The following is a 144,179-nucleotide window of genomic DNA, read 5'->3' as shown; positions in this document are numbered from 1 at the left end:
TCAGAAATTAAGTCTCCCAGATGGGATAAGTGATCCTCTCTATTATTAGAATTATGCAGGGAATCAATTTATTTTATAACGTATTCCAAATATCATATTCTAAATTTTATAGTATTCCAAATCTCACTAAAGGGAGATTGACATAAATTGCTCAGCTGCCTTAAAGACACTCTTCTGACTAATCCCTACAGATACATGAAGTCTCAATAAGTATCAGAGCCATTGCTGCCCACAAGCTATATTTTAAAGAATAGGCATTCTGCCTGCAGATTAGGTCATAGAAAAATAATTCATAAATCCCTTAAGGAAAAATAGCGGAATTCTGCAGCGCTAATTCTAGGACATCCTGCAGCACAAAGCCCAGGCGAGGCGCAGGCGGGCAGCGCTTACCTGGGAGGCTGGCGCCGCCCGGAGCCCCGCGGGACAGCCGGTCCTGGCACATCCGACAGGACAGACCCGCACCCTCCAGAACCCGAGCCCGAGCCGTCTGCCTTAGCCGCCAAACAGCATTTATCACCTATCTATCTCCGCTCTGCCGACTTCAGTTTCCTTGTCAGCACAAGGTATGACACCAAAAAAAAAAAGACAAAGTACGCACAAACCCCTTCTGCACCTTACTCAGCGACACAACCCCAGCTTTCTCCGCTCAGCTTACAATGCTGCCAAAATTTCCCAAGTGTTGCAAGAATCTCTCGAAAACTCACTCCTGCTACAGAGTTTAGGTTGAAGGGCACATAGTTTGGAATGAGGCCCCACAAAGGGTCTTAAATAGATTCCACATGAGCACAAGATGCAAGCACCTACCCAGGCTGCACTGTTAGGTACGAGCTATAACGCAAACAGCACAGTACTACAGTGGGTAGCAGGAAAATGAGGGAAAGTTAGCGGGAGAGAAAACTAGAATCAACATCCTGAAACAAATGCAGCATTAGAAGGAAAAATTCTTTTTCCATCCTCCTCTTCTCCCCCTCTGTATGGCAGTATTATTGTTGTACCAGAGATAAGGCAACATCCCAGAGCACGCTGAGCCCTCTACCGGGAAAAGCGTGCTGGGAAGGAGGGCTGGAGACTCGCTCCGAACCAGCACCGGGGAAGCAGGGCAGGCACCACGAGCAGCGGCAGTGCCTGCCCTCGTTTCCAAGGAAGCTGTTCCGTGCTGGCTTCCTCCACAACGCGGCGCTCAGCCCGGGACTCACCTGCCCGCCGAGCCGGTGCGGGGCGGCCCCGCCCGCAGCCCCGCCCGCGGCCCCGCCCGCGGCCCCGCCCGCGGCCCCGCCCGCGGCCCCGTCCCGTCCCGCCGGTCCCGCCGAGCGGCCGCGGCCCCGCGCGGTCTCCCCGAGCGAGCGGCAGCGCCGCCCCGCGCCCATCCGTGGCCCCATCGCCCATCCGCGGCTGGAGGATAACGGCGCCGGGAAACGCTCCTCGGCTCAAAGCCCCTGGGATAACCAATTACATAAACACTGCTTGGCAGCTGCACGGAAAGTTGGTAGGCACGGGTCTGTCACAGGCTTTATAGGTGTAATGGGTTTGGAGGGAAGGAGGGCGCTTGGACTCCATCTTAGAGGTTTTTTCCGACCCTAAATGATTCTATAAATCTAACCTACAGTCCCATTCTGTTTAGTTAATCTGCATATTGAAATGCAGGATCTGGATAATAATAATATCTGGATAATAATAAAAATAAGCGAGATAAAACTCTCCTCCTCACATCCCTGGTAAGCAGCTTGAACCCTGCGCCCACAGGGATGCTGAGAATTTCAGGATGAAGAGCACACATTCCTCTTCAGTTTTGATTAAAAACTTTAACCTAAACACAAAATACTTTTCATAACAGAGCCAACACGTTTTCTTTAACAAATTTTTAATCTCCACCTCTCCAGTCAAGCTTCACTGAAAACCTCTCCAGCCAGTATCAAGCATAATCAAAGGTCACTTTAATTCGTTTCCAAAAATGGCTGATGATGGAAAACTGCCCGTGAAGTAAATTTCTAATTCTCAAGCTTTGCCTTAACAGGATTAATTTTCAAAATAATAACCATCAGGAAAATATCCTAAAGTCCTTTCATTCAGAATTCATAACTCAGGAATGAGGAATTGATTTGTATTCTCAGCAGCTTACAGACATAATTTCCGAAAGAGTGGGAACGCAATGCAGACACTTCCACTCAGAAAATAAGAATTAGGCAATCCTGTTGCAGATGTGGCCAATGTCCATCCAGCCTTTGTAGTTTTTTATTTCATTGATAATTTCAATTATTTTGGTCATATCAAGTTCATGAAAATAGGCTGACAGGAAGAAAGGAAAGCTCCTGATGGGCAGTGCTGCAGCACGAGTTTGTATTTTATAACACAATACAGGGAGAAGACATTATAAATGCTTTCATTACAAGAAAATCTTCCACCAGGAGCCATTTTATTAGATATCCAAAAACCTATCCAGCTATCAAGGTTTCTCTCTCACATCTTACAGAGTAAAGCCATTTGTAACTTTCAATGATATAAAGGCACTTCTGTTTCATTTGGAGGGGCTCTGTTTAGAGGGGCTTTGGGGGTTTTGGGGTGTTTGTTTGTTGGTATAGCACATTAACTATAAATAATTTCTAGAAAAATTTGTTTCCAAGCTGACAAAACTGTTTCTCTTGCAGGGCCCAGGTAGAGTAGGAGGTCTGTTTTACCACCTCTTCCTATGCTGAGGCACTTCTATACTGCTTGAGTTGATGTATAAACTTTCATCAGCACTATCACTAGCCATGGAATCACTAACCAGTGTAAAAATGCTCTGTGTGGAGCTAGTGCATCATTCAGTACACTCCACTAATACACACTCCACCATCCTCAGGCCTTCTGATGAAATTAACACTGTAAATATACTTGCAGATGACTGCAACAAAATCCTTGTCAACTTCCAAGCACAACATGAGGACAAAACCTCATTTTTCTGTCTGTGTTATCCCTGCTATGCCTGATTGTTGTACAGCTCTCAGTCAGAGCCCTGGACCATGCATTCTCTTCAGCTGCACACAAGTCTGAGAGTCTGAGATTCATCAGCTGAACAGGGATTACTTTATTCTGCCTTTCCAGCAGTCACTAAATGCTGAGACCAAGCCAGCAGAAAGTGTCCCATGCCCTGTTAAGCCAGTGCACTTTTATACTGCCCAAAGTTGATGTTCAGCCCACCTTCAACAACACATACATGCATACATACATACATACATGCCTGTAACACAGAGGTCCATAGAGCAGGCACTCAGTATTTAAGATCTGCTTAGAAAAATGTACTGTTCATCACTGAACTCTTAATTCCTCACAGGTGATTCTAAATAGACCAAGCTTCTCACTCATCTCCTCTATGTTCAGGGTGTCTTATTTTGCACAATTCTTCCCACTGACACCTCATCAAGTTTCTGTCACACTGCAACTTCAGTGAGTCAGGGAGAACTAAAGCAGCTCACAATTTCCATAACTAGCCTTACTCCAGTGAAGCAGAGAAGCTCCATTATGGCTTTTGTGTAAAACTTCCAGTATTCTGGCTTTATTTCCAGGCACCCAGGGTGTTCATCAGCTGACAAAGGTGGCCACACATAGAATTTAATACACTCTACTGTCTCAACTGCACAACTATGGTATTCAGAGCGTACAGAAAGGTATAGCCTGAGCACATTTATTATTGAAGGTGACAAAGGTCAAAAGCTGGTTCATGTGTACTGTGGCAAAGATTAGCTCCCTGCCTTGCTATGTGATTAAATGCCATTTATGAGATTACCAGACAGTCTGTTAAGCAATCCAATTACCCAAGGTTTAAGAATATGATACAAGAAGCTTTCCACCACGTCAGTGGTTTAAAAGAAGCCTCACCTGAAGGCTTAGAAAATGACTCTGTCCTGTGAGTAATTATTTACAATTATTACTTTACTTAAAAGTGTCAGAGAAGTCCACCTAAATAAGAATGGCCTTTTAAGCTTGGGAAAAAGCTTCTTTCAGGGAAAAAGAAAAAAGGAATTTACTTAGCTATTTTACTTTTTTTCTGTACTCGTTCTATGGATTAATAGTTGTGAAAAATAGATTTGGCTTTCTGAATTCTGTCCCAAAGATTCCCATGCATTCCTCAAACAGGAAGTGAAACACCACACCACTCCAAACTCCAAGCAGGTCATGTTTATTGAAATAGCTCAAGCTTAATAAACATGATGCACATGGTTCTTGCCATACCACATACCCTCACAACTGGTAAATTAGCCACCCTGGATTCCAACAGAAGTTTCCCTTCAGCAAAGCAAAGTAAAGCACATCTGGCTGTGCTTTACAAAAGACCAAAATCTCATGAAGCAATGAACCACTGCATCCCTAAACAACACCTGAGAATTCCCTGAGTCTGAATTAGGAATAAAAAAAAGAAATGAAAGAAACAAGTCCTAATTTACAACCTGTGTCTATTTCTGCAATTTTTTTTTTATTTTTTCAAATTTTTTTTATAAAATAAGTTTGCCTCAATTTAAAATGCATTATTTCCTATGACATGTAGAAAGGCTCTTTATCCTGTTGAGATTACTGAAGAAATCTTAGTTGAATCCAACTATGGCACAGAAATTATCATCTGGACTGAGGCAACTGACTCTGGAGATTGTTCATTTGGCACAGAACTTTGATGTATCTCAGAGAAACCAAAGTCCTCTGCACAGCCAATGGAAAGAGCTCCAAAGTCAGCCCCGAGGCAGATGTGAATCCTCTTCCCCATTAAATGGGTCTTAGCCCCAGTTTGAAGTAGACAAATCAAGCTGCTGTAATACTGTCAGGCTTCTCCAGGCTGTTATTTAGGTGCTGAACACAATGGTGGGGAGCACCCTGTAAGGGGTTAAGAAGTAAATAGATCTTCAATGCAGCAGATGATTAAGGGGAAAAGGCCACAGAAATTAAGTCACTCAAGCTGTAGAATTAATGCTTTGGCTCTTCTCTCACCAGCAGCAGACTGGGGGAGCTTGTTTTCTAGTTAGTGGTCAGTGCAAAACACAAGCATGTTACATCACTCTCCTTGAAAGCCACAACTTATTGACAAAGTTAACTGAAAGTGGTTTTGTTTGAACATTACTCTTGTTCCAGGAATCTGCCAGGGCGAATTGTGACCTCTATCCACAGCTGGTATGTGAAACACTGAAGGGCTTCAGGGAGCCGAAGCAAGAATCAAAGCAATGAATCAGTCCCAAAATTGGAGATTTTAACTGACAGTGGTTTCTCTGGCTTCACTGCAGTTCTTCTGGGCAATATTGAAAAGGGAAGTAATCTGATTTTATGTGATTGGCTAAAATAATACCACAGCAAAAAGTCACTAAGTGCTTTATAAAGTGCCAGCACCAAATAGGTCACTGCTGTACAAGTAGTACAAGAAGTACTTCTCAAAGGTACTTAGAAATGGCCACATACTGAGAAATGGCTGTGTTTTATGCTCAGTGAAACACTTGTTCTAAGTGTCAAGCACCTGAGGTGCTGAATGGACTAACTTGTCTAATTTGTCTTTCAGACAGGTGACTACATTTATGTGCACATAACATACTCTTTTTGTGCTAAATCCCACTGCTGTGTTTTGAGTACTATGCCACTGTGTGCAAAATAAGCAAAATACTGTGAAGAGAGAGAAATAAAACTGAGAAAAAACAACCAAATATTAATCCAATATTAGTAGTCATTGCTGGCATTTTAAAAATGCATCATCCTAAGCAATGTAGTATTATTGTGAGAAAAGTGTATTTTCCAAAAACTGACAAATTCCTGGTGAACCAATACCCATGTCAGTCTAGAGATAACTTCCTAATCATGTTAATTATTTCATTATACATGCGGTAAGGTGCATCAAGGCCCCAGATGAAATCCAAATGTTCCCACTCTGGAATGTTTTTGTGGTAAACCAAATTGGAGATCTGAGTGAGCAGCATAGCAACATCCTTTGGGTCTGCCAGCCAGTCCTGTCCACCAGTCCACACTGCAGTTGGTACGGTCATCTCTTGTATTTTGTAGAAAGGGGGAGTAGACTGAGGAGAGGGAAAGTGAAAACAAAGCGTTAGAAAAAAAATCTTCAGTGTCATCCTACACTGCCAGTGTAACATACTAGCAACTGCAAGAATGTGTCAGATACTCATTTTCCCTCTTGGACAGCTAGAGATGGAGTCCTGGCTCAATCAAAAATGTAACTGCAAGAGTCCTGCAATATTATAGCATGTGCAGCAGTAAAGATGTGTTTTGAGGAGTTTACAGCAGGGTATCAGGACTTCAGAGAAAGTAAATATGTATCCCAGTCAAGGTATTTCAACTCTAAGGTCAGAAGTGACTGCTACTCTGAAAGTATGATACTGCAGTATTTTGCAGTCACTAAGAGAAAAGGGTCAAAATATTTTTGGCATTGTACGCAGCAATTTAGAAACAAAAATGCATGGATACTAAACAGACTAAAGAGAAACAATACAAATGAACTGACAGCCTGTGCCTTATGATGAGAAGTGCAGGGAGATCTCATGATCTAGACTGGCAGGACTTCCCCTCAAGGAAGTGATTGCCACCACAGCTTCATATCCAAATGTGATCCCACACTGACTTAGGACTACCTCTGAGCTCCACACTCCCAGCTGGTTTCTATTTTTGTTCTTTTGGAAAAAGCAGATCTCCAGTCTGGGTACTAGATAACACCAACAGCTCTTTAGCATGCAGCATAAATAGCACCCAGAGAAGTGCCCAAGGACTATTTTCTGTGACACTCTAGAATTATAGATGTAAAAGATGTCTACCTGGTTATAGTGAGCCATATTTGCAGCTTTGCTTCCCCAGTCATAAGCTTTGAGTTCCCCAGTCCTCACAGCCTAGAAACAAAAAATGCACATGCAAAGAACTGCAACACTACTGCCAGAAGAGCTAAAAAGTGTAAAAGTGTAGTCATCTGGAGAGCAGGCAACCTACACAAGAAACAGTGGAATGCCAAATATTAACAAGGACAAGTGTCACTGCTTTGCCCAGTGTCACAGGAATGGAAAATACTAACATTCAACATTAACATTCATACCATTAGACTTTGTCCCTTAAAATTTCACACTCTCTAATAGCAATGGTAGAAAAGATTAAGAAAAACAGCTTAATGTATCCAAAGCCAGGATGTGGCAGCTCCATGTTTACTTCTGAAATATTTACCTTGATATCTAAATGTGTATGAATAAAGCAGGGAGCTGTCTTAGCAAGCCTATTCTGCATAATTTACTATCTACTATTTTTCAGAAACAAGTTTATATAACAGGAATCTGGGAAAAAAAAATCTTCACACATTTCTTTCTGAGCCAACCCTTGAACAGCTGTGTACAGTAGAACACATTGCCTCTGATGAGGTGACCAAATCCAGCTATGAGAGCACAAGTAGCACTGACCACTGATTCCATGGGAATGTCTCACTTGTCAGCCTGCTGACCAAGCTTCAGGCACAACAGCATCACAGGCATGAAACTGTGCATTGAGACAAACATCAAAATATACTAATAAAATATCAAATGAAGCCAAACAGAATAGAACAGAAAACCTGCTGCTTTTCACTGGCTAAAAATACAACCTGTAATCACAACAGGGTTTGTTAAAAGGGAAACAAATACTCATTACAGCATCTCTCTGAGGTAAGTTATTCTGCAGTGCTTTTTGTTGGTTGAGGTACTTCCAGTTACAATATTTTCAAAGAAATAGGGAAGAGGGGTGAACCACCATAAATCCTTATCATGAAAGCAGCTGCAGTGAACAGCTGCCTTTCTTAATTTTGGCAGTTCCAAATTTCACTTGGGCTAGGCTGCACATATATTTTGGCATTTTATTTCACAGATATCAGACACATCAATATTCTACAAACAAACCAGAGTCATGGGCACTTTAGATTCTGGAAAGCCTACCTGGCTCCAGTGGATCATGTTTTGTACAGATGTTCCTGCAGGGCAGTGTGTTGAATACACATCCACTCGGCTCTGCAACAAGATCATTAACAAGGTTTACTCCTCCTCACAGGCCATCAGTTCTACCCATTGTTGCTTCCTGAACAACTAACAAACTATTCCATTCCATTTCAAATGTTATAAACAAAAGTTAACTCGAGCCATACATACAGATGAGGTAAGAAGTTGAAATATTTGGGGGATTAATTGCTTTGAACAACAGAACTCTCAAGTTTAAAACTAATAATGAATTTTAAAACTAATAATGGTATCCCTTAAGAATTTTTTATATATTCAGTCAATACTGTGTTAGAGTTCACAATAACTTAGCTATTAAAGAAAGTCACTAGAACACACCATGTTCAAGTTTCTCTCATTAAAACCACAGAGAAGAAAGAATAGGTTGCCACAAAGGTCATCGAGTATTCTGTGGGTGCAAACATGGGTAGCAAGCCACTTCAGCAAGAAATTCTGAGGGAGGAATTGCTTCTTTCCAAACATGTCCTACAAAAAACCAAACACATAAGACAAACATGTAATTGCACAGAACGACCTTTTTTCAGTTTTTATACTACAACACTCTGAAGGTAATTATTTGCATTTCCACTGGTGACAGGTGTGTCACATGAAAATCATTGATCTCCTTATCAGCGTTGTCATGGTTAGTGCTTCTGCTACAAATGGTGCAGTACATTAACCCCACCAAGAGTACATGGGAACTGGGAAAATCTTGCAAGAATTTCAAACCTAACCTCAAATTCAAATAAATTTTAAATTCAATAATTTACAGTTGTACAGTACAGCTTTTTGTCATCAGATTGTTTAAGGCTAAAGTATGTTAAGCTCTGCCTGCTAATTTTAAATGGCTTTGTACTTGCAACTTCCTCTCTTCAAACCATGAGAGAAAAACAAGCTGCATGAGATGTGGTGTATTTTTAAATTGTTCAAGGATTTTAAATTGTCCCACTGCAAACTTCCTTAAAAGTGACACAGTTCTTTAAAGATATGACTGACCCACGAGTTTGTCACTGTCAGGTTCTCCCTGCACTCCAGTTTTCTGCAAGTCACTGTGAGAATCAAGTTCCTCAGCACAACATGAACATCTGCACAAGGCAGTGATCAGCTGCTAGTCTCATTAGACAAAGTCCATTATGCAAGGAACAGGAGATCACAATGATTAGTGTTGCTTTTATGTTAACTGCCTTTAGAGCAAGGAACCAGTACTACAGACAGCCTTTAAATCAGTGCAAGCTGGATCAGAAGGGGGGTTATGTCACAGAACAAACAGCCCTGTGTGGGAATCTCCATGGGTGGAGGAAAGAAAAGTGATGGTTAAAAATGACACACAGCAGGGTGTTCACAATGTCTGACTTCAGGCACTTACTGCAGCCTGCCTCATTCTCCTTGATGTTAATGGGGAAGAGGTAAACTCCTCCAGAGGATGATTCACAGCATCTAAATAAAGCTGTTGCTCTTAATCACCCTCTGAAGGATCCTCTTCCAATACTAAATGGTTGACTGTGAAACAAATCTGTTAAAGTTCATGGACAATTCATGACCTGTATTCTGTATAAAGATATTATACAACTCTTCTAAAACACAGTGACTAGATAATCATATGATTTTCCTAGGCTAAATTCTAGAAACATGTAAATGGAGAAACAATTTTGTTCCACCTATTAAGCTGTAATTGTAAAATACTACTTTAAACTGACGCAAATTGTCTCACTAGACAGTAATAAAGCTACAGAAGACACTGCTGACCTCAAGAGCATCATTATGGTAAAACTGACCCAGAATCCTTATCATTTGTTACTCTCTAATCCACAGCTATTAACATTCTTTCCTATGCTATATTCAGATAGAAAGGGGCATGCCTCATTTGGCTTGAAACATTTACACTCAAATACAAACCTTGAGCAGCACATCAGGAAACAATCCAAATTTAACCAGAGGGCTGGTGGCAAACTTGACAGTAGCTACTGGTGCCAAGGCAAAGAACATTTTGATTTTCTTAGCCAGCTGTGGCAAAGTTGAAAAAGCAACAAAAGCTGTAAATAATATAAGAACAATTAACAAACCTCAGTGACACAAGTTAGATAAAAATTTTACCTGGTAGAAATTCTACAAAAATCTATGTGAAAGTGTGCAAAAGTATTTTTAGATTAACAGCTTAACTATATTGCAGTACCTAGGATTAGGTTAAATAATGTAAATTAACCTAGTTACTACAAAGCCTAAATTAAATGCAGTAATTCAGAAGACTTGCTTTCTTCCAGAGAGCGATTTAATGCTTACTAACCCTTCTTCTACAAGAAGGTCTAAAGCACATGAGCCAGGCCTTACATGCAGCCAAATATTCTGGAAATGGGAATCTTTATTCTCTGAGCCTGATAAGTCTAATTTTATTACGTATAATTCATTGATTTTTTTTTTAATAGAAGCTGTACTGCCAGCTACCTGTGACTTCAATTTATCAGTCCAACAGCTTTCCACTTTTAAATAAACACTGCAAGATCATGTATTTTCATTTGTATGCTAATATTCCAGAAAGCCACTAAAAACCAAAAGCCGCAGTTTTCAAGTGCCCTAGTTTTTAATCACTAAAACACATATGTGGAAATTGGTACCATTTCAAACACAATATATTCTAATAAATGCATCTCTCCACATACCCATTGTGGTGCCCTGTGAATGGCCAATGTAAAATACTTGTTCCTGGCCAGTTTTCTTCAAAATAAAGTCCACTGAGGCTGGAATGTCGTATTTAGCCATTTCATCAAAGCTACAAAGCAAAGACAGAAAGTTAGTTGTGTAAGAAATCAGTGAGGAACAGCTGCACAGAGCTTTCCTGCACAGATCCTTTGTGTGGACACAAAGAAAAACTTCTTTTGGATGAAACAGAACTCTGATGATTGAGTTTTCAGTTTTCTACTGACCAGCCAGGAGTTTCAGCACACCAAACTGATCTCAAAACTCCCCTTTACTGCCCCTCATCTGGGTACATGTGTGACACCACATGTAACCCGAAAACAATATCCTGCCAGTTCACAATGGGACTGGATAGCAACACAAGGATACCTGAAAACCCAGAATTCTTCCTGCTTCACTGTGAAGTGTGTGTGCTTCCTGGACCAGGTGTTCCCTCTGCTGTTTCCCAGCCACACATCATAGCCAGCATCTGCCAGCATAAAGCCAAGGCTGTTGTAATCCAAGTTTGTGATCCAGTTGCTGGCATCTGCAAGCAAGCCATGCTGCAGAAACACAGCAGGCCTTGGACCTGAAAAAGAAAGTGGTTTTGGTAGATTCCTGTTCATTAGGCATTGCATATGCAAGAATAATTCAAGTGAGCTGTTGAAAGTCTGTTTTAGGCTTGCACTTGAGTATTTAATCTACTTGACTTAAGCTACTAAGAACAGCAATTTGTATAATGGTCAGAGTGCCATGAAATCACATGCTTTTTCACCAAAAGCTACTTTTTATCATTAAGAGTTTAAACTAGCAACTTCTTCGTTTTGTAACTTCAAGTTCAAAACAGACAAGTGTGCAATAAATAAACATGAGAAAAGCAGGAGCTACAAGAAAAATATAGGTACAGCCCTTACAACTGTTTCAAGCTCACAGACTCAGAGAAGTGGCCCAAACACAGTGGCAGCTTTAATACTTATAAACTTTTCCCTGCCCCCACAGATGGGGAAGGCATTCCCACGTATGTGCTACCGAGGTCTTTGTTTTCCAGTGCCAAACCACCGTGCTGAGCTGTGGAAATCTCTGCAGCTGGTGCTGATATTATCTCTGTGCAACACCCTTCCATCACCAAAGCTCTGGCAGAACATGAAGAGCAGTTCAATAGCCAACACAGGAATCTATGTTTCAGAGGACTTTCTCCCCTTCATTTAACTAGTCATAAGAACCACAGTTAAGACTCTCTTAACTTCCTCATCCTGAAAAGGGAAATGGCATCTCTATGTGGAATACAGATTTAAAAATTGAAAGTTCTTGCTTCTACACAAAGAAAATCAATTAACATCTAATCCCTTTGGAGAAAAAAAGGCCTTCAAAAACTACAATGACCGGTCTCTGGTTCTCCAGTAGCACAGGTGTTTTGGCTTTTACTTCTGCTCTGAAACTGAAAACAGGTAACATGACAACCAGCTCAATGCCAGAGATTACTCAGGAATTTACCTCCTCCAGTGACACATCACTCTGCCAAGATACAGACTCACACAGTACTTCCTCCATTGATAATTTTAGACTTGGATCTTTCAGCAGAAACAGATAAATCATAACTCCCAGTCACCTATATTGTCTATCACAGGTCATGTCCATAAATGTTTGCTGCAAGTTTCATATTCCAAATTAACAATACTCCCCTTTTCTGGAAATCTTTCTACTTGTGGCAAGGAACTTTTGAGTGCCTGCTTTTCCCACTTTGTTAAAAAGCCCACATGCATACTGTCCAGGCAAGCAGAACAAGTGCCCAGCAGTGCCCAACTGGCACTGGAGACAGTACAGTTCTGCACAACTGTTTACTCTGCTGCACCAACACTTTATTGTCTTATAAACAGGACTGTCAAGCCTCATACTGAATTTGTTTTCAGTAATGTTCCACCTTCCATTGACACCTTCTTCCCTTTTATTAAACTCAGATCAACCAACTTGTGAATTTTTGAAGAACAGGCTCTCCTCCAGATGCTATTGCTTGTTTTGTAACATTGGAAGGGGAAAACTGTTTAACTGCCTTAATGCTTTAATTCTGCTCTCATATTAACCTCCAATATCTGCCAGTTCCTTTTTTCACTTTACCAAGCAGTCACCAGATCTCCACGTGATCTGCACAATCATATGACAAACTGACTTGGATAATAATAATGACTTTCTATCACCTATGATTCTAAAAACCCCAGAGGGGAAATAAAAAGGTGGGTCCTTAAACTATGCTCTCTGCATAGAACAGTTTGTCCTCTTCATTACAGACCCAACAAGCTGAAGACAGATTTACTTCCACACCCTTCTTCCCCATGTTATGCAGTTGTTTTAGGGTTTTTCACAAGTAAAACAAAAAATTCTTGATGTTTTGCTTTTAGGTACTCTGTACATTTCCCTTCTTTTTTCCCTGAAGAATGGTGGGCTTTGTTCCAAAACATCATGTGATACATAATTACAAGGAATTCTATTCACATTTTGCAGGTATTGCAAAAGAAAAATACGGCATACATATGCTTAGTCAGCAGTAGCACATCATTGGTATCTTCCTGAGGAAAGATACCAAGTCTATAAAAACTTCTTAAGATCAACATGAACTTTGAAATCCTCATTCTCCCAGAAGCTCACACTTCCACAAATGTGGTCAGTAATCCTTGTTTTCTCAAATTAAAGCACTCTGCAAAACATGAACTTGGGGTCGAGGGCGTGGCAAGGGGTATGTAGAGAATTCACAGAAGTCAAGAAGCTTCTGTTTACTTATGTCATCAATGAAGGATTCAACAAAACCAGCAGGTACAGAGGCAGCCTTTTTCCTGTGGCCATCTCTGAAATTAAATACAAAGACACCTGCCAGTTTTGACAGGGCTGGTCCAAGCACTGATCTTTACACATTCCTTGTGAAAGACAACAGACAGAGCAAACACCCTAACTCCTACACAACCAACAGATAAGCTCAGGAAGGCTGTTGCTTGGCCTCTGACAGGGGAGAGGGTTTTTCCACAGGTCTCGTTCACACCCAAGGCTATAGACAATCATAAATTTCTTTTGGGAGCTTTATGTTTTTACCTGTAATTCTGGGATTTTTTTCAGTCTGAAGTATTCTGAGGCAATCCTTAGAACATGTAACTTCTATGCAAATAGGCTGCTGTTACATGAATGGCTGTAGGAGGCATAGTGGCAAGACTGATAACAAATTCAGCCACTGCACAGACATTGTTAATTCCATACACAGTGTAGGAGGATAGCAAGTCAAAAGGTATGTGTCTCTCTTCTTCACATCTGTCTCATTTTTAAAGCCTTCTATCATTCAGTCCTCACAAAAGCCTTTGCCCATATTGCTTCCTTGTAATTTTGAGTTTACACTACCACCATTCTCTCTGTCCCCCACCTCCTCACCTGTACAACCCCTGCATCTCCTCCATGGTCTTAAACCACAGTAGTCCTTAATCTTCTTCTGGATTGTTACAGGAACAAAAGTTTTATAATGCAAAGACAGCATTTTCATTTTTTCTTTTTCCAAAGAAACATAAATCTTACCTTTGCTTCCTTCACGGCCTTTTCTCCCATAAGGTATTCTGTTAATGGAAAGAATATATCCATCTTCTGTCGTCACTTCATATTCCTCACTAGGGTATCCTCTGTAGGTAATAATTTCACTCTGAGGAGAGAAAAGAAAGCATCTTGGAACCAGACTGCCAGGCTCCTCAGTCCACTAACACATGCAAAGTACCCTGGGCTTCTTCTAAAGACTGGAATGTGTAATTAAAGAGTCGGGTAGTAATATGCCATCTGCCTACCACACAGATTTTCTTAATAAGACATCCCAGAACAGACTCAGGAAGTAGCCAGACTGAATCCTAGAAATCTGTAAGGATTCCCTAGACTGTCCCAGCCCCATGGTGCTTACAGTGAGAAAGAAGATGTAGTCTTGAAAAGGAGATTATGGTAACAGGGCAAAAAACCAAGAGCCAGATTTGTCAGACAAGAATTGAAACTGTCTGCTCTCAAGAAAACAAGTAACATACAAGTGAAGACAGAAGAGAGTCACTGGCACCACTGCAGCACACAGGAGAGAAGGATGTGCCATTTCTTACTTTCTCCTCAAAATTTATGCCCAGTACAGAGTTTTTAAGTGACTGTGGTGTCAGAGAAAACAGGAAAATAATAATAAAAATCCTCACACCTGTTACCTGCTTTGGTTTCATTATTAGGTTTAATTTCTCATCATTTATGTCTTGGGCTTTATGTTATTTTGCTTTGATGCAGCTCCACTAGGGCAATGAACTTGCTGTCATTGGTTTTATGACACTAACCATGCCTTGGGAAAATCTAAAAAATGCAAGACATGATCCGAGTTCTGCTCTAAGACTATTGGGCAAGGAAGAGGAGAAAAATTTAATTAAGCGTGCTATTTCTTTTAAATATGTCTTTAATTATTCACAGTGACATTAACATTCCAAAGTGATTTTAAGGCTGCTATTCCAATGCTATTAGTCTTAGACTAAATTATTATCTTCAGACCTTTAAACTGTATATACATTATCTAAGGTGATTCTAATACACCTTAAGCATTTCTATCTTGAAGCATCTTCTCACACACGTGAAAAATTGGCACCGTTTAGACAGGGCAAAGAGAAACGAATATCGGCTACCAACTGGAAATATTTAAGGAGTTAGCTACTGCAGCAGAAAGAGAACAAAGTTAAGAGAGTAAATCCCAAATGGGGAGAAAAGCAGTCGTGGGTAAGAACCCAGGCGCATGGTGCTCAGAACTTCACCGTGCTCCACGAACAGCGGCTTTTATAGCGGTTCCCAAAGACAGGTGCAAAGACGCGGAAAAAATGTGAGAGAAAGAACAAATACAGGCAACAGCGGACCGGGAAGGAGGAGTAGACAAGGAGGACGTGCAACCCTCGTGTGTGAGCGGCTGCAGCAGCAGCGGGCTGCCCGCTGGCAGGTGGCCGAAGCCGCCGGGGCTCTCCCCGCGCTGCCCCGCCGCAGTCAGGGCTGGGCACTCCCGGCCGCGGCCGCGCCACTCACGATGTTCATGTTCGTTTCGGGGTCCACATTCCTCCTCCCCAGGGCGAACGCGCCCGAGCCGCCGATGCTCTGCAGCAGGAAAGCAGCGAGCACCAGGCCCCGCATCCTCGTCCTACGAGAAGGAGCCGGGACGCGGCGGCCGAGCAGAACGCGGCGCTACACCGGCCGCGAGCGGGCCCGGCGAGGCTTTTGTGCCACCCCTCGGTGACAGGGGCGGGAGCAGCGGCGCCGGGCGTGCCCCGCGGGTCGCAGCGCGGAGGGAGCGGCGGGGGCGGCGCTGCCGGGCCGGGCCGGGCCGGGCTCAGCCCACACGGCGCGGCCCTATCGGCGGTGCCGCCGCGGCGCGGCCTTGGCCGCCCGGCCCGCCGTGATTCAGCGTTTCCGCGGCAATGCTGTGTGAATCCTCCCGCCCCCCGGGCTCCATTTTCAGGAGCCGTGCAGCCTCCAGAACGGCGCCCGTGAATTTGCTTCTCTGCCCGCCTCGTCATCTTCATTTGCTCCGCCTTCGGAGCCCGCACGGTGCCGCCCTGCCAGGGTCTGCGTTGTGCTCCGTGCACAGAGCGGCAGCAGCAGCAGTGAGGAGAGCGGCAGGGCCGCCCTGCCAGGGTCCGCGTTGTGCTCCGTACACAGAGCGGCAGCAGCAGCAGCAGCGATGAGGGCGGTGGGGCCGCCCTGCCAGGGTCCGCGTTGTGCTCCGTACACAGAGCGGCAGCAGCAGCAGCAGCGATGAGGGCGGTGGGGCCGCCCTGCCAGGGTCCGCGTTGTGCTCCGTACACAGAGCGGCAGCAGCAGCAGCAGCGATGAGGGCGGTGGGGCCGCCCTGCCAGGGTCCGCGTTGTGCTCCGTACACAGAGCGGCAGCAGCAGTGAGGAGGGCGGTGGGGCCGCCCTGCCAGGGTCCGCGTTGTGCTCCGCAGCGGGCTCCGTGTACAAAGCGGCAGCGGCAGCAGCGAGGAGGGCGGAGGTGCCGCATTGTCGGGGTCTGCGTTGTGCTCCATGCACAAAGCGGCAGCAGCGAGGAGGGCGGAGGGGCCGCCCCGGCCGCCCGGTGCTCCCCGTGCCGGAGCAGCATCCCCGGGGCAGGACACCCGCGCCTCGGCACCGCCCGTGCTTCCAGGGGCCCTACAGCAACCACTGCTGCTCCTGCACACACCCATCCGTCATCTTCGAGCACTGTCTAAACAAATCCAGCCTTATACAAATGGGCTTCCATGCGTGCAGGGTTGCCATCACGGGTTCCCGCAAACCTGTGTCATGTTCGTGCTCTGCGGCAGCTGATTTGCAGGCACTGCATTGCACAGCTGTAACTTCCCGGAGAAGCGTGTCTGTGGTCAGGGGATGTGTGACCGGGCTTGGGAAAACTTGACCAAATTCAATCTTTTAAAATAAATATTCTGTTACTCTGCCCATTACTGTCGAATAAAATCCATAGAATAATACAGAAAGCTGATACTAAATACGGAGTGATAGAGCAAGAGGGTGTCCAGAGCAGAAACCTTTCTGTTTATTTAGAAAGCATTAAGATTTTAATTGAAAAATCATGGAAGTTTTCATAGCATCCCCATGTTTTGATATGTGAATATGTCACTAAATACAGAGATACTATACGATCCTTTGCATGCCTGGCTGTCATTTCTTAAAACGGTCTGATTTTAAAAAACGTGGGTGGGAGAATTATTGCTCAGTAATTCACTTGAGTTTTTTGTCAAATTAATTACAGATTACTCTTCCCTGCTAAGGGAAAAACCGAATTATAAAATGCCACAATTACTGCTGTCAAACATAGTAATTATATGCTAACCTAGGCTAAATGGGAACCAGTATAAAATAGGATATGCAAAGGGACCCTGTAATTTACTATGGTATACTTAATTTACATTATTTAAAAAAGGAAAACTGCATTTCAGGCAATTGTTTGGCTGACCTAATGCTTCCAGGGGGAATTCTTTGTCAGGATGTATCCATTTCAGCTCCAAGGAAATATCCAGATTTGAATTTTGTCTCATAAAATGTGTAGATATCTTTGAAGACATTTCTTATTCTTCTGTATGTACAGATCACTCCAGTAACCAAAGACTTTTTATTAAATATGAATGCATTTGTTGTTCCCAGCCCATTTCTGGACATGTTTTCCAAGGAGCTTCTGCATTTGTTTCTATGCAGTGCAGCTCTTCCTGAGAGCAGTCAGCCCAGCTACAGCTTGCTCTGAAGTGAAAGCAGAAGAGCTGTAGTAAGATTTCTCAATATGCAGTGCCCAGCAAGTTACAGAGATGGCTGCAGAAAGGCTTTGCATAACTGTTCTCTTACTTACTCTGATTTAAGCACTTTCCTGCATGTATTTTATTTAATAGGCATTTCTGTCAAACCATAGCATATGGATGCAAATAAATTAGTAAAACATAAGGAAACTAGGGCAAACTTCTGCGTTTCAGAAGGAAGATGCCTGCATTTTCCCACAAGCAGAGTATAAAGGAAAACAAATGCCTGGGACAGAAGCAGAGACAAGAAACCCACAGATACTTAGTAGCATAGTAAAACATTAGTCTCCACATTCGGGTTTGGCATTGCAGTAACCTTTCAAACACTTTTTTCCCCCTGTAACTACCTACAACCTTTATTTTACATAAAATACATGGATTTGTGTAGATACCCTTATCTGTTTCCTTCTCAATCCACTGCATCTTTTCATCACCTATCAAATTGCTAGAATCTCGAATGCTGCTCAGAGCATTCTGACTATTCTGCTTCGGCACACCCGGGGAAAAGCTAAGCTTCACTTTCTTTTTCCCAGTAATTTCATCACAGATCAAATGAGTGCTGGACCAAATAAATGGAAGGCACAACAGCAGTGGGCAGTACTCCTTTAGGAGCTGCACTAACCTTTATCTTGAGCTCTGAAACATCATCTCCAACAGCCCCTCCACAGACACCACAAACACACAGACAGACACAAGGCAGGGGGGGTGGGTGTTTTTGTGTTACACAGGCTCTCCAAATTTTTGTGAAAAACAGAAGTTCTAATATGTAGGACTGGTTTGTTGGGTTTTTTTAAGGAGGGAAAGAGTGGAAGGGGGAAAGGAGAGAAAAGAAGGGAAGAAGAAAATTAGGGAAAATAACAGTTGTCAGGTACTAACATCTCTGCCGCCATGCTGAGGGTTGTGGTTTCTTCTTCCTCTCACGAGATCTAGTTTGAGTCATTTTTATAAGTTGGGTAACACACTTCTAGACCTTTCTTTTTCTTCCCTAGTCTGCAGCTTCAGGTTACATCTGAATTTACCATATATAGTGCCATTTATTTATGTTATGACCTATTTCTTTGTTCTCTTTGTTACTCCCAAAGTCAAGTTACAGAGCCGGGTCTGCATTTTTAATTTTTTTAAACTAGGCATCAATGAGTTGTTTGTTCATAGATGCTCCAGAGCCCGGGCCATTCCCATCTCTGTTGCCAGGTGTGTAGCCTGTAGCAGGCACTGCTCTTGCCAGCATCAGGCTGTAAGCTTTGCAATGGCTTTGCATGGCCTGGGGACCAAGGCTTGCTCAGTCTGACCTTGTCCTGACCTGTCTTCAGCTTTGTTTTGCTTGGCACACCTGTGACAGCAGTTTCTCAAACTGACTGCCTCTGTCTAATGTGATTTGTGAAAGGATAGTCCTGGGTTTATGTAGAGAGCAGCAGCAAACATTTCCTGTGGATGGGATACTTAGTACTCCTAGACAATGGCGTAGTACAGAAGAACAGAGACCTGGAACAGCAGCAGAGACCTCATGGTGTGGAGGCACAGGATGAAGGAGTGCAGAGAGGGGAGATAAGGGTTTGTTTGTGTGTGTGTTACGTGGGTGACACAACACCAATAAAACAGGAGCCTACAGCATGGCACTGAATTGTGCAAAGATGCATCAGCAGAGGCACCAGGGGCAAATGACCCTTGCCTAGCCTATGCAGGATAACCAGGTGAGCCCCCACTAGCTCTCTTTATCGTGGATGTCTCTGCCTTTGAACACAGCAAACGCTGGGAGCATTAGGAGCTGTTGCCACATTCTCCACAACACAAAGTAATGCATGGCACAGAGCCAGGCTGCAACGGCTTAGAGACTCAGTTTCATTTCCTCAGCTGCAGACTGACTATTCTGCTTCGGCACGCCAGGGGAAAAGCTCAGTTTCACTTTCTTTTTCCCAGACATTTCATCACAGACCATGAGTGCTGGACCAAATAAAAGGAAGGCACAACAGCAGTGGGCAGCACTCCTTTAGCTTTGGGGCTATCTGAAGACAAGTGAGCAGAGAAGGAAAACCATGAGGTAAGAAAGCAATCCAGTCTCTGAAAGATGCTTTTTTTTTTCCTCTATGCCACGGGAAAATAATGCTTATTATTTACATAAATGTAAGCAGTGAGGGACTTTGAGCATCTAGAACCAGAAAATATTTTACAGAATATTTAGAGAAGAACCAAAATAAAATAAGGATGCTCTTGAATGTTGCCATGTTACTGCTTCTCTAGTGAGGTTAAGTCTCTGTGAGTAGAACAAAAGTCTGAAATTTTTTTGCATGCAGTGTGAGGATGAAATCCAGGCTGTAGCAGGGGCAGCTGGTGCCCAGCCAAAGAGGTATAATCTGTCTCTCGAACCTGTGTTTGTGATTCCTCCTTGATTTGCCTCCTCATAATTTTGCAGTCTTTCCACTCAGTCCTTTTTTACTCAAAAGATTTGATTGTGCAGTTGAGCAGCAGCACATGCTTTGCCCCACAGGCTCTCAGACCTGCTAGGAGTTGCAGGACAGACAGCAAGGAAGTGTTTCTAAGAAAGGAAGATTTGACTGAGGAGCCTCAGTAATAGAATTGTGTGTCAATCCTTCTTTAATTAAGGGAAAGCAACAGTGTAGACTAAAATGTCATCTCTGTGTTGCAAAAATGTCCCCTTGATTGTGTGACAAAGGCCAGTCTGTGCATCCACAGAGGGACACAGGACACAGCTAGGCAATGGCAGCAGGGGAAACCCAAATAACACCCTGCCCCGGTGGCTCCACATTTGGGAAGAAAAAGCTGTTGAATGACGGAGAGAGATTGTCCTGATTTCATCTGGTATAGAGTTAATTTCTTCTCAGCAGCTGGTACAGTGTTTTGTTTCATTATGCCAATTATGTGTATAGCACACTCACAATTTGTTGGTAATTGTGTTTATCGTAGTCAAGGACTTTTTTGTGTCTCAAGCTTTGCCAGTGAGGAGGTGCACAAAAAAGCTGGAGAGAGCACACCTGGGGCAGGGGATCTGAACTGGCCAAAGGGATATTCCACATCAGAGAACATCATGCCCAGTATATAGACTCAGGGAGTCACCTGGAAGGGGGCTGGTTGGGGTGCAGGGACAGAGTCTGGCATCAGACAGCAGGTAGTGAGCAATTGTACTGTGCACCACTTGTTTTTCTTTGAGTTTTATTTTTCCTTTTGTCATAAATATTAATATTTACTATTACTATCTTTTATTTTGTTTAAGTTATTAGAAATTATTAAATTCTGATCTTAACCTACAATTTTTACTTTCGATTCTCCTCCCTGTTCCACTAGTGGGGGACAGGGGGAGATGAGTGAGCAGCAGCATCTTGCTTAGCTGCCAGCTCAAACCACACCAGGGTTACAGGAGTGTTAATGACCAGTAGTATGTCTGGTTAATAAGGGTGTGTGAGTGTGTGTGTCTAGGGATGAGGCACCTGGGAGAGAGAGAAGCTCCCTGACCAGCCAGAGGCAGCATCTGGGGAGTCACAGGGTTAGTGAGTGAGCGTGTGCTTTGCACCAGCAAGTGGAAGGGGGTTACATACTCATGGGCTGTACATCCAAGTGCCAGCAACTGGAGAGGCTGGTGAGATCTGGGACCCAATTCCTGGATACATTAACCATATAAGCAGTATAATCATTACATAAGAATGGTGCTATGATCTAACATACACGGATTTAAAAATGCAGGAAATCCAAAATGAAATTTATAATAGAAACCATAACATGTACAAAGGTTTAGGAAATTGAGTAAATCACATTTTTTATAGTTAAAGGGAATTTTAAGTGATGACATCTTTTGGGTAGGCTTCAGCAATTGTTCCCAGCACAGGAAGTATGTTTCTGAGGCCCAAGGGTGTGCCAGCTTTACTACAGAGACCAGCCCTCCATCTTAACATCCACAGCAACATCTGTTTCTGTGTAAGAGGTGCCATCATACACTGGCAAGAAAAATTACTAAAATCGCTATTCAGCACTTTGAACCTAGGTCCCCCTACAGCTCTGGCTTGTTTGAAGTATTGTGGACCAAGTGAGGTATTGCCTGCCCTTAAAGTACATCATGCCAGGCTTAAAAATATAAAAAGCAAAAAGTAAATGGGGTGTAAACAACTTTTTTCTTTGATTTCTTCTAGTACCATTTCCAAGGATTCCTTGAAGACTTCCCTGTTACAGTTAGAATGTCATTTTACATGGGCTTTGCTGAAGGAGCATGTAAGTCTTGAGGCCCTAGAGGAAACAATACTTGATCATATCAAGTTTTTGGCAAAATATGAGATTAGAGATTATAATTTACTCTCCTATGTAAAATACCTAAAGAATTCAAATGAGGAAGCCCTGAGAAGTCTCAAAAAAGCTGAAGAAGCTATTAAAAAACATCATCCAGATGAAATTGACAGGAGAAGTATTGTTACCTGGGGGAACTATGCCTGGATCTATTACCACATGCAGAGATATGAAGAAGCTCAAACTTATGTAAGCAAAGTGGAAAACAGCTGCAAAAAGCTTTCAAGTTCTGCTCATGGGAAGATTGAGCTTCCAGAGATCTACGCTGAGCAAGGATGGGCATTATTACGGTTTGGGAGGGCTTACTTTGAGAGGGCAGTGAATTGCTTTGAAAATGGTCTGAGGAGTGAGCCCAATAACTCAGATCTTAGTGCTGGCTATGCAACAGCAATGTATCGCTTGAAAGGCGACGTTCAGTGGTATGGTGGGGAGAGGAGGCCATGCCTCGAGGCCCTGAAGCGGGCAGTGGCACTGAACCCAATGGACACTTCTGTTATGGCATTGCTTGCATTAGAGCTTCAGCGATTAGATCGAGCTAATGAAGGGGAGAGGTACATTGAAGAAGGACTGCAGAAAACCCCTGACTTTCCTGTTTTCCTGCGACATGCTGCTAATTTTTACAGAAAGGCAAAACAAGTGAACAAGGCAGTGGAGATTTTGAAGAAGGCCCTAGCACTGACGCCAAAGTCTGTTGTTCTGCATCACCAACTAGGACTCTGCTACAGATCCAAGGTACTTCAGCTGAAAAAGACAAGATACCCACGTAGAGAGGAAATTGAGAATCTCATGGAGCTTGCCATTTTTCATTTTAAAACGGCGATTGACAAAAAGCCAGTATTCTTTTCTGCCTATAGTGACCTAGCAAAGACATATGCAATAGACAAGAGGTATGAAGAAGCTGAAGAGACGTTTCAGAAAGTGCTTCAGAGAAATGATCTAGCCTGTGATGAAAAACAAGACATCTACTTCAATTATGGCAATTTTCAGCAATTTGACATGAAATCAGAATCAAAAGCCATTAAATATTACATAGAATGTCTGAAACTGGAAATGAATTCCTATCCAAGAAAAAGGTCCAGTGAAGCTGTGAAGACATTATTGAAACAGAAAATTGAGAGTGGTTTAGGAGATGCCACCAATTTTGGTACACTTGGACTCGTTCATAAACTAAATGGTAATAAACAAGAAGCAATTGAATGGTATGAGGAAGCCATTGCTTTGGATCCTAACAATGAAGAATATCTGAATGCATTAACTGAGCTACGACTTTCCATTACAAGCTAAAGCTCACAAAAATCCTGTGTACCAAAAAATCCCCCAAACCAAGGAGGTTTCAAGAGACTTTCAAAACCTTTTTTGTTATTTGTTTTTCTTTTGAAGGTAGACATTATGACCAAATGGAACACAGGTGGCATCACTTTCCGCTCATAATGTAGAAACTGCAGACAACAATTGTTGATTTGTTCATTCACTAGCAGAGAGCATGCTTGGCTAACTATATAATATATAAAATATATATTTATAGCTAATCTAACTTAGTCTTCAATGCTAACATGGGTATAAATGTTGGATTTAAGTGATAGTCTGCAGAACACAGAACTTCTGTGCTGAATGCTGAAACCAGATATTATCTTCTCCTGAGAAAAAGATAAGGGAATAATACAGTAGTATTTTGTCTGTATACTTGAAGGCATGCTTATACACAAATAGAATTTCTGTAGCTTTTTTAAGTATTTCAGAAATATCTTTTGTAGAAGAAACTTTTGTTGAAGGCTTGTTCAGTTTATTACCTTGTATGCTGTTTAATTATGAAAAACAAATACTGTTTAGCTAGTCCACTGGAAGCTTACAAAATGTGTACTATTGTTGTGAACTACTAAAATCTGTTTAATCTGTTGACTATTGCTTCTGAGTATCTTTCTGATAACCGGCCTTCATCTTATTAGATTAAGTAAAGTGAAACAGCCATTCCAAAAAGTAAGAAGGATAAAGTTTTGGTAGGATATGAAAGGCTGAGGAGCCTTTCATATTTATTTTCCCTGACCTCTCAGCAAAACTGGCTCCAGGGGCATTGCACAAAAGAATTAAACTGTGGACAAAACAACATCTGTCTAGTTTACCCAAAACACCCTATCAGGAACCACAACTTCTGGAGAGGAAGGAAGGACACTCTTTGAGATGCCAAATAGATGGCTATGGCCATGCTTGTCAAAAAAGCAAACACACACAAGAAATGACCTGAACTGGAAATGGAGGGGAGAGCACAGCCAGAGCAGAGCTGGGTGAGTGCCCCAGTGCAGGGCAGGGGAGCACAAGGGGCATGTGGAAAAAGGGGTGGGTGCCTAAAGCAGCCCACTTCAACAAGTCCCAGAGAGCAACCCGCGCTTTCAGGGCCTGGAGTAGACTTGCAGAAAAGCTAACGAAGAAAGGCAAAGGACAGGTCTTTGTTTGGAGATCCAAAGGCTGTTTACTGCTTCCAAGAAGGTCCACAGACAGAGACAGAAGAGGGTGGAGGGTACAGGGTTAAATATGGGGGGGAAAAGGGGTGGCTCTGAGGACCAGTGGGAACAGGGAAAAGTGGTGCAGGGGGGAGTCAGCAAACTAGGGGGATGAATAGGATAACAGGCGTGGAACAACTGGGAGAGCAAATGAAACTGGAAATATTAACATGTGCCTGCAGAAGCCCCCCGGAGGGCTTCTCACCCTCACTTAACAAAGATGTTTCCCCTCACTTGTTTCTGCTCCTCATAGATTAAGGTGCTGTCACTTCAGTGGCAGGACTTTGAGCCTCCACAGGTGCCCATAGGGTCTACATAGCTGGAGAAAGCACTGAAATGACAAAAGTCTTCAGCTGTCCAACTAAATTTTGCTCTTGTTTGTAATATCCTGTTCTAATTTCTCAGTAGTGTCTCTGTGTTTGATAGAGCATAGTACTCAGGGAAAACTAATGCTCTACTTCCAAAATGTTTCTGAGCCCTAGCCACTAGTGTAGAATGAAGCAAACTGGTGACAGAGCCCATCAAGAAGGATGTGCACTTTAGTTTCTAGCCATCCTGGAGCATTCCTGCACCCACAACAGCACCCCCATACAGACAGGATGACAAGCCATGAAGGAGTGCAAAACACTGATACCAGATCACAAAATAACAATAAACCTCTTCCTTCTCAGCTCTCTTTCAGAGAATCTTTCATACCACGAGCAAAAGCAATCAAGTGTACATATTGCAAACACTCTCTTCCTAAGAACCAGCTGGACCAAAATCCACCCTTGTTTCGCAGCCACCTGCCAGATCCTCTGTTACATACAAAGGCAACCCTGCCTAGGGAAGGAGTGGTGAGGAGGGAGAAGAGGGGGACTGGGAACAGTTCTGGCAGATCACTCCTGAAAGCTGTTTGCAGCAGCAGTGGGGGCAAACTCAGGAACTGGTGACATGACATTGGTGTGCCCAGCTATGGGGACAAAAGGGTCTGTCAGACAACCTCACTGCCTCTGAGAACCTTGAGAGCTTCTAAACTCAGCACCAGCGCTATCTAAACTCCACTGAGGGCATGGAGGGTGGAGGGCAGCAGAGAAGAATTTGGGGAAGAGGTGGTGCAAGCCATGGTGACACATCCATTCTCCCCTCTACACTGCCACCAGGATATCTCCTGAAAAAAGAACCTTGAAGAAATAAAGATAAGGTATAAATTATTTTGGAAAAAAAATGTGAGCCTGAATTTTTATGAAGAGTCATAGCAGCTCGATCTGCACAGTGAAGAAACTGTGAGGCATAGTAATGCAAAAGGTGTATTTGTTGTGCCTCACCTCCTTTGTACTCTGCAGGACAGCTCTGGACCACAGATGCCTGGGGATGCTCCCAGGTATCCAGCCTTCTGAATTTGCCTGTCTGGTAAATGAGGAAAAGTGTTATTTCCCACAGGGTGGTGCTGCTGCCTTGCCTGGAATGGCGACACGGGAGCAGGTTGAGTTGGAGCTTCGGGAGTTAGAGAAAACGAAATACAACACACATTTTTGAGAAATATGTGGGGGGTTGTGGGGGCAAAACTAGAACTGCACAGAGGCTGAACACACCTGTCAATTAATTCACACCCAAATATGAATACAACCCTGAAGCTGATGCTAGCTGTGTAGGGGGAAAATGACTGAAAATAACACTTCAGGAAGTATCAATTTATGACTCAAAAGCACCTTCTAAAGTATATAGAAAATTTTACTGAAATACACCAGAATAAACACTAAGAAGAAGGTATTATTTATTGAGGCAAACCCTACTAAGGACTTTGCCATGCTGACCATGAAGTAGTGTTACAGTTTAAGTTAAACAAGCTCTTCCTTCTCACATAAATTTGTAACACTTTACAAAGAAACAATGTTTGGCAATATAAAATACATTCACCATATAGTAACACAGCCTTTGTCTTTCCAGAGATAAATTATTATCCAAGCTAATAGGAATGTTTCAGGAATATTTTTTCTGAAAAAGAGTAATTTTTCAACAGAAGGTACTTGACTTTTTCAATGTTGCTTTCACACAACTTTCCAAGGTACAATTTATTAAATGTTCCAGATTATCACTAGAATATAAATAATTTCAAAATAATTATTATTTCCCCATTTCAAACCCCGTGGAATGGAGACACATGAGATAACTCCAGCAGCTGTGAGCAGTTTCACTTACTTACACTGAACTTCCATCCACTGCACAGAGCAGAGCATAATCCCAGGTAGGATCCATCTGAGGTAGGATCTGTTGGACAGATGTCACCCCAAGCCAAGTCCCACCACGCTGTCCTGGGGAGCCAGACAGGCTCAGCAGTGCAGTGCTCCAGCCGAGCTCATGCCCATCAACGCTTGTGTCCATCAGGGCTGGTGGGAACACAGAATTGCAGGATAGTTAGGGTGGAAAAGACCCCTAAATCCTCAAACATGCAGTGTTCATCTGGCAAATTGTTCACAGCTAGCTCGGGTATCTTGATTTATTCCCATACTAAGCCATGCCAGGAAATGTCTTCCACGGAGGACTGCCTGAATATTATCATCTCTGAAAAAAAAAAATATTGCCGATACCATAAATCATTCTTTAAAACTATTGTGAGCCAGGGATTTCTGTAATGCATTGCCTGAAATATTTCACATGGCAGGATGAAGGTGATCTGTTCAGCCTGGGTTCTGTGGAGCAGGAGCAGGAAGTTTGGCCTGAGGCTTCACCAGCCTGGATTGCATTCCCATTTCTTCCACTTGCAGGTCATTTCTGCTCCACTTCTTTCTTTTTGTTTCTTAGTGGGAGCATTCATGACAGGGCTGATATTTCACAGTGTCCTTTATGCACAGAAGTCTTTATTGCAGTATATAAGCTTTTCTCCATTGACTTAAGTCAGAGCAGAGACAGTATTGCAAAGCCCTGAAAGAATTTTACCATTTTCTACAAAAGGTCTGTGGATAAAACCAGTTGAATGTTTGCTGCTAAATGAGATATTTAAAACAGTAAGTAGTGCTTAAAAAAAATAAAGGGAAAAGCATATGAAAAAAATCTTGAAATAATAAGAAAATGCTAATAACATATTACACAGTATAATTTACTATGATAAAAATACATATAGCATTATTCCAACAGGCTTTTACAATATGCAGTTCCATGATGTGTTGTGATGTGATAAACAAAGTAATTAATTTTTTGTAAATTTATTTATGGTGGTAATTTATAACTTGTTCCAAAAAATTGTATTTTTGATTGACCACACTATTCCCTACTTTTTAAAATATTAAAATATTAAGATCTAAAACATTATCTTCATCAGTACTAATTAATAAAACCAATTAATTTTTTTCCACATGTGCATATTTTTCCTAACTCATTAAGAAACACCCATGGATAATTTTTGGGTTTTTTAATGAATATATGTTAAAGACTAAATTGGGGCCCAAGAGTCAATTTTCATGCTGAGCTGAAGAAAACTTATGTCATTGGCTTTAAGAAGACTTTGCACTGATCTTGCTTATTCTGTGGTCTGTGCACATAGATCATGCTACTGGCTCTGACTACATTCCTAAAGCAGGACAGAAAGAAAGGCTTAATTTAAACACAAATCTATTTTCATATGTTGTATTTAAAATACACTTGGATAACAAAACTACTTGATACACATGCTATTCATATATATGTGTGTGTGTGTATATAAAATACATTATACTCCTATGGCTGTAGTCTTGGTCTAAATCAAATTGATAAATATCAGTCTATGTTGCTTTCACTTCCAAGGCACAGAGTGGAAAATGACACCACGAGCAGCCATTGAACACACTGCAGAATAACAAAACTACTAGTTCAGTGTAAGTGAAAATTATTTAGACTCTGATCAATTTGTTAATGAACAGAATACAACTGGATACAGCATTAAAACACTGAAACTATTTGTATTGTGGAATGTGAAGTTTTCCATTGCTGACAATGTGTTCACTCTGGAAATGTAGAAAATCACAGTATTTATAAGACCATCACATCAGTAAGTTACTCCATGAGCTACATGCACTCCCTAGCTCCTGTGAAGCAGCCAGCTGGAGTATATTCCTCACACAAGCAGCAGGAGACTGTCAGCAAGTCACAGCTCTTGTGTTCTGGCCATCAAGGAGAAGTGACCTGACAGCTCCTCAGATGGTGCAAATGAGCAATTGGCACCACCTGAAGATGCAGTTTCTGGGTCTGAAAAGACACAGACTTGCCCCTGCAATACACAGAAACAATTCTGCCAACATCCTCTCCATTATCAGCCCAGGGTGGGCAATCTCTCAGCCACCTGGTTGCATGGACTCTAAAGTTCTCCAATAGGTGCTGATTTTACAAGAGGAAGAGGCTCTGGGTTTGAAAACATCGGAGCCTCTCTGGTCTCTTGGGCTGCCTTTGGGCTTCTTCCACTAATGCACTTAAAGCACATTTGTCTATCAGCATGCCCGGTCCCATGGTACAAATTTACTCCTCTTCAGATAAGCAGAGCCACCACTACACATTTTCCACCCTCCAAGACAAGGATTAGCTGAAAGATCATACCCTGCATGTCAATGTTTAGAAGTTCAAATTTTAAAGGTATCCAGAAGAAAAAAGGAAAAAAGTAAAATTTACAATAGAACATGTGGGAAAGCAGGTCTAAAACCATATTTGAAATTAAATTGAAATGTATGTACAAAGTTCAGGCACATTGTAAAAATTAAAGCTGCTCCAGAGATACTTTCAGCATAAATCAGTTTCCTGCCAGATTTTCTTAAAAAAAACCCCAACCAAAAACAAAACAAAAGCAAAACAAACAGATGACTTTGGCATTTGAAACACTCATTTGCAAAGAGTTTCATGCAGACTGATAAATCCAGAGATTTTTTCATGGTGTGTATAATTAGTCCATTGAAACATACTAGACCACAAAATGAAAAAGCTTGGGTCATTAATAGTATTTTTAAATGTAAATGTTATTGTTCAGTTTTGGTGACTGATCCCTGTGGAGTCAACATTGCATTTCAAATAAATCTGTGAACACATGTATCTACAAACTCTATTTTCAGTCTAGCTTTCTTCTATTACTGCATTAACTTGGTATTACTGTTGCTGTATGTAGATTTAAGCCAACTAAAACATGACAGAACAATCTAATTGAGAGGTCTTGTTTCACAGGAGAAGTATATTCAACAGTGTAACACCACTGAGCCACATCTGTCTCAGGTTGTGCCCTACTGAATCACAACAGCACTTGTCACCTCTTGCTGAAGCTGTTTGTATCCACAGCCAAAAATTCAACATCCCTTTGGTCTAATTCTGCTGTGACAGAATAAGCTATTGCTCCATTTGTCCAGATGTGCTGTTTCAAGGCTGTGTTACCAGTGAGGGATGGCAAATGTGTTCTTTTGATTTTCTTTGCTAGTCTTGCAAAGCACAATAGTGCTGAACTAAATATCATAGAAAATCCACACAGGAGAAATGATGCAGTATAGCTGCCAGTTGTGTCCACAAGCCAGCCTGTAGGGGAAAAAAAATAATTTAGAAGTCTCCGGTATTCTCATGGATAATTTACAAATCCTGTTACCCAGTTATAAACTTTTGGAGTTATCACATATAAAAACGATCAAATAATACATATTTACATCACCATCACTATACTTTTACATCCTGGTGCAGAGAGGGATTTATTCTCAGCAGGCAAATAATGTCTTTATAGCCTTTTATTTGGAGGTCAAATCCACAAGAAAAGGCAGAGCAGTCATCACCACATTACTAAATAAACATCTTCCAACTGCCTGGATTTAACTGGCAGTCTTTAGAAGGCTTAGAGAGCTCTAAGATCTTCATGCAGAAATATTTATTAAGCTGTGGCCAGGCTCATGCTTCACTCAAAAAAATTCTATTTTGCAATAATTTTTGCTATGCACAATTAAATTAAAAGCTTAATGAGCAGTGATTAATTGGGAATTGATGTAAACATAAATTTACAAAATATGCAACATATATAGAGTTGGTTGTTTGAAAAAGATCTCAGAGCTTCCACAGTATTAAAAACTGTGTCAAGTGCTTTCTAAAGAATAATAAGGGTACAGCTCATCCTTACTTCACTGTAATGGTACAAATGGCAAAAATGATGGTTAGATATTACAGGGATGAGTGTATGACCAAACAGGAGTGAAGCTGACTCACCCACCTGTTCAAAGCAATGTAGAGACTAAATACAAAAAGAAAACATAAAAGAAATACAAACTTGGAATAAAACTCTCTTTAGAGAGATTTAGATTTTACAAAATCATGTAATTTTGCAGTGGAATCTTTTACTCCTTCTACTTGCACAGTTTCTAAACTATGAGAAGTGCTGATGTAGCCGTGCTTAGAAGCCTATTTCATACTGGTTTGTTTTTTAAATTTCATCTCACCCTGTATTTGGAAATCATCCCACCAAGGCCAGGATGGGAAATCTAAAGAGTTAAGAATGTCCAGGTGTGTTATTCCTTTACCCAGAGGCTGCCTTCACGTTCGCTGTACATTTGCTAACTTTCCTTCCCCTTTACATCAATAGGTGAATCTGAAGTACTGATAAGGTTGTGGGGAAGTCATTTGGCAAAACTGACCTGCCACAGGTGGGCTCACTAGATATGGTATGGCATGGAGAAAATACACAACGCCCAGTGCTGATGATAACAAAGGAGTTCCCACTGCATCTGCTGTCACAACAGGGATCAGCGTTACATAGGCTCCATCAAAGTAGCCAAAGGTAAATGAGAAAGGCACAAGCAAGGGGAAGCTTCGGAGAACTGGCAGGAAAAGACAAGACAGGCCATCCATTCCCACTGCAAAGAGGTAGCAAAAGTACCGATGTTTCTTCAGGCACCTGCAAATTTCAAAACAGAAAATAAAAATATTATCACTGAAACCAGCATTTCAGCTTCTATGCCCTGGCATGCAGTGCTTCAGTCTCTCACTCTTTTCTATGGCTCAGATCAAGTCAATTGCCTTACACAAGCCTTCACTCAGCAGACGAGCCCACCTACAGCTGCAGAAACACCTGGCCAGCAGCAGCCTGGTGCCTGCAGTGTTCTTCAGGATGTTCCTAGTGACAGAACCCTGCTTTGCAGGGTTTTGCAGGCCCATAAAGCTTCAATGTTCAAAGCAGTATTTCATTGGGCTTTACATCCCAGCTCAGCAAGGTGCTCCCAGTATTATGCATAAAATATTGCAGTATACCTCTCTTAGCTGCCACCATTCCAGTCAGCCCTTACATGCGAGTTAGTGTGAATTGAGATGGCAATTCCCTCCCTTCCTGCTTCAGAAAAACAATGATTTCTCCCACAAACTAAAGAAGTGTAAAGAATGCATCCTTTAGAATCGAAATCCTTGTTAATTTGGCCAGTATCTACTGATGTTACAGATACTGTACACTGATGTTTGGAGTGAGCTGAGTTCACAAAGCATGGTGAGTTCTTAGACTGGAAAATGTATAACAATTTTCAGTCAGTCCTTCCGAGCATGTGCCTAACAATATTGGGCCAGACCCTGGACCCTCTTCTATAACTTCTGCACCTCCCAAGCAACACAAAAGAGATGGAAAAGCAGAGGAAACAGGGTGAAACCCCCTTGGAAATAGATATGGAGGATCACACTCAACATACCTCAGGGAAGGGGTTACATTTCCACTATCAAATATACAAACACATCATTTTTTTCAGGAAAAAAGGATATTAAACCAACTGAACCATTTCAGAAGAGACAAAAAGATTAAACAGCAAGCATTCCTAAAAGTTAGACTCTGTTGGGGGTTTTTAAGTTACACATGCTAGAGAAAGGGTACATAATGTTAGCTTTTATATGTATTATACCTTGCTTGCATCCAGCCTCCCACCAGCTAAAGCTTCCCCTTGATCAGCCAGAAGCCCTTACCTTCTGTCTGTGAGCCATCCAAAGGTGATATTACCAATGATGTCTACAACACCAAGTATGGACATGAGGAAGGCAGCCTGGTGATGACTCACTCCAACACTCAAAGCATAAGGCACTAGGTAGACAAAAAGAGGGCTGCAGCCATATGCCATAAATAAAATTGACACTGCCAGCACCATGAAGCCTGGCATCAGCAAAAAGTCATATTCCTTCCATGAACAGTAGCATAAACATTCATGAGGCCATAATTTGATTAAAGGTGAAGAGATGGACATTCGCTTAAAGTCTTGTTTCTCTGTTTCAGAGACATAATTCTGTTCAAGCAACTCAGGAGCAGCTTTACAATCCTCCTTAAGAGAAATAGGCCGCATCAAGGCACCACAGACACAGAGGTTTAGTACAAAACCTCCCAGGATGAGCAAAGCTCCTCGCCAGGAAAACTGCTCAATTAAGAGCTGGACCACAGGGGCCAGGATGAAGGTACCAATTCCACTTCCTGACATGGCTATTCCATACGCCAGCGCTTTCCTTTTGTTGAAGTATTTGCCCACCATCGCAATGGCTGGAGAATAACAAAGTGCAAACCCAAGTCCTAGAAAAGAAAGCAAAGTGCAGATGGCTTAATACTAAGCATGACATATGGAACATATTAAAGCAAACCATATAATGCATTTTCATTAGTACCAAAGAATAGAAAGCTTTTTCTGATTCTGCATCACGCAGGCCAGTCTGAGTGTGATGAGAAACTAGGATGATGACTTTCTTCCACTGGCAGGGTCCCTGACTTGACAAACCTAACTGATGACCATTAATCCACAATAATAAGACTCAGACAGAAGTAATGGTCATAACAAGAAAAAGGAGGATCACTAAACATGAGAGAACGGGTGTGCCAGCCTTTCATGCATACAAGATGAGGTCTTGCCCCAGGGTCTGCACCAATGCTGACACTGGACACGCTGTCCTGATGAGGCACCACTTTGTGTTTTGGTCTGTTGCAACCCTGAATATTAATTTTCAGGTCTCTGAAACACAGTACAAAGAGCCTGTCTCTGTTACTAATATTCTACAAAAAACCTCTCTTGGTCTGCTAAACAAACCCCTTGCAACAGATGCTTGGAGTCCTGACCATTTTAAATCCCTGCCTACGAGTAAAGAGGGGAGGAAAGCCTCAGAAAGCCAGATCCAGTTGAGTAAACAAAGAAGATTCATCTCTTGGATGGAGAAAAAGATTGTGGTCTCTGCTGCAGAATCAGAGAGCAGGTTTTAATCATCAAGTGGTTGCCCTAACACTAAAATATGTATTTCTGAATCAGTAATAGAAATTAGTTCCTGACTAGGGTTTTGGAGCATGTCCTACATTGAGGGTGAAACAGTCCCCAGTGCTGTAACTGGCTTGCCACATCCTCCTCAAAGGCCACACTGTGTGAGGCAGGCACTAAACCTGCCAGGATGGAATAAGAGGATTAGAGGGACTCTGGGCGGCGGGTGCCCAGTCTGGCACCCCTCAGGAGGCGAGGGGACAAGCAGGGCACAGAGCTGGGCTTGGAGCTGTACAGGCAGCAGAGCCAGCAGAGCAGCCCTGAGCTAGACATCAACACTCAAGAGCTATGAAAATCATACTTTATTAGGCATATACACCATTTATTTTTCAGTGAGTTGGCAGGGGGAAAATGTCTCAAAAAAGCCAACAAATGTCCTGTGAAAAGCAGAAAGTTTAGGGCTGAAAACACTTTTGTACCTCTTAGAAGGAACTCCTCTACTTATTGACACTCCCCAATCTCACCTCTGCTTCACTCCTTGGTTTCAAGTCCTGTTGCTTTTATGGATTTAGACATTCACTTGTTGTGTTCCCATCTGCTCTCTGGGTTGGGGGCACCACATCTAGCCTTTACCAACAGTTCACCTCTCTGTTCATCAGCCCCCACAGGCTAAAAGTTCACTGCTTGTAATGAACTTGGCTCTTCACTACTCCATGTACGTTGGAACTGCCTTTCCACCTCGGTATTCACAGCAGCCCCCACTAAAGAAGCCTCAGAGGTATTAGCATGGTTTGTAGCACATTCCCTCGAATTACAAGAAGCCTTTTTATTTGTTATGAACACATTTTGTCAAAGATTAACATTGTAATACAGTAGCATTGTAATACAGGCGCTAAAATAAGGATTTTTTTTTTTTTTTTGAAACAAATAAGCTGTTGGCAGCATGTGAACTGCAGTAATTCCACCAACTCGTTACTAAACTCCAGGGGACCAAGTACAAGGTCTTATATCACCGTGGCTACCAGGTCAGTATTAATGAGGAAGGAATGTCAGTGTGACCACAGGCCCCTCTCAAGTTCCTCTGTGCACAACAAACACGGGCAGATAGGACAGAGCAAAGATTTGTTTTCACCATACCTGAGCAAAAATGGAGGAGCTGCTACAGCAAGACTACCAACCAGAAATTTTTTTTTGCTGTTCAATTGGAATGCAATGCAGACAAAAGTAAGGCATACAGCTGAGGTGCCTGGTATTCACCAAGAGCTCCTTTATTCTTACTTACATTTATGTTTTAGTTTAAACTTTTTTCCCAAATATGCAAATATATTAGGGCAATCTAGAACTTCTGCTATAACAAACTCCTCCCAAATCCCAGTCAAAATAGGGAAACCTTTTCATGTACACCAACTGCAACAGCAGTTCCTCCTCACCTCCCATAACTTCAGAACTTTTTTGACAGTCCTCTCTCCAACAGAAGGTAAAGTTGCTTTTGCAGGGTGCTGCATTTGTGTGATATGAGATCAGTCAGTGCTGAAGCTTTTGCTGGCACAGCCTCTGGTCTACAATCATGGGAACAGGTCCGAGTATCTCTATTTGACCAGTGCAGTGTCAGTATGACATGGAGAAGAGATCACCCATTGTTTTTAGCATTCCTGTCTTGTGTTCTGGCAGCAACAAAGGGGCTGAATGCATCCTACCTGTGAGGACTCCTAATGATAAGTAGAGATGTTCCAGACTGGTGGCGAATGAGCTCAGAATTAGTCCAGTAGATGCAAGCAGCCCTCCTAGCATGATACCAACTTGGCAGGATACATGATTACTGATCAAACTCCCAAGCGGGGCTTCAAAGAAACAAATAAAGCTGGTAGTTAATGGCAGGTCCTCACACACAGTTCACTGCAACAGTTGTAGAAGAAAAGGAAGCAGGAGGAAGCAGGAGAAAATGGTGCTTGCAGCTACAGAGTGGTCTTCCAACATAATCCTGTCACAATGGTATGAGCACCAAAGATAAAGAAAAAACCCTCTAAAAGTCAGGTTAAACCTGAAACTTGCAGTACCTTTCTCAGCAGTCATTTCTGTAGATCAAAGTCATTATGGAACACAGCTAATCTGCAGTGTCAGGGGGTCAAGACAGGTCACAGGAACAGCCCACACTGTTATGCTTACAACACTCAGACTTTTCCCCACCTGGAATTTGCACTTCAGCCCTCAGTAACTTTAGGTGTCCTTCCTCACAACTCCCTGGCCTTATGGGCTCCGAGTTAGACACAAACAGGAGAGGTCTCACATCTTTTGGACAATCTCCAGGGCTGCTACCCTTCTCCTGCACTTCTCCAAATCCAATGTCTCCCATATCACCCTGCCTCTACCATGGGATGCCATCACCAACCCTCTCCCCTTCTACTACCTGCAATGCCAGGGCAAGGATACCCCTATTTCTCTCTTTTCCCCAAGATATAACCCGGCTGTCACAGGTGAGTTGTTGCATCTCATTCTTGCTGTGCCCCTCTGCCTTTCTAGCAATTCTTATGGATTAATCTCTTCTACAGGACCAGGGCATGGATTTTCACCAAGCTGTACAGCTTTAAAGCAAACCCATGAGAAATTCAGTACAACTGCTGTGTTGATGCACATGATTTTTAATAATAGCAAATTTTCCTTTAAGAGAGAAGACTATTTGTAAATATACACTTTTGATAAAAGGAGGATGGTTGTGACTTGATCTGGAGGCAAGATGTACATCCTGTGCTACATCTCAAATATGACTCCAATCAAAAGGCAAAAGAAACAATTGCTCAGTTAATAGCTCTCAAACATGAGGTGTCCCAATAGACCTGAACAAAATGACATTTCTGAAAAATTAGATCATTTCACAAAACAAAGTTCTGCTTCTTTTTCTTCTTTCATGAAGGCACTCCCTTGCAGAACTGTGTTGGGGGAAGCAGCTTGGATATACCATACCCCAGAGATCCCACAGTATCACTCTTTCCCAGCTGACTCCACCAACTTGTGAGCATGCTAAAAACAGATGGAGCCAATGCAAAAGTAGCTACATTACTCTTGAAAGGGTAATACACACCACAAAGCATCGTAGCACAGTCCACAATGGAGTGGATCCAAGCAGTTCTGGCATAATCCTGCCCAAAGTATGCCTGAAACTCCACAAAAAAAATGGAGATGCACCTAGGACAAAAAACATGAACATCAGTCAGTTAAACATGGAATATCTGCCTCATGGAAAACACTGTTCTCACTCTTCAGGTATAAAAAGTACCCACTTGAAGGTCCTCTCCAGCTCCTGGGAAAATCAAAATTGTGGTTGTGAACCACAATTATTATAATATTATAATTATAATTATGTGATTATAATATCATATGTTTCTTGCTGCTAGAGTTTTTATGACTCAGTATTTTGAACTAAAAGGAAATTGAAATGCTAATTCTCCCCAGCAACTTATAGCCCATATGATGATGTTGCTTCCCTGGCACACAAAGCCCTGGCTTCACAGTTCTTCCCTGGCCTTGTTGCTCACTGTCCCACAGCCGCACAAACTGTGAGGGTAGGGTCAATGTAACACCTGCAGAGCAAACCCCACCTGCAGCTGTGTGCTCATGGATGGACAAGTGCAAAGTAACTCCTCTCAAACAAAGAATCAAAACACAGCAGGAGCCTGTGGACCTTCCAGCAGTTTAATAAAATGTTTGCAGGAGAGGTCCTTTCTCAACTTGACAAGTGTTACTGTTCAATATGTCCCTGCAGAGGAACAGATTAAAAGGTTGCATAATTTCATTCTCTTTTCTGGATCAACAAGAGATGCCTTTTCCCAAATCACTGAATGACCACTTTCTTCAGCTTTTTTTCTTGCACATATTTCACTCTTCTATGTAGTCTAATGTGTGCCAACCATTAGATTATTTCCTGTATGTAACACATTGCACACACAAACATGGAATTAAATCCTCTAGGAATTCTCTGCTATTATTATGGAATTGGCACATTTGTATGCATTAACTAACACTGGGTAAGTGTTTCTATCCCCTTCTGTGCTGCTGACTCCAAGACCCTAGATCCCTAAAGATTTAAGATCCCTAAATCTGGGAGCTTTATTTTAAAAGAAATAAGAACTTTAGGTAGGAAACACTGTATTTCCACTATACTGGCTGCCCAACAAGTTTTCCTCACTTACCAGGGTGCTTAACTCTCTGCTTAATATAGCTAAATTGTCCATGTTCACACACACCAGGCTCCTCTATCTGCAGTTGACATCAGAGTCACTGTGAAAGCAATCTCATCCCAGATTGCGTTATTTTTATACGAGGCAGCAGTCTAGTTCATGTTCTCTCCTGTTCTTTCTATTTTGAGAAAATATTTTCTGCATATTTTGGATACCAGAAGGGTGCAGAGAGGAGTCTCTTCTCTAGGGCTCGGATCTTCTCAGGTAGGACAGTGTCTGAAATGCTCGCAGTGGGAGAAGGGGGTATTGACAAGATTTTCACATTGACTCAGGAATCACTTAATTCACTGGGACTGGCAAAAATGAGCACGGCTGTGGGGTCAGAGGGACACAGCGAACCCAAAGAGACCCTACATGATTCCTCACTCCCCAGCAAACCACCACAGCCTGAAATAGCTCTACCTGCCCCTGGCCTTGATTCTGTAAGAAATCAGGGAGCGGGTGCTGAAAGCTAGAGCAGCTGTCAGAGGAGGCAAGACTAAAACCAGAGGGCTCATAATCCCTTGGTCGTCCCAGCAGCCTTAGGGGTTTCAGGAGATAACAAACCCTCTTCCTATGGCGGAAAAGAAAAGAAAACTAATGCCACAAAGAGGCCAGCAAGACAAGCAGCAGTGCCTTTACCTTGTCACGGCCCTGGTGCAGATGGTGACGAGGAAGCAGCCAGCGACAATCATCCATCCCCAGCCTCCGTCGGGAGGGCCGGCGTGCCGGGCCCGGCGGGATGAGGCCATGGCGGTGCCTGCGCTCCTCACCTCAGGGACGGCGCCTGGCTGAGGCCCTCACGGCCAGCGCGGGCCCGGGCTGCTCGGCACATGGGGCTGCGGCCATCTGCGGAGAGAAACAGCCAGGGTCAGCCACACTGCACACGGTGTAACCCGAAAGGCTGGGCAGAAACCCTGCCTCAGCCATCCCTACTGCAGGAAAGGGCTGCTCGGCACATGGGGCTGCGGCCATCTCGGAGAGAGAAACAGCCAGGGTCAGGACAGACTGCACATGGTTTAACATGAATGGCTGAGCAGACACTGCCTAGGCCATCCCTACTGCAGAAAAGCGAGCGCGTCTTTCACATGCAGTTTATAAAAATTTGTTGGAACCAAGAAGGCCATCAAGATTTGAGCCAGTGTCTGGTATCATGCTTTTCATGATAATTTGGGTGATTTGTCCAGCACTTGCATCCTAGCACACAATACCCTCTTCCCCCCTGCGTGTCACTGCATACATGTGCAAGTCACTTCACTGCTGCCAGTCCTCATCCACATCCAGCAGGCTCCCCACTCATCCATCCCTGGCCTGAACTGTATTTCCAATTGCAATCTCTACTCTAACTAGCTACTCGTCCTTGTACACAGTTTAGTGTGAAAGTTTTGTTTGAGAGAATACAGCTTTCACCTTTGTATGGGAAGGGAATATTTACTCCACAATCAGAGAAGATCTGATGATAAAATGTCCTCTGTATTCTCACAAGCTAAACCCCAGATGAAAGCTCTAATCAGCAGGACGCAGCAACTAAATTTTGTGAGCATGGACAGTTCACAGAAGGTTAGAGCTAGCCTGTTCCCCTCTCCTAACCACTTAAATCAAAACTGTGTCTGTACCCAGGCCATCAAATTGTCTCTAAATACACACTGGGTGCTGCAGGACACTGGAGGAGACCCACTGACACCCACTGGATGCACCCCTTGTGAGTAACTGAGTCATGTGCTTTGCTGAGGGGACCAACAAAAAGCCCTCAGTCCTTTTGCATTAGTGACTGAATGGCAGGGCTCAGCCAAGGGACCTGAAGTGCCCCAATTTTCTCAGTGCAGGAACACACAGTGCTGGCTGTCAGTGCCACATTTCAGCCCGTGTTTCTGCCATCACCAGCAAGCCCTTAGCCTCTGGACAGATCAAAGACTTTTAAGACATAAGCAGAATATCTAGGATGCCTTTCAGTTTTGCTTGAAGAGAAAGCTCAAATACCTTCCATCTCACCTCGATACAACAGATGCTGAGAATGCAAGATTACCACTGACAAGAACCACAGGCTTCCCAGGAAGTGTTACCTGTTAAGGCAGGTCAGAGGGCTACGGAGCCACTTAAAATGGCAATTCAAGAAAGCAGCTACATGGTTAACAGTGTGCATCCTCAGTCCTTGAAGCTGCTCAGACAGGTGATGCTCAAGGCTTCTCTGCAAAGCCCAGAGCTTCCTGACCCAAAACAGCAAGACACTAGAGCTAGCCCTAAACACCACCACATCTGAACCTTTGAGAAGTGTCCCTCAGTGACCTCCTTGAGATATCCAGCTCAAAACCAAAACCAGAATTATTTTAAGAAAACATACACACACTGCCAAACTCAAAGGTGAGCAAAATAGGAGAAAACAGGTATGACAAACAAAAACCACAACATGTTGAAAGCTTAGTAATATAGTTAGGTGGAGTTGGCATAAGCACATGATCCATCACAGGAGGATCCTGGGCACTTCTGCAGAGTCTTTGCAGGGAGAAGCTCCTTATTTTGGGTCTGAGCAGTATCTTTCATTGCTCCTTCTACAAGAATGAAGGGGGTTTTTTTGTTTTTTTCTCTTTGGTGGGGTTTTTTTTTTTTTCTTTTTGGTTGGTTGGTTGGTTTGGTTTTCTTTTTCAAGTTTTGATTATTTAGGGTGAAGGAGGAACTTCCAGGAATGCCAGAATGGATAACAATAACCCTTCAATAAGAAGAAATATATACAAAAATGTTCAGATCTCCACATGCAGAGCCCTAACTAATTTTAATGCACAAACAGCAGTAGCTGGGTGGCATGGCCTCAGCCCAGATCTCTGGCCCCACTTCCCAGGCAAGCCTCAGCTCAGGGTTGAGTTCACATTTTTAGCTGTACATTAACGTACTTGGGAAGAATTTGATGGCATATCAGGCTAAGTAAACATAGATTAGGTGTTTGGTTACATGGTTACTTGCTGTTATTTTCCCAGAACCCTGCCAGCAAACATTTAATGAGATTACAAGCAACAGAAAACAACCATATTATAAAAAATGCCTGGCCAACATGAAAAGGCCACCCAGCCTCCCTATAGCAGATTAGTGCAGACCTCATCTCCTTGACTCCCCACTTGCTTCAAGGAGTGCTGTGACTTTCACAGCCACTGAACTAATAGGCAAGTTAAATTATTACCTTTCTTGTTGCTGCATATGTCTAAAAGCACATATGTCAACCTGACAATTTCATTTGGAGGGTAGGAAACTTCATTTGCTTACACCCCAGTGCTGTTTTCTAATTATCTGTATGGTGGATAGTACAGGCTGTAGACTCTGTAAATGAAGTTGAACAGCAAGAAAGCACACTTTATCTGAGCAATCAAATCCTCCCCCTTCCCAAAAGCCAGTTTGCTCTCATGTTGTACCTTTTTCTCAACTTTTCTGGTACAGGATAAGACTATTTTTGAATATTTGCTCCACTGTAAGGCCTGGCAGCATTGGCTGCTATTATATCTCAGAGGTACATGAAAGTTCCTGCTGCTTGAGACAGCTGAAGGAAAGCGGGGTTAAAATATAATCTTATGAAACAGGTCTATACTTTGCTAAGTAATGTTCACCCAAGCACTAACTAAATGTGCTTTGCTGTGAGTTCAAAGAAGATGCAAGTGGGGTGAAGATGGTATAAATTCTGCTGATCCCTTAGAAAGCCTTAGTTACCCAATGTGCCCTGGCAGCTCACTAAACAGTGACTCTGTTCCCCCAAGAAAAAACATTAGGTTTGATTTGGCAGGATATATCAGTTACTTCAGCAGCCAGAAAGAAGCCTAGAAAGAAAGCAAATGCTCCTGAGAGCACCTCCCTTACCCAGTCACTCAGCAAGCAGAAAGGAGGGGGTGAGTTTACTAAAAAGGCACTGCCATAACCTTGCACCTCATCACAAGGTCCCTTTTGCCAGGAAAAGGAGCACAAAAATCCACGGCAGCTTAGCAACCAGCCAGCACAGCAACAGGAGCCCCTGACCTTTCAAACAGCTCACAGGCAGCAAAGCGCTTGCTGCTCCCTGTGCCCACCTCTCCTGCCACCCTAAAGGTTTCATTCTTTGTAATTCGTTCAATAATGATATCACAACAACCTGAAGATGCAAAGTATTTGTTTGACAAAGGACAGAGGAACAGCAGGTACAGTCACTGTGGCCTGCCTGGGGACCAGGGCTGGGTTTTTCCTACCTTGTTTACCTGCTCCATTTACAGTGCTGGCAACTCCCTCGTCTCAAGAAATGCCACCTCCAGTGCTTTTTGAAAATGCTCCATTTGCAGAGGGATTCAGCTTCAGCCAGAGGAATAGACATAGGGTGAGATTTGTATCACAGCTGCCCCACAGCAGGAACACAGATCCCACACCATAGTGGGGGTCCCACTCCACTACTTTCTTATTCTGCACCCTCTCCTGATTATACAAAATCAAAATGGTTCTGTGTGTTTAGATGCCTTGCAATTTCCTTAAGAACTGCATGGAAGGATTCTGTGCAGTTTATCCCAAGGGAGCTGCCCCAAATATGTATTACCAGCCTAAGTAAGCACAGAATCCAACACTTACTTTTACCTGTTCCATAATGCAGAGATCTACATGTCAGAAAAATGAGAAAAAGACTTATCTAGAATTTTCTTTCTGGACCAGTGTGAGATACACCCAAATAGTTAAACTGTATGTGCCATTTGCTGCCTTTACCATGAAGATGGGGTGGGAGAGGCCTGAGAAGCCTGTGACAGTCTCTGTGCCCAGAATGCCAGGACACGCTTCCAGAACAGGTTCATGCACACCAGTGAATTTAAACTGCACTTCTCTGGTGAGCAACAACACACACAGCTTTCAAAGTTACTCTAAGAACATCCGTGCAGATGAATTTTATGAACAAGTATAAAGCAGTTTAAGCATAGCTGGAGAAGATTCATTAATGTGTGAAAGGTAACAGAATTGCATATATTTACTACATGTAACCTACACACTTAACTCTAGGGCAGTTTACTATCTTCTTGTATTTACTATTCACATAGCTCTGGGCCAGATCTTCTGTCTTTCTTGTTCTTCAGATTGCACCAAATATTATTTCTAGCCACTTGCTACATTCATGCTGACCTCTTGTTTTAACACTCTCCTGCCTTCTTTTCCCTTTGACTGCTGCATCCTCAATGAAATGAAAAATAAAAAAAACTAAAGAACTATGAATAAAAGAAAAAACAAAAAGGGTGTGGTATGAGTATCAAAGATGGAAGAGAGAAGAAGGAAAAAGCTAGCTAACAATAATATGTATGTTCTGTGGGACAGTGGAGCAGAAGATTAAATATTTTACAGCTTTTGAATGAGTTCATTTCATTTGCATGTCTTGAAGGATCAAGGATGACTGCATCTGACCACCGACCAGAGTCCTTCCCAGAAGTTTGCTACCTTAACTTACACAGTAGAGTACATTTAAAAGGGACATGGTATTGGATATGAGCACAGAAGATGCAGACAGCTGCAAATCCTCTATTGACAGGTCTAGTTAGGAGAAAAGGAGGTACTCTTTTTTGGGTTTTTTCCTGTTTGGAAAAAACAAGACACTTTTCCAGCCTTTTATGCTTCCCCATATTTCCACACTAGCCATTGCATATCATGGTAGGCACTACAGCCAGAATTCTGGCAGGCTGCTAAATCCTAAATTGTTCTTAACTACATGGAAAATAAAGACTTCAATGCTATACAGCTCTTGGGATGGAAACACTATTTCTAATCTAATCTATTTTCTCAAGTCAACAGCTGTCCCATTCTGTACCCTAAGTTAGCTATTTAACTCAAAAAGAACCGCTTGTTTTGATTTCAGCAGAGTCCATTTATCAAGAATTATATGATTATGACTTTGACTCGTTTAAAAACAACCCAAGAGGTTCTCTGCAACCTTACGTTCCTAAATAAAAATAACTCCATTGAGCATCTTAAGGCTGTCATTTTATATTGTCAGCTTTTCTCTATTTGATTATGTGTCTGTCCAGACTCTAGACAAAAACCAAGTTTATGTTTTTCTGAAAAGAATGGCTGATGAATCCATGGAAATATTCCTTGTGTGAGCACGTAGTCTTGCAGATTGTGCATGTCTTTACAAGCAGGGTACACGTTCTGCTTCTCAGACCTCCATAAAATCAATATCTCTCTAGCACTGTTACAAATGGTTAATAAAAGAACTGCTTACCTGAAAGTCCATTTAGGGAATTGTACCAGAATCAAAGTAAACAAACAAATATCTAAAAAAATCCCCAAACCAAACCAAAATCCAACCTGATTTTTAAGTGTTGCCATAACACTAAGACAAGAAGCACATTAAGACAGATTGTAATAAGTGCTTCATACTTTTTCCAGTTTTTTATCCATATTATTCCTGAATAAATCTGGATGTTTTATTTTGAAAATGTGTAACCACTTTTATTCATTTAAGGAGGGATTTCACTATGATACCAAATAAAAGCAACATTAATAATCTATTTTTTTGCAGTAGTACTTTGGGGCTTCTAATCATAGAGCAGTCACAGGGCTGGGCATCATGCAAACATCTGATAAAATTTGCCCTCCATCAAAAATGTATCCAGATAGAGAAGATGAAATGTGTAAGAGCCCAGCTTATTAACTCCCATCACTACGCCGAACAGCAAATGTTCTTTGTTTGCTTCAGTGAATGCATTTGAGGGAGGTGGTTGCTGGAGACAGATGGAACAGGAAAAGCAGTCTGGAAAGCAAAGGGATGCTAAGCACCTGGTAGAGAATGGAGGTGCCAGAGAGGGGCACAGGTGAGTGGGGTGACACAAAGGAAGGGCGAGAGTTTAGAAGACTCTCATTTACCCAAAAAGTAAAAATATTACGAGCTGAAACATGAAGAAGATGGCAAAAGGAAAGGTTGTAGAGCAGCACAATGTTCTTTAGCTGCTCCTGTACCAAGCAGTCACTGGGAAAGGAAGGGCCATGCTTGTCTCCCACAGCAATCACTTTGCCACACTGGCTGCTTAATTTGTCAAAGTTGCCAGAAATTGCTAAATCAAATAGTGCAGCTGGAGCCACAGCAGGAGGAGTTACTGTCAGTAATGAGAAATGCAAGGTGAACATCCCTTGTCTCTTAAACCCCTTGTGTGGGGCTTACAGAAAACCAACAGCCTGAGAGAAGGGGTCTACAGAAAAAGGTTAAGCAAATGATAATGGAACCCTCTTGACTCTCTTACACAGTTTCTGGCTAGGTCAGTCCTTAAATAATGCAGTTTAACTACAGAGGGTAAAAAATGTGAAGGAATATTTTTGTAGGAAAACACCTTTGCAGAGAAAGCTTGACTTGAACTTAACTCCACCTGAAAATGTGCATTTTTGATTGACATTCTTAAGGGTTTTAAACAGGCATTTCATTTCTCACTGTGATGAAAAGAATAGAGAGCCAAACACTTTTCCTTGAGTACATGTCTGTTACTGAAATCTGAGCTGAGACTGTCAGTGAGCACACCCTTAGCAAGGCTGTGATCACACATGTTCCATCTTATGATGTCAACATATGTATGTGTCAGAAATATCTCTGATGTTTGCTATTTTTCTAATATCTCTCAATTTTTCAATATTCCTACATTTTCCTATTGTAGAAACAGATGTTTTTTGGAATGATTTTTTATTTACTTATAATTACACTACATTTATCTGTTAATTTTGAGTTTTATAATATATCAATATTGATGATTAAACATTTCTTCAAACACTTCTCATTTACTGTTAAGTTTAAACATGAGATAGTACAATAATTTTTCTCAGTCATTCTTCTTTGTTCAAGGATCTGTGCACTTCTCTGGATGAGGAACTTATTAGTGTTCTCTTACATCTTGAAGAGATCAGAGCCCAAGTGGCATGGTTGGGTTTTTAACAATTCACACCAAAAAAATACTTTTCACAGTCAATTTTCAAGATGTGAATCCTACTCAAGTGCTTTCTAAAAGGAAAGGAGATGATTATTTTAGAAAACAAATTCTGTAGCTACAGAACAAGTTATCCAGAAGGTTGTCTCTATTTATCTGATGGTTTAGGGCTGCTGATAGCGTCAATTCATCATCATCTTCAATGTGCAATATTTGCCAAAGCTAATCAGGCATGGAAAGGCAAGGCAGGTTATTTCCTTTTGTTCACACAAGCTTATGTTCTGAAACAAAGCTATTAGGATCCTTGATGCCATGCCTGCTCTTCTAATGGATAATATGCACCACATGATAGCAAACTGTTACTGTGACTATCATTTGTCTTAAGGGGTTTTTAGCTGTAATCTTAAACTCTGTAAAAAACTCAGATAGCCCTATCATGTTGGAGCCACAAATTATTTTTCCTTTAATAATGTTAATATATAATCATTGTATATTGCAAATGTGCATTAAGATAATCCCCAGCAGGAATGGTAGAAATATCTCTAAGTACTGGACAGACAACTGTTCAAGACAAAAAAACAGGATGTCTGTCATTTCCTGAAACAGACTTTCAAAAGCAACTACTGATGAATGTGGCTTTAGAGGGTTAGGGATTTCTGAGAAGTCATTGCAGAAATCACATTTACCTTATTTAAAAAGCATCATATATTATAATACATCCATATGATGTACATTCCAATGAACACATCTCTGCACAAATAGGCTCACATGTGTGGGCCTTCAGAAAGCACAAACCCTTCAGAAAGTAACAAAAAGGGAAGCTACTAAGTTGGGAAGGAAACATTAAATACTGAAATGAAAGACAAGGAAACAGAAGTCAAGAGGAAGAACTTTTAGCATGCTATACAAAATATACCTCTGACCAGGAAGAATGCATTTGACAGCATGCACACAGTGAAATATGCATCTACTCACAAGCAGCTGTTTTGGTGAAATCACATGCAGGAAGTTAACAAACAACCAAAGTGTCTTGGGCAGATCAGCACATTCTTTGTGCCCAGTCTTCCATTCAGCCTCACTGAGCCATCCATGTTTCAACTAGATCCTTGCTTAATGCTGTATTTTAGTTTTTAGGAAAACTTTAAAGCCTTGAGAGGAGTGCCCAGGTTCCCTTTGCCAAGTGAGTACTGGTGCAGCTGCTCGATTACATCATTTTCAGAAATGATCAGCAGGAACTTGCCATGATACTTAAGGCTGTGCTCCTGCTGGTCAGCATTGCAGCCCAGAAATACAATTTCTCAATTTTATGTTAAAGAACATTTCTCTTCACAGAATGTTTTCACTTTGGTAAGTGAAACACAGAAAAAAAAACAAAACACCCTGTTATAACTTAAGTATGTTTTACCATTAGTCTCTATTTCTATTTTAATTTCTATTTTAATTTCTATTTTAATTTCTTTAAAAGTTAGTCTCCATTTCCATTTTTTCAGATGTTCCCATACATATCTTTAGCTTGTATCCTCTCACTCCACAGACACACAGAACTGACAGCAAGCAGAATGTTACAATAAGTGTTCAAAAAAGCCTGTGATGGAGATGTGATTGAAAAGAATGTTTGGAAAAATATCTGACCAAAAGAAGCACGGGATTATCTTAACTCATAAAAAGCATGAGAGCAAGGGCTTTGCACCAAGGGACCCAAGGGTGCCTGTGGCAGGAAAACAGACCTGTAAGTAGTGAGGGCAGACATTGTATAGAAGAGAAGTTTGAGTTACTCTAGCAGTTAATGAGACAGTATGTAGAAAAACAGGAAACCACTTTCCCCAGATTGTATCACATTTGTCTTTTCTCTTCACAATCTACACTGTAAAGCCAGATAGCTATAAAAGAAGGAGGAAAATAGCCCATCTGGAGGAGCAAGACATCAGGGAGTCATCTTGTTAAATGTTAGAAAGTAATGATAAGAGAGCCTATAAAAGGTGAAATTTTAAAGTACTTGAAAAGGGAAAGAAAGAGGCTGATGCTATCTAAGACAAATAACCTAGAAATTTATGTAAGAACTGGTTATAAAAACATTGGTTAAAATTCTCTGTTTCTTCTTCCTATTAAACCTAGTCCTAATTACAGCAATATTTACAACCCCAGAATAAGCACAGTCTGCCAAATCTCCCATAAAACACCCAAAGGCTCTTATGAGCAATCTCTCAAATGGAAACACTTCAGAATCAAACCCTGCAGCCTCTGCTTTTTCATCTGATCCTACAGACCAACTTGCTGGCCATTTATCATAGCTCTTGAACCACTGAATTGGACAGTTTATAAAAACAAAAACCTGGCTAAAAAATTCAATAATAGACTGTAGAACTAAGTATAGGTTTTCAACCTGGTACCGTGTTGCAGGATGTACTCCATACAAGTTATAAGAATGTTTAAAAAAACCCAAACAAAGTAGTCCTGGCTTTTCACTCTCAGCTTTGTTATTCACATTACTGGTCAAGGAGCCATGGTGAAGGAATGCATTTCCTGCCTGTTTAGACTGGACAGCCACAAGAGTTTCATTTGGTCAAAGTCTCACCACATGTCAGCTTGGGAACAAAAGAACAAAATTTAACAGGACAACCCAACAGTTATCTTCTTATCCTGTTATTCCAGCCAACCTTGTAATTGTCTCTTACCTAGATCTCGTTATCAATAATCCTTTTAGTGGGATCAGTTTCACTTTAAACAGCTTATTACATGGATGAAAAAGGAGCAAAAATAACTCAAGAATTATCAGAAAGCAAAAATCATTTCTAAAACCAATTTTCATATATTGATACACAGAGGATGATATTCCTTAAAATCTTCTCACTGTGAAGTTAATTTTTTTCTGTAAAAATGAACAGGTTGTAGTGATTTTTTCAAGAACTTCTTCTATTTACAATGGAAATTCACCCCCTATAGGGAATAAACTGTAACTATCAAGATAGTGTTGTTTAAATTGCATCATCTGAATTACCTGAAAGAGTAACTTGAAGCATCCCAAAGAAGAGTTGTTACAAGGAATTGTTGTTTTACCCATAAATTCATTGGCACCATAATAATGAAAAGATAATCTTGATCTCACACTAAAACTGACAAACGAAAACTAAGGTCCAATTAAATTATTATCTTTTGTTTTAGTGATGAGATCTCTCATTGAGTTATGTTTCCATTTCCAGTTAAGTACCACTGGTGTATCTTGGTGCCCTGAAAAATATTGGGAAGATGTTGGCAGCAACACCTGCCTATGAACCTACCTAAAAAAAGCTCTGTTGCATGCTCCAAATCATTCATTATTAGATAGTTTTTCTTCTTGAGTGGGCATTTTATGTTAGGGCGGATTGCATTTAATAAATTTTACATTGCTACAAAGTTCTAAATTCACCTGAAGCAAAAATAGAATCCCAACAAACTTTTAATGAGTCCACAAGCAACAGCAGATTTCCTTTCCCACCTCCACTGCCACCCTAAAACACACTCCACTGGTTTCACACACTGTCCTGTCTGTCACCACCTTCACATCCTCTGGTTTTTTCCCCAGACAGATTTTAGTTGGTGCACTGGTGCCTTTCCTGTCAGGAGGCATTGATACACTGACAACAGCATTTACATGCTTGCTATATTCTCTAGAAACAATAAAACTATGGGATTCTTTTATTTTCTAGGAGTTACTTTGTGTACCAAGTTTTCACAACTGTCACCCAAGATTTACTTTCTCATTTAAGGTGAAAGTAAAATTTGCCTTCTAAAGGAGTACTCTGCAAAGTGCCTCTGCTGATACACCCAAGGTGCCCATGCAAGACCTCTCATATGTAATACTTTGTTAACCCATGCTTTCTGGCAAACAGACAAAGCTTGCAAACTGACAAGTGTCATTTTACCATCAGTCACATGTGGGCTGATTTTATGTAGCTTGAACCACAAACCAAACGCAGAATTACATCATATGGGCTGCAGCCCCTCAGAGATTACTCTCCACTCCATTAACTTTATAAAATAGACCAGATGTGTGGGATAATTCTATTTATTCTTTCCAACTTGCTACTCCATCAGGCTAAATTAAATGGGCACTGATAGAAAGAACTCTGACCACAAAGAAGAGATGAAACACCAGCTTCATGAAGAGCAGAGGATGGTGGAACAGGCAGGGAATGAGTCACAGCTCATCCTAGATTTCCTAGATTGCCCTGCCTACTCTACATCTGGATCCCTAAGCTAACCAGAAGGGGAACTGTTCAAAGCTTTGGATCTGTGCTGTGCCCCACAGAGCTAAACAGGGTACAGAAATAGCAGTGTTCGCTTCTGCAGGAAGCTGGCTCTGGCTGGGATTCACAGGGATGTTTCTGCTAACAAAGCGTTTTTGCCTTGCCAATTTTCATCACAGCCACGTGCCAACCTGCAAAAAGGAAAATTAAATTTGACCAATTTAATTGTTCTCCAATGGCATCCTGTTTTGACTGCTTAGATTTTCACGTACTTAGGGTGGAAGCCAGGTCCTTCAATAAATAATGACAGAAACTGCATATTTTTGCTGAGAGTTCCAGGGTCCTTGGTGATCAGCTGTGATGCTGCAATCAACACAGTGTTCATCCAATACTAATTTTTCTGCTGTCATCAATTTGCATTTTATGGCAGTTGCATTTCCCAAATTAAATATTTGGGCCACTTACAATGCAAAATACCAGATGCACAGAGAAATAGTCTGAACTGATTTAGATGAGGAAACAAAAAAATTGTTAATTCTATACTTAACAATGAAAACAGCTTTCATACAAAAAACTCTAGCTGCTGTTGGAGCACAGTATTGATACTGATCAAGTGGAGAAACTACCTGGTCTTTGCAGCTACTCAGTCCTTCCAAGAGGGAAAGTGCTGCTCCTCTCAGTTGCCTTTTCTTGCTCAGCTGATTTCCATTCCAATATTCTCTCTTCCCATAGGAGAGAATTTTTTCCCGTCCCTTTAAAAATGCACTTTGCCTTTCTGCTGGTGTTATCACACTATAGCTGCCCAAAGAAAGTGTAATTTAAGGAGATATTTGCATGAAAGCAGGATTGCTCAGAGACAGTCAACAGGGAGAGAACTCTCCAGGAACTGTGTGGCAGCAAGGATGTGATGATGGTCAACATTGATAGGTGGTGGTTTGTTATCCAAACTGACAGGATTGCATCTGGAAAGCTGCAATGCTTAAAAACAAACAAACAAAAAACCAACTACCAGAAATTTTTGTTTCTTTAAAAAACTGAAAAATAGCTGCCTATGAGAAATGTAACAACACAAACATATTCAAATGGCAATAGCACATCAATTCTTCAAGGGCCAATTCAGACCAGTGAGCCCATATGATGAAAAGGGAAGCCTTTATTCCCATCAAGTTCAGTGCAGTAACTAATTTCAAAACCAGCTGGGGATATTTATTGAACACTGACACTGAGGCATACTGGTATAGGCAAGGCTGAGTGTGATGCCTGGGCCCAGAAAATTTCAAACTCAATAGCTGAGAGAGTGGATTCAGCATTTCAGTGACAGAAAGATGAAGCTGACACTTGTATGTGAAACCATTTGGGGTTTGACCCTCCTTATTTCAGGCCTTCCTTTTCCTGTTCTGTTAATGACTTCTATGGGAAATAAAGGTGATGAGCTTGAAGGGCTGATAACAGGGGCCTCTGGAGGAAGGGAATAAACACAAATTCAAGAAATTATCAATCCAAATACTCAGGTACTTTTGGGGATGCATAGGAGTAAGATAAACGTGGAATCCATGCTCCATTGCAGTGTCAGCCAAAGACAGAGCAGAGAGGAGGGGGGACAGTGACCCCAGAGCAGCAGCACAGCCCTGCACTGCCCCTTCTCAGCTGCAGGTTGCCTGAACAAGCTCCAGGCACTCCCCTGCCAAAGGAGCCTGATATTGTCAAACACAACAGCTTGATAAGGCCTAAAACAGACAAGAGGAAGCATTTGACTATGTCTACAGAATAAATTGAGGACTTTTGAGAGGTCTTCAAGAAGCTCTCAAAGCCAACCTAGTTTAAGATGTGTTTATAATGAACACTCTATTACTTATTAAGTACTGAAACAGCCCCAGCAGGAAAACCATTTGAATTAGGAGACATGTTAACTAGGAAACCCAACAGCACCACAGACTACAAGAAGCCCCTAGAGGGCCAAGGGAAAGATCCTACTTCCTACATTTGCATTTCACATCTGGGAAATGTGAATCATTACATCAACATTTAGAAAAATCCAGAAATAGCAGAAAGGAAGGAAACTTTGCATTAAAAAAAGGTGAAAGACAGGAGACTGTTTCCATCTTGAACAAATGGAGAGAAAAATGTCAGCACTGTCCTGCTGAGGACTGAGGATGAAGATCTGAATTCCCAACTCCAAAAATACTTCCAGGTCCTGTTCAGAAAGGGGGATGCAGGAATTTTGTGGTTGCTTGCTAAAATATCTTCTCTGTTTTGATACTCAAAACCTGCCTCTAAGACCTTCTGCAATAGCTGGGCAACAGCTTTCATTTCTTAAATATCTAAAGAAAACGTTTTCTTCTATTTGTTTTCTAGCAGGCACTTTGCTGCTGACATTGCAACTGAGAACTGAAATTTCTTTTAACATATGTTCATCTGCTCTCACCTATTGCTTCAAATGGATTTGAGAAAAGATTCAATCATCATTAGGTACACAGTTACCCCAGAAGAAATGGAGTATAAATGGTATATGTAGGCAAGTACACTGGCAGTCTGTGAACAAAAGCTGAGGAATCCCTGAAGTTTGGTCAAATCTCTTGCCAAGATATGGCAATAATTTTGATGGTATCCCAGTCACTCACAGATTGCACAAGAAACTTGGAGGGCTAGAAAGAAAAAGGTGGCAAATGGGTTCTCTATAATTTACCCACCAGTAGGTTAAAAGAACAAATATGTACATTATAAATAAATATATCCACAGATGGTCTAGGGCTTCCCATGTTTATTATTTCTGGACAATTATGACAACCCTCTGGTAGCAACTAATGTATTTACCATTCTAAAAGCATTCAAGGACAGTATTCCCCAGAATCTGAATAGATGCTACTGACAATGAGAACAGTTAAAGAAAATAATGTTTAATGGTAAAAGGAGCCCAGATTATTTCCCATGTCTTGTTTTTACTTTAGTTTTTAATCCTATCCACTTAAATAGCATTACCCAGCTAGCAATTTGATAGAGAATGTAAGCCTGATTCCTGGTGCATATAAGCATGGATGTATATCCCTTACACAGACTAGATATACAACACACATTAAAAATACAGTTGCTTCATTTTTCTCTTATTTGCACAATGCTCTGAGACAGCATTCACACCAAAGTCCATGAAATCACGTTACTATAAAATATCAAAAAAAGGAAAAAGACCAACACTTTTTCAGTGCAAACTGGTAATGTCATCTAAAAGCAAACATGAAAGATTCCTCATTTAGTGCTTTCTCACTTCATTATCTCATCAAACAAAACAACAAAAACTGATAAATATGACACATAAACCAAATCAGAATAAAAAATGCTGTTCCTTTTTTTTAAGTCAAGTAAAACCAAGAATATCTTGGTTTGTGGATAACTTGTAGATATCCAACACTGAACTGCAGCTGAGAAACAACTATTCAGTAGCATTTGCATTGCATGCAAAGTAACCAGTAGAGCTTTACTAACTAAATTCATCCCGACTCACAAAATATATTGTTGCCTGCCCTCAAGCCAGTTCTACAATTCCCAGCTGCTGCACGCTCTGGGGAAGAAATCTGCCACAAATTGCTGGCTAATCTTACAAATGAATAGCTCATCTCGCTGCTGAATAGATTACCTGCTGCCCCAGGGGCCTGCACAGTTTGAACTGCTGCAGAGACCCAAGAGATGGATTTTGATCTTACAGCGTAAGGAAAGACAAGTGCCTCCTGGCTATACCTGAGTTCTCTGGGCCCCTCTCTACCGCCACAGTGTGCCAGACAAGTGTCATCTGAGCAGCACCCACCCTCCTGTGCTGAAAAATGCTTCTTCAAAAACAGGAGGATGGAGGACCTGAACACCAAAGATTTCATAGTTAAAAGATCACAGCTTTCCCTGCATGCAGCTATATCCAGCATCCTCCAAGCTGCAGAGGGACAAGGAGCCAATCCAGGAAAAGTCTCCACCAGGGTGTCTTCCCCCAGAGCAGCTGGCTCACTGCCCCACCGGGAACAGCTCTCCCACTTCCCAGCAAGTGCAGAATGCTTCAGAGAGGAAAACAAAACTATCAGTTCAATGAGCTCCACAGGAAGCACCTTCATTTCCAGTGAAGAAAAACAGAGTGATTAGCTTGGACTGCTTCAGTTTTGGTTTTTAAAAACTGCACCTTTCCAAAAGTCTCCATCCCACAGGCTGGAAGCCACCTCCTGCAGGCAAGTTCAGCTTGCAGTTCTACTGCTCACAGTCACATCAAGGTGTGCCAATTACCACAGGCAACAATACGGCTCATAAATAGGTCTTTTGCTCTCATAAGGCTGCTGTAAAGAAAACCCTCTTAGGAAAAATTGATAAAATTGAGATTTTTATTTCTTTTAATCTGCTTTTTTAAAACCTACAGGAGACTCTACAAAGATAATCCAGACTGGAGCTGTAGTGACTCACCACAGGACAGAAAAGGTAAGATACTTTTCTTCAATGGCATAAAGTTTCTTGTTTCAGGTTGGAAGGAAAAGGTTATTTTTCTCTGTTGAATAAGGACACTAACAGCATTTAATTTCTCCTTCAAATTCTGTGAGCAGGAACATGTACCATCATCCTCTAAATATGCACTCCTGCTAAATGGGCAATGTGCTGTGTTTTCTTACTGGTTACAATAGGATCATGACAGAGGAAAAAAAGTGTTTAAAGCAGGAACAAAAAGAAGTCCTAAAACATTGCACAAAACTATCAGTGCTTTCCAGACTAAAATAAATGGTAGCAGATTAAGGAAATCTTACATTAAACTGACTTCTTAGTCTCACCATATCAATTTAAGCAGTGCTATTTATCTAATTTCTTCCAACATTTATAATTTAACAGCAGGTCTACACTACATTCAAAAGTGTATTGAACAATTTAGGTAAATGTAAAACAGAGTATAGTGCGTGCATGTAACAATTATGCTCTCTAGGATTGGAAGCACCCTCTTAGGGGCGATTTAATCTTCCCTTTTAGAGTTTTGGGCATTCACCTATTCCAGCTAAATATAATCTGTTTAATAAAACTCCTACTCTTATGATGTCTAGGTCTATTTTCCAGAAAAGAGAGAATATACTCCAAGAGAGAATAGTATAGGGAATGTATCCTTGAGTTGTACACATGGCTATACATCATGAAAGTGAAATCATCAGGTAAAAGCTCAGTTACAACAGAAACAGAGAACCATATCTTCGTGTACACAGCTAACTGCACGTGCACAACTGCATTAAGATATCTGAGCTACATTTTCCAGGCAACTGCCATAACCACATGTCATCATCCCCCTCTGACCACAGTTTGATAAGCAATTATTTCTTTCAGCAGCCGTGATGCCGGCAGAAACAGCCCTTACCTCCTGCCCCCTGCCATGTGTTCCTTCCTTTCAGGCCACCTTCTCAGCCCTCGACACAGCAGCCACGCAGTCACACAGATCAGGGTAAAAAGTTATGAGTAAAAAAGAAGCAAAGGTGCTTTTGAAGCCAGAGGCAGTTCCCCAGGAGCCCCTCACATGGTGGTGCTCGTCCAGCTCAGAGGGTGGCAGGGGGCTGCTGACGCAGGCACGGCTCTCTCAGCACACATGCCAAATCTCTCCCTCAGGAAGCAATTGTGTTTGCACCAAAGCATTTGAAAAATCTTCCCCCCCTGTGCCCAGCCCGTTGGACCTTGGCCTGGGAACATGGATCCGGAAGGGATCCCTGGGGGTGTCCTTGTCCCCTTCCTCACAGCTGCGGACAAGAACCAGCTCAGCAAATCCCATCAGCAAGGCAGCTGCAGGTGAACGCTGCACAGCTTGAAGCTGAAGCGAATGTGCAAGCTGGGGCAAAAAGAAAGTTCCTGAGTTTCCCCCTGTTTACATATCAGCTCAATCAATTCTGATAAAGCTTTGCAAAATCAAATTACACGCTGTACTATATTGTTTTTCATCATCACTTTCCACCTTCAGGTGAAGGCAAAAGTTAATGGTTGAATTTTAAAGGCATTAATGTGGAAACCCCTTAGGGAAGCCCAGAGAAACCTTCCATTAAAATACAGCTTCTGTTACACTGCTGCAAAAAATGGAAAAGTAAACATTAAACACAATGCAACTGAAAAAAATATAAAACAAGAACAAATTATGAGCTACGGAGCACTGAAAACAGAAACACAAAAAGACAGTAACAGCTAATGACTTGAGGTAAGCAATAACATGGCCCTAAATGAGGCATAATAGAATCACTCTGAGGAAAATGCAATCCTGTTGGACTTCATTAAGTTTCATGATATCCTCCAATTTCCCAGCACTAATAGAAACATTTCCTCATTGCCATTGCAGGAGTGGACTGAAAACAACCAACAGACTCAGCTGTCCCAACCAGCTTGTTAACTTAATGAAATCAATTCAGTCAAAATGCTACCACAAAAACCCAAATTCATCCCCAATACCTAATTAACAACTTACCTGTAGAGATATTAAATAGAACAGGTGGATACATGAGCAGCAAATTATCAGAAAGTTCAAAATAAGGATAATACTCACTGTACCTTTTGGCTTCTTTTTTTCATTGAATAGATTCCCTGAATTTAGTCAGCCTGTGAACACACAATTTCCTACATGAGCACTTCGCCTGAGTCTATTACTGCACACCTGGTTGTCCTACAAGAGACAAAGAATTCTCCTGGCAATACACTGTGTTAATGCCCCAGAAGTAATATCCAGGCTGTTCAGGATACGGATCGCTGTGATCAGCTACTTCCACAGCTCACTGGCCCTGCGGAAGGCCAGAGGGCAGCCCTGCAGCCTGTGCCTGGGCTTTCGGAGCCCTTTGGGGAGCCGCTCACACACACACACCCACAAGCACAGACACACAGACACACAGACACACAGACACACAGACACAGAGCCGTGCGCGGGCATCCCGGTGACAGCCGCGCGTCCGCACGCACGGGGCCGGCGGCAGGCGCAGCCCTGCCTCTCACACCTGCCTCCAACAGGTACATTTGCTCTGCTTATGCAACAGGAATAAAAGATACCTGAGCTTCCTCATGCCATCTCGCAACTTGAAACGCTGTTTATCCTTAAACAGGCTGTTTACCTGACCAGCATCTTACCTAACCAACAGCATATACATACACATACACATATACATATACATATACATATATCTAATCTATGTATGTGCATTCCGTCATTAAATACTGGCGTTTACACTCATTTTTATTGATGTTTCAACGTTTCCGCAGTTCTAAGGCTGCACGACACAGGCAGGGCACGAAAGCGCCTCGGCTGCAGCCGTGCCGCCGGGGAGCCGCGCTGCCCGCCCCGCTGCCACCGCTGTGTCCCCGCTGTGTCCCCGCAGTGTCCCCGCTGTGTCCCCCGGCGGGCCCGCAGCCCCAGCCCCTACCTGCAGGCTGCAGCCCCCGCCGCAGGCTGGCCCCGGCGGAGCCCCGAGGAGCCGCGGCCGCCGTGCGCTGCCCCCGGGGGCGCTGGCTCGGGGCCCGGGGGCGGTGAGCCCGTCCCGCAGCGCGGCCGTGCCCGCGGGCCCGCACAGGAGGCACCAGGGCGCCTCGGGAAGGGTCGGGTCGGGCTCAGCCCCTCCCCGCGGGGTTTGCCCCTCGCCCACCTGGCCGCTGGCTGCCCCTCCCCGCAGCGGGGCCCTCGCCCGGCTCCGCCGAGCTGTCACCGGAGTCCCTCCTTCGCGGTACCTCCACCAGCACGAAAAGTGCGTCTCAGCACTGCCACGGGAGCTTCCAGCGCATTAAGAGGGATATTTTTTTTTTTTCTTCCCATCGAGACAAAGTCAGTACTGGGATTTGTGGATCAGCGCTCTCAGGCTTTTCGTAAGTTATTTTAAACGGTTTCAAAGTCAGGCAACATTCAAGAGAGGAAATAACACCAGAACTTGTGCATATGTATAGTCCTCTCTCACACACGCCAGTCCTTCCTGCCCATTAGGAATCATGCTGCTGTTTGGTAGTTTTTAAATTTTCAAATGCAGTTCAAAACCCCAGAGCAGGGGAAGGACTCACGCAGATTTGGACCCTAGACTCTTGGAACAAGTTTCAAATTCCAGCAGCCTTCTGTTTATCCAAGAAAGATAAACTAAGTGGCCTGCTGAATACTGCATGTGTTTTTGGGCAAGATCTGGAAAGCAGCAGGCCTTTGCTCAGAAAGGACATTAACATCCTGTGACACTTTCCATGAGTACAAAGATAAAATGGGATCTTTTCTTACCCTTGTTGCCAGACAAGAGCTGCTTGGTCCTTGTATTTCCCCAGGACCTTTCAGTGCTGCTCTGAAGAGCAAGTGCAAAGCTGCCAGGAGTGTGCAAGCAGAGCCCTGGGAGGGTGGCAGGGAGCTGTTTGCTCTGCTGGTCTTCAGGATAAGTTCAGGCATACATGATGTGGGTAAGCATGGCAGCTTCAGGGCAGATTATTAATTGGAAAAGACTTCCCTTTCTAGGTGACTCTAGAGCTACTTTGTGCACAAGAGAGCCAGGAGAGACTGATCTTTCCCCTCCTTGTGCTCACTGTGGCATGAAGCTGTACACCACGTATGCACATCTTCCCTAGCACCAGTAGACATGCCCCTGTGGCATGTGGCTCACAGAAGTCCAAAAGAAAAGGGGTTAGGTTTACCCCACCATGCATGTGGATGACAAAAACTTGTCCTTTGACAAAAAAAGTGCAGCTCCTCCTTTCTTGTTGAGTTTTTGATTTCCCCCCGCCCCCAGCCCATCGTTTTTATGGTTCTTTAATATTTTGAAAATATTTTTTTAATCTTACTTGTATTAAACTGTGCTTCATGTTGGAAGATTTCCTTTACCAAATACCCTGGTAACATAATTGCAGCAGACTTTATTTGAACTGCTAAACACTGGAAGATAAAATTCTGAACATGATGCTCTGGGCATTAAGCTGCTGCTCAAGAGGTTGGGGATCTCAGCATTGCAGTGAACTTGCTGCAGGTCAGGTTGGCAGCACCTCTGTGACAGCTCCCATCAGCAGGGGGAACAACAGTGGTTGTCTGTATTGGCTGCTGACATTTTGACATCTGGCTCAACAACAGGTAATGCTTCTCTGTGCTGTGGAAAGGATACTGTCAGAGCACTACACCACACTGTGCATTGGACAGTGGGAACTCATGCCAGGGGAACTCAGGCAGAAAAACCACTCACACTCTGCTTACCTGCCCTTGGCGCTACAATAACAGCAACATTAAAACACTTCTGTGCTAATTAATTTTTATATAAATTCATTTTAAGCACTGAAGTGTCAGAAGCTAGATGTCACCAAACCAAAATGCGTGACTTCATTTGGTTCTTGGATCAAAACTCTGACACTAATAGAAATACCAGGGTTTGGGTTGCACGCATGTTTACACATTCATGACAGGATTCCTTTTGTCACTAATTTTTCTCATGCAAGTTTCAACTGCTGACAGTACACAAATGACCAAGCAACACGAAGCCATGAATAATAGCCTTAATCCTTCCAAAACTGCAATGTTGCTTTCTTTAGAACTGCAATCAAGATAGGAAAGGAGCACATGCCCTCACCTGGAGTGCCTGACCAGGCAAAGAAAACACGACTGGGCAAGGGCTTGTTTTGGTTTGGTTCCTGTGCAAACAAGAATAAATCCCTTACACTCTTTCACACTTTGCCAAGCACAAAAATACAGTATAATACTATAGAATTCAACAGGTAAAATAAAAGTTTTTTTCAGTTTGGAGAATGGTTAGGTGCCATGGAATAGGGGATGAATGGCCTTCCTACACAATGAATGTTCTTAATTTGAACCTTTTATACAAATACCTGTTGGAAACTGAAAACCTTACTACCCTCCTTCCACTGCCCTCCTCTCCCATCTCCCTGGGAGCCAATCAGCCCTGCCCTTGCAGCCAGCCAGCTGTACAGGGACATGCAGCAGCTCATGTACTCAGAGGAACATCTCCAGATCTGGTCACTAACATCTGGATCTACAACTTTTGGCATTCTATAGTCAAAGGAACCCAGCTTCCCTGGCATCTCTAAAAAATTAAGCCAAGGACTGGGGAAACTGTATGTTTCTATGGTTCCTTCAGCCTCCTCTCTGTGTCTATAGTCCAAATTTTGCCAACTCCAAGGCAAGAAGGTAAAGTACCCACACTTGAAAGCTGTGGCTCCTTCTTGGAGGTGAAAGCAAGCTCTGTTTCTTACTGACAAGATTTTAGCAAAGGATCAAATGACACTGATGCATTCCTTAAAATATGTGGCTGTGTAAGTCATATATGTAGCCTGGGATAGAAAAGGGAGGGTATGTAATGTTTTCCTCACTTTCCATGGACACTGCTAATTCCTGGAACATAAGACCATCATTTGGCATCAGACCAAAAGATGCATTTGAAACCAGGCAGTTTCTAATGACACTCTAAATTAGATGAGGGTATGTCATGCTACCTACAGAGTGCATCATCTTCAGAATATTGGGAAATTTTGGCGGAAGCATCCTCTCTGTCGATATGAAATAAGTATAGGCAGATCAATACTGAATATTAGTTGAACAAGAGGATGATTTATCTCCTTTTACTGATTGCAAACTTCCATATTTCTGCCTTGTTACTCTTTATCCGCATGTCATGAAGTCCTTGCTCCAAGCACACACTGTAAAATTTCTGAACACATTTATATGCACGTATTTTACAAAGATCTGCATTCCAGCTAGCAAGTACAGTAATTTTTCACTGGAAAACACAGATTCATCACTAAAAATGTCCTAGGGAAACATTATTTAACAAAATTTGGCTGTAGAAATGCAGGAGCTTTAAAAAAACCCTTCTATTTCAAATGACTTGTTTTTGGCAGCCTGCTAGGTTTCCTTGCTAGCAGGCTTAATTTTGGTGGAGAAAGTGAAATGAAATGTAGACATTTGGAAATTTCCCATCAGAAGAAAAACTTAATTAGACATTGGAATTTTTCACAGCATGGGAATAATAAATTTGAATTAGTCTTGGAAGCAGACTTTGCACAGCTATTCCAGCTTTTCTTACATATTCACCTAACTGTGGACCAGAAGCTTGGGCTACTTCAATCCATACAGGAATCTGACACCAAATATAGGCTGTGATGTCTCCAGTCTGAGGAGACCTAATAATTTCCATCATTCTACAACTTTTCATAGCATTATGGCTTTGTTCTTTTGGGTGGCAAGTATGGCTTGCTGTGCTCTCAGAAGAAATGGTGTTGGCAGCTTGTCCTGCTCATCATCAACAGTCTTGCCTGTAGCAGCCCTCAGGGAAATGCACGAGCTAAAGAAGGGTGAATTGGGGATCAAGGCCTGAAGGTCTTTATCCTGTTCACCAAATCATCACACAAAACCAAGTAAAAGAAGAGTAAACCACCACCAATTCTTCACACCTCCACAGCACAGAAAACGAGTCCTTTGGCAAGAATTTTCTGCACCTCAGAGAAAACTCTGGCTGGTGTTTACTGCTGCTGGGGCTTTCAGAGAGAGTTCCCACCCAGCCTGGGGTATACTGCACCTCTGGACAGGTTTTGGCTCCAGCTCACCTGTAAAATACACAGCTTAGCACCTAGCACTATTTTCAATTCAGTTTTTACTACCTATTTGTTGTATTTGTTGTGTTCACAGGCTGAGGGAGAAGCTTCTGTGGTTTCAACTTTAATACATTACTTCAAATAAAATATTCCCATTGATATCATCTACAGCAAACATTTACAGAGTTAACAAACACAGAAACTATTGTCATTCCACACAGAAAGTTACAAGCATCAAAGATTTCTGTTTTATTTGGAGATGTACCAGATTAGTCCCAGGGGCACTTATGCAACACAGAATCCTGCAGATAATTTTTTTCACCTGTGCTTGGTACAACAATTTTTCCCCCCATTCATTTGCTTTTTTCTCTGTGAGTTATGCATGTACAGACAGAGGCCTAAGCCAGAGCTAACTAAAATAAGCTATCTGCTCTGAGTAGCCCAATATTTTGGTAAATATTACACCATTGATTATCCATGGCCCTGCATTTCAGTATGAGGCAGCCCAGCCCTGGCAGCACAGGGCAGCAGCATTCCACACCACCTCGCTGCTCTCCTGCCACTGCTGCTGACTTGGGAACTGGTGACACAAACTTCAGCCACAGATTTCTGATTCAAGCCTGAATCATATTTTAGTACAGTGTTTTCTTGTTTGTGTTTTAAAACAGTTCTCTGCTGTTCTGCCTATTTTTGTGTGTGTGTGTCCCAAATTCCCCTCTACTGAGTTCCAGTCATAGACCACTGCTTTCTAGCACAGCAGGGGAAATGGAATGGTCAGGGACTGAAAGGGAACTGACTCTAAATTACCCTCTCTCCTCCACTGGGTCTGTAAGGCAATAGGCTTGAAAAGCAAGAGCCGGTTCTTACACTTCTGTGATTAAAGATATTTTAATTGCCTAACAATCTCCACACACAGGACAAACTTCTACATTGTCTCACACCCACAGCCAATAGTCTCCAGAGCAGTATCAGGAACAGCTCTTCTGCTCCCAGCCTGATCAGGGGCCTTATAATGCCAGAGTTGGTGTCTTAGAACTTTATATTAACATACATAAAACGAAACTTTAAGCAAATTCCCATAATGCTGGGAACCAGGTGTTCACAAAAATCTCACAAAGGCGCTTTTATAATTGCCTTTCAGGTAGGAAAGCTGGAACAGAGATATGATGCATGGCACTTTCAAAAAATCAAGCTCCAAACTGAGGAGGAAAAGATTAGAAATTGAAAAAAGAAGTCTTCTTGACTAGCTGACCTCTACGATTCGTCCAGTGAATAAAAAGTCAATTAGTCTGCAGGGTTTGGTGCCTTTTCTGCTTAATTTTTTTGAAATACAATTTCTTACGTGATGAGAGCAAGTAGTGGAGAGAAATTTAGTTCCTGAATGTTTTCTGCCCTAGGTGTAAACGAGCAGTGTGAAGTGTGTTACAGGTCAGCCTGCAGCCACCATCAGGAAGCAGCTTTAGCTTTCCTTGCACTGCTTTTCTCCCTTCTAAGAGGCAAACCAATGATGCTTGAGGGCTGCTACACTGCACAGGCAAATCTGCTGGAGAGAAGTCTACAAACCTATAATTGAAGAGAACAGAAAATTTATTTTCTAAGCTAAAACAGAAGTGACAAACACTGGGAATTTGGGACTGTTTTTGGTTTATCTTGTAAATACTTCTGGATTTTTTGTGCACAGCCTTTTGTAGCCAAGTGCAATATGCTGAAAGCTAGCTGGGTAACAGCATGCTCCATGCTTAGGACATAGGAACAGCATGTTTTTGTTTACTTATTCAAATAGCAGTAGGGGTGAGGTTGCTCAAAAAACAAAACGATTCCACTAAAAGGAACTAAATTTTTTTGAAGTACACTCAGCATTTTGTGATTCATTTAGCCAGCCAACTGTGAAAATGCTGAATTAATTTGTTTAGGGGTTTTTCAATTAATATGCATTATTTCACAGGTACTTTTTAAAATATAAAAAGAGTAAGAGCAATTTTCAAAATAAGAGAGTGTTCTCACTGTTCAAATCAATAGCAATAGTAAGGTTTTATCTCCAGGTGAAGCCTATCCAATCTTTTCAGAGAAGCCTCTCACAGCTTCAGTTGCCTTGCCCACATTGCACTAGTGCATTTCACAAAACTGGTGTTCACAGACCACCTTGGCTGTGCTGCCTCCACTGCCTCCTGTGACAGCCAGCCTGTCCGTGGGGCAATGCCAGGGGGAGGACAGAGGGGCAGGTACAGCAAACACTATCCCAGCTCAGTACTACATCTACAGCTTGGTCATGGTTTACTACCTTACATGAAAATATTTCCATCGCAGTCTCTAACTGATGCAGCTGTTCTAAAACCTTGTAGGAAAGCATTTTGGTCAGCATCCTTCCTATGGGCTTGAGATACTAATTTTTTCATCCTTACTGAAACACAGGTATTTCCACTTCCACCTAATCTAGCATATGCATTAGAAACTCCTACAAACCGAGACCAGCTGTTTTATTTTTGTGCAATTTGTTAACACATTAATGCAAAACAAATCCCCTGACCAAGTCACAGCACACCAGTGGCCACACCATCTTGTTGCTTGAAGCACTGATTTGTCTGTTGTGACAAATGCATTATCAAACCAGTGTCTGCCCATGATGAGACTCTTGCTCCAAGCATTGCGCCCTGATGCTTTTAAGGATGCAACAGAAAATGTGCATTCCCTTGCAAGGAAAAGTTCATCTCACAAAAGATTTTAAACCCAAAGAAGCATGCCATTTTGGAAAAAAAAATCCTAACATATTATATGAGAAAGTGGTAACATGGTTGGCTGAGACCAGATCTTCATGGATGGGCATACATGGAAATCTTGATAACTTGGGTTAACTCTTCTCTGTACATGCACTGCCAAGGCTGCTTTGGTACGTCAGCATTTGCTCAAGGGCAACTTCTGCTTTGTATTAAATGCCCAGATTCACACAAACTTTTAAGTTTGAAAAGAAATGAATGAGTCACCCACTCAAAAACCTGGAAAATGACAAAGTTGTCAATTTGGACAGATGCTTCTGAAGGTGGAAGTGAACAGATCATCACAATAAAATAAGCAAAACCACTTAAAACAATGTATCATTCCCTGTTTTTAAGTAAAACATGATGCCACTTCTGCTGTTTACCCACCTTCATTCCAGGTACCAAGACACAAAAGAGACCGTGGTGTTTTTCATAGCCTGTGTTACATTTAATTCCAAATTCAAAGACACCTTGTGCTTTAAAAACAGAACCCAGTAGAACTCCTCATCCAACTGGAAACAATCATGGATGTTTATTTTGTCATCAATTCAACCCCATATGGTTCTCCCATCTCTAAAGTTCTGCTGTGTCCTGCCAAAAATCACTTGTAAGTATCTTGTGACAGTCTAATGGGAACAGAAGTGCTGATAACAGTGAAACACCAGGACAGCTTTGCTGAGGTTGGAATGAACTGCAAGCACCCCACTTGTCCTAGAAGTCAGATTCTTGTACTGCCCCCATGTACCCCATGCTAGCCTTCTCTATCCAATCTGATAAAGTAAATACTCTCAGCTGTTTCTTTCTCTTCATCCAGCACTAGGGATTTTCCCCCAATACTTTAGTCGAAAATTTTTACTTTAGAACACAGACCCTTCTTCCTAGGGGATGCAATTAGACTTTTTGTCAAAACCATTTAAAATTGGGCTGTCTTGGTGGTGGTGGGGAGAAAATGAAGAGAGTAGCATGTGGTTCAAGAACAAGCATTCAAGTGCTAAAGAAGAAGAGGCCATGACAATTGTGAGTAATGAGTCTGACTCATTCTGCTCCAACTTACCTGAATAATTACCTTACCATTTTCAGAAACAGAAGCTAGATTTACAAAGCTTGGTCTCTTTCAATTTATAGCAAAACAAGTATTTTCAACACATACTAAATCTGCAGACTCGCTGATCTCCCTTAGGGAAGTCTGCTTCTTCAACTTCACCGTTTGCAAAACAAAAAAGATCCAATAATCTGGATATTTCTAGGTTCTCAGTAATACTCTTGGATAGTGCTGGAGTTGAACTTTGCTTGCACAAACTTCCAGTTCATACCAGTTGTAGTAGAGGTTTATCTGTATAGTTGAGCAAGAATGTTTTCAGACTCCTTAGATACCTCTGGATGACTGGTGAAGTGGGGCACCTTGGGGAACCCCTTCCAACAAGTGACTGTAGACACCAACTGCACACCAAACACAGGCAGAAAAATTCAAAACAACACCAATGCTCTCAGAAAATGCCCCAAAGTACTCCCCTAAGGCAAAAATATTGTAACAGTGCCAGAAATCAACCACAGTCATTTATCCAATACTTTAACTACAGAAGGGAGACATGGAGGAGGAAACAAAGAGCTGGGATAAATGGAGGCAGGCCAAGTCTGAAGGTAAAGAAGCAAGTTACAGCAGATTCACATGATGGTACTGATGGGAAAAAAGTAGTCAACTGTGGATTTCAAGGCAACAAAGAAATTGGGCTTTTCTCCCTCAGGAAGGGAAGATTGAACATACAGTGTCACTTTCCTCTAGTTTTTCCTACTTTGTGATTTTCCACAACTGTCTATTCTAGTTAAGGTCTGCTAATATTTTTCCCAACCAGGAGTACTCATTTATGTAATATACAATTCAGAGTACTTTTTCTCATTCTTTTAAATACAGAAATTCACCTATTAAACACTTTACATTTCAAATCAGCATTTTTAAGGTAAAGTTTTATTTTGTGTTTCTCTTAGAACTATGATCAACTTACCCGACAGTCCCTAGAATCTCAGGGCTAACTTCAGGGCTACCACGATTGTGCTTTTCTTCTTTAACCACACAGCCTCAATTTGTTACATATTTCTCTGAATGGCTTGCTAGGGTTTTTTTTCCATGTGTGTGGGTTTTTTGGTATTTGGGGGTTTTTTTGGATTTTTTTTTTTTTTTGAGACGGAGAGGATTTCAATCTCAAAAGAACAGCAGGTTTTTCATATTTGTTTACTTAACATTATAGTCTTCCTTCACAATTCCAAATATGAAGAATGCAAGAACACCTCAGTGACATTCCCATGTCAAATTCCCTTCAAAAACAGACAAAGGAGGGAAGGACAGGATCTTTCTCTGAAACCAGCAGCTACATGGCTGATGTCGTGCTTCCCTCTACTGGTTACTATAAGAAGAACAGTTACGTCTCAACATTCTGAAGTTTTCCTTAAAAAAACAAAACCGTGTACAAGTGAATCTTTATTTGAAGGCAGAACTTAGCCAATAACCTTAATCAAAGTTTTTTTTCTTTATTAAAAAAATAGAGGCACTGAGAAGAACCATCTACACTTATCTCAAGCTCAATATTACAGAAAATATCAACTTCAGTATGTTAATATTATCTCATATTTTTGTTTACAGCCCTTTAAAGTCAATTTCAAGCTGGCAAAAGGCATCGAAGACTAAAGCCTTGTTATGAAGAGTAAAAACATGTCCAGAACCAAAAGATTATAATGTAAATAAGTGGCCATATATGTCACATAAAATTGTTATGTATATCACATCATTGCTTTCAAGAAATGAATTCCACAGATACATTAAAACTGTCAAAACAGTAGTGGTCTTTATTTCCATCACACAAGTTAACACTTCAGTTAATATTACCATCTTTCAACATTTGGGAGATATGTAAGTCAATGACTTAAAAAAGTGAAATACACCCCCTTCCAAAAATATACTGAATTCTATACTGTCCCTCTGATGAGTCATTTACTTTGTGACATCACATACAGTCCTGCAAGACAAAATAATTTATGAATTGTTTTTCAGCCTCTCATTTGTGAGCCCTCAAGGTGTCTAAGGAAACCAAGTTTATACATGCTCTGCAGCAACCTAAGTACATGGATTTCAAAGGGATTTCAATTCAATTTGGGAAAAAAAGATCTAGAGAGGTCCATGAATCCAAAAAGGTAGAAAATACTGTATTGGAATAAACACCCAAATTTTGATGTCCTAGAGAGGAATTTAACACTAGTTTAAAAGCAGAAAATACTCTAGTCAGTATTTTTCTAATTTTAGTAACTGGGCTTTAAATAATGCTGTTATAAGTTGCTTTCAATTAAGAACAAGTTAAAACTTGTAGACTACAGAAAAATAACTGAAGACAATCTCCCTTTACCATCTAATACCAAGTGTGAATAACATCTTTACTACAGAACTCTTCATGTTGATCAGAGGTTTTCATCAGAAACGGATTTTCATTTTAGTGTCAATTCAATAATTAAGATTTTAGTTCACATCATCTTTAAAATTTTTTATTATAAAGATGAATCAGCCCTGCAAAACCAGTTGGCAGTCTCTTCCTGTTGCAATTCATGACCACTGAAAAATTACAATCTTTAACCCCCTGCTATTACAAAGCTTCCTCACAGTCCTTTGAAGAAATGCATTTAGCCACAGAATGATTTGCAAAATTTTTTTGGGGGTGGGGTTGATAGACAGTGGTTAAAGTATCTCATCTAATGAGGAAAGTGAAGGCAAAAAAATCAATGACTAGTTTTCACAGTAAAATGCATCAGCTTTGTAGTTTCATTTGAAACCAAGAACAAATCATGAAACGTCATGAAAATAAGATAAAAAAATCTCCTAGAGTGATTACTAAATGAAGTTAAAATTACCACACTAATCAGTAAACCCCAGAAGAAAAGCAGATGCCTCATATCATAGGTCTTACATTAAACAGTATCCATTTTTTAAAATAAATCCATAAAATCTGTATGTTTGGCCACTTTGCACATTTTTCCCCTATAAAATACAGTGTACAGAAAAAAAATCTTGTAATTCCCTGTATGAATTCTGAAGTATAAGGTCAAAACCCAGAAATTAAAGATCAGCTAAAAGGATTTTAAATTATTTACAAATCCAGCAGGTAGAACTACCATAATGGCTTCATTTCCATCCTTGTAGTGGCTTTCACTCTTACCCAGCAGCATCTGCAGTAGGAATCTCTTCAGACAGCTTCATCACTGATCATCTGTCATTTTAAGCATTTCTAGAAGAGCCCCAACAGCTCCAAAATAACCCTTTGAACAAAGGCAAAAGAAAATCAAAACAAATCAAATTCCAAAATAAGACATAACATGAACACAAAGTTTTCAGTTCTGTTAAGGCAACTAAAAGAATGTCAGCCCTGCCAAGTATTTGCTCTATCTAAAATATGATTTAATAAGATCATCCTTAGGTAGAAGAAAGGGCCTGATACTGGGAAGAGTCCTACATAGTTCTCCAAAATTATTAAAAAAAATATTACAACACCATAATACTGATGCTGTACTGAGGAAGGGCAATTTCCATTATGGACCTATCCATCTGGTACTCACCTCAAAATTATGCTTACAAAAATGAATTATACTTAAGGTTCTCTTATACCAGCCCACACAAATGAACATTGTTGCTATCAGGGTCAGAAAGCAAATAAGAGAAATGGGCAATGTTTAACAATACATATCACAAGATTAGTGATCAAACCAAGGAGATAACAAGTAGTATTTTCAAATGAATTTGTAAACTAAATAACATTTATGCAGAACTTGGCTTGTGCATTCAATTCAAAGCAATGGCATTTTTCCCCTTTCAAGTTCACCAAAAAAAGAACTACAAGAATTTTGTACTTACAAATGGAAGTTCAACACATTTCCTTACCTCATGTTCCAAAAAGAGAGCTTTTAGCTGTCCCTTGGACCAATAATCCATAGCATATGCTAGCACCTTCATAGAAATCATATTAATTCTGAGAAAGTTGCCAACAAACACCACCTTGTCGATATTCTGTAAAATTGAATTTGAAAAACATATCAGAAAAATTATATTCAGCTACATTATTTGCCTCATTTAACATGTACCTCTGCCTCTAATACCAAGTTAAATGGGAATTTTAGGTTACATTTAAATACTTAAAACTGAAAAGTCAAAAAATATTGCAGTTTCTGACCACTAAGTAAGAGACATTGCAGGAGCAGGGAGGTGCAGAGTTTTATTCAAAAGAAAGTGAGAAGCTATTATCATAGATGACCAATATTTGTTTAAAATATCGAATAAATGTCACAACCTTCCCAAGATGACTCAGATTATGAGCTTTTTGGTGGTGGTGTTTGGTTTTTCTAATTGCATATGGCTGCACTGAAGACATCTTTCTCCCCTTGCATGTTAAATGAAGCAACTTTCCAGAGATCACTATGATTATTAAATCCAGATGGAGAACCTCTGAAGGGTATCTGAGAATGATTACACAGAGACGAGAAGGAGCATCTTTCATAATCTATTATCAGGAGTGTGACTCCATTTTCAAAAAGCAAGTGAAACGGGGACAACATAATAATACTTGATATGTATGGCATTCCTTTGTTTCAAATTTCATTTGAACTCAGTTTTCACAGGAAATGAAGATTTTTTGAACCATCAGCACTAGGCTGCCAATGAGAAAGCCACAGACCATCTTCACTTGTATGTACACCACTATAGAGAGCAGTGGTTCTGTGTGGTGTTTAAACAATGCCCCTATCTTACCAAGCACAAATTTTCACTTGCATTTTGCATTGGAGTAAAAGATGATGTCCACCAGACACTAGAATTGATCTAGAAGATTCAGAGGGAGGCCACATCCTGGAGATAAAAGCTTTTACAGGAGTCCTGAAGAGCCCTAGAAATGCATCTTCAAGAGCCTTCTGTAGAAGTTTGCCAGAAAGGCTGCCAGGGACAGGGACTAGAATTAGCAAGGGTTACCCCCCTGCATTGATCCAGCTTTATAAAGCCCAGCCTTGGCTCTGCAGCAATTCCTGTGCTGCAGCCACAGCCGTGCTATGCCCAGGACTGTGCCTGTGTCACAGCCCAGGGACATCCCCACTGCAGTGCCTGTGTCACAGCCCAGGGACATCCCCACTGCAGTGCCTGTGTCACAGCCCAGGGGACATCCCCACTGCAGTGCCTGTGTCACAGCCCAGGGGACATCCCCACTGCAGTGCCTGTGTCACAGCCCAGGGCACATCCCCACTGCAGTGGCTGTGTCACAGCCCAGGGGACATCCCCACTGCAGTGCCTGTGTCACAGCCCAGGGACATCCCCACTGCAGTGCCTGTGTCACAGCCCAGGGCACAGCCTCAGTGCAGTGCCTGTGTCACAGCCCAGGGGACATCCTCACTGCAGTGCCTGTGTCACAGCCCAGGGGACATCCTCACTGCAGTGCCTGTGTCACAGCCCAGGGGACATCCTCACTGCAGTGCCTGTGTCACAGCCCAGGGGACATCATCAGTGGAGTGCCTGTGTCACAGCCCAGGGACATCCCCACTGCAGTGCCTGTGTCACAGCCCAGGGCACAGCCTCACTGCAGTGCCTGTGTCACAGCCCAGGGACATCCCCACTGCAGTGCCTGTGTCACAGCCCAGGGACATCCCCACTGCAGTGCCTGTGTCACAGCCCAGGGACATCCCCACTGCAGTGCCTGTGTCACAGCCCAGGGCACAGCCTCACTGCAGTGCCTGTGTCACAGCCCAGGGCACATCCCCACTGGAGTGGCTGTGTCACAGCCCAGGGCACATCCCCACTGCAGTGCCTGTGTCACAGCCCAGGGACATCCCCACTGCAGTGCCTGTGTCACAGCCCAGGGGACATCATCAGTGGAGTGCCTGTGTCACAGCCCAGGGGACATCCTCACTGCAGTGCCTGTGTCACAGCCCAGGGACATCCCCACTGCAGTGCCTGTGTCACAGCCCAGGGGACATCCTCACTGCAGTGCCTGTGTCACAGCCCAGGGCACAGCCTCAGTGCAGTGCCTGTGTCACAGCCCAGGGCACAGCCTCAGTGCAGTGCCTGTGTCACAGCCCAGGGGACATCCTCACTGCAGTGGCCAGGGCTGCAGAGCCCATCCCCAGAGAGCAGAGCTGCTTCACTGGTGTGCAGACTGAGCAAGGGCCAGCCCTGACTGCCCTCAAACCAAACACAGCCACACAAACTTTACTGAAACCATTCCCCTGCAGTCATCTTTCTCCTCAGACCCTGCAGCCACATCAGCATGCATTGATACTCAGGAATTTATGAATGAAAAAAAGAACTTCTTAAATTTCAAACTGCTGCTATGGAACATGGCCAAGAGCACCCTGCACCCTTGGCTGAAGCAGTTTTGTCTCTGAAGCAACTCAGACAAAGGATGGACAAATACACAACGAATTAATTTCCTGTAATGCCATAGCATAAAACTCATTAGAATCTACATTTCAATTTCACATGCATATGATTTTTTCTGAATATAAAAACAAAGCTACTGTTAGCAGAAGCAATACCTAGCACAGAGTATAAAAATTACTGCAAATTTTGAATCTACAAGTACTAGTTGTATCTACTAGAGTAACAGTGTAGACCAACATGCAAATTTCAATTTTGTTTCAAACATTCCTTGAGTTGACAAGGTGAAAAGCTGTATTAATAATATAAACTTTCCTAAATTTCTGATCTGAACTAAAAACAAGTTTAGTGTTTTTCAGAAGCTGAAATGCTACTCTTAAGGGAGTCTTGTCAATTTAATTTTAAATTGTCCACTGCTGAAACTTTCAAAGCTGAAAGACAGAAATCTTAAACTGCTGAAGAGATGGTAGTGACATGTTTATTTAAGCTAATCAAATTACAGCAACCTGGAAAAGACATGCACTCTTTCACTCTGTGGGGTCTTGTTAAATTGTTCTACTACCCTGCAGCAGAAAGCTGTAGTATAGCATAGCTATAATATAGCTTTAATATAGCATATTCACATTATTTACCAGTATAATTGAATAGCAAAATCTGTATCAATAACACAATTAAAACCTGTACATATTTTTTGCAAGGCAGCTTGTTCAGATGCAAACTTACATGTTCTGCAAGTAAGGAAAGTATAAACCAGGAGATCAGTTTCCTTTATGCAGTTCTGCTGTGCCTAGGACAGGCCATTTCAAAGGGTCTGTGGCCAAATGGTTCCAGACTATGGAATTTTTCTACCCCATTGCCAACTTTGTGCAAGCAAATTTGCTTTGAAGTTTTGCAGACAGAACATTTCATTTATTCCCCAGCCTCATTTTTTCCTGCACATATGCAAGTCATTTTCAACACAATATTAAAGCTGCAATCATTGGGAAAAACTTATCAGAAGTCATGCTTCAGGGCATAAATTGATTCTGTCAACCTAAAAGTGAGCTTTACCATAACCCTAATCTAATACATACAAGCTCCACAAAAGAATATCATATTCAACTATTTATTTAGTTCTTATTTGAGGATTTGATTCATCAGGCTTGCTGAAAGTAAGAGCCATGTCTCCCAAAGGCAATTTAGGTGCCTAGATTATTTAGCAGAGTGACAGCATTAGGTTTTTTCCCCCAAGAGCAAGCTATGTGAAGATTAGCTTACTTGAAATGATACTGCATGTTTTCATTTTTAATAGTATGTAAAGCAACTAAATGAAGTTTTCATTCTCTAAAACTACAAAATCATTTACTTCAGGCGTTGGAGAAATTTTGCTTTGACACTGTGAAATGAAGAATATTTAACACATCAATTCACATTCCTCCACCAAATTCTATGGATCACACCAGTTTTTAAGAGGCCTGCCCCCAGAACAAAGATGGTAGGAACTTTTCACAGTGACTCAGAAGCATTAGTTTCATTAGCAGCCTGTCTCCTCCTGTGTGGTTCCCTGCTGCAACTCTCCATGCTTTGATAGCCCTGTACAATGCTGCTTGAACTCCATGCCACAAGGCAACACTGTAAAGAAGCTGAAAGCAAAGAGAACACTCAAAGAGAATCATCCTGACTGAAAGAGTCAAATTGTCAAGAAAGAAAAAGTAAGCCTGCAGCCACTTTTCAGAATGAAGGAAGGTTACCAGTGGCATTTGATAGGGGCATACACTGCAACTTGTGCTGATCAGGTCCTCCAGAGAGGAATATGAGCAAAAAACATAACAATGGCATACAAAATCAAAAGAAAATTAAAAATGAATAGCATAGCAGTGCTGAATAGACTTATATCCCACGACTGAGGGAAAAATGGCAGATGAAGTTTAAATTTAAAGAGTGAAATGACACAACTGAAAGGGGGAAAGATGCTTGATTATGCAGACACAATAATAGGGGCTCCTAATTAGCCACTTTTAAGATGACACCATGGAGAGATTGTTGATTTTTTAGAAATGAGTTCCATGCTCACAAAAATGAAGTATTATGAACTGCTAGCAAAAGAACTCTGAACACAAAATTTATCCATATGCCATCACATAAATTATTGAGCAATGACACTCTGAATATCATATAAAGATCTGATAATTCAACCTTAAAATTACAACCATAAAAAGATTTAAAAGACAAAATGAAGCAATGCATAAAAGAGTGTCTTCTCTTTTATTAGGTAAGGAGACTAAGCATTAGGACCTTTTGTCTTGGAAAGACCAAGAGGGAGAGGCAACAAAGGTTGATTAAAAATCAAATCAAAACCCACACCCACAAAAAGCACTCGTGATTAATTATTTACTATTTCTGATAAAGCCATAAGCTAGATGGGACCCAATAAAGTGATTAGATTGCAGTTTGTTGAGTTCCTTGGGTTTGTTTTGATCAATTTTTCTGGCTCTGTGTGTTGTTGATTAAAAATATAAAAGTGGCAGCAATTTTTTTCTACCAACAGAATGCTGTGCAGCTAAAACATCTACATATTTAAAAAAATTCTATAAATTCATTATCTACTCAGAGCAGATGAAAGGTATTAGTTACCACATAATGGTAAAGGATGAAATCTGCAAATAAAAGCAAGGGCCTGAATGTTTGGGTTTGTGGTGGGGTTTGTATTTGGTTTTTTTTAGCTGCTGGAAGCTGTAGTGCATGGATGGAACAATCCATCCCTATTTATCATGCCTAATGAAAAGAATGTAATAAGCATCTGATAGGAAGGAAAATGAACTGAATTTTTCCTTTTTCTTACACAATGCAATGGAACTTGCATCTATCCAAACATTTAACACAATACACAATTTCAACCCACCCTGCTATGGAAACAATCCAAGCAAAATAGTATTCAAAATAAATTCTATCTTGCTATAGTAAAACCTGTAAATTGCTACAAAGTAACAGAGTAATAATTAGCATTAAAAACATGGTAATATCTATGTATTACAGCTTGAGAACAAGTGAACACTCCAGGCTGAAACTCAATGCCTTGAAGAGGCATTTACAGACAATTTTTCTCCCCTCTTCTGTAGCTTTGAAGCTTGAACAGCCTTACACTTTACATCAAAGCATGCACATAACGAGCCACAAGAGTTATAACATGACATTAAATACATGCATATTTACCAAGGCCAGTGACACACCTACTATGTCAGCAATTTGCATTTTTGCATGCTGCTAATCTCACTATGTTGTCTCCAAAGATTTTAAGCTCATGGTAAATAACTCACCTCGTTCAGTGCACACATGCGAGCGATAGAACCGATGTTGTTGGTGATGGTGACCAAAGTAGCTCTGGCCAAGTCCTCTTTACTGATGGAATCTCTCTTTTCTTTACTCATCATATGACCAAAGCTGTGTGAGGAAGATCATGCCTTTTAACATGAGATATTCAGGAGTGATAAAAGCCCTTAAAATTTTATCATTTAGCAAGCTTTGCTTGGATTTGATAACCATTCATTTGTGACAGATTTGAAATGTGAAAAGGGATCTCATTAGAAAGGCAGAACAATGAGTAAGGACACTTCTAAAATAACTGGTTTTTTAAATGGAAGCAAACTATATGAGGCATTACTTACAGCTGTTTAAAAAAACAAGAGCAAAAAGTAGGTGAGAGATCAAAGGACAAACCCCATGACCCGTGGAGTGACATTTCCACATGGACACGGTGCATAGTCCAGGGATGATGCACTCAGTGTAGCATGCATAGGAAGTTTCCAAGGGCCTGCTTACAAACAGCCCAGTTAACACACACCTGGAGGCTACGGCAGAGCCCTGAAGGCCAAAGCGCTCGTAGTCCCCTCCGTAGATGTCCTTCACCAGCTTGTCCACGTTGGTGCTGTCTCCCTTCGCGGCCATTTCCAGCGCTTCTTCAAACGTCTCGCAGCCAGTGAGCAAACAGCACAGCCCCAGGAACGTTCCTCCTCCAAGGCTGCAAAAGCACAGTCCCTTCAGCCCAGCTCTCACCACAACCCTTCAGAGTGCCACTGACAACATGCTGCACACAGGTGCCAGCTGCATCTCAGAACCCCTCCCTCGAGGAGGGAACGCAGACACTCTGCAATGAGTTCCTATTTAACACAAGTGTGGTCTTAACTGAACTAGCCTTGAGTCTTTAATCCTTGAATAGGAGAATTGTACTAAAGGGTTAGCTAAGAATAAGGTCCAATCCAGTACCTCAGATACCACTTTGCTATTTGTAGCACTCTAACAAGTTTTCTGCACAAGAATAATTAACCAGCAGAGCACTCAAATGACTGAGGAAAGAATGAACAGTGAACAAAGGTAAATCTATGAGGGCTGGCAGCCAAGGCAGACCTTGTTCCCCTAGCCAATGGCAGAAAGCATTCTGGTTGGCTCCTTTTCAAAGCAAGCCCAGCATCAACCCTGAATGTTCTTTGCCTGAAAGAACTCTGAGCAAGGAGCACTCACTTGAATATTTTGTAAAGGCTCAGTACAATATTTACTGACTACATTAAATTAGCAGGGATTTTTTAACTGCATAACATGTTGCTAACCCATTAAAGCTCTACTTTGAACTTTTCAGTCTTACAGATATGAACTTCAACTTAGTAATCTCTACATCCTTCCTCATTCTTTCTTGGCCACTGACAAAGCTTATTTGCAGCGCCTGCAGTCACAGAGACTGGAGCCACTGAAAACAAGGGGATCAGTGAGACACCACTCTTGCACTTCATGAAAAAAGCACAGGAGGTCACAGAGGTCACTGTTTATTCTGTGCTCTTGGATTATTGGGTTTTTCAGAACACAACTCACAGAGCTGTAGTATACTCATTATTTGAACAGTAGAAAGCTCTGCACACCAGCCACAAGACAGCACTGATTTCATCACCTATAACAAGTCAACAACACCCTGCAGTCATGTTTTTCCTTCCACAGTGGAAAGGATTAGAAGCATGTCTACCAAAGATACAAAATCTCTGTGCTTGAAAAAGACCCAGAACTACAAGAAATCCAATGCCTCCCACTGAACTTGTATACGTCCATACTGCAGATAGAGAAATGGCTCATGGCTACCATTGTGGCAAGGATATGCCCTAGGTAAGGCAATAGAAGATATGTAATTACATCATGTGCATTTTACAGGAGAAACTTTGTATCATGCACCAAAAAACAGAATGCAGGGGAGAGAACACTCATTTGCTGGGACAGTTCTATTTTGGCAATTCACAGCAAGAGATAGGAAATAGGTAAGAGCACCAACAAGAGGCTAAGGCAGGTGTAAAGTTGAACAGATCAATGATTTCCCTGACACAGATTCTCTCTCTGAAGGTATCCTAGGATATTTGCAGCCTTGCTACTGGTAGACTTTTAAAAGAAATGGGAATACATGCACAATTTGGAGCTGTAGCTACCGATCACATTCTCTAATTCTATCTGTTCAGTTGTGAAGGAAAAAAAAAAATTAAAAAAACCAAAAGTAAATTTACCTGGATCCTGTAACTCTTTTATAATTGTCCTTAGAATACACAGCTAGGATGCTGACCCCTGAGCCTATGTTAACCAGCAGCATAGGATATGGATTATCAAGGCAGTAAGGCTTTTTCTGGCACTGTTCAGGATCTGTAGGATTTTCAAAATAATAGCACTCTGGTTGGCCATTGAAACCAACAGAATCAACATAAAGGAGGCCCTGGATCAAACAGTCCAATTCATCCAGTTTATAGAGCTGTAGATCAGCCATCTGTAAAAGAATAACAAGAAATTAAGAAACACACATTTCCTAGCATAACACAACACTGAGAAGGACAAAAGGTTCCACTGGAGCACTTTGATCACTTTAATAGTAACACATTATGCTATTTAAGCAGTACAAAGATATAAGCATGAAGTCTGAAATAAAAATTCACTATCTGGCTGATGACAGGTACCTCCCAAAACCAAGATGTGCTACACAGTAATGCCATCCAGTTCGTTTGCCTTTGAGACATTCTGGGCTCTGCAAGCAGGAGTATTTCTCCTCCTTCATATTCTGATGCAATAAGTCTTCCCCCTCATTCCCAACCCAAGAGGAGCTGTGCTCTGCAGCTTTTGAGCAGTATCTGACATATGCCTACACAGCAGCATTCCTCAGGATGCAAAATGCTTTACCTGATCATCCAACCACATTTCCCAGCAGTTTAATGAAATTTTCAATATAATTAAGACGTTCATATTATGTAAATATGCATTAAATATACAGTGGGGTTTTTTTTGTACATATCACTAGTTATTCTGATTAATTTTTAAATTACAATGAGCACTTTAAAATGCCACATGAAAAAGAGAGGCATAACCCCTATGTTTGGTGAAAAAACATATAAAAATCCAAACAAAAAGACTGTCAGGCCCATGCCCCCAGCAGACTATAACTTACAGAGAAGGCAGATAACCAGTAACAAAAGCTGACAAAAGACATTCCCTCTGAGATCTTGCAGGTCACCATGACTGTACTTCAACAGACATGTCTACTTGCCACAGCATTCTATTCACTAGAATTATAAATAACATCCCTTTATCAAAATAGGATACATTGACCAACTGTGGAAACACTCCTTTTCATTGTTAGGCACAGGAGAGGGCAAAAAAAAACCTGCAAAGATGCCCATCCAAATCCTGAGGTCATTTTCATCCTCATGCATGCAAAGCAGGTCATGACTAACTGTACTTTCTAGCAAAAAAAAAAAAAAAAAAAAAAAGCAGCAGAGTATAATGGAGTTATACAGTACACAGCTGGTTCTTCAGTATTTGCACACTGCAGGATGTTTTCCTAACAGCTAATGGAGAAGATTTACATGGGTAGCTATGTGCTATTTTTAATTCTGGAAGCTATATTAAGTCACTATAAAGAGGGAAGATATTTCTGTGGAACAGGCATGGTCAATAGGTTACATTCTTTCAAGCTATTTAAATCTCCCCTGTCAAGACTTTGCTTTACTTGTACCCAGCTCCAGCTTGCCCTAAGTGAAAGCCATCCCACTCTTTGGGTCTGTCCTCTTGTTTTACTTGCCACTCCTCAGATCCTGTAACCACGGAAAAGAAATAAGACCAAAAAGACCCCAAACCAGCAGTCTCAAAGACTCAATATAGATCCAGTTATTCATAAGACAAGTGAGAGAGGTGGAAATAATTTCCTCTTGTTTCTGTCTTTCCTCCTGCAACTCCTGCAATCCCCCTTTTTTTTTTTTTGGTTACCACATTGCTACATGAATTAAAATTATAGACATGCAGCATAAAAGACTTGAACCATTTAGCTAGCAAATAGAATAAGCATCATTCATGAGAAAAAGTTTTTCAAGAAATGTTACAAAATTCTTAAGGGTACTTTGCAGATATTTTGGATTTAATGAATTTCTATTAGACCACAAGCTGCTTTTGTCTGATCCAGGCTACACTTTTACACTCAGGTAAGCACTAGCCAGAGACCTTGCAAGACACAAACAAGTAATACAAATCAGAGCAGAACACTTCTGACACCAGTACAAAACCACAGGCAAACCCCTCGATTCTACAAACTCTCCAGTCACCTCACCAACTCTGTAAGAACAGAACAAGAGAAACTAATCAGCTTCTTTCTCAAGCACTACACATAAAGCTTTTATTAGGTCCAGCCCTCCATGTATAAAAGATACACTAAAATGTGTTCTGCTTTTTATAGCTCTGTCCTATATTTAACAGTTGATATACTGTAAGCAGAGAAGTCCTATTACTGCTTTCTTTTATGTACGATATTCATAGCAGACTGAAAAACTATTTTCCTGTGTCATTGAACAGTCTGGTTTTGATTTTTGGAATAATCAACACAGGCATCAGTATTCTATGTCAATCCACCTTTCTTCAGAGAATCAAAAGCTCTGCAGCCACCAGACACCCAAGGCTCCAAACAGCTTACTGAGCCAACACTGTTCTTATTTCTAAACAGAAATTAGGGCAAAGTTTCAAGAAATGTAGTAACCCAGTTTTGTACAAGAAGCCACAACTGAGCCATGGTCACAATTCTGTCCCTTTCCCTGCATTCACAACTGTGTATTTGCTCCCAATGTCTCAAAGCACCAAAAGTGCACTCAGAATAGAGGCACCTGTAACCATTGTAACTAATTTACAAGTAGGCAAATATTTCTTCCTGCTGCCATAACCTGACCTACCACACTCTACTCATCCTCAACTTTCAGCTGTTCAAACCTCTTCTTAGAGGAACCAAAGTTTATGTGCAAATATGCATAACTAAAATGGAAGATGTGTCTAGAAGCACATTTTAATTGGATGCTTTTCCTACAATGTTTACAAAATGCATTTGCAGGTATTTTCCAGCCCTTTACAATTCCTACCATGAAGGCAGACAGCAAAATGGTCAACTTACCCTACTCTGCACTCCTGTAACTATATTTAGCACAGTGCCTCTCTAGAGGTTATGTCAGAAAGTTGGGCTATGAGAAGAACAACTGCAGAACAAAGTAGTGTACAGAACCCTGGAGGGAAAATTTATGATGATTACAGAGGAACCACACGGACATTTTTTAAAAGAATAATTTTTCTGCATTATAGCCAGACTGTAGATATCTCTCTTCTTTTTAAGACTGCTTTTTAAATACTGGGCTAGGGAACAAAACACTTTAGACCTCAAGAAACTCTTCAGGACCATCAAAAGGAGTAACTTAGGACTTCAACCATGCCTGCAAGCAGGTGCCACACACCAAAAGAAAATAGCCAACATTTCCCCCATGACCTTAGCATCACACTCCTGAAACACAGTTGATTTAGGATACAAAAGGTCTGCTGCTACTGTGTACAGATGCTATTCCAAGAAAAATCAAAGACCATCTCTTGTACTCTTGCAAGAAGTGTTGGGAAATTGTATTACTTGACAAAATTTAGACTTGAATTTCTTTGTTGTTTGCCTTGTTTTTTAAATAGTGTAATAGCATAACATTAAAAAAATCATCTGTATTCAAGTATCAAGCAGTATAAAAAGAAAAAACATGGTACCAGCTTGTCTGTGCTTTCAAATATGGAAGCACATGTGTCAAAGACTTGGGTCCCATTTGTTTCTTATTATGGGTGAGGAAATACATCCACTTCAGCAAGGTGAACATGAAACAGCCCAGTCCTCTAGAAGTGAGCTGAAGGCAGCCATGACATACTTGCTCTGGGGTTGAAGTCTAATGTATCACCATTGGTGTGCAGACATATTTTCAATGAAGGTCCAGCTCATGAAACATTTCACCCACTTTTACTGTATTCTGGTGAACACAGCAAAATCTGAACCCCGATGCAGTTGCAAGTTCATTTTTTGCTTAGACTTTCAATGAGAAACATGATTTTTTTTTTTCTGTAAAAAACCTGTTAGGAACACAGCATCTGGCAAGTTTTTAATTATCAATTACAACAGCCTCGTTTACTATGTCACTGTGGCTTTTATGTCTGCTGGGCATTGCTCCAGTTTTTATTTCTTAGAATAGCTTACAATCTAGCTTTTCCTTCCATCTCTTCTACTTTCATAAAGACTTTGCTTTCTTTATATTTTATCTTCACTTCAAACCCCAACCATGCCACTTTATGGAGCTGAAAATACTCACATTCAAACAAGACAAAGCCTAATGCAAACAAACTGCAATTCCAACATTCACTGAGGCAGAAGATGCACTCTATATCAGCTTTGGGCAAAAAAGGCACTCATCAGGAATCCTGTGCAGAGCTCTGCCCCCTGGCACAGGAGCCCTAAGGATCTCTCCTCTCTCTTGGCAGAAAGAGATGCACATTGTTTCTCCCATTCCCTCTGAAGAAGTTACTTTACCCATTCTCTGGATGCCTCTTCAACTCCAGCCCAGCCCCTACAGCCTGAGCAGCTGCCTCCAGCCTCCGCAGCAAGAAGATTTTTGAGTCTCATACTAACTGTGAAAGAGTTACACAGCTTACTCATCCTACAACACAGGACAGTGAGTTTATTTATTTGTTTTAAGATTAACACAGTCTATAAGTCATCTTCAGACATTCAGCTCATAGCACAAAGTCAAGCCTTTGAATTAGCTAATAACTGGCACAAGAAAATCACTATCCAACAGCCAAACTCACTTTTAAATAATTTTCCTTTATGGGAAGGTCAAGGCCTGAGTTTGAGTCTGTGTTGGTAAAGAGATTTCCTTCCCCTGTCCCAAATGTTCTTGATTAAGTGATTGGGTGTTTTTAGCACAGATGCTGCTCCCACTGAAGACAGCAATAAAATTTCTATTAAGACAAGTCAGATTCTGCAGGTGTCTGTTCAGGAAAGGAATACAAAGACCCCACCTTTGAGCCACTGCAATCAACAGAAATTTTATAACAGAGCAGGTTTTAATCAAAAGTCTGAATAGTCCTTCCCCTCATCCTGCCCATCCTTTACATTGAGTTGCTTTACAAAACTGAGTGGCAGCCTAGAAATTTATTCCTCATTACATTAACAGCAAACTCCTGTGCAAGTCATGTGTCTGTGCTATCATGGAGGAGCCACAGAGCACAGAGAGATTCACCTCACAAGAGTAAGTCTAAGTACTCCTTACTTTCACAGAAGCAGTTATTGAGCATTTACAGAATATGTGAAGTGACACAGGTGGGGAAAGGAGGAAGGATTATCAGAATTAGGCTGCAGATTCATCCATGCCTTAACATCACTGTTACCTGAAAATAAAGACTGCCAGCTATAAAGACCATTCAGAGTCTTTCAGAGAGAAGGTAAAAAAAGAACAAAAATGCAAGAAAAAACCCTCTAGGCTGGAAACAGTCCTTTTGGTGAATTACTTACTGATGCTCTCTTCAATGAACATTAAGTGTAACCATATGGTTGGTAAAATTATTTCTGTGGTCTAGTTTAATGAATAGAGTCAGTTTTCCTACTTCTAGGGTAAGCACTCAGATGTTCAGAATGAGTCTCATGATTTGCCAAGCTACTGGCTGACAAGAGATCCCACATACTTCCAGCAATCAGCAAGCAGACCATAGAGACTTCCTCAGGTATCCACCTCTCCAACACTGCAGATCACATAAGGGAGGTGAGACAGCTAAACCTAGGTAGCTTTGTAGATTTAGTTGCCTTTTTATAGAAAAATAAACAGTCTTAAGGTGAACAGACTATGTCTCACCATTGTATGTTATTTTTTAATACACAAAAGCAACAGAGATGTCTAGATCAAACCTATTTAACTCATTTAGGGATTCAAAACCAGACAAAGGAACAGAGACAAGTAATAACAGGGTATTTGCCTCTCTATTTTTAAGGAGAAAAAGCTTCTATGATCTTAGAAGGCTTCCTTCCTTGGGATTTGAACATTGTTTTGCAATGTATTGGATCTTTTGTCCTAAATCTATGCAATCTTACAGTCACATTGAGAAATACTTCGAAAAGACAAGTAACTTAAAAGCCTATACAAAGGAAAATAAAGGGCCAGAACAAAACCACGTTAGCTAGATAAATGAATTTACTAACATTTAGCCAGATTTTTAAATTAAAATAACAACATTCACAAACATACCTTAGTTTTTCCACACTGCTTCTAAGTAGCAAATAGCATATAAGGCATTTTACAATACTGAAATCTGCAGTAGCACGATTTAGACTTGGCACATATTCTCTACTTCTAGAGGTGAATTAGTGGTCAAATACTTGAAACAGGTATTTCAGAACTTTGACAGAGCAGTCCTGAAGCTGTTGTCCAGTGTCAATTTATACACAGCAGAACACACTGATAGCCAGCTGCTGTTACCATGGCTAATGAAGTGTGACAATTTAAGTGCCAGTACCCAGAACATGCTGACCTTTGAGAGCGATTAAGCAAGCAAACCTCCATGTAATGGATAATATTCTGCTTCTGTAATTCTCCAAGGATATTACTGCTTGAGCCAAGAAACACTTGCTATAAAGGAAGCTCGAACAGGAACTGGATAGCTGGAAGAGGTGTCCAAAGCACTTACTTTAGTCCAACTGCACTTCACTGATAGCTTTATGCCAGAAAACTCCCCAGCCAGCCTTTATAGGGTTTGTCTTAAACTACCTACAGGTGTTGTAGCACACAGGATGTTAACAACACTGCAGAGGTGTGGAATTTCATGCCTAAGTCAACCAGTTATTTGCTACGTGGCCTTGTATTTGTGTTCAATAGTTGGCAAAACAGCCCCAACTCCTCCAGCCATTGCTTCCCCTGCTCTACTGACTATACTGCAGCTGAGATGAGACTGATCCCTTGCTGTGGATTGCACATTTACAGCCTGTAAGGCCAAAGCTACAGAGAGAAATGTTCAGCTCTGCAAGCTATCAGGTAACTTCCAGTTGAGTTCCACAGCTGTGGGAGCAAGGAGCATGAACTTCCTTACTAAGCACCTGTAGCTGTTATTACATGATGCAGGAAGAATGAATTTGGAGAGACTGACCATTCCAAGGAGATAGTCAGCCTCTTCAGAAAGTCCTCAAGTGACCTCCCATTGTCACTAAAGAATGTGGCCTGAACCATTCCCAGGAAATAAGATACTCAAACACACCTCAACTGAGGCCACACTGACTAGAACTAAAACTCACCTCCTACTGTGGTGCCAACATCCCTAAACAACACAAGGCAAACACGTTTTTGAGGACTTAATCATCAGTGGACTCTAACTTGTAAGGGATTTGCAGTCAGCCTAAACAAGAAATCTTGCACTAGTAGTGGACTACTACACCAATTCAGAAACTTGATAATCCTTCTTTGGACATGGAAACAGTCTAACATTCACTGAAAGTGACTGCAAAACAGCCTAACAGTTGGAATTCATGTTGAGCTCTTAGAGCATTCTTTATCCCAGTTAGAATCCTGGTCATATGGTATGCGAGGATATTGATGATGAGAGGGTATTTACAGAGAAAAAACCCTCTTGTACAGCAGGGATGAAGCCTGGGAGGTAAATATGAAGCTCACAGAGCCAAGGACTGCAGTAAAGAGCAGCTGGTGATTCAGTATGAGAGCTCCCTGGATGGAAGCAGAGACAGAAAAGCAGCTGTCACCTGCCATACCCAGTGGCCATCCCTCTCCCTCAAAATCAGGTCAAAAGTTAGGGACACAAGTGCCAGACCCACCAGTCAAGTAAATCATTCACATTAGTCTTAGTGACACCGTTCTGGAAAAATCAGATTAGTCTCTTTTTCACAGAAAATAAATGGAGATATGTCCCAATACAGACAGATGCACAACAGACAACTGCCTGAATGCCTTTTCTCTTCAACATGGTTTGTACTATAGCTCTTTGATGCTTCTGCACTACAACCAATTTTTGAAGAGTACTCTTGTGCAAAACTTCACATTTACATCAGCTTCTGGAGTTCCCTGCAAAGGCTATTTTAAAATCTTTGGGGATCTGAGACCTACTCATCTCATGAATTGCCTTTCTTTAAATGGCATGCTCACAGAATTGAAATCAAAAGCTCACTGGTATTATTATGTTCCCACACACTGTCTCTCCCCCGTGCTCCAAGAGTCTTCTGGACTCTTGACTTCAGTCTGTTTGAAGGTTAATACAAAGGGAAGGGAACTGGAATCAAATCTCCAGCCTGTTTGGTTTCATATCTGGTTTCCAATAACCAGTTTGCAAGTACCTGTAGTGTCAGGCTTCTAGGCTGTCATAACATACCCTCAGTTGATTATGAAGCATCTAATCATCACAGCCATAGTCTAAAACAACTCCTCCTTTACTAAAAACATCCTGCACAGCAACACTTCAGTAGAACAGCCAGCAAGTAGAGTACCCTTCCCTCCCCACTCCATCTTCTCAGCAATGTCACCAATTAACAAATGTGAATTGATTCTGTTGCTCCTAATCAGTTAGGATGGACTAAAAAAAGTTATTTTCCCAGCAAGTTTTAATAGATGGGCTCTCACAATGTCTTTCCAAAGTACCTCCCACTGAACCATGTGAACTGCTCACGTACCGTTCTAAAGTCTTCCTCAAACTTGTAAGCGCCACCTCCTGTGGCACAGAGCGTAGTGTGCAAACTGGAGAAGTTCTTTTCACTGCCCATCTGTATGAACCTGTGCATGGCACAGCTGGGGAAGCGGATGAAGTGCAGGTTTCCTTTGCGTCCACACATAGTCAAATTTTTCAGTTCCAGGTGCACATCGCGAATGCCAGTTTTACCATAGGCTGTGTTGGAGGTCAAGTATTTCCTAATGCTTTTCAGGTTTTCCACCTCCTCCTGCTCCTCCTCTGCAGTAATGTCCTTAGGTTCAAAGTAGACCAGTTTAACCAACGTTCCACCGATATCCATTCCAAACCATGGGAACGCTAAGAAAAAGGGGTTAGGGAGGAAAAAAGAGAATGTCACTAAAAATAGACAGAGTAGACAAATCACTTAAATCATTTGCTGAATGACAATTCAGTGCAGTCACAGTAGCAGTATCTATTCCTGAGAACTGGGAGTCATGCCCAACTCATATGCTTTAAACACATCTCTAGGTTAAGCCTTCATAAAGCCGCAGTTAGGAAAAAGAATAAGGAAAACCTCAAAATATTCTTGTCTGAAGAAGCAGGCTTTAAAAAAATGAAAACATTTTTTCCCAGGAAATCATTTTACTCTTCAGTCACCACCTCTTGACAGAGCACATTTACTGCATTTCACCCAATGGCTAAGAAATGAAATGAAATTGTATTTCACCCAATAGGCTCAAATTCTGCTAAGAATTAAGGAGACGAGGAGGAAAAAGAAACAACAAAACAAACAGGAGAAGGAGATTTCTCAAGTCATATTCCCACTGTGTAACATCTACAACTGCCTTTCCAAGCTCAGTCAGAATTTCCACCATCACAAGGCTGTGTCTGGAGAGGAGCAATACAGAGCTCCCATTATGCTGGGGGCCTCCAGACCCTAACCCACCAGAACCAGCAGCTCTGTTGGACTGCAACACTTGTATATAGCAGCCAAAAGTGAGCTGGCTTATGTATGTTCAGTGTTTACCACTGACAGACCTGTCCTTTGAGTGCAGACTCCCTTTGCTGGTATATGTGTTAGTCTATCCCATAATTATATAAGAAACGCCACTATTTGCTTCTCAGCTTGCCACAGCTGGCCTTGGTCCTCCAAAATCTTCATTTTGGTAATAGCAGAAGAAAATTACTATAGAGAACAGCCAGCAGAAGACAGTAACTGAATCAAGCTGGTCTACCTGTTCCACTTATATATGCATACATTTTAAATAGTAAGCCAGGTAACTTTATGAAACAATAAGAACTGAGAATACAAAATCTATATACAGGCACTGCAGATGGAGGGAGCTAGCAATGTTTCTTAGAAAAATTAAATTAAAAGTACTGAGTATATGATTAACATCTAAGACACACTTCTAAAATAGCAGTCCCACAGTCACCTTCCTGCTTCTCAGGGAGAACCAGACAGACTTGCTAGAAAAATGATTCTACCAACTAAGGTATCCCAACTTAGTGTTGTTACAAACTTGAAACCATAAATACCATATGCATAGCTAATTTTTCTGCCAATGAACCTAAAAATAAACAACTTGGGGCAAACACTTTAATAAGCATAGGAAGTACTTCTCACACTGTCCTTCCTCATGTGATCACAGATCACAATTAAGTTACTCATCGTCAGGCTGAAAGAGGCTTAGTCTTTTTTTCTTACCCTAAGTGTCTCAGCATAAGCTGGCTGAATAATTTGAAAGTCTAAATTCTCCAATTTTTAATATGCTCTCCCTGTCCAAACCAATCCTTAAATGTCAGACATTTAAAACAGTTATTTCACTTCATTGCTGTATGCCAAGAAATTGAATCATCAGTTTCTCCTCCCAGTTCCCCATGGACAAGGCAGGCATAATGCATAAACTCCAATGAAGTAGCTGTTATCTGTTGTAAGGTCTAATTTTTTTCCATGCTATGCAAGCTGCACAAAGACAGTGAAATTAAGTCTAATTTGAGGTTTATCATGCTATGCAGATACATGAGAGTTCCCTGAAATGGGAAGAATTCAAAACAAGTGTGTTTAAAACAGGCTTTATTTAAAGAAGAAAAATATGTTATGGACTAACCTGCAACTCAAACACTTGGGAAAGTACAAGGTAAACATTTATGTGAAAGCTGTCTAATCCACACTGCACAACACTGCAATGCAGTGGAGCTCAGCCTGCCAATCCCATTAGTGATTTACACAAATCTTTAATAAAGCTACTGAGAACTTTAATTACCTGTCCCACTGGAACAGTAAGTCTCCTCCTCAGATGTACCTTAACTATGCAAGCAGGAAGTTTCATTTTAAAAGCAGCATGGTTGGACTACGCAATACAGAACCAGCCTGTAGCTAAGTATAAGCCATTTTCCATTATTTTGCACTAAGGGCATAAAACCTGCTCCACTCTACCTGCACCAACATTTGTTTGAAAGCCATAGTGTAGACTTCATCTTTAAAAGAGGCAAGAAGTGTTCCATCCTCCTATCAAACACAAGCCCAGCAATAAAAGTGTTAAAGTAAGCACTAACAGCTGAGAGTTATTCATAAATGACTGCCAAGAATTTCACTTTTCATCTTAACATTTTAAAGAGTTATAACCAAGTAATTCACAAAGTATAAGTACTGTAGAAAACAGCTATGAAGTTTCTTCAACTCTGCATAATTCTTGGGATAGCTACACATAATGCTTGCATTTATAAAGTGAACAGAAATACCAGGACACTTTTTTTTTAGTTGATTCTCTCTGTGAATCTAAGTTCCTTTCATTTTGTTGTGAGCCAAATGGACTGCTGCAGAAAGAAAGGAACTTCTGCTTTTAGAACACCAGCAGTTTTCTTCAGCACAAATAAAGAGCCCAAGATCAGACAACAAAACCAGATGTTTCAGTTATGCAGAAAAACAGCTTGGTATTCTTCTCAACTTCTAATACCAGCTCTCTGTTGGAATTACTTGCAAAAATTCAACAACCATCTTGACTGGTTGACCAATCAGAAATTAAAGTCTCAAAGTTTCTAACAAGTCACACTGAAATTCATGTAACTTTTGCACAACTGGAGTGAGAGTAGAAACACCTCAGTATTCCAGTGATTATTTTAAAATGTATCCATTGTATCTCTTGTTACTATCAGTATGTTCCAAATCAAAATGCACCACTGACCCACCATCAGTTCTTTTCCATATCTATATGAAATTCATATCTCAACAGGTACCTATACACTTCAACCTTCCTGGTTCCACTGAGTGTGGTGCCAATGGAAGTGTGCACACAGACTGAAGGTGCTCCTGGGGTTTGCTGCCTCTGTGAATACAGAGCAACAGGATTCAGAGGCCACCAAAATTAACAGAGCCTGCCCAGAACTACAACCAGGGGCTATTAAAGAAAAGTGTTTCTGTAGGTAAGTTTTCCATAGACTTGAGGGAAAATGGGGAGAAAATTGTGGAGGTGGGGGGTTTTTTTGTTTGCTTTGTTTGGTTTTGGTGTTGTTTTTTTTTTTGGTTTTTTTTTTTTGCTTGGTATGTTTGGGTGGTTTTTTGTTTGTTTGTGGGGTTTTTTGGTGTTTTTGTTGGGGTTTTTTTGGGGGGAAGGGTGGAGGGAACAGTGTTTGAGGTTTTCTGTTGATTTGTTTTAAACTGGAAGTCCAGCATTTCATTGATGACCTGAATAAGTGTCCCTGAATTACAAAAAGACAGGAAAGCAAGGAGGGGAAAGTAAAATCCATCCCACCCACACCTCAGGCAGATAGTCAAAAACTGTGTAATTTACTAGGAGGAGTAAAGACACCAGATATGTTGTAGAAATGCTCTCACAATGCAAAAAAATGCACTTCTAAATTAAAATTGTCTGATAAAGCCAGCGAGCTGATTTCTCTCTTTTCAGTAGGTATGCAACATACCCATTGCATCAGTGAATCTATAACTGTGGCAAAACTAGAACTATTCTACTGCATTGCTACACAGCAGTAAGTCAAAAATAACACTGTAAAATCTAGTTTTAGGTCCCACAGAACCAATACAGAAAGCATCAAGATGCATCATATGTTCTTAAATGTCTAGCATAAATCAAAGACTCTACTTATATATTTTAAAAAATTAATTCTCTTTATGTTAATAAACTGTGCCAACTACTTAGTGGTTTGTTGTCGTGAGATTAAAATCTGTACTAGTCCAAAATTTAGCTGCAGAAGCATGTGACAATGCAAACAGAAGGTATCTACAGCATTGCATAAGTAGGTAATCTGATGCACACCAACAGCTGTGTATCTGGGGCAAAGGTTCACTCATGAGAAATTCCATGACACATTTTACCTAGTTTCTGCATTAGCTCTGCACTATCAGGCCATTCCTACAAGGCATTATTATATTCAGATTTCAACACCTTGTATTTTTAAAAGTCTTATGCTTAACACACAATATAATGAGGGCATATGGAAAGTAAATATCAAAACACAACATTCTCCTCACAGACAAGAGCCAGGAGAAGCAAGAATGAGGGGGAACTCCTGGGTCATCAAGTAACATTTACCCCTACTACAGAAGATAATGAAGAGTAATCCTTTTCATACATTTAACCAACCACCACATAAGGTCAGCTGAATCTTTCTGCTCCTCAACATTCAGAGAGAGATTGTGCTTGAATCCTGCTGGTTAGAACCTTCTTTTACCTGAGCCCCGGATTTATTCATGACCAGTTTGCAGCAGTTCCTTCTTTTGCCAAAACTGTTTCAACTTATACATCTCCCTTACAATACCTGTATTTCCTCAAAGACAGACACAGTATTTCAATTTTTTAATCAATAATTTAAATGGTGGTATCAATACTCTGAGATCTTAATCATAAGTATCTCAGATGAAATATCTTAGTTTCAGCTGCTTTTCTTTCTGAACACACATATGTTGAAATCCTATTACTTCATTTACATTTCATTTGCTTTGTTTGACACTTTGATGATCTAGGAAGTTCCAGTGCTAATTTGGTCCAGAAGAGGTGAGAGCCAAAAACAGTAACAGGTGAAAAAAATCAAAACAAAACACATGACATGACATAGTATTCTTACAACTTCTGAAAGCTGATTTTTATTAAAAAAATTAAGTTATAATAGCTTACACAAATTTTTCAATTACTTCTTCCTGTTTTACACAGCTATAAAAAATAAAATGGAAGCATCTTTTCTTCTTTGAATGAAACTAGAATATGTAGCTCAAAAATGTATTATATCTGCTTACTAATTAAAGTTTCCTCAAACCTTAAAAAGCTAGAGGTAAATCATGCACACATATCAGGTGAAGCCTTCCAGTTCATCTTCAGTAGCAGGAGCATATTGAATGCCTTCCTCCTCACCAGAAGAGCAAACAGACAAAACCCAAAAGTTGCAACAACCCCACAAAGAGCTCAAACCCAAAAGCAGAGAGCTTTTTGTTAAAAAGGTGTGACCATCCACACAAATGGTTTATACTACCATAAACTGGTTTGAAAAAGAAAAGTGACACAAGCCTAATATCCCTGACAACCCATCTAGCTAAATGAAGGAATAAAGAAAGGCAAGGCAGGATTCCCAGCAGAGGCTGCACCAGGAGTCCTCTCTCACTGCAGGTTTATCAGCAAAGCACACTGGATCATGGGGAATCTTCCCTTCTCAGAGGAGAAAAAGACCTGTGAACATAGAATTCTACCTCACTTTGTCAGAAAGTAAAAACAATTAATGAAATAAGGGTTTAAAGGAATAACTACTGCAGAAAGATAGGTTTCATTTGTTGAAATATTGGGAAATGCCAATTATCTCATTAACTTCACCACCACACAAAGCAAACCCTGCAATCAATACTGTTCTCACATGCCATGTGGCAACAGCACTTCATTTTGCAATCTGTCCTTAAGAAAAGAACAAACATCTGTAAAGGTCAGGATTAAAAGCACCAAACAAACCAGTAAAAATGGTACTGTGTAGTATTCACTAGAGGAGGATGCAGTGGAAAGGCATGCAGGACCAGGACAATTTGAATAATAATGTAATGAATTTTTTAAGATGGTGACAATGTGCTATCATTATTGCCTGTATGACTAATACTAAATTTCAAACCTTTTCTTGTACAAAATAAACCATACATATTAAAAAGCTTATCAGCAAGCATTAATGTATTTTAATCAGCAAATAAATTGCCCTCAAAATAGTTCTACAAAGCACTTCCATCAGCTGCTGTTCTCATTAAAGCCTCATTTCACTAAAACTCCACACCTAAAGATTCAGTTGTCATACATCTTGGGCAATATAGTCAGTCACCTATGCTTTTTACTTTGATGGGATCTTTTTCCCCCTCAAGATAGGATGGAAATTCCAAAGCCCTCATTCTTTCTTAATCAAGTGATTACATGAATCCCTAAAAGCTTGACTCTTTGCTTCAAAATAGTTTTTACTATTATGGAGTGTTTGATATGCAAGTGCTGACTCTCCTTACTTACACCAATCAAAATGTAAGCCAGTCTAAGTTCTGCAGGTTTTGTTCATGAAGAGAACGTGAAGCAGGACAAAGACTACAAAAACAGTTTGTGACAGAGAATGACTTGATCATTGATAGGTTAAATTTGATAAGAGGACTAAATTAACTATCAACAGGTATTGCAACAAGCTGTCTTTTGTACTATCAACAAGCACTACACAATTAATCAATCAGAGAACACTCCAAGGGAAAGTGGCACGAGTAGCTCACCAAAAGCATTGTAAAAGTCAGAAAAGGCACTGGCTAATACGCAGTCCTGTGAAAGGTGCAGCTCTTTAAGGCTGTTTCTGAATATTTTGTTCTGCTTAAACAGAAAAGTTTTTCTTTTAATACTCACTTCAAAACAAAGGAAAAATCCAAAGCCCAGAGTAGCTGAATGGACACTACTTCCTCCTGAGTAGAAACATCTTTAAATTTTGGCAGCAGGCAGCTGTGATCCTGACTATCCCTATTATCCTTTTGGAACATGCTGAACTTGCAACAAAAAAACCAAACATTTGTGGGTTTATGTGAAGGGCTAGCAAAGTGAGAGTGAAAAGAAACTTCTTCCCTTAGATTGTCTTACTTGCAGGGTTTACCATGGAATTATTCAATACCTCCAAGTAAGCGAGACTACTAATCAATAAACCATAGAGTGTTAAGGAAATATAGAATCAATAAATAGGACGTTTGACTCTCAGCCTTGAAACCTAACCTGAAATAGACACGCAGTTCACGAACACTTCCTAAATGAGAAGCACATTACAAATTTCAGCTGTTTACAAACATTTTTCCTCGCCAGTCAGAATAACTTGCGCCGGGTTCCCAGATTCACTTTTTCCTTCATTCTAACAGCGTTCCGGAAAGGAGCACACACCAAGCCCGCAGAGCCTTCCCCCGCTCCCGAGCGCCCCGGCGTTACTCACAGTGTTTCTTGGGCACTATGAGCTTCATGCGTGCGGCGGGAGGCGGCGAGCGGGGCAGGACCCTGGCACCGCCCGACGCGCTGCTCGGCACGGAGCGGCTGCTCGGTGAGGAGCGGCCGCCGCCGCCCGCCCGCGTTTGTGCCGGGCCGCCGCTCCCCGCCCGCCGCCGCCCCATTGGCGCAGGGCGGGCCCGGCCCACGCGAGAGCGGGGCCGTGCCCGGGCGGCGCCGCCGCATTGGCCGGCACGGGGCCCTCGCTCCGCCCGCCCGGCAGCCGGCGCTGGGGGGCGGAACGCCCGCGGCGCGGAGCCGGGCGGCCGTCAGCCCCGGCCGGGCGGCGCTCCGCAGCGAGGGAGGCGGCGCGGGACCGGCGGCCGCCTGACACCGGGCCGGGCTGCGGCAGCGCCGCGCGGCGGGGGCCGGGCCGGCGCCGCTCCCCGGAGCCGCCGCGGTCATCATCACTTACGTGGCCTGTGCCGCCGGCCCGAGTCCACCCTCCGGCGCAGCCTGCATTTCTTGGCCGGGGAGCCGTGGCTGAGCGGCGGCAGCTCCGGGCGCAGCAGCAGCGGGTGCGGCGGCTCCCCGCAGCCGCCGTTGCTGAGCGGCGGGCCCGAGGGGTGGAAGCCGTTCTGCAGCAGCCCGCCGAGCAGCGAGCAGGAGGCGGCGGCGGGCGGCGGCGGCCCCGCCGAGGCGGCGGGCTGGGCGCGGAGCTGCTCGCCCATGGCGGCAGCTTCTCCCCTTTGTCTCCCGGCTCAGGTCGGGCTGGGCGCGGCGAAGCCTCGGCTCATGCCGGCGCCCGCAGCTCCGAGCGCTGGGATGCGGCGCCCGACCCCCCCGCACGGCGCAGGCGTCCTGCCCGCAGCGCGCTGCAGAGGGGCGGCCGCCGCCCTCGCCGGGGACGCGGCGACCCCCCCGCCCGGGCAACGTGCGCGCTCCCGGCGCCGCGCCCCGCACCTGCGGGCTCCGCCGGCGGCCCCGGGAGCGCGCCCGAGCGGGCGGCGGGGCACGGGCACCGCCAGCTGCCCCCGGTGCCGCTGCGGCGTGGCCCCGCTCCCGCGACCCCGCTCACTGGTGCACGCTGAGCAGGCTGCCCCCGGCTGCCGGGTCAGTTTGGCCTCGGCGTACCATGGCGCACACTCAGTGACTCAGGTATCTGTCTCGGAGGCCTCGGTGCGTGCGCTCCCAGGTACGCCTTGCACCTCACACAAAGTTACTTAGGCATCGGTAGGAACGTTCAGGGTTTTGTCTACGAACGCTCAACTTTTTGTCCACATTGTCACGTGTCACTCAACAGCTTATAGGGACTAGTGTGACCTTGAATGTGTTTGACCTCCTGCTTTTTTAGTATCTTGGCTTTCCCTGCACAGCACTGATAATCTTGTGGCTGTGATTTACTCTCTGACCGCTGAGATATCCAAGTGCAAAATGCATTTTCCAAATGGAATATATCAACTATCTGGTTGGAATGGAAACTGGGTGAGCTGTGCTCTAGTGTCATGTGTAGGCTTGAAAAGAAACACTAATTGAATTTTGCTCTGCACGTGAAGGTCATTTCTTTATACAAACTGCCAGTCACGATATGCATAGTTGTCCTTAAAGCAAAAACACGTTTCATAGTGACTCCTTCTTACACCTAGAATTAGTACAGGACATGGGGCCTCCATGGTAAAACACGTACCAAGAATTCAGAACTATTAAAACTGCCTCCAGGAGCACTGCATTAAGAAACTGCTTCATGAGAGGTAATCTGTCATTCTCTCCACTTCTTGGCTGGGACCAGAACATTTTATTTAGGAAACTGGAAGCAAGCAACAGAAAAACACCAAGTTGGGAAAATGAAGAAAGAGTGTTTGAGAACAAAGTAAAATTTTCTTCCTAAAAACCTGCAAGTAATATTCTGAAGATTATTTAAATACTTTGGGTTTTCTTAATATTCTTATGCATAAGCGCTGGTAATTACCAGCCCAAAAGTGATTGCCCTGAAGAGGGTAAGCAGGAAGACAGGCTACAAACATTTACTGCTACATGGGGACTTAGTGCTTCCAAAACTGTGGAATTCCTTGACAAGTCCCTAACTTACCTGATTATGTTTGAACTACAAAGCAGAAGGCTGCTGCCTGGACTGGCAGAGCCCTTCATGCCATTTGACAGCAGATCTAGGCAGCTGGCTGGGTACACTTTATGAAATTGTCAAGTCTAACCTCTTAGGGCATGAGGAATCCTTGCTGCTACTGTCCCCAGCTGGTAACAGTTGTCCCTTCTCACAGAAACTGACTGCACATACAGCCAGCCCCATATGGAACAGGAGATCGAACCTGTTGATTGTCTCTGCATTTGCTGGGAGCAGACACACCAGCAGTTACTGTATCTCAGCTGAAAGGTGGCAACTTTTTACCTTACTCCAACAAAAGCAAGAGCACCTTCAATTGCCCACGTAAATTTCCTTCTGCTAGCAGAACAGTCTTTCCATTGACTCACTGGAATACTGTACTCAGGTACTGTGTCCAGTTTTAGGCTTCTAAAAAACTTCTGGAATAACAAACAGAATGAAATGAAAACATCAAGTTTTACTCTGTGAAATGAAAGATTTGAAGGGGTATGCATTCTGGAACAGGTAGCAGCAAAGGAAATCATCACAGTTGTTGAGAAATAAGAAAAGTCGTAAGTCCAACTGCAGAAAGGGAAATTTACTTTCCACTGGAGGCAGACATTTCCTAGCATGAACTTAGACAAGGATTAGACTGAACCGGAGGATTTGACTGTTCATTGATGGTTTTAGGAGAAACTAAATATTTGTGGACAAATGGTTTATGTAGAACTGATCCAGACTTGAAGCAAGGAGAAGGCACCTTTCTGAAGTTCCTTCCAATCCTTTATTTCCAACTAAGTATTTCCCTAACATTTGCTGTTAATTTTGCACAATTATGCCACAGACAGAAGTAGACTGGAACGTATAAAATCTGTCAATGAAGTCATGGCATGCATTACAAATGAAATTTCTAAAACCTTGGTGCAACTAAAGTAAATTTTCCCCCTTCCTTTTACCCTAGCTTTCTAAACAAACCCTGTTTGCCAGTTCAGTTTTCAGTTAAACTTGTAAGACAATCTAAATAGAATCTAGGTGCAATATTGACAAACAAAGTCAAGGATGACTTCAGTTCTTGCACAATTAACATTTACTCCAGATTTCAGTCTTTCTTCTTCAACTGAAGCAGGTGGAAGGTCCTAGTTTATATTTTAAAATATTTTCTATATATCTAACTGTAAGTCAGCAATCTGGTAGGAAAAGGACTACAAATACATTGTATGCTTAACAATCCAAGATACAAATGACCTTAGATCACTGAACAAGTCTGCTGTACTGACTCACTGCATCTTATACATTTGCACAGCGAACACTTCATGGATTATTCCATACCTGCCTGTGCTTTGGACACTCAGCTTTCTCTCACCTCTTTTTATTTGTTTATAAACACAGAGGGCAAGTTTGTAATTCTCTAACTCTGTCAGTTTCAGCAACTACTGACTCCCTTGCAGTTAGGATACTGTGTGCTGTGCTCCAGGTGTGACAGTTTCAAAACCAATGGAACTGGAAAAAACAAACAAACAAACAAACACAACACACCACACCACCCTTTCAGGCTTATTATCATCAGGCAACCTGGCTTCAAATATTTTAGGAACCTCTGAGGGTTATATCTCCCTCCTTCATTCCATGCGACTCCTATATCTGGGGCCTAAGGCTAAGCTAAAATAAGTATCAAACAGGTGCAGTCCACATGTAAATCTGTTATCCAAAAACAACAACAAAAAAAATCTTACAGAGCACCAGTGGTGTTATTCTAATTCAAAGCTAACCAGCTATAAAGGTTTGGCTATATTTTGGAGAGAAGTGGTAATGAGACACATGAACATAGCTTCTCAAACTACACAGACTGTTTTATGCAATGCAAAGAATGTAAGGAAAGAGACTTCTGCTATAGCTGCCTGAGGATTTATATTCAAGCACTCTGCCATTCCTGTTTATATTTCTATTCAAATTATTTCCATGTTTATCCTGTTTCTATACTGCAGGCCAGTTATACTAGTTCTTACTCAATTTTTCCTCTTTGAAATAAGCAGATGCAGTAAAGCAGAATAAATTAACTATTTAGAATATTCCTCACAAAAAAAAAAAAAAAGATACTGTTGATTTGTTTTAGGTATATTCACATGTTGTCCATATCAAATAGAAAGTGCCAAGTCTAAGAGTCTGGTATTTCTTCTCAATTTCTCTTCATAACTGGAAAACACCCATACTGTTTTGGTGTATGCAGGACCTTTGGTAGACACGTGTTTTTTTCAATTTCTTTTTCTCATAAATTGCAGGGCTAGAAGACCAATGATCAAACATAACTACGTAATGAAAAGTGATAGATGTGTAAATCAAATGGGACAGAACAGCTCTAAAACTGTGTAAAATTCTTATCTGGAAAGTGCAATGTCAGAGTATTTAAAATGAACATAAGGACCTCTGGAATTATTGGTGTGAGTCAGGAAAGCTAAGGAAGTCTTCTTATTAACAACAGCTAGCTCACATGAGAATTCTGCTTCCCCAAACAAGAGGGGAAACTGCAGATGACAGAGGAAATGAATAGCATAAATTTAGTCATATGCCTAAATCTCTGTCAGATTGAGGCCAAGAAAGATGCTATTGAGACCATCAGTTCCTTCCCTTTTCACCCACCTATTAGTACAGGCTTTTTTCAATTATGCCTTCTGTGGCACTTAAACAAAACCTGTTGGTGTCATGAAGAAAAGCCCTGCACAAAGGGGAAGCTCATCTCCCCCTCACTTTCATCAGGGGAGAGAAACATAGAAAAAGGCTCCCTGCCTAAGCTGGAATGTTGCTTTGGCAGCCTGAACAGCCCTGAGGAGTAATGTTCTTTCTCTTTCTTGATGACAAATAGGGCATAGATAGATCTCCTAGCCCAAGTGCCAAGCTCAGTGGCCAGGCAAGGCAGCATGGATGCTACCTAGAATGCTGTCTGGACTAGGACATAAAATTGTTTGGGGTGGAAGGGACCTTAAGTACCATTTAGTTCCAAACCCCTGCCATGTAGAGGGATTCCACCCACCAGATCAGGTTGCTCAGGGCCCCATCCAATCTGGCTTGAACACTCCCACGAATAGGGCACCCACAACTTGTCTGGACAACCTTTTCCAGTGCCCCACTATCCTCTGAGTAAAGAATTTCTTCCTAACAACATCTAATGTAACTCTCTCCTCTGTCCCCCCTTTTCCAATCACTGTGTGCCTGTGTAATAGATGACTTACACATCTATTAAACAAGCCAAACTAGGGAATAAGGGTCAGAAGGGGACATAGGTGTAGGCTGGTCTTACCATCTTGCCCATCCCTGCAGCCAGACTTTGCAGCAGTCCAAGTGGTTTCTACAGTTCTCCTCTGGCAGTTCTGAGATGAGGTTAGGGATTGTGGTTGCTGTCTTTCATCCCAGCTGAAAAAAAGCATGCTGCAGTCACAAAGCAGTGATAACCTTCTCTCTAAAGCCCTCCCTGCCAATACCTCTGTTTCTATGTCCAACTGGACAATTATAACTTAGTTCACACTTACCCTCTCCAACTTTAACTGATCCCTGGCAGTTAAAGAGCTGTTGGTGCTGTTCTTTTACAGGAAACAGAAAATGTAAGTGCCTTAGTTCAGACATTTCAAATAAAATCCCCCACATAAGTAGCATATAGGGTCCTTGGTTGCTTCTTACTAGCACCAGACAGTGAAGATAAAGCAGCTGTTGGAGGTGAATAATCTTTTTTTTTTCCATGCCACAGTTTCTATTCTGCAGAGAACTTTTTCAAAAAGAAAACAAACAGGTAATAGATCCAAACTCTTAGGTATGTAAAATGCTAAAAAACTCACTTCCAGTGCACTCTCCTTTGCCCCATAAAGTCTACCTTGTACACAAGAATTTGGCTCAGTGTACTGCTGCTTATCTTAAACTATCAAACTTAAATATACAAAATGTGATTGGAAAACATGAAAGTACACAACCCACTGATTGAGAAATAATGTTCATCATCATAAAAAAATAAATTATTGCAACAAGTGGCAGAGCACTTAGTAGAGAAACCAGTGGCCTTTCTCCTGATTGCTCCCCCACAGATAATTACCCTCATGTATGTATACATACTGGTTTTGTTCAGCTCAATGACTTCACTTTCTTTTCAACTCAGCATTTTCACGTGGTCCTTCACAATGCAACCAGGAGGTAAGTGATAGTTTCAAAACAAGCACTTTGAAAGAATGAATGGCTGTCAAGTACAAAAGACTACCTCATCCTTATTCAGCACTGCCACATCTAAAGAGGAAGAGAAACTGGTTCTCCTATCAACAGTCAGCTGCACAAGGAACTTTACTTGCATTGGTCTCTACTCCCGAAGCTTAAATGCTGAAAATCCATGAAATTTCCATGGATATTCATATCCATGGATATGAATGAAAATGAATCAGGTAATAACAGGGAATCTGACTTCCTATGCTTGTGTTTTGGAAGAGATAAAAAAGGCATCTCTTTAAACTATTCTAGCTGCACACACATACCTCCAATGCAGACAAAACTGGCTTACTCCTCTAACTCAGGAGGGAACACACAGTGTCCATCAGAGCCTAGAAAGGACACAGAGGTTTAATTTTCCTTCTTTTAAACTAACCCAGGGATGGGAATTAGTGTAAAATGGAAACACACCACACCATCAGTATTTTTCCAGTAGCAAGGAAGCATTATGTCTGAAAGAACATTTAAGCACAGGGTTTAAGTCCAAATACCACAACACACCTGGAGCTAAAAATTTAGTAGAATATGTGCTTTCAGACAGATAAACCAAAGATCTGTTTAGGCTAAAAAAACATTTAGTATGTCCTTGTGAGTATAAACTGCAATCACAGACAATAATACACAAAATGCTATTATTTTTTAAAATAGCTTTGTAATCTGTGTTTACAAAGAATGAGTCTTGTGTAGGAAGGAGCTATGCTACAAATGACAAATTTGTCCTTAAATGCACCAAATACCTGGTAACAAAAAAGGGAAAGAACCTTATGCTAGCATTGAATAGGTCTGCTATAGTTACATCTTCTGAATACTTCTGGAACTACTGACTTGACCTTAAAGTAAGTATGTTCTGTGCTGTGCATTTTATTATGTTTAAGAAGCCAGTTTAGAGCTTTCAGGCTTTCACAAGGTCAATACAAACTACGTATACACTAAAAAAATTACACTGTAATTATAGAACTTATCTTTTATCCATTAGATATATTCAAAGCAACTTCAGGGTCTCTCCTGCATAGGAGGCAATTTGTATTTCACTGCAGGGATCTTAGTGTCGCCAAAATATTTGTTTTCTTGTAATAAAACATATCTAATACAAACACATGCTTGGTCTAATGGGAATTTAAGACTCAAAAGTACCATATGGGTGATCAAAACAAGTTCTTTGGATCAATTATTAACATGGAAATGTCTAAGAAACATATGCCAAGTACCATGGAGAACAAAAGATTTTATATCTTGTAACATACAGCATAATACCCAGGGACATTACTTTCACACTCACTCACATTTAAAGCTCTGATTATACACATTTATTGTTCTTTTCAACCCAAAAGAGTAAATCAGACTCCTTGATCTCATGAACACTGCTAACCAAATTTATTGCATTTATCCTTCATTTTGACATGGATGCCAGATAAAGAAGCTCATTTGGTGCCAGTGATCTCACACGTGGAATGAGAAAACAAAAGCCTTGTGTATCTCCTGTAAGACAGGAGACCAAGATACTTTTTCTTTAGTTTACTAAACCTTTGTATATCCACTGAAAAGAGAACTGATACAGCAAAGACATCTATCTCTCATCCTTGTTTCCTGACTGCTCTGAAAGTAGTAAGCTTTAAGCAACTGATTTGCTTTCTCTTCATTTATAAAATTTAATTAATATATCAGAGGGGACATGTATCATATCTTCATTCCATTTCCTCTTAGAAGGAAAGGGGAAACCAAATCAAAACCCAAAACCAATCAAACAAAAATCAACCAAACAAAAACCCAAAACACACACACACACAAAAAAAAAAACAAACAGATTGAGAACAAGCAGACCAAGCAGATCAGGAAGGAAGGTATACATACCACAGCAGATAAAGGTATAAGAAAAATACTGATGCAGTGGTTATGAGGCATCAGTGGTCATGGACTGCACATAACATAATGCCCACAAATATGACATTAGTCTTTATTCACAGGCACAACTGCAACCTGATACAAGCTGAAATTAATCCTAAACAAAAAATAAAGTTGTCTGATTTATGACCTCCTAATCATCATCAATTTTCAGACCTTAGATACTTCCAGAACATTTACTGACATACGTAGACAAAGTCATTTTTAGAACAGATTCATTCCCATATTTTAAAGCAAATGCAAAAAGCACCAGTGATAAACTCATCATGACTATTTTTCATAGGAACAGCAAAGACAAACAATTAATGAAAACACTAAGAAAAAAACACTTATCTTTCCCTTATCTGCAGAGAGAAATCAGGCTGGAACCCTAATTTCAGTGAACTAGAAAGTCTGTGATTAAAACAAAAATCCCCAAAGTCACCACCCTTAATCACCAACCAAGTTTAGATTTGATTATAAGCAGATTGACTTCAGTCACAGCATAGACTGACACAAGAAAAAAAGGAAGAAGACAAAACATAGTTCTGAATTTAAATAATTTTCACCTACATAGTGCTCTGTGCACACAGATCTTCAAACCCTTTACAAACTGTGAATAACTGCTCTTCTCACCTTCCATCTAAAGAAAAAAAAAAAGCCATAGTGCTAAAATAAAAAGTAGCAAGAGAGCTGAGAAAGAACTTGCAGAAAGGTCTCACTTCCAAAATGAAAGCTATATTTGGATTAGTTTGACCCAAACCAGAAATTTCAATGTCCATGCCCCTCAACTGAAAAAATTAGTAGCAGAATTCCAGAGTCATTCTCAGATTTTTAACTCATTTGCCTTGGCAGGGTCAGTGCTGAAATGGAAATCTGAAAGACTTCTATTTGAAAAACATCAGAATATCTTAATTTTCTTTAAAAACAAAAAACCAGCTTCAGTTCCCCAGAAGCTGAATTCTCAGGAAAATGGGCTATTAATCTAGCAGTGCATTAGGCAGGCTGATTAGCAGTCAAACTTACATTTCATCAGGCAGAGAACACGCTGTCTTCCATTTGGCATGGCAGTGCCCTGGAAATACACCCCCTTCATGCTGCTCATTGGAAACAGGATCCATTTAAGTTTAAATACCAAACAAACAAATCCCCTTGCTTGCAGTTTCAGCAAATTAATTCATCAGTATTAGCTTCCTTTGTTGATGTTCCTTGAGCATATCAGAAACACACGTTTTCATTTCACTGACATTTCTTGTTCTGCTTGAAAATTCAATGAAAAGCTGCCTATTTATCTTTGCATGTACATCCACCCAAGTTATGTCATCTGGCCATTCACCAGCGTGATCAAAGTTCCAGGCACACAGGTAATTGACCCCAAAGCACAGTGTTTGAAGTCCATTTGACATGATTTGTGTTATTCTCTGCGTCAATAATTATTTCATCTGTTGTCCGCTACACTTACAACCAAAGAAGAGAAAGAGAACACAAACTACTATTCAGTGCAGCTTGCTTAAGATATTCTCCTGTCTCACTACAGGAATAATTTCAGGTATTCTAAAAAATAGCCTACTTTCTTGAGAATAAGGCTGTATAGTTATCTGCAATAATTATGATTAATTTCTAATGTTACTATAAACTTAAATTCTCAATTCAAAAATCATAGTTGAGAACCATGAACTTTTCACTAGAATATATATACCTGACTGTCCTTTTCATTGCTTCAGCTGAAAATCATTCAGAACTAGTAAAACAAATTTGTTTTCTATTTTTGTTGCAGGATGAACTCCCACCATGGAGGTAACATGTGACTTCTTTAGATTGTATGTACACCCAAATGAAACTGGGTTCCCAGGAAACAGTAACACTGAACTTCAATGGGAGTTAATAATACAGAGGAAGAACAGAAACAAAGGGAACGACGAGCAACAGACTTGACTATTCAGAGGCCAGAAATACTAAATTTATAGTCTGGGTTCCCTTCCCATCAGAGGCAGGCCAGTGGCATTAGTTGTGGTTTCATCAGATCAGACCTGCACTGTGCTAGTAATTTACAGACTGCGGCCAAGGAGGAGCAGGGAGGGCATGGAAAGAAAAAGAAACAAAACAGAGAGAGGATTAGAGCTAACAGCCTGGTACTATATTCATCCTAAGCAAATATGAATCTTCCCATCATTTCCAGATCAATAATTTTCATCAAATGATTTATTAAGAATCTGAAGTGAACAGTTTAATCAGAGAAATGCCCCTGTGATGAGGCTTCACCCATTCCTGGATGGAATGAAATACATACCAGATTAGATTTTCCTTGTCCAAATATACTCCTGAGATTCCTGGTGTCCATGGCTGCTTCAGACACCCAGAAGCTAGCTACACATCCTACCTCAAAAGGAAAAAAACACGTCAGGTTGAAGAAATCTGCATGCATAATACGCCCTCAACCAGCACTGTGGCATAACTTGCAGGATATAGCTACATCTTATATACCCAAAATCACGCCTCATGTTTAGTTGTAACAGCAATAACCATAAAACTATAGCATCTATTCCTGAGTCACTTGCTTGGATAATTAGTTTGCCAAGAGCATGAGTCACCAAGTTAGAAATTAGTTAGAGTATGACTCATTTTTAATTTCATACTAATATTATCCTTAAAAATAAAAAGGACTCCTCTCTTCCCCCCAAATCTTTAAATGTTTTGGTTCTTTTTATAATGCCAAAATGTGCTTTACATAGAATATCTGGATCAAATGTTGAAATAATTATCTCATTTTTATAATGCCTTTCACCCAGAAGGATCTCACAGTAATTTTTAAGTGCATGTGTGTTCTTCAGTGGTCCACACAGACAATGTACTGGGGCAGTGAGACAGTACTTGGCAACACTGTACAAAGCACTTGACTGAAACTGAAGTCAGATCCTATAATTTTTTTAAACAAGACAGGAAAATTCAGATGCACAAAACTGAATTAGCAACAATGGGATTTCACCGTTTACCTCTCCATTTTTGCAAGACGGTTTATTCTGACTACTGATGGTCAGATCAGCCAGTACTTAGTAGCCCTCAACCTTTCAGTTTCTTCAGATTTCAGTTTCACCTTATTGAATAAAGTTTCAGTAAGGAAGCCTGATACATTTCAAAACTCTGCTTATCCTTGGCTGCAGCATGTTGTGACAACATCAAGCAGGGCAGCATCAAATTGAGAACAAGATGTTAAACTACCTTTGGGAAAACTCTCTAACTCTGCAAGTCCGGATATGCTCAAAGGCTGCAGTCCAGGCAGGCACCTGCATATTCGAGTCCTTGCTGAAGAATTGCCAAACATGCAACTTTACAAACATTTTAGCCTTGCCAAGACTGCCTAACACAAGAGAAGCAGCCCTGCCCTCCTGTCCCACCAGCATTTCTGCCTGCTCTTCTGCTGCCCCACCATCTGTTTGGCCACACAGATGTACTGGCTGATTTGGCTAAAAATAATGGCATAAGAATGTGCCAAAAAACAAGTTAACTGCTCATTAATCCACCCTTTGAGAAGAACTGAGACTTCTTGAGTTTTCATAGCCTTTCATCTGCTAGTCCAAGGAGCACTGCAGTCCAGTGGCATGGTACAAATGCAGGCTGTTCTATTCAGGATTGTGGTTTTGTTCTGTGCAGGGCAGATGTCTAGCATGTATTATTCTCTGCCTTCTGTTTGTTTTTCCTCCAGGATGGCCAATGGCCAGCTGGTAATTCAGTCAAATGTAAGTACTGGCCATTTGCTATTGTCAAAGAATCATTATTTTCCAGGTATGTCACTGGTTAAGAAATTGGTTTTTCTCAATGTTCATTCCTTGCCCTTTTATCATGCTGTAGGATAACCATGTTCCCCAAAATGAGACATTAATTTTGATATCTAAGCTAAGAGGCTAGTGAAGAAAGCAAGGCTCCTCCAAAAGGTAATTTGGGTTACAATTACATAGCTTAGCTGTACCATGTAGGTCAAGAATTTAACCTAGGCCTGAGTCCATTCTGAGTGTCTCTCAGCACAGGCTGTACAGGAAGCCCAAGTTAAAAAAGGTCAATGGTGTGACTTTCCCACTCCAGTCACATCTTCACGTGAGTAAGAGCAGAAGTCCTGAGTGCCCAGAGCCAGGGTGACATTCCAAGGAAAGGTACAAAATGTCAGGGAATGGCACTAATTCCTGAGATCAAGACAGATGGTTGACATTTGGCAAGAAGAAAAGAAACTGTCTTGGGTGTCAGAGCCAGCAAGATGAGTAATACTACACTATAACATAGCCTGCTCCTTGGATTTAGCCCATGTTATTTGAGCAGAAAACTTCTTGCTCTTGATCCACTTCTTTTACAGGAACCTTTTATTTCTGAGACACAGAATTGTCCAGTCCTCTGGCTTCTAGAGAGAACTTACAGATGTTTGTATGCATTCCTTTACTGGAATTCTTTCAGCTTCTTCACCCAAAAGTTATATATCTGATATATATTTAGTGGTATCTTGGCCAGTTTTCCTATTTCAGAATTGCATTACTCTAGATAAGTATTGAATTCATGTTCCAATTTATTTATCTTGTTAAGCTTTTAGTAAGATGATAGAGTAACAATTGAGAATGTACCTTTTAGCAGAATGTCTTTGGTAAAGTTTTCTGGGGCTGTTCTGAAGGTTCTGGGACCATTAGACAGCTATTTAGAGCCTGCATCTTACATAGCACTACAAAAAAATCCCCTAGCAATATTCTTCAAAAAGTAATACTAGGGATTAAAGCTTGAAGAATGCCATGAAGAATTTCCATAAGCAGCTTGGAATTGAAGTAAAATTTCTGAAACCTCAGTTGAAATAAAACTCAAACATATGTTTCATTTTAGGGAAAGCCAACCCTGAGATTTTACCTTAAATTATAGTTACTCTTGTTGGTATTTATACAGCTCAGCAGATGATTGAAAAAGAATCAATAACACATGGGGAGAAATAAAGTTTTATTAATAAGATTTGGAATGCATCTCCAGCCCTTAACCTGGAGCTAGCACACTGTCTGCAAATAAAATAGTTAACATCATGTATACAAAAAAGTGGCAACATACCTGGGCTCAGACTTGGACCTGGAACGTAAAAATATATTATGCAAATCATTGCAGAACTGAGGCATAGCTTTAGAAGAAATAATAATAATAATAATAATAATAATAATAATAATAATAATAATAATAGTAGTAGTAATAGTAGCAGGAGGAGGCATTTAGGCATTTCAAGAAACCAAAGACAAGCTGCATGCACATTTCAAATACCCTTCATGAAATATAAGCAACATACATAAAAATAAATTTCCTGAAGTAGTCAGTGTTTCTGGATTGTATCTTCTGTATCAACAATACAACTCAATTTTTATGACAAAAGGTTTTAAGAAATTGAAATCCACAGGAAAACTAAGATGCAAGATCCAGACTAACAGTACCAAAGCTCATCCTGATTTACTCTACGTACAATATTCAATTTATTATTCCACCTGTAGAGCCATTTCTAAGACTATGTCCTGAGGTAACAGTATAATGCTGACTAGGAGGAAAGAATATTAACCAACTATTCAATACCAGCCATCAGTCTTCCTGCTTGTGGATTCTCTGGCAAGATTTCCAATGATGTGATTACCAGTAACTCAAAAATGCCTCGTTTACAGGATTCCCAGCTAGCTGGGCTGGTGCTCATTTATTGGGGCACAAATGCCCCACAGGCTACATTTAGCTATGGAAAAGCCATCTATGCACACTTGCTCCTAAAAATCACACAGCACACAATTTAAGAGTAGTCATATTTTCTCATTAAAATACACAAAATTTCACAGAATAAGATTTTGACAGTATATTTTATTAATTATATTCTTATTTATCATTCTATTACATATTATTATATTAAAAATAGTTTTATTATTGAATGCAGATATCTTAAACCCCTAAAAACTAACTACACCATTTCACCATATGACTATTAGTCAGAAAAAACAGCTGATACATTTACAGGACAAATACCTGTGTCACAATGTGAAAACACTTCTTACCATTTATGACAGGTAGAACGTTCTGATTTCAAAATACAAGATCTGACCTTCAAAAGAATGATTACTTGAATTAAAGCATTACATAGAATTACTGAAAGTTTTTGGCTTAATTACAATTTAAAGGTTGGTTACAGCTGAAATGATCTCTTTGGTTCATCAGAAAATGATGCAATAATTCAAAGAGGGATGGAAGGAATTCCAGAGGGTGGGGGGAGAAACAGGAAGACACAGAAACAGCTTTTTTTATTTCAACTGCACTCTTTCCAAAGACAAAGTCTTGAATTATGCAAAGTGAAAGAAATACATTTCAGAAAACATATTTCAAATCTCCTCCTATCTAAGTCAACCCAGCTCTTGCTGAAGGAGCAATACTCTGTTTACCATGCACAGATTTTCATGTGAAGCTTTGAAGATTTAAAAATGGTATGTTGAGCACATGTGGCACATTTTCATTACATAAAACACCAGCATGGGACCAGGTGGCCTCTCTGCATCTCTGAGAAGCACAAGCATGGCAGTGTCCAGAGGACAAGCTTTAAGGCATAAGCAGCAGGTTACAGGTGCCTCCAGCTGCCCATCAGCGACCTTTCCTTCTTTCCTTTCCAGGCCCTTGACTGGCTCTCTCATGTTTGAATACACCCCTGAAGGCCCATTTTTGCAGTGAGCCTATGATTCATTTTCCAGATAGTATTTTATATTCCTAGAGCACCTCCAAGGAATAGCCTCATGTCCATCTGTGAGCTCTTTCCAGAAGGTTTCCTCCTACCCCCCCTGAAACCCCACAAGTACTCAGCTGTAACCCTGGCTATAAAACAGCAGCAGCATTTGCAGACTGAGGACACAAAGCTCCTGCCTCCCCCAGAGAGGCGGGCCTGATGTCTCAGCCAGCTGCTCCTCTTAGTCCAGCCTGGGGCAAAGCCTTCCATGAGACTGAAGAAGTAGCTCATTGCTTAAAACAGATAATAAAGGGAAACACACCTACATAGCTAAAGAAAAAAAATGTGAATCAACAGCCTGCAATGTTATGGGTCCATAGAATCAGCTGTGTGTGCATTAGAAGCCTGAAGGCAACTGATGAGAGTGGGGCAAGGAGGGTGCAGGATCAAATGAAAGTGTGCAATGCATGCACCAGACTGTGCCAGGAACAGGATAAATGACATGCACTGCTCTGAAAGACAGGAATTCAAAAGGGCTGGCAGGCTCCCAGGAGGACTGCACGGTGCACCACTCTCCTCCAAGGTATCTCAGTGACAAGGAACAAGAGTGCTCTTGCAGTCAGCTCCAAATGGCCCCTGCAGAAGGACCTGGCCTGCACCCAGGATGGGAGGCAGCACTGTCAGGGCAGGGGAAGCACAGCAGAATCAAGGGTGATGAGAGAAAACTCAAGCACTTGGCAATTCCCTGGGGAAGGTGAGTTGAGCACAAAGAAACTGAAGCCACCTCTGGTTTGGCTGCCACTCAGATGTGCTGAGGGATGCTTGGGAGTGTTGCTGTGTCTCTAATTACTTCTGACAGCAATGCAAAAGCAAGCTGAGATGTGCTGTCTCATAGGGCATCATCTCACTGTCATGAGTAGACTATCCACAACTTCTGAATCCTGTCTCAAATACAATGAACATAAGTTTCTAACAAGTCCTTTACAAAAATCTTTTCCTCTTGTGAGTGCCAAACGTGCTACACAACTTGTAAAGAATTTGAAAAGAAACATAATCAAATTTCAGGGGTGAATGAGTTACTGAATGCTGTTTTAGCAGCAGATATTTTTGTTGCAACTGGTGTTCTTGCACAAACCAATTAAGAATATTTTGGTAGAAAGCCATAAAGCTTATTTACATAGATGGAGTTTCACCATCTCCCACTCCAAAGCAGGCTGGATTGGTTATGCTGACCTAATGTTTTCTTCACCATGGCTTGCGTGAGGCTGGGAACACATGTCAGGTTTGGTCTGCCCTTTCAGTATCCTGATGGGAGTCCTTTGAGATTCCAGTTTAACTTAGGCAGTGCATGTAGTATCATAAAAACAGTTTCAGAAATCCAAAATTCAAACAAAATCAAAATATTGCCTGTACAAGGAGCCTTGTGATGCCCCAACTTAGCAAAAATAATGTTCTGCAGGTCATAGACCCAATGTTTTTAGGAAATATTCCCAGATCTTTGGTTTTCCTTTCCAACAACCAGAATACAGCAACTTTAATATTTTTTCCCAGAAGCTATTTTTTACCTTATTTTCAGAGGCATTCTTAGTCCTCCCCTGGTATGAAAAAGGTGTTTTGGCATTAGGTAAGTTCAGTAGTTTGTATTCTATTTAAGACAGAAACCAACATTATTTTTAAAACCTTACCTGGACTTTTACAGTATGATTTCAAGAGCTTTTCAGTTTTGCTAGCAAACAATTTCAAATTCAGTATTGCATCATTTTCTGCTGTTAAAACAAACCAACTGTTACAACGTGGCCTACAACCTAACTGAAATCCTTCAGTATACCTCTTTTACTGATACGATACAGACTCGATTTAAGGAAAGATAGGATTTAATGTTAAAGACAACCTCATGAAAGCAGCTGATACATAATCTGTGTAGAATTATCCCTTTATAGAATTGCTTGCTTTTGCTGGCTGTCTTTTCTTCAAATGAAAAACAAACATTTAATTTTGGCAGATACTGACTACTTTCAAGTTACTTGTCCTTTTATTTCAATTCAAAACTGGCACACATTTCTTATTAAAGTTCAAGGAATTTCTGTCTGATTCTAAAGAGAAACTCATGTTGATTTTTGTCACCAAATTCTGTACATTTCCATACCCTGACATTGCAGAAACCGATGATCTCACTTGCATTACAACATTGTTTCAAACATAAAGCCAAAGAATTCCTCTCATTGCTGATTAAGAAATGAAATGCCCATCATGCAAACCTGGCACCCAACAACAATTTCTGCCTGGGGAAACTTTTTAAACAAAGGTACCACACTAAGTGTCTTCCACAGCTTTCATTTGCCAGGACTGGAACCCAGGGCACGGCTCCAGCACATCCTGACCTTACACCGGGAGTTTCCCAATTCGGCTGATCCCTGCTCTGGTACAAGGCATCGAGCAGGTCACCGGCCTCTTCCCTCTCACCACCTGCAAACAATGATTATCCTGTTTACAAACAAACAGCAGAAGGGCTGGAATCACCCGGAGCCCCGGCAAGCTCCGACTTACACTCGTCCTTCTGCCGCGCCTGACACAGGCCCGCGGGGCCAGGGCGCCTTCCCGCGGCAGCCGAGGTCCCAGTGGCGCTGGGGGCCGGGCGCTGGCGGCCCCGTGTGGCCGCAGCCTCGGCACAGCCGCCCCGGGCGCTCCGACCCAGCGGGGCGCAGCCGCCGCCCGAGGGCAAACCGGGATAGGCAGCCCCCCCTCCGGGACTACACTTCCCGTCGAGCCCTGCGCCGCGGCAGCGCCGTACGCCCAGGAGGCCGCGCGGCGCCGTGCGCTGCCATTGGTCGGATTCGAAAAGAAGCCGCGGCCGGAGCGGAGCGCGAGTCCAGCGGCGGCCGGGCCGGGCAGGTGAGCGGCGCCGGGGCCAGGGCCGGGCCGTGGGGCCCTCGCTGGCAGAGGGGCCGCGGTGCTTGTGATTCGGGGGTCGTGGGGACCGTGAAGCGGTGTGGGTGGTCTCTGTGGCGGGGGACCCGCTGCCATCCCGGTTACGCCGGAGGGGCTGTGGCGTGTGAGCAGTTTTCAGTAGGGCCTGGGAACTCCCGCTGTGCTGCTGCCAAAGCCGCCCGGGTTGTGTCCCGTAAGAACAGGCAAATAGCGCAGAGCCTGCAAGTGAAAGGTTGATACCTAAAGAGAAGAAAGTTGGGGTTTTTTGTTGTTTTTTTTGGGGTTTTTTTTAGGTGTTAGGGCTGTTGCTTTAGCTTTTATGCAAGCTGCCAGCCTCACTGTGTGGTTTGGAGCTCTTTCTGCCTTTTGTCTTGCTGCCTGGCAGCACCACGGGCTGTATGTGAGCTGTGGCTTTGCTGTGTGGGCCCTGGGGGTCCCCTTCTTTGAGGGGGTCTTTTACAGCTCTAAATTCTATTGTCACGCTTAGCAGGCTTGGAATAACACATCCCGGGACACGAGTACCTTTTGGTGCCTGCAGCTGGGCAGTACAGTTGTTCGCATGTAAATGCCTGCAGTGTTTACAGGGTGACTCAACGTGGAATTCTGCACCTTGGGCTGAGCACTCTGTAAGGGCTTGAACCTCGCTGTTCTGACCGCTGGGCTCTGTGAACACTTACAGTTCTGGCCTTGTGTACACAGCTTAATGTTTGTCTTGGACTTCTTAAGGAAAAAGATTCAGAATGAGAGCATAATCTTGACAAATCGCACTTTAAGCTTAGATTTAAAGCAATTAAAATGCCAGTCATCTAATAAATATGTTTCCTGTAAAGGACTGATAAGGGTTTTGCAGTGTGCCTTTGTGTAGCTGATGAATGAGACTTCCAGATCGTGACAGCACAGGTATGTTTCTTTCCAACTGTAGCTTATTCTCAGGTCAGTCTTTGTTCGAGCCATGATGATATTTCAGGCCAAGTTTTTGCTGGTTTTGATACAGATGCTAGGCCAAAAATAAATTAGGTTAGAAGAAACATTAGATTAGAAAGTAAACATTGGTGCTTAGTTTATGTATAGTTTTATCTTGTTTGCAGCCTGGTGGCATTTGTCTAACTGCTTAAAGTTGTGTCTGGCTTTTACATAGGAAAACTGAGCCCTTAAGTGTTTTGACACTGAAATGCAGATACATCTCAGGTTTTATGCTGCGGGAAATGGGACTTCATTATAGGCAGGAAACCAACACTTTTCCTGAGAAAAAGGGTTTTGAACCAATCCTGCTCTGCCCATTCCTTTAATGAACTGTATGTTCTCTATTAGTATTTAGTAAAAAAATTGATATGCTTTGCTGTAGCCTGGGCATGGCAATGTGTATTTTATATATATATATATTTTTTATATATATACATATACACACTATATTATTTATATTTATATATATATATATATGCTATATATATATATATATGCTATATTATATGTTATATTATCAGGGAGCACAACGTAGTTTTATTTTATCTTGCAGAATGGACCCAGTTTTGGATAGTGGGAAGTTCTACAGACCATCCTATATTGCCAGCATTGAGCCATCTCCCAGAGCAGGACGAGTACGTATGGAAGATATTAAAACAGATCTCTCCTCAGAATTTTCTTTGGTTTCTTCGGACTCAGACACAAGCCAGGTAAGAAAACTTTACTGTTTGGATATTTATTTTTTAAAACATAAGTTTAATCATTTCATAGGTAGGAATAGTCAGAATTTTACTGGGAAGATTAAAAGCTTCTTTGTTATTTTTTAGTTTGAAAGATGCTTAGGGTTTAGACTAAGTTGTGTGGCAGTGCATTGATGCCCTATTGGGCACATCAGTTTTCTGTGAATGAGGCTGATTGCCAGTTTATACAATGTTTTTGTTGGTCTGAATGCAGTGCTTACATAAATGTGCTGCAAGATTAACTTAGAACAGCAAGCTTCTGCAGGGGCTGAAGCACTTGTCCAAGCTAATCTAGTGAAGTAGTTTTGATTCCCATGTTATCAAATAAGTCTGTTAAAAACATCTGGATTCAATAAAACTTGTTTCATGTGCTAATTATCAAGAAAATAACCAAATTTCTAACTGTTGTTTTCTGGTGTTTTCTTTTAAGAGGAGCAGTTTGGATTCTAAGGGACACATACAGGTTTGCCTGCGTGTCAGGCCATTTACATCATTGGAAAGAGAAAATGGATCGCAGGTGGGACATTTATTTAGTTTAAAAGTACTTAGAATTTGTTTTGTGGGGTTTTTTGTTTGTTTTTCGTGTAAGCTGAGTGCTTTATGGTCTCTTCATGCCTGTATTGCTTGTTTCCTTTAAATAGGACTGTGTTTCACTTGAAGACTCAACAAATATTGTACTGAAGCCCCCCCAACATTATTTGAGTCGACTAAGTGAAAAATCTTCAGGACCAACATTACAGAAGTTCACTTTTTCACAAGTAAATAAGTTGCCTTTAAATGTTTGTGAATTCTTTCTAGTACAGATTATTTTAACTTACAGTATTGAATACCAAGCAAACTGTATTTTTTGACTTTATAGTCTTCAAGATTATAAACTAACAGAATTTAAAAGATGCTTTAAAAGTCTATGATAATTGCTCAAAATATAACTATTTCTTGGTAATACTCAGGTGTTTGGACCTGAAACAACCCAAGAAGAATTCTTTGAAGGTACCATGAAGCAACCAGTGCAAGATTTCCTAGATGGATGTAATCGTCTAGTTTTTACATATGGTGTAACAAATGCTGGCAAAACTTACACTTTCCAAGGTAAAAGTAGATAATGCAAAATAAATCAAGTCTTTATCAAATGTCTGTTGGTCATGCGTGGTTTTTTTTTTTTGTTTTGTTTTCCCTTAAGGCTAAGCTTGTGTAAAATACTCCAGTAGTTTTTCTTTTTTGTTGTACCCATTACTGATATAGAGCATGAACTGTTCTTGAAAGCCAAATAGTTTTCAAAGCTCTCTAATGATATTTCTGTTACCTTGAGAAGAAAAAGTAAACTCCACTGCTTCATGCTGTAAGTTGTCTTCAAACTTTTTGTGTATGCCTCGAGATTTATATTATCTTACTGTCCTCATTTTTCTCTATACCTTGTAATAACTGGATTTTTCTTTTGTATGTTCTTTCAGGGACAGAGGATGATGGTGGTATTCTGCCAAGGACTATGGATATGTTGTTTAAAAGCATTCAAGGAAAGCTGTACACAGCAATGGATCTCAAACCCTATCGGTGTAGAGATTATATAAAGCTGACTGAAAACCAAGTGAGAGAAGAAACTGCCATTAAAAATTCATTACTTCGTCTAATAAAAGAGGTAGAGGAGCCCTTCTTTCTATATTGATCAGTACATGCATCTTTAGACAGCTCCATGTTCTTCATTTGCAGTGGGAAGAGAATGCTGGCTGTATTTAACCATGGATGTGTCCATTTGCTGTCAACCATTCACACTAGCAGTGAAGTGAGCTGTAGAGCTGATGGCCCCTGTTCCTGGGGAGTTTTGTCTTGTGGCTCAGTACTCCTGTACTGTTTTTCCTGTACCTTGAGCACTTGATAATGTATCCTCTGGGATTACTGATCCTTAATAAATAAGGGACTATTTTCATTCAGTTATATCTGTGGGAATGCTAGTAGGTCTGATCCTTTAAAGAACATAGGGTCTTTCAGAATACTTGAAAGAAATGAATAATTTTGTGGCTGTTGCCCTTTCAGTTGGACAAATATCCTTAAAGGAAGCATAAATCTGTTTGAAGCAGCAGAGCTATATAAACTGTGGACTTAACAGTTTGAATTAAAGATGGGTTTCTGCTGGGTTTTTTTCTTACAGTTCACTGTTGAGCAGTCCAGAAACACTCCAGTTTTAGAAGCTGACTGCAATTCTAAAGCTGTTAAGACCAGTTAGAGTTATGGGGAATTTTTACTTTGTATAACCATACCTTTTTCTTGATGTCCTCTAATCCTGAAGTGAGTGGAATAATGTAAAATAAAACTCAGCATATATGGGGGTTTGGAACTAGAAAAGTGTGGGTTTTTTTTTTTTTTATAAAAAGAATTAAGCATTTCTCTTGTGGTATGCTAAGTTATAATAGCTAGTGTTGAAAGGAAAAAAGAATGTGTGTATCTGTTGCCTTGGTTTTTATCCATTGGGCTCCAGTGTGGCAGGTAGGTGGCAGCAAAATTCTGTGACTTCAGAAGCACAGGAGTAAGTTACATCTAGCTCTGTCAGCCTTCAGAAGGGACTTGAGAAAAACCTGTTGAGTGTGTTTGAATGCACCTTCTAGTTTATGAAACTGTTCATAAGAGCAGCACTTAAACCTACAAATTTGCTGGCAAAGTTTACATCTGCTGCAACAGAGGTTTGTGTGGGTGTTTTGTATGTGTAAAACCTAATACCTAAAATTTTTATTTGAAAAAATTTATTATGAAATATACTCTTGACAGAACACTAAAGAAACCTGAACCAAACCATACCTGTTTTTTATTTCATATCAATTCTCTTAAGCATACTTATTTCAGTAGATAAAGTGCCTAAAGAAATGAAATCCAATTTGCAGTTCTGTGTCTAAAAAAAAACCTAGCTAACCAAAACCAAGACTGGGAAAGGAGTGTATGTATGAAACTCCAAAGCTCTAGCTATAATTATTTGGTTTACTTTTTTAATAGCAAAAGAAAATTGTCTTTCTCTTAGTAAAACCTGGGCTTTATTTCAACTCTGTCATTTATTTTGAACATGTATCTTGAAGCAGTGAGTTGCTCATTTCAGATTTTAAGTGAATGAGTGTTCTACATTTACCTCTTACTTCCAGGGGTTAGCCAGGTAAGCTGGAAACATATGAAACCAATTATTGCACTAGACCTAGTGTGTAACCAGGGCCTTGCCGTTGGCATACTGCACCCAAGCTGTATTCCCATCTAGTAATACTATAGAGCTGTTAGAAATAACTTTACTGGCAAAATTAGTGTATTTCAAAGTTTGTTTTCTTTTGCAGGTAGACCACCAGATTAACACTAGGGACAAAGCACCTGTGGATTCTAAGGGTATGTTTTATATAAAGTTTTGCAGTTAAATCTGGCAAATAAGCCATCTTAAGGTCAATAACTGACTTGTGGCATATGCTAATAAAATGACTTCTTGTCAATTTTATATGCCTGTGAATTGGATAGTGAGCAAATAACCTGGGCAGAAAACAAGGATGAAATGGTTAGAAGTGTATCTAAACAGGCATTAAATGAGCTGAAGTTCTAGCAAAGAAAAGTACCACTTATGCTGTGGGTCCTAGTGATATCCTGACTGGCTTTTAGAGTACCTCTATGTAATTATATAAACTTAATTCTAGCAATGAAAAAACTACCTAAATACTAGGTTTACTCTAAAAAGTCAAAATGAAGTCTTGTCAGTTTATTTTAAAGATGTTGAAGAGATTTGACTAATTCTAACCAAGCTTTATGTGGTTGATAGAAGTTGAAAGTGGAAAAGGAAGCAGTAGAGTAGGTGTCTCTTGAAAATATATAAGTTAAGCATGTGAGTTCCAGATATTTAAGAAATGGGGTGGGAACTTAAATGGATTTTTAAAATGAATTTTAGATTTTGAGTGGTTTTTAGAAGGTTTGTTATATCAGTTTTTACTTATTAATTTTTTTAATGAAGCTCACTGGGTTTATATTTGCAATATTTTGTACTTGGCAGATTTGGAAGATATCTCACAGGACTTGGAACAATCTATCACAACTGCAAGAAGCTACATCAAATTTTCTGTCTGGGTTTCATTTTTTGAGATTTACAACGAATGTTTTTATGATCTACTGATTCCTATGTCAAATGACAAGAAAAGAAAAACACTCCGCCTTGCTCAAGACATCAAGGGATGTTCTTTTGTGAAAGGTGAATAGAATACCTTGCAAATTGCCAAATGTAATTTGAAAAGTTGGTCTAAGTGTCATGATGTTTAGATTAGAAAACTCAATCACAAAATTATTACAATCTACATACTTAGAAGTATCCCTGTTTGCAATACTGTTTTATCTTTTCTCTTGACTAAAACTGTTAAAAGCCTCTGCACTTCACTGCCCTGATATTTCTTTGAAATATTGGAAGAAATTTCTTTGAAATATTGGGAGAAATATTGGAAACAAGTGACAAGTTTTTAGGGGTTTGATTTTTTTCCATTTCCTTAAAAAGAGGTCATTAGTTCTTAACGGTATTCGTAATTGGCTCAAACATTTTTTAGATTTTTGTTTCTGGGAATTTTTTCGGTATTTTCTGGTAGAGAAGCAGACTTTAGACATATGGTCATCATATTGCAGGCGAAATGCTTCTGATTTTTTTCAGTTTAGTTGATGGTCCTGAAAGATATCCATATGATTTCCCCTTCCTCCCTTTCCCCCCCCTCAACTGTGGTATAAATTGAAGAAGCTGTTCTTTATTTTAGAATTTAGAAGGTAGAATTCTGCCTTGCTGAATAAGACTACAGGGCTTTCTACTCATATTAAACCCTACTTTTTTGTCTGGACTCAGGCTAAGGTTGCTCACTTAATTTGAATGGAACATATTTAGCATGCTAATAGAATGATGAAATTAGGTGATGTACTTGCCCTTCCTTTCCTATGAGAGAGGAGGCATTTTGATCTGATTTGTCATCACGTAACTTCTGTCTGAAGCAGATGCAGTAAAATGTTTCTATGCCTCAAGTAAATGTAGTGTCCTTGCTGTGCATGCATTATCCCTGTAATACTTATTTTGGTAATGTTATCTAAAAAATTATCATATTTCTTCTTCCTAAAGATCTGCAGTGGGTTCAGATCTCTGACTCCAAAGAAGCGTTTAGACTTCTAAAACTGGGGTTGAAACACCAGAGTATTGCAAGCACGAAACTAAATAATTCCTCCAGCAGAAGGTAAGAGACATTTTGAGAAGCACTGGGCATAGGGCGATGGGTGGGAGGAAGGAGAAACTAGAACATGGCTTATGGTTTCTAGGAAAGGAAGAGGCTTTAACCAGGTCTAGATTTCTAGATTCAGGTTTGGTGTCCTTCAGTAGTGTGTGGCACAATGGCTTAAGCCAAAGGGATTCAGTTCTTCAGTAGGGTGAACCTGTACGAAAGCTCACACTATTTTATCAAATACTATACAAAAGCACTTATCTACATATCTGAAGAAAAATCAAAATACATGCTGCATAAACATCTCTTTAAAAGTTTGTATCTGATTGTGTATGCTTAGATGTGTTCACAGACCAAACAACATTTTGAACAGGTGTTGTGGAGGCTAAAAATACTTTGAAAGTATTGATCTACTTTGTTACTTCTCTGCTGATTTCCATTTCTCCTTTTAGTCACAGCATATTCACAGTTAAACTACTGAAAATTGAAGATTCAGGAATACCGAGGGTGACCCGAGTCAATGAGTAAGTTCAGTCTGTTTCTCACGATGCAGTTGTCAGCTACTCCAGGTTGGTGTGTTGGTGCTGCACCCAGTGCTCACTGGCAGAGCCTCCTGCATGTGTGGTGGCTCCCCACTTCCACCCTCATGCAGTACTTGGCCCTCTCCTCAAGCCAGCAGGTGTCAGTGCTGTTGTCACCTCTACTCAGCACAAGGTTCTGCCAGACTTCTTTACTCCTGAACTCATACCAGTCCCCAGAAGGAAGGGGATGAAGAGGTGGTGGGTAGGGTGAAGTAGGAAGCGTGTTGGGCAAATATTTAGCAGAAAACAGTGGGAAACTTTTTAGGGAAGCAAACTTGAGAAGGATGAGGAAAAGTGATCATTTTTAAAAGTGAATAATTAGTGCATCTTTAAGGTAAATACAGTGAGTTTTTCTTTGTCTGCTTTCAGATTGTCGTTGTGTGATCTTGCTGGTTCTGAAAGATATACCAAGACCCGCAATGAGGGTGGCAGATTGAAGGAGAGTGGAAATATAAATACCTCTCTCCTGACTCTGGGCAAGTGTATTAATGCTCTCAAGAACTGTCAACAGTCAAAGTAAGTCCTTTCATGAATTGCCAACTGGTTGTGGTTTTTAGGTGTTGCCTGCATTGTTTAAAAGCTATTGTTTAAAATATACAGTAGTAACACTTAAATTTTTGGTAGAAAAAATGTATAGATTTCTGACATCTATACTGGAGTCTTGTTGATATACAAAAGTTATCTTTAAACTTGCCTTGTTTTGCTTTTTAATTAAATAACTTAAATTGTAACATCCTTTAGACATGCTATCATAGAGGTTAGTGATTTTACTTACTTGTTCTGAGCTTGGCTTATCAAACAAACTTTGGAATAAATATAAATTTAAAACTTATATTTAAAACACCTTTGTTACTAGTGCCATAGTAAGAGTGAAACTTTGAAGTCTTCAGGCTGGATAGTTCTTACACTGACTGGAATTTACACAGTTTCTGATCACCTGTTCTTTTGTCTTTGAAAGGTTGCAGCAGCACATACCCTTTCGGGAAAGTAAGTTAACTCATTTCCTTCAAGGATTTTTCAGTGGAAAGGGGAAGGTGTACATGATAGTAAACATCAGCAAATGTGCATCAGCCTATGAGGAAACACTCAATGTGCTGAAGTTCTCTGCCATTGCACAAAAAGTAAGTGTGTTGTAGTCGATCTTGATGATCAGTAACTTTGATTTGCTTTAAAGAGCAGGTTTTCTCACTTTAGGAATATGAATTTAGTTACTAGTGTTGTCTTGTACTGCAGTCATACACTGGGTTGAGCTTTATCTCCTGTAGATTTTAAAAAGACTTTATTGGGATTTTTTATTCCTTTGGAGCATGGGGGTGGAAGCATCTATTGAAAATTTGTAACTCCCATGAAACATGGGAGCCTAATAAGAAACTTATTGTATTTGGAAGAATTTTCCTGAGATATGGGTAAATTTCTCCTGCAGATACAACATGCTCTCACTTCTAGGTGTCCTATATACTATTGCTATCTTAACTTGGAATATTGCTCATCTGAAGGACTGATAAAATAGATTGAGCAGCAAAGAATGTGAAAGGTCATCTTTATGTTCATAGAGGCTTCAGTGGGAAAGTGGAATCAGAGTCAGTAAGGAGTAAGTGCAGTGATGTAACTTTGGCAAAGTTGGAGGATGTAAGTGTGGAGGATCAGTGCTGTAGCTTTAATGAAAGCCATGCAAAGGTTTTGTTAACAGTTAAGTCCATGTCTTTGGAATTTGGGCAGGTTAAGTACAATACCAGAAGGAGCAGACTGTAGTGGTTATAGAGCTGTGAAAGAAATAGATTTTTGTGGGATGGTGTTCATGTAATGCAACTGGAAACTCAAAGTACAGGAAATGGACAGTCTGTTGCTGCCTCTTGTAGGTTATCCAGTGAGTGAGACTTGGTGTTCCTGGAACCCAGAGAAGGGTTAGACTATAATGTGACAACTTTGTGCTCTAACTGGAAACTGGTCTAAGAGTGACTCTGAACAGAGGATAGATAAACTGGGAGAGTACAGCAGGTCTTCACAGTACCAATGAAGCTTTAAAAAATACCAATAACTTTGTTCTTGATTTTTCTGGGTAGGTTTTAGTTATGGACACATCTATTCTTCCCCAAGATCAGTCATTTGGCCAGAAATTGGCAGGAGAATCATCAATGCTTAACGTCACTAGAATGCCAATCCCAAGGAAAAGAGCTACAATCCTATGGGACAGAACCTTGGAAGATGTGTATGAAGATGATGATGATGAGATGGAGGAACAGCCCAGTGTGTCAAGAGAAGAAGCAGTGCAGGAAAATGAAGGAAATCAGATTGTTATTGCCAAAGAAAAATACACAGTATGTGTTGGGGCTGCTTTAAGAATAATTATAGCATGGAGCCTTTAAGCAATGTATCCTTCTGGTTTCCTCCATCTCACCCTTTTTTTTTTCTTTTTTTTTTTTCCCTACCCCCCTCATTACCTAATTCTACCTAAATCCAGTGTTTGGAACTGCAGATGGGATTACTTGGTGCTTATTGTGGGGAAAATATGAAATTTGTCGAAGTGCAAACTGAGCAGTGAAAGTTGCAGATTTGACTTTCTCTTCTTTTGGTATCCTGTGGGCAATACACAGAAGATATTACCTATTTTTGAGCAACACAAGATTGTTCGTTTGTTACTTTATACACAAGAAAACTCTGGACACTCTTCTTCAAGAAATAGCAATTTTAGCTCTTTCTGGGCAAGACAAGGAGCAGGGGAACAGAGGACTAGAGACCATTTTGTGGAGGTTTCATTAATACCCGAAAAGGGGCATCTGGAAAAATGAAGGCCAAGTTCTGTGGATCTTAAGTCTATCTTTAAAGATAACTTGAATTTTTGTTATAAACTTGGTGTTCTTTGGAAATACCCCCTCTGTGCTAACCTAAATTGCTGTGTTAGTACCAAACAGGTAGTGCAATCTACTCATAAATCCTTCTGTTTATGAATAAGCTAATAAAAGAACCAGAAAAACTATTCCCAGCTGCAGAGTAAAGTGTTGTAGTGTTTGAGGAATGGGGGAAATCTCACTTGTGGTAAAGGATTGCTTTATGAAAAGCATAACGCTACTTGTAATTCTAGATGCTGGTGAATCTGGTAGAAGAGCTGAAGAACAGACTTATTACTGAAACGAAAGATAAGGTACTGCTGGAAATAAAAATTCGTGATGAAGTGGCACAAGAATTTACGAATTATTATGCTCAACGGGAATTAAATTTCAAGTAAGCTGGCTTTAATGGGTTTTAAAGCTACTTGTTAACAAAGTGAAAGTAAACTTGCTTATTTCATAAATCTCTTTGTTGTAAGAGACCACAGTCTTCTCCTAGATCTGATCTTCTACTGCATCAATGTGTTGGTTTCTGTTTGGATTGTGAGCTCAGGAAAAATGCTCTTTAGAAAAGGCTTTGATTTTTCTGTGGGATGGGTAGGAATGTGTTTGTGTATAATTTTTAAATAGTGGTTTTTTCCTGTAGAACTCTTTCTAAGGAAAGAGCTGCTTTGGCAAGTTTTAGTAAGAGGGGCATTTACAAATTCTTTGGTTCCTTTTTATCTTAGTGATACTCCAAACATTGCTGTCTCAAGCAGCTTAGAAAAATGCTTTTTCTTAAGTGCTGTCCCTAATCTGTGTATTTGTATCCCTCTTAGTCTTCTGGTGTATGTGAAAAATACTTCTGGTTTAGGGTAGCAGCATTGTTTTGTGTATTGTTTTTTAGTGCCAAAATCAAGAAAGCATCTTTGTTAGTAGGCAACTGTGCTAATAACTTTTTAGCCTCTCTCATTGCCAGCTTTTATCTGACTTGTTTTTTTGTCTACTCTAGTAAGTGCCTTGCTAATGAACGAGAGCAGCTTGAAGAAAATGCTGAAAAACGCCTGGAAATCTTCAAGGAACTTGTAAATAGTTGTAGTAAAAATGCAGATGAAAAATGTGAATTACAAGATCGGCCTTGCAGTGAGCAAGCTGGACTTCTGGTATTTTTATCTGTCTGCCCCAAATGTCCCTTCTACTAACTACCTGTTATGGTCATGGTATTTCTCAAGAAATACCAGGGATGGTTTCAAGGAATTGCACACAATATGATTGTGTCCTCAGCAAAATATATTTATCTTACTTAATAGATGAGACTGCTGAGCCTTGGAATTCAGGAGTTTTAGGGGTTTTCTGCATTTCTCCAGCAAAAAAGTGACAATTATTCTGTACAAAGAAATTGGGAGAAAAGCTGCAAAATTTTTATGCTATAAAATCCATTGCATTTAGTGCCTATTTAAAATCTGAGTCTGACTTTATGTCCCACATATGGACTGTGTTGGAGTAGCCACAGAGGCTTCTCTGTTAGGGCAGTAGTAGCTACAGCTGGAGCAATGAGACTTGTTCATCCACTTAAGCCATATCTAGACTCTTAGCTTGAGTCTGTCTCTTGAGAGTTTGAAACCCTTTGAAAAAAACAGAGAGGCAAGATGCAAAGTCAGTCTTTTGGGTATCATTTACTGTGATAAGTTACTGTGATAAGTTACTGTTACTTGACCTCACAAACTTTTCCTGTCATGTGAAAATTTCAGATGTGTTCTTTCTAAAAGAGTTTGCCTGCTCTGTTCATTCAATATTCTCATTGGTTTAAAATACACTAACTTTTGTAGTAAATTTGGAGGGGATGTTTATGTGGAAATACAAGGGGAAATGTAATGGTAGGTCATGTTATGAAGATAAAGTAGCTCTAGCTTGGTACTGGAAACTGCTGTGTGAAGGTGGACAAACTGGCAGTCAGTGCATATGAACCCACAAGATGGTTTTGAAGTCAGAATTATAACTGTACTTATATATTAGAATTCCTAACAACGTTCCATATTTTCTGTAGAAAAAATGGCTTTTGTATGATTATTTGCCATTTCTAAATGAATTTAAATTCTTTCAGAATGAAGAAACCCGCACAGACACAGCTGCCTGCATTGATTTTGGGGGTGTTATTGATTCTCTGCAAAATGATATCACAGATATCAAAAATCAGGCAGAAGCAGCACACCGGTACATTGTGTCCTTAGAGGACCCACAGGAAACAATAGGTTATCTTGAACAACAGCTGGCAAAAATAACTGCTGAACTGGTGGAGACCAAGGAGGAGCTGGAAAAGAAAACCAAAGGTAGGCTTGGGTCTAAGTGTGATATGAAAGACACAAAAAAAGAAATTAAGTACAGTAAAATAGAAATATTAATCTCATTGTATGGCATTGTGTAAACAAATCATAGGTATAATGGTGCTAATCCATTGTTTTGTGTAAGTTCAGGTTAAACAATTCTATAGGCCTTGCTTATTACATTTTTAAGATGAAACTTAAAATTGTTCCAGACTTAAGAATTGTGGGGTAAAACATTAAGGGTATTCATTTCCTTGTTGTATTGTAATCCCTGTACTTCATGTTTTGCTGATGCAGTGTATTTGGGCATCATGTGGAACTTTGGAGGAAAAACCAGCAGCACCTCATAATGATCTCTGCAGAGATCTTGGGACGTGATCTGTATTTTGAATGGGGTGCAAGTCTCAGTTGTCCAGTTCAGAAAATGTAAAGAATTTTTGAAATGTCCTAGCAGAAGTCAACTTGAAAATAAATGTATTCAAAAACTTGTGAAGTACCACAAGGACATGGATTACTGAGTAAACTGTGATGGCTGATTATGTTAAGCAGGCTTTTTTCCTGTTACAGGTTTTGAAGCACAGAGGGTTAAATTGGATGAGTCTGCTGAACAACTTAAAGAAGCAACTGAGGTAACTTTCTCAAAAAAAACTTGTGCAGAATTGTTTGCTTTAATATAAAATTCAAATGACTTAAAATGCTATTACACTATGCTTCTAGCCCTTTTTTAAATATCAAGCATAGTTTAAGTGATCTTGCTTCTAAAAACCATGGTAGAGTTCAATTTAACGCTGGACTTGTTTTTCTTTTTCAAGAAAATGAATATACAAAATGAAAGGATTCAAGAACTGATTGACATTGTGAAGCAAAAAGATGAAATGATTATGAAACTACAAGGTCAGATAGCTCGTTCAGAAGAAACCATCAAAGACTATGTAAGTCTTAGACATCTTAATTGATACAAAAAAATCTTAACATGTGTTTACAATTGACTTGACTTTGGAAAATTGGCATTTCTTTAAATAATTGCTATTTACTTCAAATTATAGCAGGTCAGTTGGCATTGAAACTAAAGCCACAGTGAAATGTTAGCAGGAGTGTGTGTAAATAATGAGACTTTCAGAAGTACTGATCTGGATTTATTATTGGAGGACTCTAGATGAGACTCTGCAGAGCCTTTAAAAAAACATAAGACCTGAAACTGTGAGGACTTTAAACAGTGGGAGTAGAGGAAGTGCATCACTGTCTGAATAAAAGAGGAAGAAAATGAAATTTTGGTACAACAAAAGGTCAATTTTAGTTTAAGTTAGAGTTTAATAATGTAACAAAAGACAATAATTAGTAAATTAGGGTGGGGAGGAAATCAGTGCATTCCACCCACCCCCAAGGTGCTTGCACACTTTCAGGGGAAGGGTGTTAATGTGAATATTTTAAGCAGAGTTTGAATTAAGAAGGTATGACATGGATATCTCTGTTTTTGATGTGATTCATAAAACTTGAAATTGTATGGTCTAATGATATCTGCTGAATGCTGGAAGCTACCTTGGCTAAATGTATACAGGTAAAAAAAAAAAAAAACAGTAAGAGGTTTTTTGGGTTTTTTTAATTTGAGCCTGATGTCCAGCAACCTCAAGTAGTTTTGAGAACACTTTTAAGTGAAACTTAGTCAGCACTCTGATCCATTTCTCTTACACTGTAAACTCAAAGCTTTGGCTATAGTTTATCTTGTGTTGTCTCTGCCTCACAGCTGCTTAACTTGTCAATAGCATGGAATGCTGCAGGAGTGAGTGGAGTGTGATGGCTTACCATTACTGCTCCTTCCAAGAGCAAGGCTTTAACTATCCAGTGGTTCCAGGAGATTGTGTGGCATGAGATTTTAACATGACCACAAACCTCAACTCTATAGTCTATTGTCTACTTATAGATGACTAATTGCACCTTGACAACCACATGGCTTGTCACTTGTCATCTTGAAAGTAACCAACTTTTTTCTTAGTCAAATAAATATCTGAAGTATGTATAGCAGAACTGCCTAAGCTTTAAAGTTGCATCAAACACGTCATGACAAAAATGATTTTTGTTTTGCTGAAGGCTATTAAAGCTCTCAACTCTACCAACTGATCAGAATGTGATAAATTTATTTGAATTGACTGTGTACCCTTTTAACAAATTGGAAGTTTCATCAACTCTTTTGACACTGGAAATAGTTTTTGGATGGTAAATTAAGTCATTTTAATGCAAGTTGTGCATTTTGTAGTTGTCTAGTCTCTTGCTCTGATTCCTATACAATGCAAAGTATTGTTTCTTAGTATCTGAAGCTGCAGGAGCTCTTGGTCTAACTAACTGATCTGTCAGTGACTTTTCCTCTGATAACCCCTATGCACCTTACCCATAAAGGTTCTATAAAAATATTTGTATAAAAAAATCTACTAAGCCTTTTAAGTGTTCAATTTGTACAACTTTTAAGCAATTGATCATATTTTAACACAGGAGAACACTTTGACTACCAGTAAGAGAAAATTAGCAGAAAAGAACTCTAACCAAGTGATTGAAAGCAGCCACTTCAAGGATTGTGAGGAAACTGTGTTGGAAGTGGGAAGAAAACGTTGCTTGGAAAATAAGCCTACTGCAGAAGAAGAACCACCTACAAAGAAAGGTACAATTTCTTCCATCACTCAACAGGGGGTCTTCAAAAAAAGCTTGGTTACTATTCCAGAACAGAAGAAAAAAGCTGGGAAGTGTAAACATTATGCTTTGAGGAGATCTGCTCTGTTACGCTGTAAAAGGAAGTAACTGTTCTCTAAATGTAATCCCTTTTGCAGAGGACTGGCCCTATATCATTTACTCCTAAATGATTGAAATAAACTTTTAGCTTTTAGACTTTCCTTTCTGTTGCTTTTTCTTATCTGTGTATGTACCTCCATACCCAGCTGTAGTTCTTGGGCAATTGCTTAACAGTTGTAGTACTAAATTTTCTGTTGCTGGACTTCTGAGAAAGTAACATCTCCTGCTCAAGTGTTTGAAAATTTCCTAAGCAACCATCAAAGGTGTCAATGACTTACTGATTGTTCAGTCATACAGTATGTGCTGTGAGCCTTGACATTTTGTTCTGTGTGTGTGCTGTGAACACACCAGCTCGGCTCAAAGGTGATGGTGCTGGCAAAGGAGAAAAATTAGTTTTGCTCCCATTCAAGTGGAAAGCTGAAGTCCACAAATGGTGTATTGTGTACAGCTCTCGTGCTTGCACTTTCAGTCTTTTTGCTATTCTTGCTTTATCTGTGAGATTATCAGGTAAATAAAATATTAATAAGTGAGAGTGAGCTATATGGGACTTGTGCAAAATGGTATTTGCAAGAGCTCTCTGCCTCTAACTTGACTTCAGGACCCAGCTTAGCTTTAATTTCTTGTAGAACTATGGAAAGCATATGCAAAAGGAAGGTGAGAGGCCTTTCATTTCTGTTAAAACAGAATTATCAAATTCACATGATCACAGAAAAATGAGGATACAGTGAATAAACTGAATATTAAACTATCATTCATTACATTGTGCAGTTAAAGAACAAGGCAGCATTCACTGGGGTAGATCAGTTTTAAGTTTATGGTACAAAGAGTTCTTGTAAAGGGGGTAACATTAGGCTGGCATTCAGGCCCTGCTGTGGGGCTCCCCAGAGCTCCATAATGGGCCCAGTTCTCTTCAACATCTTCATAAATAACTTTGATGCAGGACACAAAACTCTTTAAGTTTGCCAGTGATAGCTGTTGAAAGGGTGGGAATCCCTGCAGAGAGAGGTAGACAAATTACAGAGCTGGGCAATCACCAACCCCATGAAGTTAACAAAGACATTTCTGACTCTGCACCTGAGGCAGCAAGCCCTGACTCTAAGTACAGATTAGAGAGTGAGAGGCTGGAGAGCAACCCTGCTCTTGATGATCCTTGAGGGTCCCTTTGAACTAAGATCTGCTATGATTCCATTAACAAAGCACTTCATGAAGAGAATATTGGATTTGTGATGTTTGCTGCCCCAGAAGATGGGAGAGGCATAGGTATTCAAATTCTCAGATTGCAGGCCTAGATAAGCTAACAGCCAACAGGTGCACGTATGGATACTGAAAGACTTCAGCAGGATTGTATTGTCTCAATTCTTCAGTGTCAAGAAAGGCCTGTAGAAAGTGGCTGGGCCTGCCAGTAGTAGCAAAAGGAGGTGAAATTATTCGGCTAGGTCAGCTGAGGCTGTGACATCCAGTAGGGCATTTCTGGTTTTGTAAAACTTCAAGTGTCAATTGAAACCAAGACCAGGGACTTTAACAAACCCTGTGTTAAGATACCTCAGTACCTCTTGCTTTTAGTGAGCTTGCAAAACTGTCCAGGGAGAGGAATGTGTTGTATTTTTCTTAGGACTACACAACTGGGCTTTCAGCAAAAACCATTTCCAAATGCAAAATTTTTAATCTTGTAGGATTTAAAGGTATGACCTTATATGCTACAGTAAGGCTGCTGTTGTGGTTGAGCTAGCAGAAGCACTTAATGTATCTTATAATAGAAAAACTGGACAAGCAGGAGAAAAGCATCCTGTTGACTTTCAAAAACCACAACACTGTTGCCAATGCTTCAGAATGGCCATTTGTTAGTGACTCAAATTGACTGTACAGCTTGTTGGCTCTGTTCAGAGGATGTTCCCATGCAGTACCCCTGTGCTTAGTGGTCCAGTGTGAGGCTGCCTAACTCTACCTTACTGTAGTTACAGTACTCATAAGAATCCATAGTATCTCTCTGCAGTACATAGTTGAGATAATCTAATCCTTGGAGATAGTCAGGCTTAATTTAATAGTGAAATATAGCATGCATGTTACTACAGAAATACAATTGGATTGTAAAACAATTGTGTGAAATGCAGCTGGAGTTGGTTTTGAAGGTGATGAAATATGTGTTATTTTAGTTAAAATGGCTCATTAATTCAGGGAAAGAGTCTTAAGTTAATAAAACATGGAAGTTTTGGGTTGGAATGACATGTTGTAAATCTTTCTTGGAGAACTTTACATGTAACATATTAGGTGTGGGCATTAATATATCCTTTTATCTAGTTTAGAAATGTGTTGAATACAGAAGAGAGGAAGGTTCCAGACACAAAGCAAAAAAAAAAAAAAAACAACCACTAAACCAAAAACTTGTACTGGTCTTTTAGTTTTTTTTAAAAGTAAGGTGATATAGAGCATGCATGAAACTTCTCAGAAAGGTCCCCTAAATGGAGGATGGCTAATTGCTGGCTGTATTTAAGGGATTGCTGAATCAGTGGAGATAGAAACTGGTCATCTCTGTGAATGTTACCTAGCTTATAGGTGTTGCAAATACCAGTGAAATTAGCTAGATTTTTCTGCTAGTGGGGCAGAATAGAAGGCTGGAATAGAATTCTAGCAAACTTTTTTTTAAGTCTTCTGAACACCTCTTTCTGCAAATTATGCCTAGAAGGCCAAGAGGGATTTAGTGCATATAAAATGTCTCAGAAAGTTCTAACAACTTGAAGACTCTAAAATGCTATGAAAGTGAGGCTTTCGGGTGGTGCTAATTTTCCACACAGCAATTACAGTTTGGTATTGCTAGTGACTTGTGTGTTTTAATTACCTGAGCTGTATAGGGATTTATTTGTTCTTAATGTTGTTTTGGTTTTGTTTTTAGGAGATAAGAGAGAGAGTTGGGAAAACTACTATCTTGATCAAAAGAGAACTGATAATTCTGAGACCTACGTGGAGATGCTAGCACTAAAGCAAAGAATTGAAACCTTGGAAGGTCAGATAGCTGTGCTTGAAGAACAGTGCCAAAGAGAAAAAACTGAAAAAGAAGAGTTAAATCAGCAGATAGCAAACTTGCACCTGAAACTCTCTGCTTCTGAAGAAAAGGCTTCTGGCTTAAGTGGAGAACTTCAACAATGTCAAGCTGAATATCAGGAGACTGTTTCTGAATTGGACAAACAGAAAACTATAAATAAGGAACAAGAAGAAAAGATTATTCAGCTAAATAATGAAGTAGCAGATGCTAAACAAAATATAATTGACAAAGTGTCACAAATTAAAACAATGCAGTCCCAGGTGGATGAATTGTATAAATGTCACTCAGAATCTTATGCTGTGGATATTGATTTAGTTGATGTGAAGGATTCCTTAGACCCAAAAAAAGATGAACCAGAGACAGTTCAAATGAGTCCTCCATCCATGCAGATCCAAACTGCTTCTACAGCAGATCTGAGACAGGAGAGCTCCTTTCACTGCAGCATTGAAAGCATTTGGGAGCAATGCAAAATTATGATTAAGGCTTCCTCACAAAAAAGTCATCAGATCCAACAACTACGTCAGCAAGTTGCAGACTTAGAGAAGAGACTTCATGATAGTGACAATTACAATAATCAACTAAAAATAAAATTAAATGAAATTACAAATCAAGAGCATCAATCTGTAAAGGAAGAAGATCTTCTGAATCAGTTACAAGAGCAAATCCAGAAGAAAACCCAGGATTTTGAAAAACAGGCTGCAGAAAATCAGAGACTAATTTCACAGTTTCAGGAGCAAGTTGCCAGCTATGAGGGAGAAATAAGAGATCTTAAATCCCTATTGGAGGCTTCTAGGACTAAAGATGACAGGATGAAAGAGTTAGAAGAAGAACTGAAAGAAAAAGAATCTACTATTTTAAATCTAGAAAGTAATACAGTAGCTCTGCAAGAGAAATGTGCCCGTGTAGACAAAAAACTGAAAGAACTCAGTGATCGAGAAGCAAATTTGAAGGATGAAGTTGTGCAGTTGAAGAGCAGTCTGGAGACCATGAAACATGTTCTTCAGGAAAAGGAGAAAAATGAGTGTGAGCAAATGCAGTCTATAGAACTGTAAGTAAATAATGAGATTATTCCTAACCCTGTAAGAATTAAATTAAGTTAAAACTTCCTTATGTGAACATCACTTTGACATACCACATTTGCATGGTTATAAACTTGTTAACCAAAATGCTTCTTTGTGAAATTTCTATACACTGCTTGAATTTTGCATTTGCATAGTCGGCAGTCTAAGTTTTCCTCACCTGTTTGTATATTCTTTCAAAAATACATATCTAAATTATGTGGAACTATTGCACAGGAAAATAGGAGCATACAATAAAATTAATTATTTGGGGATTTAGAATAAATTTGTTGCAGACACTTTCTGAAAGAAATTACACAGTGCAATATTATCCTGTAATTGTATAAAAACCTTCCTTTAGTTAGTTTAAAAGTCTGAAATGTGCTACTGGAAACTCCTTGAAAAAATTTGATCACTTTAAATTAAGCCATTAAACTTATTTACTTTGCAGGACTTGTGATGGCAGGATTTATGGCAGTGTTATTGGGTTTCTTTCCACTTTTTATTCATTTTTATACTTACAAGCACTGGAATGTAATTATCAACTTTAAACTTACTTGCTTTTAACCTGGGGCTTTTCTAATTTATAAGGTCACCTAATGATAAAAGTGACGCCTCTACTGTGCTTAAAAAGATAATATTTTTAAAAATTGAGTATTCAGAAGTGAATCTGAGCAGTTTGTTACTTCAGGCTCATACAGTAAGACATTGAAATGCAAATGTAAAATTCTAAAGCTTGTTATTGATCTGATAGAGCTGAGATTCTATTTGCTAATAAAACCAGCAAAGAGCCTGAGCTAACGTGTAAGACTAATGTTATTTATGTCTCTTGATTTCTAACCCAAGGCTGCGTGAAGATCTTTCTGAAAGCTCTGCCCTTGTACAAAGTTTGAAAAAAGATTTGCAGAGGAAAGAGGAAGAATACACAGATTTGAAAGAGAAGTTTTCTGATGCCAAGAAACAAATTCAGCAAGTACAAAAAGAGGTTAGTAACCATAGGCAAAATGTTTCTTCTGCAAGTTTGGGCTTGTGTTATTAAAACCTGTTTTCACAAACCTCAATCTATGGATGTTAAAAGCGATTCATAAAAAGGCTATTTTAAATGATACATTTCAAGTATCTTCCCTTGTGCACTACCAGCCCCTGAAATTTAATGAAGATGCTTGCAAAAATTCAATTTAAGTAGTTAATTATCTAGATAACTTACAGAGTTTGTAAAGGGCTTATAAAGAAATGTAATTTTTGCTTTCTCTCTTGTTGCAGGTGTGTGCAATGCAAACTCAGGAGAAATCCTTGAGGAAACAAGTTGATGAACTTGAGAAAATTAAAAAGCAGTTTAGTGACGAATTAGAGTTCAAACAGCGCACAATCTTGCAACTTAAAAAGGTATTTTTAGAATAAAATTTTACTTGCTCTTAATTTTTTTAAACTCCTCTACTAATGAGACAAGTTTTCAAAGCAGCTGGAGAAAGCTTGCAAAAGGTGGGGTAAAAATAGGAGTAGCCAGCTGAAATAAGTTCTAACAGGTGAATGAAAAATGTTTAAAGAAATTCTTATGCAGGACTTATTTAAAACAATTTGACAATTGGTCTAGTAAATAAATAGTTAATACCTGCAGAGTGTCTGATTAGTGACACTTAGGTATGTTAGTACTAATGTCTTTATTTTTAAACAGTTGGAGTCCTAATTTATATGAAGGACTTATTCATTGCCACTATTTGTCTTAAATGCCTTATTTATTACGTATTAAATTCAAAATGAAAAGCTATTAATTTCTAGCATATGTATTTGTTTCTTTCAGCGTGTTCTAATTTCTATAATTTGCTTTCAATGTGATATTCAGGAGCAGTTGGACAAAGAAAAGCTGGAAGAAATCTCCAGACAGTATGAGAAAACACATAAAGGTCAGAAACACACAAAAAATTGGAACAATTTTAGTTCTATGTGCAATGACAACATAATGAGTGATCATGTCAATAACAAATTTGAAAAGTCTTATGTATTTGTATTTTAGAGCAGAGGCACTCCAACTTGGATGTTAAAATCTCAGAGTCAGAAAATAATATTCTTTGAATTGTTACTAGATATATTTGTAAGGAAATAAACAGTCTCAGATTAAGAAACGTAAGCAGAGAAAATCTTAGTGTTCATTTAGTCAATGCTGGGATTTATTTGGTTTTATTCTAGTTGTCCATTTTAGCAAAAGCATGAACTGGCACACTAATGTGTATGGTAGCACAAAGTTTCTGCAGATTTGATAAATATTTAGGGGTTGAACAGTAGTTAGTTTCTCATAGCCATACAAGCCATGTTTTAGTGTTTTAACACCAAAACACACACCTAAGTTAAACTGGTGAGAATAGAATCACTTAAGAATTTGGGATCTGGAAAGTTCTGTATAGATGTTCTATTTCCTTGTAATAGAGCTTTTGATCTCAGGGAGTTGGAGAAATGACTTGTAACTGAGCCAGTTTGGGAGAATGGTGGGAACTAGGAGGAGGCTCATCTGTAAATTAATTTTCATATTTTCAGATCTGTGTGCAAAGGAAAAAATAATTGAAGATATGCGGATGACATTGGAAGAACAAGAACAGACTCAGACTGAACAAGATAAAGTGCTTGAAGCCAAATTAGAAGAGACCAACAGATTGGTTTTGGGTAATTTCTCCATGGAAGGGAACAGGGAAGGAAAATGGCTTTGAATGTGTACTGTGATAGCTGCTTTACATTTCTGGTTTTACTTAGCAATTGCTATTTAGGTGTTACTTTTTCCATAACAAACAGTAATTTCCTAAAAGGCTTCTGTTGTCTGTAGTCATAGCTGATAAATCCAAGCAACTTTAGTAAAAGGATGGAAACATGTTCAAATACATGTTTAAAATAATACATTATGTAAACTCATTTTGTGTTCTTCCTAGAACTGGAAGCCTGGAAGCAGAAATATAGAGAGCTGAATAACCAGTGCAATAGTGACTGGCAGCAAAAGATGAGCAAAAATGAGGAGAAAACCATAAATGAAGATGAGGAATTCACAAAGCTCCAAAAAGAACTGGAGGTAAAACATAATGATATAATTCATACTTAAACCTAAGGCCATAACACCCATTTAAGGAGTCTAAGTTTCTTTGGTGTCACTGTCTTCAAGAGGCCAGGGCATGATATGGCAAGTGATTACACTGGCAAAGGAAACCTCCTTGGAAGCATCTTTGCCATACAGCATCACTGATGCCCCACGGAGTGCACCCTGCCCTGTGTTGTGCTGCTGCTGTGCACAGGGCTTCTGTAGCTGCTTTCCCCTTACAGCTGTCTTAATCCAACTCCTGATATCAGTTCCAGGGATCTCTCCTGTCAGTTGCTAAATCAAACTCTCTCAAGATTTTGTGCTGGCTGCATGGCCTGTAAGCCCTTCCTGTAAGGCTGAGGCCTTTCCTCTAACTCTCCTTGGATTAGAAAGGAGACTTATTTTCTAAGCAACTTTTCGGGTGCTTCCTGTCTTATGTGGTAAAATGTCTGACAAGAGGTTTGATTGTGATAGAAAAGGAGACGAAGTTGCTGTGGATTGAGGTGACATTCGTAGGTAGATGCTGTCTCTGCCTACCATTCAAACTGTCCTGCATTGTTTCCCTTTCAGTCTTGAAGCAGAGATTAGTTTTCTAGCATGTCCTTTCAGGCAGCATAAAAGCTTGGGGATTTGTAGGGTAGAAGTGTCTGTTTACCATTACTTTTGACATATGTGTCTGTGATTGACCCAAAATGCTTTGAGGAAAAACATTCTATTCCATGAAGGTGTGTTAGTCTGAATAAGAAATGCTGAAAATTGATAATTTTTTGCAATACAGAAGAGCAAGTATTATACACTGAGTATACTACGTGTACCTGGGAGTATGCTAGAGTAAATCTGTGCTGCTGTATCTGTTATGTTTTTGAAATTAATCCATTGAATGGAATTCTGAATTTCAAGTTTTTTTTTTTTCCTGTCTACTTATGGTTTTATTTCTGGTTTCATCAAATTAGGAAAATGAAGCAAAGTATCAAACTGATCGGAAGAAGTGGCTTGAGGAAAAAATGGGACTCATAAATCAAGTAAAAGAAGCTGAGAACCATCGCAATAGGGAAATGAGAAAGTTTGTGGAGGATAGAGAGCATCATGTGAAGCAACAAGCAGAAATTGTAAGTGACTTTGTCTCAGCAGTGTCCTGTAGTGTCTTTTGTGCAGAGTAAATGACTTGGCAAGTGTTGAACAGTGGGGGCACTTGAGAGTAGCTGGCCTTTGTCTGTTCCCTTACTTTCTCACATGACAAAACCTGGATGAGATGTTCTAAATGTGAAAAAGGAAGACTAGGAGGCGCATAAAATGAAAAATCTTAACACATAATGGAAATTAACATGCCTGTTCCTTCCCATTCCATCACTTTATGAAGTCTTCAAAATTCATACTATGTGTAAAACACCAATAAATAACCCACACTTAAATGAATGGCTCCTTAAAAGCTTAGAAAGCTTACTTTGGAAAACACTTAGTCAGTGTGCTGTGGTAGTATGTGCTAGCACTGGTGAGACCAATAGTTACTGACTAAGGCACCTTGTTCACTGGACTGCAGCAAGGTTGCAAATTTTTAATGAGTTGAAATTATTATATGAACTTCTGCAATCAAAAACTACATTTGCATCTAGAAGTAGTTAGCAATGCCTTTGTGGACCTGCAATCAGTACAGGAGGATGTTAGGAGTTTACAAGTAATTTTACTTTATCTGTCACTTTTCTTGTCTGATAATTGTAATTTATAAAATCTTCAAGTGAGCAAACAGGAGCTGTGGTTTTCAAAAAGAAAATCCTCTCACAAGGAGTAAAAATACAGATTTTTCTAGTTAAAACACGGCTTACTTTTCCATATTTGTACTGAAACTAGTTCTGTGTGAGCTTTAGAAGATCCGCATAGTCTCTTAAATTTACTAAAGCTATAAAATAGTAGTAACTGTGCAAAACAAAACCAGCAGAAGAGTTCAGATACTGTGTAGAAGTGGTGTTCTATTCTAAGCTACCTTTTTTAATGTTTAGGAAAGACTTGCTGCACAGCTTGTAGAGAAGGACAGCAATCTTCAAAAGTGGCGTGAGGAAAGAGATGAGCTAGTAGAAGCTTTGGAAGTACAGCTCAAGACTTTGGCTTCTAGCACCATAGAAAAAGATAAAGAAATAGAAAGGCTGAAACAGGCTGCATTAATGGCTTCAGAAAAGGTCAGTTTTCTCTTTTTGCTGTGTGGATTTTTGAGAGTTTTTTGTTACCCATTGATTCTGCAAAATATTATAGTTGCTCTTTGCATTTTGGCTCTATTTTTTGTTCTTAAACACTATCATATTGAAACCATTTGCAGCTAATTTAAAAAGAAAAGCTTTACGTTTGTTTGCAACTGAATTTGTAATGGTAATTGGAGTTTGAAAGTATTTAGTAGTTCAAGTAAACACTCTTGTGAATTTGGACTGGATATCTGTAATTCTCCCATTTGTTGTCTTTTTCACAGCACCAAGAGCTTCATGAGCAAATGGGCGGTAAACTTAGAATTCTAAAAAAGCATAGTAAAATTGCAAGTTTTGTTATGTTTCCTTAGACTCTTACAAGGCTTTTTTTCACTTTACATATAGGCATTAAGTTATTGGCTGTGTGTTGGATACCTGACTGGTTTAGCCTGCAGTTATAAAACTGTCATGACCAAGTAATCATTAGATGCTCGTGATATTACTTTCTCTTGACAGTCCTGAAATTTGTGGCAATTTTTGCTATGTTTATTAGGATAAGGAAACTGACATAGAAGATCTAAAAAAACAGCTGGCAGAGAAAGATGACTTTATAAAGGAAATGAAACAGCAGATTAACCATGAAAATCCTCAGTCTTTGGCAGAAATACCTTTACTTGAAGAAGGACAAGATAAAATTGATCAGTCTGTAAACAAAGAGGTCTGTTTATTATTAATGATATGTTAATAATTCTGTTGTTTTTTTCAGTATATATTTCTGTATATAGTTCTGAAAATTCCTGGGAATGCAGTGCTGCTGGGATTCTGGGTGGGATTCCCTCTCAGGATCCCAGCAGAGCCTGTTGGAGAACTACCTTCTGGCTTTCCATGAGCTTTGATCATTTTCTTTAAGGGGAAGGTTTCACCTTCAGGATGAACCAATGTAAGAAGGAACAGCTGGAATTCTCTAGAAGGGAAAGAAAGCTCCTTAAAGATCAGCTACAGAAATATTATCCTATTCTCACAAAAGCTGCTGTTTTATTACTGCCTAGTTCCTAAGGAGCAGCAGAGTTGAGATGGAGACAATCACTAAGGGCTTCTGTCCTTAAGGAAAAAATACTTTGAAACAAAGTATCAGGCTAAGGAAAATTCTGTGATCATAGATACAAAAAAAGTTAAAATTTAATAAAAAAGGCTTTAGATAATAAGGCTTCAACTCTGCTGTAGTTGATTTCTTCACTTCTGTTGTAATTGTTCTGAAAGCTAACAACTGGGAAATAGAACACCTACTTTGCAATCCACTGGGAGGTGTGGGGGGGTGCTATGTATTATATAGTATTTAACTCATAATTAGTTAAAATCTTGTTTTCATCCATTTTCCACATACCTGCAGGACCATTCTGAAATTGTCCTTGATTCTACTGAAGTGTCCACAGAGGATGGAAAATCGAGTCGGTTCCCAGAACCAGAGATGGAAATCCAGTTCACACCTCTGCAACCCCATAAGATGGAGGTGAAGCACCAGGGCAGCCCCTCACCAGTTACAGTGAAAATGCTCAAGCCAAGAAGGAAAAGGAAGAGTGTAGAGATGAATGAGGTGTGAACTCAATCAACTGACTAAATCTGTTGTGCAGCTTACTGTGATCATTTATTAAAACTCTAACTTCTCATTTTCTGCTGAGATCCCAGGGATATACATAGGGTATTATTTAAACCCCATGTCTCCCAAGTGCTGGATCTCTGGCCTGTGTTGAATAAGGTCACAGACTTCAGCTGATCCAGACTCTGTCTCCTTGTGCCTGATTTGCACTTTCTCTTTACCTTTTTGCATTTCTCTCTCCTGGATAGTGCCATTTCTTGCTGTCTCCAGCTCTGATCTGTGGGATTGCAGATCAGTTCTGTAAATAGTTTATTTTGGTTTAGGTGGTCATTGGTATCAATTATAATTTCTTCTAATTTTCTTTAGGATTTTGTGAAGAGTGAGAACAAGAGAAATGCAAAACCTGCTATGGCTGACTCACCTTCTACAAGCAACAAAAAAATGGTATGATTTTGTTCCATTTTTGAAGTCAGTTTAGCCTTTTTTGTAAAGATAGGCTTGTGAAGGGCAAATATTTTGCCAAAGTATCTTATTCTTATCCATGTATTTCAGCAGGATTCTTCAATGTTTATGGTGTCTTTCTACTAAACCCTATAAGCAAAGGGTCTGTATTTGCCAAGAGTGTGTAGTGTCCCACCTGCAGTGTGCAGTGATTCAAAGGGGAAGGATGTTGTATATTGAATAGTTAAAAAGACTAGTTTGAGCTTGTTTGAGTGTGATGTTATAGGCAATGCCTTTGAAGTAAAACTAAAGTTTTTCCACATATATGGCAACTATAAAAAGATTCTTTTAGGCCATAGTAGTAATCTGGGCAGGTTCAGAAGGTGAGACTTTTATTTGCCCCATCAGATTCTTTTATTTCTAATTAATACAATAGAATTATAATTAGCTGTCAAGTAAAATACAAGTTTTAATCTGCCTTTGAAAAAAGAAAACTCCTCTGTTTACTGTATGATTCATGCTCTTAAATGTATTCTGTGAAACTTGGGTGATTTTCTTTCTTCTGGGTGTAAAATGAGGTTGTCTACATTACTTGCTGTAGTGATATCATTACTAAATTGAACAAAGGTGTCAGTAGCAAAGCTCAATGTGTCAGCTTGAAAATGACATTGAAGTAAAATGAAATGAAACTTGAGGATTAAGGCAATTTTCAGTTTAAACAATGATCCTGTCTTTCTGTACAGATGTCTACTGCACAATCTCTTAGAAAAGAATACTCCTTAAGAAGGCAAGAATCCACTCTAAAAAAAAAGTCATCTAGGAAGAAAGATGGGATGCTACAGAAAATTGGTGATTTTTTCCAAAGCTCTCCTACTATTATTCACTCTAAAGGTTTGTACAGTATAAATAAGGCTTATTTCCTATTCTCTGGCTGCTGTAGAATGGCAGAGAAGAAAAGATTGTCTTGGTTGTGAGGACCACATAATTCTAAAACTTAGGTTAAGTGTGAAATATAAACCAGGTGGGATGAAAGATGCAGTGTGAAATATGTGCATATTTATCATGAAATCAATGATAACTTTTGGGCCCAAAATGTTGGAGTTGCTCTTCACTTATTTACATGTAAAGGCAGTTTTAGAAACTTGCCCAGCTGCTGTGAAAAAATCAAGGACTGAATCCAAACTCCAAATCTTACCTCTAGAAGCAGTCTCTTGTTGCTGTGAAAACTTTATTAATGTTTTTTGATGTATGTTAATTTAATGAAATCTGAAAGCCATTGACTCATGAAAATATTTGGAAGGTTTCATTAAACTGAATATAGAGCAATTAATGGATTTTGTTAAGTTTAGGTATAGCCTTGGGAAGATAAATGGCTTGGACTTTCTGTTGAAGGGTATGTTTTTATTCTTTCCAACAGTAAGAATAATCTCTGAGTAAAAGAGTGCTTGTAAAAGAAATTAAAAGTAACAGGGGCCACAAGGAATCACCAGTGTTTAATTTTAAAATACACTATTATTTATTTGAAACAAAGTTGGTAATTTTTTTTAATGTGGACAGTTAAAATAAACTCCTGTACCAATGTGAAAGCTTGTCCTGCTACAGAGTACATCTTAAATCATCTGACATAATACAGTCTGGATAATAACTGTGTGAAATTTTTTAAAATTTCTGTTTGTCATATTGGTTCCAGGAACACAGTATGTATTATTATAAATGGAAACCAAACTCATACTACTAAAAATTTCATTCTTAATTTGAATACTCAATTTGAGTAAATGAGTTCTGTTTTGTAAACTTTATTACTGTGTTCTGTATGGTTTCCCTCTTTTTATAACAGTATTGCATATTTCTTATTTTTCTCTTTTTTTCTAGTACATATACTCCTCTCTTTATAGAGCTAGTACTTGTTTGATTAAACTGTAAAAAGGTATAGAAGAAATTGACTGTACACTGTGCTTGTGTCAGTACAAAAGTTAAGCCTGTTGTTCAACTTAGTAGTCTTTAAGTGAGGTCTGAATCCTAATTGATTTTTAATGTGCTATTTATATGTGTCCTTTAAGCTTTTGCACCTGAAACTACAGAAAATGGCTTCCAGCTACAGAAAACTGGTAGTCAAATACCAGTTCTGAATTTTTATACTTGAACTTTGGTGTACACTGGTTTAATTTTTAAACTGTTGTAATAAAGCCTACTTTATTCATTAATTTTGAGGCTCACAAAACCATGACATGTATTTATGATAAAATTTGTCTTCTAGCAAAGAAGCTTATTGAGACAATAAGCTCTCCCAAGTCTGCAGAACAAGAAAATGTCAAAGAAAATGAGCTCAAGCCAAAACGAGCTAAGAGAAAGCTGTATACAACTGACATTTCTTGCCCTCTGGATATCCCTAGTTCTTCAGTAAGTGATTAAGATTCCTATTTTCCTCACTGTAGTGTTTTTCTGTAATCTTAAATTAAAACTATTAGGAGAAAAAGACAAATCTGAAGGTCTAATCAAGTTGCAGAAGACGTTTGAAAATACCAACCTAGATATTTTTTGTACCTAATCATTCCTTTTGGTCTTTTCTGTCTGCTGTTTTACTAATTTTTTTTCTGTTTTCTCACCTGTCTTTGACTGCTGACTGACTGTGTAGGTGATACAGCAATGATAGAGATACCTTCACATCTGAATTCACAGATACCTTGTAGTATGTGCAGGATTACTTTTTCTCTGCTACAGCAGTGAAGTCTTAAATTGTTTTTCCAGTAGTTGCAGTTCATCTAAGTGTGTAATAAAATATATATATTATTATATTTGTATATATATTTTTTTATATATATAAATAAGTAGCATAGAGGGAGAACAGAAATAGGGACTACGAAGGCATCCACAGATTTGGAATGACATGATTGAAACACAATAAAGGTCTGCATGTACAAATAACTTCACAGGTGAGCACCAAAGATATTTTTCAATTCCATTTATGCCCAGGTGATATTTGGGCATAGCATGTGGATACATCCACGCTTTTCAAAGCACAGTCTAAATAGCCTTCTGGATGTGTTTTAATTTTGTGGCTCTAAACCAGTCTGAGTCTTGAAGGCCAGAGTTTGATGTGTTGTTTCAGAAATCCAACTTTATGGTTTATACAGTAACTGTAGTGCTGAGCATTCTTCTCTCTGCTGGAAGTACATCTCTTCATTCTGTTCCTTCCTTTCTTCCCTATGCTATGGTAAGCAATTGCCCGTTGATTTTTCTGTAAATTGTATTAATGGATGCAGCAGAACCCACAATGCTGTCCATAGGAGGAAGAAGTGCTGAGCAAAGTGAGCTAAGAAGCTTGGAAGTGAAATAAAAGGTGCAAGACTGAATCCTGGGGAAGTCAGAGAAAGCTAGAGACATTTAAGTTTAAAGTTTTAGCTTTCTGGACACTTCCTGTATCAGAAAATGAATATTAACCCAGCACCACTGGGTTAACTCCACAAAACCGTATTCTCAAGGGCTACGTCTACACAATTTTTGAACACTTCCAGGAATGGTGTTTACACCACTTCCCTGGCCAGCCTGTTCTACTGACTGACCACCCTCTCACTGAATGGGTAAATTTCACCAGAGTGACTCAGGCAAAACTCTGGAAACAAATTCTGGGAAAAACTATTCTGTTGGGCTCACAAGTCTAGAAGGTGAATGTCATTTGTCTCTGAAGAATGCTGAATAACAATCCTTTAATCCATCTTTTTCAGATCCTTGTAGAACAGAAAGAGAAGGAAAGTGATCATCTAATCATCAAGCGACGGCTGCGATCAAGAATAGCAAAATAACCTTGCAAAAATGTGTTTATATTTCTTAGCTAGGGCCTGTTCCCATTGTATTATTCCAGCTTGTCCTGTGTAGGAAGCAATAGATACTTAGTCGTGCTTCAAAATCTGTATATAGTTGTATAGAATTGTTCTGACTCCATTAAAATGATGAAGTACAAAAAACCTTGTGTGTAAAACTTTTTTTGTTTGCTTGAAACAGCATCTTTGGAAGTGTTCATAACTTACTCATAATGCAGTAAGAGCTGTGCCTGTGTGGAATGGTGTAAATTGCTTTTTTTTAAGGCAGCCTATCTACCTTGACTTTGAGGGGAAAGAAATGAGTACACATTGATACTTGTATAGCCTTAAATTCTTCTAAAATATTGAAAAACTTGCTTGCCTCAACTTCAGCTCCTTTTTGGTGAAATTTTTTTTTTATTCATCCTTATGCTACTCTAGTTACAAAGTGAAAGCTTCTGGAAGGAAAATGTGAAGACACTACTTCATAGAGGTCAAGCTAAAGAAAACAAGGAGGAACAGTGGCACCATTTGATCAGAGAGGAGGTGACTTTCTTGAGTTAAAGTGTGAAAGAGGGAGCAGAATATTTTTGGGATGATCGTTCAGTGATGGGACAGCTTTCCATAGATAATGCGAGTATTTGAGCAGCGTTGTCGCCTGGCTGGTGCTGCGGGAGGGGAAGCACTGAAGCGCTGTGGGCAGCGGGGCCGCGGGCTCGGTGCCCGGGAGGTGGCGCCGGGACACCGCGCACGGGCAGCGGGGCCGGCTCTGACCCCGGGCAGCCGCTGGCGTGAGGGAGTTACTTGAGAGTGCCTGACGGGAGCCCTAAAAGCAGCAGCAAATAGAATACAGTTTTATTTTATGAAGAAAAGAAAATTACAGTTGCTATACAAATTAGTTTTTCTTTGCTTGTAGACTTGTGATATCGAGGTTTGTGTTCCAAGGGAAAAAAATTGGTGAAGGAAAAGAGAAGTTATAAATTTGTATTTAAATACCTCATGAAGTTTAACTGCTTGGTGTTAATCAGATACTTCTGCATGCAGATGCCAATGTGGAAGCTAGTACTGATCTCAAGAGGGATCACAGAATCAATCATGTTCCTAGGAGAGACAGGCAGCTACTACACAAGTACCAAACCAAGGAATTTACAGAAGTAGATGCATTTGAAATTACCCATTCTGGAGGGGTTTTTTTAACCTGTTCCACGTATAAGAGTTACAATATAACACTGTTTGATCTTTGTGAGAAACAGATTTCAGAAGTCTGAATACTGTAAGAGGGTGCATCAATGTCTTATTCCACTGTGAAAAGTGTGTGCTACATCTATCCTATATTGCTTATTTTGATTTGGGTTTAGGACAGTGCTGAAAAGGGGGGGAAAAGTACTAACATGGGAGGCAAAAGTACCTAGAAAAAAAGAATCTGATGAGATAAAAGCTGCTATCTCCTTCCAGAGTTAATGAGACCTGGACGAATGCTTCTAGGAGACAGCAGTGTGACTCAGGACCAGATTGCAAAATCAAACACTGCAACTTGAAGTGATCACAAGGCCATTGAAACTGACTCTGATTAACTGCACTCTGTAAATTACTTAAGCTGATTTTTCCATTCCAGAAATCTGAAAGTTACTGACTATGTGACATTGGAGGCAGGGGCATAGTAGTGAACAATCTAGAACAAGACATGCTAGTCGGGTTTCACCTATATCTAATATTTATTTGTGATTATATCACAGAAGAGCTTTTTTTTTTTTTTTTTGTAACCCCATTTTCATAATGAGAACAGCCTAATTACTCTTTTCCACTCTAACACCTCTCCTTCCCCCCAGTAGTGTATTTATTTATGCTCTGCTGCTACAAAATTGACCTTTTAAAAAGGTCAGTGTTTGGTGATTATCAGACTTATTTGTGTGCATTTTCATAATGCACAATTGGCAGGGAAGATAAATTCACTTAAAAGAGTAATTGAACATTTAACATAGCAGTTTTATCAGTCTGACACCTTCTGACACTTAACTGTGACAATAGGGTATCATCCAAAGTTATTGGCAATTTTGTCAAACAAAATTGTGTTCAGTGAGTTCCATCGAGGCTGACTCTTTGTGAGGTGATGAGAGCAAGAGACATTATCACTACACAAATTCATTTCAGCACTGCTCTTTTGGTAAGCAGGAGTCCCTAGCAAACAACAGTAGTGGCTCCTCTCTCTCTCTCCATTCCTGTGGGCTGCTGCAGCGCTCTCAGCCAGAGCCAGGCTGTGGGCACTGCAGAGCACTTGGCCAAGGATCAGATAAACTGGCTGCCTTGTCATTTCTACAAAGTCTCTGAGCTCTCTATTGCCCTGTGATAAGTGGAATAAAATTACCCACATTTATTCCCAGATACATCAGCCTTTTAACATTTAACATGATGTTACTTTTCAGGTTTTGATGAATTATTTAGAC

The 144,179-nt window shown here is 40.4% G+C and overlaps 5 protein-coding genes across 12 annotated transcripts; 2 read left to right on the top strand and 3 right to left on the bottom strand.

The window, feature by feature from the left end:
• Positions 1–4,140: 4,140 nt before the first annotated feature.
• Positions 4,141–15,926, bottom strand: LIPA (lipase A, lysosomal acid type). Of its 2 annotated transcripts, none has more exons than XM_059476834.1 (9): positions 15,693–15,926; positions 14,190–14,310; positions 11,028–11,226; positions 10,622–10,731; positions 9,861–9,997; positions 8,304–8,450; positions 7,908–7,979; positions 6,774–6,845; positions 4,141–6,023 (listed from the first exon to the last, which is right to left on the bottom strand). In XM_059476834.1, exons 1-9 carry the CDS (start codon positions 15,795–15,797, stop codon positions 5,784–5,786), a joined length of 1,203 nt encoding a protein of 400 aa, XP_059332817.1. In that variant the 5' UTR covers positions 15,798–15,926; the 3' UTR covers positions 4,141–5,783. The 2 variants fall into 2 exon arrangements, with proteins under 2 accessions (XP_059332817.1, XP_059332818.1); XM_059476835.1 differs by having other exon boundaries at positions 15,530–15,746.
• Positions 15,927–19,889: 3,963 nt separating this feature from the next.
• On the top strand, positions 19,890–24,138 carry LOC132075926 (interferon-induced protein with tetratricopeptide repeats 5-like). The gene is made up of 2 exons (XM_059476681.1): positions 19,890–19,987; positions 22,089–24,138. The coding sequence occupies exons 1-2, from the start codon at positions 19,983–19,985 to the stop codon at positions 23,521–23,523; spliced, it is 1,440 nt and encodes a 479-aa protein (XP_059332664.1). The 5' UTR covers positions 19,890–19,982; the 3' UTR covers positions 23,524–24,138.
• Positions 24,139–29,007: 4,869 nt separating this feature from the next.
• SLC16A12 (solute carrier family 16 member 12) lies at positions 29,008–38,873 on the bottom strand. Its single transcript, XM_059476682.1, has 6 exons — positions 38,764–38,873; positions 36,987–37,090; positions 35,605–35,748; positions 32,646–33,237; positions 31,340–31,599; positions 29,008–30,242 (listed from the first exon to the last, which is right to left on the bottom strand). Exons 1-6 carry the CDS (start codon positions 38,871–38,873, stop codon positions 29,980–29,982), a joined length of 1,473 nt encoding a protein of 490 aa, XP_059332665.1. The 3' UTR covers positions 29,008–29,979.
• A 28,459-nt stretch (positions 38,874–67,332) lies between these two features.
• PANK1 (pantothenate kinase 1) lies at positions 67,333–102,791 on the bottom strand. Of its 6 annotated transcripts, none has more exons than XM_059477140.1 (8): positions 102,569–102,791; positions 98,715–98,827; positions 85,905–86,257; positions 77,428–77,681; positions 75,732–75,908; positions 75,208–75,331; positions 69,437–69,562; positions 67,333–68,817 (listed from the first exon to the last, which is right to left on the bottom strand). In XM_059477140.1, the coding sequence occupies exons 1-8, from the start codon at positions 102,661–102,663 to the stop codon at positions 68,758–68,760; spliced, it is 1,302 nt and encodes a 433-aa protein (XP_059333123.1). In that variant the 5' UTR covers positions 102,664–102,791; the 3' UTR covers positions 67,333–68,757. The 6 variants fall into 6 exon arrangements, with proteins under 6 accessions (XP_059333123.1, XP_059333122.1, XP_059333121.1 ...); XM_059477139.1 differs by lacking the exons at positions 98,715–98,827; positions 102,569–102,791 and adding an exon at positions 93,797–94,052 and having other exon boundaries at positions 67,333–67,529; positions 68,718–68,817; XM_059477138.1 differs by lacking the exons at positions 98,715–98,827; positions 102,569–102,791 and adding an exon at positions 93,797–94,052.
• An 8,300-nt stretch (positions 102,792–111,091) lies between these two features.
• On the top strand, positions 111,092–141,900 carry KIF20B (kinesin family member 20B). 2 transcript variants are annotated; one of them, XM_059477430.1, is made up of 33 exons: positions 111,092–111,134; positions 112,687–112,843; positions 113,304–113,390; positions 113,515–113,631; positions 113,824–113,962; positions 114,325–114,509; positions 116,182–116,230; positions 116,880–117,074; positions 117,975–118,086; positions 118,524–118,595; positions 119,022–119,168; positions 119,611–119,773; positions 120,716–120,970; positions 121,735–121,874; positions 122,472–122,622; positions 123,564–123,789; positions 124,351–124,412; positions 124,596–124,715; positions 126,271–126,436; positions 129,455–130,652; positions 131,509–131,647; positions 131,926–132,048; positions 132,506–132,566; positions 133,195–133,320; positions 133,581–133,717; positions 134,677–134,832; positions 135,721–135,897; positions 136,451–136,615; positions 137,288–137,491; positions 137,861–137,938; positions 138,679–138,826; positions 140,193–140,335; positions 141,661–141,900. In XM_059477430.1, the coding sequence occupies exons 2-33, from the start codon at positions 112,688–112,690 to the stop codon at positions 141,736–141,738; spliced, it is 5,475 nt and encodes a 1,824-aa protein (XP_059333413.1). In that variant the 5' UTR covers positions 111,092–111,134; position 112,687; the 3' UTR covers positions 141,739–141,900. The 2 variants fall into 2 exon arrangements, with proteins under 2 accessions (XP_059333413.1, XP_059333412.1); XM_059477429.1 differs by lacking the exon at positions 111,092–111,134 and adding an exon at positions 112,001–112,070.
• The last annotated feature ends 2,279 nt before the right edge of the window (positions 141,901–144,179 follow it).

The sequence above is a fragment of the Ammospiza nelsoni genome, chromosome 8 (assembly GCF_027579445.1).
Source record: "Ammospiza nelsoni isolate bAmmNel1 chromosome 8, bAmmNel1.pri, whole genome shotgun sequence".
Taxonomy (NCBI): Eukaryota; Metazoa; Chordata; class Aves; order Passeriformes; family Passerellidae; genus Ammospiza; species Ammospiza nelsoni.
This window is presented reverse-complemented; position numbering and strand designations above follow the sequence as displayed.

Coding starts and splice junctions, on each gene's coding strand:
- LIPA (XM_059476834.1), bottom strand. CDS start 15,797: ATGCGGGGCCTGGTGCTCGCTGCTTTCCTGCTGCAGAGCATCGGCGGC. Junction 8,451..9,860: donor TTCCTGATGTGCTGCTCAAG/GTTTGTATTTGA, acceptor GGTTTTTTGTAG/GACATGTTTGGAAAGAAGCA. Junction 7,980..8,303: donor ATGAGAGAAACTTGAACATG/GTGTGTTCTAGT, acceptor ATCTTGTTGCAG/AGCCGAGTGGATGTGTATTC.
- SLC16A12 (XM_059476682.1), bottom strand. CDS start 38,873: ATGGCCTCATCCCGCCGGGCCCGGCACGCCGGCCCTCCCGACGGAGGC. Junction 31,600..32,645: donor GGATGGCTCACAGACAGAAG/GTAAGGGCTTCT, acceptor TGAAATTTGCAG/GTGCCTGAAGAAACATCGGT. Junction 30,243..31,339: donor AGTGAGCCCACCTGTGGCAG/GTCAGTTTTGCC, acceptor TTTCCCCTACAG/GCTGGCTTGTGGACACAACT.
- PANK1 (XM_059477138.1), bottom strand. CDS start 94,052: ATGGGCGAGCAGCTCCGCGCCCAGCCCGCCGCCTCGGCGGGGCCGCCG. Junction 69,563..75,207: donor GCATGTGTGCACTGAACGAG/GTGAGTTATTTA, acceptor TCAATTTTACAG/AATATCGACAAGGTGGTGTT. Junction 68,818..69,436: donor CTCTCTTTTTGGAACATGAG/GTAAGGAAATGT, acceptor CTTTGTTCAAAG/GGTTATTTTGGAGCTGTTGG.
- KIF20B (XM_059477430.1), top strand. CDS start 112,688: ATGGACCCAGTTTTGGATAGTGGGAAGTTCTACAGACCATCCTATATT. Junction 113,963..114,324: donor CAAAACTTACACTTTCCAAG/GTAAAAGTAGAT, acceptor ATGTTCTTTCAG/GGACAGAGGATGATGGTGGT. Junction 135,898..136,450: donor CATTAATGGCTTCAGAAAAG/GTCAGTTTTCTC, acceptor TATGTTTATTAG/GATAAGGAAACTGACATAGA.